Source organism: Mus musculus, chromosome 7 (assembly GCF_000001635.26).
Source record: "Mus musculus strain C57BL/6J chromosome 7, GRCm38.p6 C57BL/6J".
Lineage (NCBI taxonomy): Eukaryota > Metazoa > Chordata > Mammalia > Rodentia > Muridae > Mus > Mus musculus.
The window spans coordinates 102427010-102548905 of record NC_000073.6 but is presented as its reverse complement, the minus strand read 5'-3'; the positions used below and the strand labels follow the sequence as shown (position 1 = coordinate 102548905).

Genomic DNA, 121896 nt, shown 5'->3' with positions numbered 1-121896 from the left:
TTTGGCCTTCCATGATGTCTCTTTTAATTATTTTATTTTTGAGATTATAATATAATTACATCATTTCTCCATGCCCTTTTCTCCCTCCAGCCTGTCTCATATCCTCCTCTTTGCTTTCTAGGCTCCTACTCCTGAATATTTACAGAGCTTCTGGTTCATTCTGCTAACAGTATTCTCTGATAAACATATTTACATAGAATTTTAATTTTTAGCTTGTTTGTGACACACAATTCCTTTGGTGTGTGTGTGTGTGTGTGTGTGTGTGTGTGTGTGTGTGTGTGTTCATGTGTGTGATAATGTGTGTGATAATGTTGCATGCATACCATGGAGCACTGTGCAGGTCAAAGAACAACTTTCATAATTTGCTTATCTTCTTCCACTGTGGGATCAAATTCTTTGTACTCATTGACCCGTCACCAGCCCAACATACTAATCCCTACATGTCCTCCGAATTATTTGAGTTAAATATGTAGTGTTCCAAAGAAAACTATAACAGAAATATCTTCACTTCCATGTATTTTATCTTATTACTACTAGAAAATTTCACATTTTAATGCTTTCTAGAAATCTTTTTGCAAGTAAGTAAAAAAAAAAAAAAAATCTCCCATTGGAAATCTACTCCATGCCAGGCACTCACTTCCAAATGCAGGTGTGAAGAAGACAAGTAGCCCAGTGGAACTTATGTCAGAGTGAAATGCAGTCAACCAAGAAAAACCATCTAGTGAAGTCTTCATTTATGGATATTTTGATGCAGTTTATTTAAACTGGTGAGACTTACTGATGCTGTGGGACTTGTTTCCAGATTAGTACTTACTGACTCTCTTACAGCAACTGCTTCCCATCTGGGACTGTCTCTTCTAACTTCTCCTCGATGCTGGCACAGACCTGCTAGATTCTTTCACAAGCACATACAAATGCTGGCACCTTGGAGAAACAGTTCAATGTCCTTGTAGAAAACTAATTCCTCTCTCTCTTCTTTTTCCTGAAAACTTACCGACTTATAATTGACAAATTAAATACACGTGTGTTTGAGGTATACAAATGGATATTTTAATACGTGTGTGCACTGAAATAACCACCATAATAAAGCTAATCGAAACACGCATTACCTCACATAATCCCTCTGGGTTTGGTTTTTGTGGAGACCTCTACATCTTTGCAAATTTCATGTGCCCTAGTGACACATCCCTGAACATTAGTTTTCCAAAGCACACCCATATCTCATAACTAAGATGTTGAGTCCTGTGACTACCTTCCCCCAGCTCCCCTTCCCTCTCCCTGGACAACTGCCATTCTATTCCCTGCTTCTGTGAACCTGGCTGCTTTAGATCCCACGGGCGTTTGTCCAGATGTGTTTCTGGCTTGTTTCACCTACCATGACGCCTTTAGGTCTGCGCATGCTGCTGCAAAGGACAGGAGTTCCTTGTTTCTAAGGCTGAATAATATGCTCTTGTATGTGTGTACACACCTTTCTTTTATCCATTCCCACTGTCCATAATCTCAGATGTTTCCTCCCTGGCTCTGTTTCTCTCCACTCTACTCTAGGTATTCATTTCTATAATCTTATCTCCTGTATATTTCCAGATTCACTAATTTCAAACATCTACTGTCTAGCCACTATTTGGTTGCCCATATATTGGCCAGTTATACATATTACATTAACCTCCCCAAGACTGTATTCCAGTAACATCACTATTATCTTCCTAAGCTACCAGCCCACTCTGTGTGATTTGTATTCTGTTTAGTGATTTATAATTTTTAAGAATATTTCTATTTGCCTTTTGACATTCTCATATATGTGTATGAAGCATCTTTATTATATCCACTTCAATTGTCTCCTCACAGTAGGCCCTAGACCACCCCAAACATATCCTCCTTTTTTTGTACACAACCTTCTAGTTCAATTACTGCCTCATGGATGTGGGGGCTACCCATCTTAGGGCCCATGGACAATATACCTGTGTCCACACAAACCAAAGAAAACTTACTCCCCCTCCTTCAGCAGCCATCAACTGTCTCAAGGTCCTCAGCTAAAGGAGGACCCCTAAGGACTCATCCCTATGCATGCTGGAATGATGCCTGCCTTGATCTTTACCGAGCTTGTGCTGGTAATTGCAGATACTATGTGTTCACCAGTATGTCATCATTTAGATTCTTCAGTTTAGACTTGGAGGGCATTCATCATTATAATTTTCTCTTAAACATGGTCAAGTCCATTAAGCTTTCTCTTCCATTATCTGACCAATCTCACATTAATATGTACCCAGTTAACTTCCAAATTCATGGAGATCATGGAGATCGGAATACTATAAATAAAGTTTTTGTCTATCAGCAAAGTCTAGCAATGGAAACTATGGATTTTATTAGTAGTAATAAGCAGTATTAGTTATCAGTCTGAGTGAATGTATCACACCAATGCAGGATGTTAATAGAAGGCAAGCCAGAGGAAGGGAGAAGAGAGGCACATGCAAATGTCCTACTTTCTGCACTTTTTTCTGTAAAAGTAATTATTTAGTCTTACTAGCCCTTATAAAAGACACACAATCCAGGTATTTTATTTACAAGCTGTGAGCCTAGATTGGACAGCTTTTGGAGATAGTCTAACTTACATCTCAGCCATGTGTCTGTCCCTCGTTACTTGCTGTTTCTCCTGGCCACGTGCTCATGGTCCATCTCCTCTCATGGCGGCTTCCTCCTCTCTCTGTCTCCTTTCTTCATTCCCCTCTTGTCTCTATCTAGGACCCCCAGCCAGGTAACTGAAAACCCACCTACTTCTACGGACTGCCCAATTTAGCCTTTATTGACCAATTAACCTGGGGATCTAGGTTTCACACACACTTGGTGTACCTGAGGACCTCCTCGTTGGGGACAACCAGATTTTTGGGAACAACATTTAACATTTGAATTCATAGCAGCACCCCTTCAACCCCAATGTTTTTCTGTGAAGATAAATTAAATTTTATCAAATTTTAAGTTCAATCGTTGAATAAAGAATAAGATGTTTTAGTGGACCAGTTTATTAGACAGAGGTAAAGATCATTAGTAAAAATCAACCACAAGTTAGGAAAATATTTCCCCATGTGATTTTTTTTAAAAAATCACAAAAATAATAAAGAGCCTTGGAGGTTAGGGGCAGAAGACAGAGATGTAAAATAAGAAACATCCAAGTTAGTGGAATCAGCCCAGTTGTCCATCAACATATGATGAATAAAGAAAAATGTGGTGTATTTATACACACATCATTTCATTCAACCATAAAAGGATTAAATCACAGAGAAATGAATACAACTGGAGACCATTATATTGGGCAAAGTAAGTCAGATTCAAAAAGACAAACATCTCTTTTTCTCTCTCATCTGTGAATCCTAGATTTTAGATGTATAAAATCACATGTATGTGACATATATAACTATGCATGTATATGACATGAAAGTCAGTAAGAACAGGTAAATGTATGACTGGTGGGAAGGGCAAAAAGAAGGAATCTGAGGGGATGGGGTAAACAGAGTGAAAGTACCTGACATACATGAAGGAAGATGTCTGTGGAACCTACCACTGTGTTCAATGAATACACGACAACAGATCCATGTATAACAAACTCAAAAGAAGCTATTTTGATGAAGTTAATACAGACAACTCAACTGTGAGAAATCTTACCCTTCTCTCATCCATGACCAAAAATAAAAAAGTGTATTTTTATAGGTTTAGTCTGCCTGTTCCTGAACTCACCCTATGAGATATGAAGAAATGGCACTGTTCTTCATATATAACAAGTATCATACTACATGATATTACAGGGAGGAAGCTTGCATCCCATGCCCAGAAAGATGCAACTGTATAAGGGACTAAATAAGCAGAGAGACACACTCAGCTTACCGATTATGCATCGGTTTTCTTTGTTTACCTAAGGTTTATTTGCTAATGTCTATTTTTGAAAAACTAGATCTAAAAAGCAAATGATCAAAATCAAGAAGAATATCTGAGTGAATAATAACAAAATTTTAGATTGAAGAAAATATCCTAAAGTTACATGGGAATTTAAAAGTCAGCCTGAAGGGATATGATGATTGCTAGAGGTTGTGAAGGAATGAGGAAGAAGGAGCTGGCCAGTGCATTCAGTATCCATGTACTGAAACATCGCATCGAACACCATGAAAATGTGTGGTGAGTGAGTGTTAATAAAACCAAAAGATGATAATATGAATAATTTATGCTCATGAATCTAACAGTTTAAATGTCAGGACCAGTTCTTTGAAAATCACAAACTCAAACCTGAACTAAGAAAAAATTAATTATTTTAATTACTTTTAAATATGAAAAAATTAATTTGTACTTTACAAATGCCAGGAAAGTAAATTTTCAGGTCAGAGAGTTTTAACTGGAAATTTTTAAGAAACAATTAATCAAGAATTAATAGCAAATATATAGAGTTTCAGCTAGTATACACTAAAAATACCCATAGAGGTTGGTATTTTATGCATGAGGGTGAGTCCACATACCTGTATTGAGAAGTGTTGGTAGAATATAATCTAACTTACTCATATGGATAGTAGAAATATATTTAGAAAACACTATTAGTGAATATGTCTATAAGAAAGAGTAGATGATTTTTACAATGATTTTTTTCTATTATGTCATCTGACATAGGATGGGTGACAATTTTGCAGAAAGAGAGAAGGTTTGTCATTGCTGTCACCACTTCATGTGACTGACGATTTGTTGGCTCATCTGTGTAGATGTTGTCTCTGAGGATCTGAAAGAACGGGGCAGACTGTAGTCTAATGTTGTAGACAACATTTCTTCAGGTTCAGTGTACTTTTATACATGAGTGTAACAACGAGAGTGGTGATCCAAGGGAAGATTGAGTTCAGAAAAAAAGAAAAAACATGTAAATAAATGCCAGTAAGCACATACCTAATATTAACAGAGTAGTCCTTTCCCAGAACTTTCTTGGGACAGACCATTTTAAATATAATTGTCTGGAACATACTATAGATTATATTTAGAAAAGCACAAAAGGTCATATCCAGATTCAAGGTATACTGCCCAGATTGGATTTTATAACTATGATTTGACATCCAACAAAAATAAATATGTCATATAAATTGAATGTAAACGTTTGTCACAGAGACACAAAAGCACATCGAAGACCAATTCAGGGAACAAGATGCACCTGAGGGGAAAGGCACTCTGCCTTTTTTCCTCAAGCCTCTCTCAGTTGACCAAGGCACTGTTCATCATGAGTCATTCTTTTGACTGTGTTCCTACAATTGGCTATTGACTACATTACCCCAGTGGCATATATTGTCATTGATATAGGAGGAAAATGTGACAGCAGTGTGTCACGAAGAATAGAGAAGACAGCCAACAAATAATGAAGACACAACTTTTTCCAGACTTTTTGTTGTGGTGAGGCAATAACGAGATGGGAAGCAGGGTACAGAGGAAAGACAGAGAAAGTGAGTGGATTGAGAATGATGCAGAGACAAGAGACAGATAGAGAGACACAGAGACAGAAAGACTGACACTGCTATCATATTGGGGTCCCAGAGATTTTTTATCTTCTCTTGAATGCTTCTTTGAATAGCAATATATATGGAGATGAAATGAGCCTAAAAGAAATAAAAATTTATATTAGAGGAGAACAGTAGGGAAACACAGAGGAATGGTCAACAGAGAAAGAATAGGAATTAGTTTGATATACAAGAAATCCAGCAGTCATCTACAGTTCTCTGCTGAAATACATATCTACAGGTTACAAACTAGAATTTGAATTTTAAAAAATGAATATATTTCTCAGGCTTTGAATGTGAAAAGTCACTGACACCCAAGTATGCCAATCTCATTACTGATCTGAGACCTTGAATAGCATATCAAAACTCCCCTAGCAGAATTTATTCAGAAAGAGGGCTATTCAAATAAATTGTGTGGTTCAATGTCTCTCACCTACCAGGACTGTTAGTGTTTCCCTCATATGTGACTAGAGTAAGGAGAATACAGTAATTTCTTTTCTGTTCTGAAAGTCATATTACTTTCAGAAACAAAACATGAGTCACTTGGTCTCGGATTTGTTTGGTCTTGACCCCATAGATGATGGGATTCAACATTGGTGGAGCCAGGATGCAGACATTGGCAAGCAGGACATGAACACCAGTTGAGATCTTGTATCCAAACTGATGGTTGAGTGTTGAGAAAATCCCAGGCCCGTAGAAGAGGATGATGACGCAGACATGGGAGCCGCACGTGTTGAGAGCTTTGTGGCGAGCATCCTGGGAAGGCATGTGGAAGACGGCACGGAGGATCAGCACATAGGAAACAAATATTAACACAACATCTAAATTTACTGTTGACATTAAAACAAAAAACCCATACCAGATATGCACTTGGAGGTCATTACATGCATATTTGGACAAGCCAGCATGCTCACAAGCTGTATGTGGAAGAATGTTAGTTCTGCAAAAAGTTAGTCTTTTCAGAAGAAATATTATAGGGAAAATTGTACCATAACTTCTCAGAAAGATGCCCACTCCGATTTTCCCAATCAGGGATTTTGTGAGAACGGTGATGTACCTCAGCGGGTAGCAAATAGCAATGTAGCGGTCAAACGCCATCACCAGCAAGATCCCAGACTCAGAGATGAAAGTGGAGTGGATGAAGAAGAGCTGAGTGATGCAGCGATCCAGGGAGATCTCCCCAGCGTGGAACCAGAAGATGGACAAGGCCTGGGGAACTGTGGATGTGGAGAGCACAATGTCTGCCCCTGCCAGCATGCAGAGAAAGAGGTACATGGGTTCATGGAGACTGGGCCTTGTGAGGATGATGAAGATGAGCAGGCTGTTCCCAAGCAGGGCAGTGATATAGGAAATGAAGAAGGGGATGGAAATCCACATGTGCTGGTCCTCTAGGCCGGGGATGCCCAGCAAATGGAAGACTGTGTGACTAATATCCGTATGGTTTACAGTACCCATATTGATACAGATGACCTTTCACAGAAAAATGAAAGCTCATACTGTGTTCAAAGGTATTTTTTGATGATACCAGAGTCACATAGTACTTCCTAATTGTTTTTCACTGCTGGTGTTCCTGGAACTACATTAGATGAACAACTGAATAAGCTATGTTCTGTATCTTGGAGGAAATAGAAATATTATATTCAGATAGAGTTTTACATCACTAACTGAAATAATATGCTAACTAAACACATTAGTGTACAATAAGAAATGTATGAGACCACAAGGGGAAAAGTAATTTGGTCTGCTAAAGTGAAGGATCTAATTTGGTTCAATTCCTATGTGGACATCAACTACCAGAAGTCACTCAACAGCACACAGAGACTAAAAATATATCCACAGAAGTCTAGATGCGGTAACAAAAATTCAAAGAGGTATATAAACGCTAGAGGGGGCCCAACCCAGCTACGTGCATCACCCTCCTGAACAAAGCAGGAAGAGAATGATATGCAAATGAAGTCCATATCTGTATGTAAGTAGGAAGAGCTAGAAACTCCTGGAAGGGGCAGGGCAGCCCCTGAATTTGGATGACAAAACAGCAAAGTCTTACTTTACTTGCTTTTCACTTAGTTTGATCTTAATTGATCCAGAGACTCACACTGTTTTTCATTGTGTCCTTCCAGAATCTAGCAGTGCTTGGGGCCTAAACAAATCTTAGGAAGGAGTCAGCGTCCTAGACACATAAGATCCAGATAGTCTTCCACAGCCTTCCCTTCTCCCCTCCCAGTCCTCACTCTGTCCTCTACACTGAGTCACTTAGAGTTGTGGTTCTACACTTTTCTCTGCCTATTGAAGTCCAAACACCCTTGTATTCTTGGACACTTACCTCAAACCCAGAACCCTCTAGTCTTGTTGGGCTACATGTCTGTTTCACCAAGAAAATCTCTTGCCTCTACTGCAATCATTATAGCATAAAATAGTATACGGTCACTTAAGACTCAATGTTAGAAGGAGCAGAGGCTTTTTGTAAATTTGGCTGAAGGCCCCAAGGGAAGCTACCACACCAGGGAGATCAAATTTAGAGCTGTATTTCCAAGCTCCCCCATCATATATGGAGTCTCATTATTACAGCACACCACCACCTTCTCCTCCATCTCTGGAGAAGATGGAGACATGTGTTCTTTCTAGTAAGCAAACATTTCAATTGCTGTCTCCAAAGAATTTAAAAATGAACCCAAAGGAAGGCAGGAGGCCTGTATGAAAAACTGGAAGTGAAACAACAAGCCTGGCAGGCTGTAATCTTGGCAGCTCCGGGAGGAGAGAGAAGGTTAAGAGGAAAGACATAGCCTGGCCTTTTGCATTAGGGGCCAAGACACCAGGCAGGTTCAGCAGTGAAGCTCAACAAGTAGGTACATCGCAGCTATAGGATGTGTTGGAGACTTCAAAGAAAGAATGGGAATGCCCATCCAAGACAACAGAAGGAAAGGAAAAGTTAAACTTTCTGAGTTAGGACTCCAAAATGCAGACAGTAAGTGAAAACCTGCAAGCAGCTGGATCGCCGCAGGGGCTTCTGGAAAGTATAAGTACGTTATTTCCCTGAAGGTGTAACTATTCTGCCCATGTCTTTAGCATGTCTTTCTGAGGAGTGACTGACAGGCTCAGTTGGAGTACTTCTTTTTTTTTTTTTTTTCCATTTTTTATTAGGTATTTAACTCATTTACATTTCCAATGCTATACCAAAAGTCCCCCATATCCACCCACCCCCACTCCCCTGCCCACCCACTCCCCCTTTTTGGCCCTGGTATTCCCCTGTACTGGGGCATATAAAGTTTGCAAGAGTTGGAGTACTTCTTAAGGGAAGGGATGATGTTCTAATCCTTGGGGCAGATCAGAAGGCCATATCTCAAGTAGATCCCAGAGTGGAAATACCTTTAGCAAAAGGAAGTAACTTTCCCTTAATGGGCCCCAGCAAAGCCCTGAAACCTTCACTGTTTCATAGAGTACTTTAAAATCTTAAGGAAGGGCGATTGCAATGTTTCTCTCTTTACCTTCACCATGGTTATGGGCGACGGGGTCCAAAGTGAGTTATGAAGAAGAAAGTCTATTGTTAATGGCCTCTCAGGCTGTTAATCCCTGTCTAGTTATAAAACAATGGTCAAAGATTTTGACATATCCTGTAGTGAAAATGAGGTATGCATCAATTTTTCTTCAAATTTCATTTTCCTTTACAATTGAGTAAAATTCTGTTGTATGACCCCACCACATTTTCACTATCTGTTGATGAACATCTAGGCTGTATCCTTGATTTTCTTGAGTTGTATATATTTTATTTATGTTATTTATATTATTTTACTTTATATTTAATTATTTTATTTATTTAGCACACAAAGTACTAGATTTTATTATGGCATTCTCTTCTCATTAATTTTTTCCTTTCCTTGTTTGTTTGTTTGTTTGTTTGTTTGTTTGTTTGTTTGTTTGTGACAGGGTTTCTCTGTATAGCCCTGGCTGTCCTGGAACTCACTCTGTAGACCAGGCTGGCCTCGAACTAAGAAATCTGCCTGCCTCTGCCTCCCAAGTACTGGGATTAAAGGCATGCGCCACTTCACATGTATATCACAATTATGGTTTCCCTCCCTCTACTCCTCCCAGTTCCTCTCCACCTCCCCTCCCATCCAGATCCACTCCCTTTCTGTTTCTCATTAGAATACAAATAGTCTACTAAGAGATAATAATAAAATAAATTAAGATAAACCAAAAACTAACATATTATAATGGGACAAAACAAACAGAAGGAGGAAAGCCAATTTAGAGACTCACACGCACATACACTCAGAAATCCCATTAAAAATGAAAAATTAAAATCAAAATTAAAAAAACTAAACGGAAAGCCATCACATGTTTTAAAACAACCTTTGTGCCTGTGGTTTCCTTCCCTCACACCCCATACCATTCTTCCCATATTCATGTCCCATGTGACCCTTGTCTGCTCTTCCTTCAACACCCATCCATGACCGTCTGTCTAGTTCCATAACCTACACACATTCTCATACCCTCTTACTCACATACGTCTAACATTAATCACTAAAAATCAGGATCTGCGTAAGCACAGAGTCTGAAGCTTTGGCTTTTCTGAGCCTGTCTCGTCACCCTTAATGCTAACACTTTGCAAAGCCATCCATTTTCCCAAATATTTGTTGTTGCTGTATTCACATCAAGGAGGTAGGGACACCCTAGGTGTTAACCAACAGATGATTAGAACATGAAGATATGCCATGGATACACAGTGGAATTTTACTCCTCTGTAAGGAAAATAAAATTTTAAGGAAAACAAATTGGACTACTGATTTTTCACTAGGTGACAGGTCGAAGTTTTTCGCCATGACATTGGATTTGACTGCTCTTCATTTCAGTATTCTCAATGGACTTTAAGGCTGTGCCCTTTAGTGAAGAGATCAAATACTGATGATTCTCTGGAGAATACAGATCATAATGATTATGAGCCTAGTCATAGCCTTTCTTCTGAAGTTGCTGTGATTTTTCCTGGGAAAATGAGAACAGACATTGACTCAGTACCGACAGGTCCCTGACGGCAGGCAAAAGTGATTCCACCAAAGTCCAACACTGAAAATGAACAGGGTTAATGAGGTTACTAATAGGATGGGGGAGAATGGCGCCACAAAAACCCAACCCAGTAGGAGTGATATTCACAAATCTGCATCCTTGAAGCTCACTGCCTGACTGGCAGGCAGGTTGACAGAAGAGTCTCTCTTCCCCAGGAGTTGTTGACCATTTACATAACCTTGGCAGGGACCTTGTGAATCCTGTTAATTTGGGGTTCCTCCTGAAACTTGTGACTTTCCAACAACTTGTGACTTTCCTGAGATTATAAATTTTGTTTACTCCCTGAGACTTAAAAGCCTTCTCCTAGGAAGAAACATTACAGTTCAGGGACAATTACTATGTAACAAAAGTCCACTTTTATTTTTATGAATATGGCAACATTGGCATTCAACTGGGTAGTGTTTCCACAGTATAGGTTTTCTCATTTTTGTACAGATAATTTTTCTGACTCAGCGGTTATGACATTCTTCCTACTGGTAGGATGTATAAGGCAATGCTAGCTGACTGCTTGCCTCAGATTCTTAAGTCATCCTTTAGGATATTTACACATAATTATATAATGCATTTGTTGTACTTGTGGTTTTACTATTATGCTATTAATTTTCTTTTTACTCTCATGATTTCTACTTTAATTTTCTGTTATGGCTTATAAGTTAATAACTATTGTCTTCAATTTTTATTAATTTTTCAGTTATGTGTATGTAAATAAGGGCACTTTGCACAGGTGTGTGCAGATGCCTATGAAGGCCAGAAGTAACAGATCCCTTGGAGCCAGAATTATATGTGGGCTGTATGAAATGAGTGCTGAGAACTGAACTCAGGACCTCTGCAAGAGAAGCACATCTCCCCAGCCCCATTAAAAACTATTTATTTTGCATATTAAAATTTCTCTTTTTTTGATGGTACTCATTTCCTTTTTATTAGATATTTTCTTGATTTACATTTCAAATGTTATCCCCTTTCCTCATTTCCCCTCTGGAAAAAAAAAAAAAAAACCCATCCCCTCCCCCTCCCCCTGAGCTATTTTACTCTGTTAGTATTCTGCTTGAATATTTGAAATTCAGAAGGGTGGAGTTTGGGGTTGAAAGAGAAAGGGCATTTGCTCCATATGACTTTACAAGTGCCTCTGCGGTGGAAGGCTTCAGCTACTTTTCAGCAGGTGTCTATCTGTTCATGCTGTCTAACTTGAGTCAGTCTGAGCTACTTGAGTGGAATCTGCTCCTCTTGCTCTTTGTTAGCGCCTGAACTCAGCTCTTTGCATGGTTCTTTGAAACAGAGTCTTTCCTCAACTCCTCAGACTTCATTGTCTCTGGCTGCATAACTCTTCTGTGGGGAAGGAGCATAGAAAGGGGAAAACACCAAAACCACTGGAATTTCAACTACAACTTATTTCTTCAAGCACATGTAGCATTAAATATGTTCTCTGTGAAGAAAAGAGTGCATGGCAGTCATTCTATAATGTTTATATATTTTAAATTTTGTTAGACACTGTCAATATATAAAAATTTGCTTATATACATAGTCAGCCCTCCTTATTTATAGATTCTATGTCAAAGGATTCAACCAATAACAAAAAATATTTGGGGCAGAAATGTTTTTATACTAGACATATGCAGATCTTATAATTTTATCACTATCCCCTAAATAATGCCATGTAGAGATTGTTTTCATAGTATTTAGATTAATAATACTGTGTTAAGTGTTATGTGTTCTCAATATTCCAGAGAAAATTTAAAATATATGAGATAGCATGCACAGGTAATATGCAAATGCTATGCTGTCTTTATAAGACTTGAGCCTCCCGATATTTTGGTAGACATAAGGAAAACTGAAATCAGTCTTCCATAGAACCAAATACGGCTGTTAATTTTTGTCAACTTATAAGCATAGGGGCTGGTGACATGACTTAGGATATAAAGTGCTCGTGACAAAAAGCATGCATGCCTGAGTTTGGGTCCTCTGCATCCACATAAAAGCAGATTTGGTACCTGAAGGATTTCAGTGTCTCCTAAGATGAGTGAAATGCACAGCCTGACGTCCTTAATGTTCTTCCAGCCCTTCAGGAACCACAGAGCTCTTCTCTCAAAACAAGTCATCAGATTCAGGTTGCTCAAGGTTGTTCTTCAAAACATGGACCACATAGCTTACATCCCCCCAGCTACGCACATGCACTCAGTCTAAGTAAATTTTAATATAAAAAGAAATGACCACAGAGCCCAGGAGTCACTGATCCCAGATGTCACTTCACTACAATGAAGGTCATGAAAGAATGAAGTGTGGTTGTCTGGAGAAATCATAAATGTCTCAGAACTGGAGAAACTCCATGGAGCAAATTCCAAAGCAACAGAGTGGTCTCATTTACACGTTCTACTTCCAAACCTCATGCTAGCGTCAGGGACCATGGTGACTGGACACAGTCCTAGCGCCCCCAGGGTCTGCAACAGAAGGTACCTGTCAGTCCACTATGTGAGAACATGGCAGTATTCTCACGGGTTGAACCAAAGAGTACATTCTTCAGCCTTCCTTGTAAAGTTGTTCTGATGTAGAACCCACTGAGCTATGTGTCAGCGGACCTGTCCCATCTACCAAGAGATCACTCAACAGAAAACTGTAGGTGCCAAAAACTGAACTTTTGAGTCAAATTCACTTATGTAAACAAGACATGAACCATCTGCTCCTGGATTTGCTTGGTCTTGATTCCGTAAATGATGGGGTTCAGCATAGGTGGAGCCAGAATGCAGACATTAGCCAGCAGGATGTGGATATGAGGTGGGATGTGGCGCCCGAACCTCTGTGTAAGCGTCGTGAAGATCCCAGGCCCATAGAAGAGGATAATGATGCAGACATGGGAGCCGCACGTGTTGAGAGCTTTGTGGCGAGCATCCTGGGAAGGCATGCGAAAGACGGCACGGAGGATCAGCACATAGGAAACAAATATTAACACAACATCTAAGACCACTGTTAATATTAGGACAGAAAATCCATACCAAATGTTTACTCGGATGCTATTGCAAGCATATTTAGCCAAGCCTATGTGTTCACAATAGGTATGTGGAATAATATTATTTTTGCAGAAAGTTAGTCTTTTCAGAAGAAATATTATAGGGAAAATTGTACCATAACTTCTCAGAAAGATGCCCACTCTGATTTTCCCAATCAAGGAGTTTGTGAGAACGGTGGTGTACCTCAGCGGGTAGCAAATAGCAATGTAGCGGTCAAACGCCATCACCAGCAAGATCCCAGACTCAGAGATGAAAGTGGAGTGGATGAAGAAGAGCTGAGTGATACAGCGATCCAGGGAGATCTCCCCAGCGTGGAACCAGAAGATGGACAAGGCCTGGGGAACTGTGGATGTGGAGAGCACAATGTCTGCCCCCACCAGCATGCAGAGAAAGAGGTACATGGGTCCATGGAGACTGGGCCTTGTGAGGATGATGAAGATGAGCAGGCTGTTCCCAAGCAGGGCAGTGATATAGGAAATGAAGAAGGGGATGGAAATCCACATGTGCTGGTCCTCTAGGCCAGGGATGCCCAACAAATGGAAGACTGTGTGACTTACAACAGTGTAGTTTAAGGTAGTCATACCCAGAAAACCCTGTCAATATCAAACCTCCAATTACAGAGCTGGAAGAAAATGTGTATTTTTGGTGCTATCACTGGGAGCTTTGGTTGTGTTCCACACCTTCCATCTTCTTTGAATATGTAAACAAGAAACACACAAAGGTGAGAGATGATCTATGCTCCAATGAGTGACATCCACATAGAACTATCTCCAATTAATCAAAAATGAGAGACATCATTCTACACACCTCAGTTAATGCACACAGTGATGAGTCATTTATGCCTGGGAGCTAGACCTTGAATCTTAGCAGCGAATCATAAGGTGAGGAATAAAAGAGAAGAGAAGCAGTATAAGCCAGCACAGAGCAATGAACAATGGCTCTGAAACGTTCTCAGTCCAAAGTAGCCAGTGTGGAGAGGAGATGGCTGTGTGGCAGATGTTAAAGATGTTTGAGCACTCCTTCAACCTCAACTCTTAACCTTTGCAAACATCTCAAACCACAGTTATAGTGACTGATCACTCACAGCACACACACACACACACACACACACACACATACACACACACAGAGAGAGACACAAAATGTGGATGTGTTTGTAGAATATTAACTAGCTGTAGATACCAGACCCTAAAAGGCCAGTGATATTCCAGAAATACGATGTATCTGAGCATTAACACAGCACAGAGGAAGCAATCTCATTTGTCAAGCATCCCTTGACCCCAAGGCTGCAAACTTTTGTAATCTTCATGCAGGGAGCGGACATCCAAGGGGTTCTCCCTGCTTTGTACATAAAGAGAAACGGTGGAATCACTTACCACACAGCACAATTGAGCAACTGACACAAGTGAGATTTGAAAGTCCTCTGACCTCACCACTTTGGTCATTTATGAAGACAGACAGGAGACCTTTGTTTAGAGTCCCTTCTTTTTTTTATTTTTGAGATAATATAATTACAGCATTTCTTCCCTCCAGACTCTCTTAAATACCCCTCCTCTCCTTCAAATTCGTGGAATTTTTTTTATTAATTGCCATTACATGCATAAATATTTCTAAAGATAGCCTACTCAGTATGTATAATGTAACATGTATGTATGTTTTCAGGGCTTTTTTTTTTTTTTGGATAAGTAGTTGGTGTGTTCTTCCCTGGGCAAGATTATTTCTCCCACTCTGTATTCTTTAGTTGACTGTAGTTTTTGTGGACAAGAGACTCTTAAGAAGAAGTGGTAGTCTGGCCCATGTGCCTGAGATCAGGTTTGTCTGTGCCCATCCTAGAGAATCAAGCCTCTAACGACCCAAATGAAAAGGACAGTCATCATTATCTCAGGCATAGAGAGGACTGAAGTTTTTTGCTGTTTGGAAGCTAACAGGCAATTTCACCATTCCCCAGCATATTGTTCTCTGTCATTAGCTTAACCTTTCAGCAAGTGTATTTTGGGCAATGACTGCTTGTTGTTTTGTTTTCTGTTCTGTTTTGTGGGGCAGCATGCTTCAGACTCAGACATAGGCTTATGTATGGTCAGAAAGAAGGATGGACAGGCAAACCTATAATCTTTGTGAAGGTTCTGAATGGGCTGCACTCACAGAGCATCTTCTGAGAAGAAAGCCAAATTCATTATCCTACAGTCATAAAAATGAAGAAATTGAACAGAGTGTCTGAGGCTACCAGAGCATATGTTTACATTGCTAGCTCAGTAACTGCTATATGTCTTATGCTCAATAAAACTGGTGGGTTGGTTGGTTGGTTGGTTGGTTGGTTGGTTGGTTGGTTGGTTGGTTGGTTGGTTTCATTCGTCTTCCTACTCATCAGCCCATGGTTTTCTTCTTGAGAGTTTTCCTCTCCACCTGCCAAGTTGTCCTGGCTGCCAGTATGGAACCCAGGACAAGTATCTAGGTCCTGTGACCACTCAGAGGTGTTGTCACATCCAGAGGGAATCTGCAGTCGGTGTCAGAATGTTTCACATTTTCTCAACCCTGTTCTCATTATTAGAACCTCTTCCATCTCCCCAGTCATCTCCCTTCCCCTTTTACAAAGTTCCTTCCTGCCCATGTGCTCTCAGCCGCCCTGCCAAAGCATCGCTTTCTGTGCCTGCTATCAAGGAACCAACACAGCTTTCAGCTTTAAATTTATTGATATTGATATTGATAATGATATTGATATTGATATATTCTGTTGCCTCTTACAGTCCTGTCACCTCTACCCACGTTACCCAACAGCAGCCTCATTCTTACCTTAATTCTAAAGTCAGTCCACCTACAAATATCTATGTAATCACTGAACCAGTCATGGACACTTCAGGAACACACAGCACACAGGAGGTCTGAAGCAATTCAGCTTGCTGGGTGTCTGCTGTTTATCCTCTTTCATGAGAGTCCTTGAGGGAAAGGCCTTACACCAAGCTCTCCAGGGACTAAGCTGTGCTGCTCAACTAGTCCTCTTCCCAAATTGCTGAGTCTCTGAAGCCAGCACCTACCTCTCCCTTCTCTTCTTTCCTCTCTGGCTTCTATCAAGCTGGTGTCCTACAAAAGCCTTCCATGGCTGCCTTCACAACTAGTTCAACTACATGAATGTTAAACCCAACTTTCAACATAAATAAAAAGCTGATATTTATCAATGATCTGTGGATTTTATTCTGTCTCTCTTTCTTTCTGTCTCTGTCTCTCTGTGTGTCTCTGTGTGTCTCTCTGTCTCTCTGTGTGTCTCTCTCTCTGTCTCTCTCTGTCTCTCTCTGTCTCCCTCTCTCTCTCTCTCTCTGGGTGTGTGTGGTGTGTTTCTCTGTGTGTGTGTCTCTCTTCACCCTTTGTGTGTGTTTGAGTGCGTAGTGTATGCACACATGTACATGCATGCTGATATGTGAACAAAGGTCAGAAGAGGCTGCCAAGTGCTCTGCTCTATCGCTTTCTGCCATGTTCCTTTGAAAAGGAGTCTCTCACTGGTGCTGCACTTAAACTGGTAGCCAACAAGCCTGGATCATTCTCCTATCTCTTTCCCCAACTGCGTTGCTTTTACAGACTCTCATGGCCACACTCAGGTTCTTAAAAAGATGATAGGAACCAATCCTAGGTCCTCATGTTGGAATACCAAGTGTTCTGATCCACTGAGCTATCTCTGCAGCCTCAGATGTTCTATTCTTCATGACAAGGATTGTGTTAAAGGAATATTCACCCTCAGAGTGAATGGTAATGCAAGTTCTGCAGTCTGAGGAATAAAGTATGCATTCTTCATTAAGAGAACATGAAAGCTGTGACTGTTCACAGCACAGTTGTATTTGCTTTTGGTTTTAATTATTTATTTTGTTTTACTTATTTTTCTCTTATGTGTATGGGTGTTTTGCATTCATGTATGTCATACATCACTGATGTCCATGAAGCCCAGAAAAGAGTATTGGATACCCTGGAACTGGAATTAACAGATGCTTGTGAGCTGCCATTTGGGTGCTGGGAACCAAACCATGATCTTCTGTGAGAGCAACCGGTGACATTGAGCATTGAGACATCTCTCTGGCCCCTGACACATTTATTTTCACTGCTGTCTCCTTTAAGTCTTTGATTTTTTTCATTTCATCTGATGGTGCAGCTAAGTAAGCATAGCTTTCTCTGCTTTTCTCCTCCACTTACAAAGTTTATGATAGACAAATGAGCAAGAGACAGTTGGAGACAGTTGGAGCAAAAGGACCCTAAGACCAATCATGGCACAGCAGCTGACAACTATCGCAACAAGGGTTTTCCCCATTTCTTTTTTGTCCTCACCCACAGGACAGGGACTTGAAGGGTACCTGGAAGACAATGGGGAACAAGAAACACAAAGAATGAACAGCAAGACAAGAGGTCCTGTTTAAGCTGACAAATTTTTATTTTTTTCTCACACAGGTTATATATTCATAGGAGCAGGAAGGGGGAAGAGGGGGATCGCTTTGTCTCTGAGTAATTCACCTGTTTCCAGGAAAGGATATTGACTGGGTAAACAGTTGAGCAGGAAGATCAGAACAGAATGAGTTATTAGGCACCTGTCCACAAGATTTATAGATATTTGTTCTCCACTGACTTCAGGGTCTATGTCTATTTGTACTCAGCTGGGCTAGTATTTTCCCACAGAGGCCAAGACTTTATGCCAGAAAGCACTTAAGGCAGTAAATGTTCAAACTAGGTCGCTCCCAACACTTTTTTGTTCCTTTTTAAAATTGGCGATCAAAATTGCAGTTAAAGAATAGGTTCCATTCTATCCTCACACATGTAAGTCATGGATCTTGCTACTGTGTGCTTCCTGCCCTCTCTTCACCTCTCACCTTTCCAACTTGCTGTTCTCCCTCCAAATAGTCCTTCTGTTTTAACATTCTTGCCATAAAATTAGTTATGGGAAACATACATGTTATGTTGTGTATATTTAAATCTAGATTATGTATATGAGAGACACATAATATGTTGTCTTCCCCTCAAGAAAACAAAATCTGTTACCTTCCTCATTTAGGCCCCATCACAGTACCACTTCTACCTTAATGTCACTTATGAATTTATTGATTTATTCAAATCTATATTCTGCATGTGAGACAAGTGTCTTTTTGTTGCTTCTTTACATCCTAAACTTGGCATGTTTATCATTCTGTATTTACATGAACTATTTATTGACTAGAAATATGATTAATTAAATGGGTAAACTTAAAACATAACTGCTACAGCTCAGACTACTATATCCAGCTAAACTTTCAATCACCATAGATAAAGAAAACAAGATATTGCATGACAAAGTCAAATTTAAACAACATCTATCCACAAATCCAGCCCTACAAAAGATACTAGAAGGAAAACTCCATCCCAAGGAGACTAACTACACCCATGAAAACATAAAAGAAATAATTTCACACCAGCAAAACCAAAAGAAGGGAAACATGCATGTGCACACACTACCAAAAAGAACAAAAACAAAATAACAGGAATTAACAACCATTGGTCATCTCTCAATATCAATGGACTCAATTCCTTTACAAAATGACACAGGCTAACAGAATGGATGTGAAACCAGGATCCATCCTTCTGCTGCATACAAGAAACACACAAAACTGCCAAAGATAGGTATTACCTCAGAGAAAAGGGTTGGAAATAGATTTTTCAAAAACAATTGACCCAAGAAACAAGCTGGTGTAACAAAATAGACCTCCAAACAAAACTAATCAAAAGAGACAGGGAAGGACACTTATACTCATCAAAAAAAAAAAATCCACCAAGATTATCTTTCAGTTCTTAACACCTATGCCTCAGATTCAATGGTACCCACATTTGTAAAAGAAGCTTTACTAAAGCTTAATCACACATTGATCCCCATACACTAATAGTGGAAGATTTAATAACCCACTCTCACCAACAAACAGGTCATCCAATCAGAAACTGACAAAAGAAATATTTGAGCTAACAGACAACATAGACTTAACAGGTATCTACATAGCATTTCACCCAAATGCAAATGAATATACCTTCTTCTCAGCACCTAACGGAACTTTTTCTAAAATTGACCACATCCTCTGTCACAAAGCAAGTCTCAACAGAAACAAGAAAACTGAAACAACCCCCTGCATCCTATCAAACCATCATGAATTAAAGCTGGATTTCAGTACATCAGAAACAACAAAAGCCCTACAAACTCACAGAAAGGGAACAACTTTCTACTGAAGGACTACTAGGTGAAGGTAGAAATAAATTAAAGACTTCCTAGAATTCAATAAAAATTAGCATACAATATATCTAAACATATGGGACACAATGAAAGCAGTGCTAAAAGGAAAGTTCATAGAACTAAGTGTCTTCAAAAAGTTCTCATACGGGCTGGTGAGATGGCTCAGTGGGTAAGAGCACTGACTGCTCTTCCTGAAGTCCTTAAAGTCCTGTGTTCAAACTCCAGCAACCACATGGTGGCTCACAACCACCCATAGTGAGATCTGATGCCTTCTTCTGGTGCATCTGAAGACAACTACAGTGTATTTATTTAAATAATAAATAAATCTTTGGGAAAAAGTTTTAAAAAAAAAGTTCTCATACTAGTAACTTAATGGTGGAGTGGAAGGAAGGGGTATGAGGGTGGAACCAGGAGGAGAAGAGGGGGGGGGGAGTTTCAGGCAGGCTGTAAAGTGAATAAATAAGCACATTAATGGAGAAAAATTTAAACCCTACATAGTGAGTTTCAGGACAGCCACAGCTACCTGAAACCAAACCAATTAAAAAAACATTTTATCTCAGGGGGGGAGGGGGAGCACTTGAAAGCTCTAGGAAAAAAAAGCAAACCCAAGAGGAGTAGACACCAGGAAAGAATCTGAGTGCTGAAATCAATAAAATAAAAACCAAGAGAACAATACAAAGAATCAATGAAACACAGAGTTGTTGTTGGGTTTGTTTTTTGTTTTTTGGTTTTTTTTTTTTTGAGAAAATCAACAAAATAGACAAATGCTTAGCCAAACTAACTAAAAGGCAGAGAGTGAATATCCAAATTAACAAAATCAGAAACAAAAAGGAAGATATAACAACAGACACTAAGGAAATCCAGAGAATCATTAGGTCATGCTTCAAAAACCTGTACTCCACAAAAACTTGAAAATCTAAAAGAAATGAACAATTTTTTGACAGATGCCACATAACAAAATTAAATCAATATCAGGTACACAACTTAAACAGCCCTATAACTCCTAAGGAAATAGAAGCAATCACTAAAAGTCTCCCAACCACAAAAAGCCCAGAGGAAGATCATTTTAGCACAGAATTCTACAAGCCTTTCAAAGAACACCACAGGCACTAAGATCAACAATTAATAAATGAGACCTCATGAAGCTGAAAGGCTTCTGTAAGGCAAAGGACGCTGTCAGTAAGACAAAACAGTGGCCTTCAGAATGGGAAAAGGGTTTTGCCAACTCCACAGCTGACAGAGGGATAATTTCCAAAATATATAAAGAACTCTATAAACTAGATGTCAACAAACCAAACAATCCAATTTAAAACATAGGGTACATATCTAAACAGATATTTCTCAACAGAAGGATTCAAATTTTAAGAAACACTTAAAGAAATGTTCAATATCCTTATGCATCAGGGAAATGCAAATCAATATGTCCCAGAGATTCCATCTTACCCCTGTCGCACTGACTACAATCAATTTCACAAGTGGCAGCTCATGCTGGCGAGGATGTGGAGCAAGGGGACCTCCTCCATTGCTGGTGGGAGTGCAAACTTGTATGGCCACTTTGGAAGTCAATATGGCAATTTCTCAGAAAATTGGGAATAGGTCCACATCAAGACCCAGCTATACCATTCCTGCGCATATACCCAAAATATGCCACACTATACCACAAAGACACTTACTCAAGTATGTTCATAGCAGCTTTATTTGTAATAGCCAGAAACTGGAAACAACCTAGATATCCCACAATTGAAGAATGGATAAAGAAAATATGCACATTTACACAATGGGGTATTACTTGGTTGTTAAAAAAATAACAGTGTCAAGAAATCTGCAGGCAAATGGATAGAACTAGAAAAAATAATCCTGAGTAATGTAACACATATGTTATAGTTGTGTCTTTTTGTGGAACTCCTAACAGTAATCCAGACCCAGAAAGACACAGTATGTACTCAATTATAAGTGGATATTAGCTGTAAACTAAACGATAATCATGCTACAATCCAAAGATGCAGAAAGACTAAGTAAAGGGAGGGTTCAGGGCAGTCCCCAGGAATCTCCTTTTGAAGGGGAAATAGAGCAGATATCAATGGTGAATTGGGGACAGATGAGATCAAAACAGGAGGGATTCGGTGGGAGTTAGGGAAGGATGGAGGGAGAGAGTTCTGCAAGAGACAACTGAAATTGGAGCAGAGGCATTTCAGGGACAAGGTAGAAATCTAATGCCATGGAAATTCCCAGGAATTCTACAAAAGTGACCCTAGCTAAGACTCCCAGTAATAAGGATACAGAACCTGAACAGGCCATCTCCTGAAACCAAGCAAGACTTCCAGTGGAGGGACTGGGACACCAACCCAACTACAAAACCTTCGGCCTACAATATGCCCTGCCTGCAAGATTTTCCAGGATAAAAGTGGTACAGAAATTGTGGGAGTGGCCAACCACTGACTGGTCCAGCTTGAGACCCACACCACTAGAGGGAACCCACCCCTGACACTGCCTGGAGAGCAATGGCACAGAGATCTAGGACAGAACCCAGCAAGACTGGCCACAAAACATCATCAACAACAACAACAACAACAACAACAAAAGCCCTCAATGAAGTGATTCCTAATGCTACTCTGTTATACTCATAGAATAGTGCCTGGCCCAGTCATCATCAGAGAGGCTTCCTCCAACAACTCATGGAAACATATGCAGACACCCACAGCCAAACTTTAGATGGAACTCAGGGAATCCTGTGGAAAGGGGACAGGAAGGATTGTATGAGCTGGAGAGATCAAGGGCACCACAAGAAAACCTAGAAAATCAACTAACCTGGGCTCACAGGGGCTTACCAAGACTGAACCGCCAGACAGTGAGCTTGCATGGGACTGACCTACTCCCTCTGCACATACATTACAGTTTTGTCTTTTGGTGGAACTCCTAACAGTACAAGTGGGGGCTGTCTCTGACTCTTTTGGGACCCTTTTCTTCCAACTGGGTTGCCTTGTCAAGCCTTAATCTGAGGGGAGATGCCTAATCTTATTGCAACTTGATGTGTCATGTTTGGTTATTATCCCTGGGAGGTCTGCCCTTTTCTGAAGGGAAATGGAGGAGGAGTGGATGGGAAGAGGAGTAGGAAGTGAAATTAGGGTTTTATGAGAGAATAAATGAACAAACAAACAAACAAATAAATAAATATTTTTAAATGAACACTAGAATAATGTCTGTCACTGGTTGTAACTTTGAAGGCTTGGATGATGTGACATCTAGTTGGTCCCTAGTCAGGGAGCAGGGCTTTAGAATATGTGAATGGTGTTAGATAAGGCTAAGAAATGGGATTTGGAAACCCCTGACTATTCAACTTCAGGAAAATTTTTCTCAAGAATTTCTTCCTTGGCTTGGTAACTGAGGCACTAGAAATAATCATATATAATAATCATCTACAACATGGTGTCTTCAAGTATGCATACACCCTGGAATGGTTAACTCTAGCTCTTTAACACATTTGTTGCTCCCAACTGATCATGTGCTGGTAATGAGAACTCTTGAAGGCTTGCTGTTTCCAGCAACACTTCCCATTGTATTGTTCCTCAAACAGACCACCAGTCTCCTGCCACACTGGGCAGTGCTCTTTGCTACTTCTGTGTCTTTATCCTTGCTGATCGGTCTCAGGAATATCTGCTTTGATGGATGAGTGAAACTTGGGCTGAGGCCTGATGTGCCACCTGAATCTTCCTCTTTCACAGAGTGATGCAATTGCTCTCCACACTGCATAAATTCAATGATCCTTCGGTTATTTGTTCCTAATATAAAAGAAGTTATACAGTTAATAATTTATGTATTCATGATGTGCAACATGATGTCTTGAAATCACATACACTCTGGAATGGTTGAAACAGGATATCTTGATCTTTCTGATTCTTTTATTCATGTGGTTGTTTTGTCTCCGCTAATGTTGTACCACATATGTGCCTAATCCAAACAGAGGCTGGGAGAGGACATCAGATCCCCTGGAACTGGTGTTACAGATAGTTGTCAGTTGCCATGTGGTCACTAAGAACCAAATGCAGGTCCTCTGGAATAATAGCCAGTGCTCTTAACCACCAAACTTTCTCTCCAACCCCCAAATCAAGATATTTAGTGAATGCATTGCTTCAGCTAGTCATTTTCTGGTGATGAGAACTCTTAAAATATACTTTCCAATTTTCAAATATATAGCACACTATTGTCAACTGTACTCACAATGTTTTTTGTTTTTATTCTTCTGTATATACAATGTGTATGGTGTACATGCACACATACATGCTTATGAGTGTAGGAACACTTCTACTGTACTGTACTTAGAAAGGTCAGAGGACAATCCTGGGCATCTATACTCATCTTCCACTTTGTGGCACATCCCTCTTGGACAGTTTGCTGCAGCATACACCAGGCCAGCTGGCCTGTGAGCTTCTGGATATTCTCCTGTCTCTAACTCACATCTCACCCCAGAAGCCCTGAGACTGGAGGTGTACACTACTATGTCTGGCTTTTACATGGTTCTAGGGATTCAAACTCATATCCTCACATCTTCATAGCAAGTGCTTTATGCACCAAACAATCTTCTCTGCCCACAATGTGCTGTAATAATGATATATCTAGGGAAATGCCATCTCAGACACACCAGAGGGCACTGCAAAGTTCTCTAGGCATTTTTTTTACTGATTATTTCATTCATTTATATCTCAAATGATATCCCACTTCCAGATTACCCCTTCACCAACCCCCCCCCCATCCAACATCCACCATTCCCTTTGCCTGTATGATAGCGCTCCCTCACTCACCCACACTCTCCGGCCCCACTGCTCTAACATCCCCCTACACTGGGGCAACAAACTTCCTCAGGATCAATAGCCTCCCCTCCCATTGCTGTCATGCAATGCCATCCTCTGCTGCATATGTATCTGGAGCCATGGATCCCTCCAGTTACACTCCTTTGTTGATGGTCTAGACTTTGGGAGAACTGGGTAGTCAGATCAGCCTATGTTGTTCTTCCAATGGGGTTACAATCCCCCTCCACTCCTCCAGTCCTTCTGTCAGCTCCCCCACCAGGTTCCCTAAGCTCAGTCTGATGGCTGGCTCCAAGCATCCACATCTGCATTGCTCAGTTGCTGGCTGGACTTTTCATGGAAACACCACACCAAGTTCCTGTCAGCAAGCACCTCTTGACCACGGCAACAGTGTTGAGTTTGGTGTGTGCAGAAATGATGGATCCCAAGGTGGGTCAGTCCACAATTGCTCCTTTCTTCAGTCTCTGTTTCATTTTTTTGTCCCTGTTCTTCCCTTGTACAGAAACATTTCTGGGTTATAAACTTTGATATGGGTGGGTAGCCCCATCCCTCGACCAGGTGGCCACGCCTATCTACTGGAGGTGGCCTTTACAGGTTCTATCTCCCCATTTCTCTGTGCATTTCAGCTAAAGTCATCCCCATTGTATCCTGAAAGCTTCACGTTTCCGTATTACCTGGGACCCTCCAGTGGCTATCCCCAGTTCCTCATCCCCTTTGCTACGTATTTTTGTTCAATTTCCTGACCCTCTGTACCTCTCTTACATCCCTTCCAGAACCTGATACTGCCCCCTTATTTCCTCCTCCTCCTCCGCTCTCCTTCCTAGGTACCCCTCTCCCTCTACCTGCAATCATCCTGTTCCACCCTCAATACAGGACTGAAGCATCCACACCCTGGTCTTCCTTTCTTCTAAGCTCCATATAGCTCCATAATTCATAAGCTCCATAATTCATAGGCCTGTGAATTGTATCTTAGGTATTCTGAGCTTTTGGACTAATATCCACTTACCAGTGAGTACCTACCATGTGTGTTCTTTGTGTCTGGGTTACCTCACTCAGGGTTAATGATATAAATTTGATGATCAGAATTAGGCATCTTTCTTAGTCAGGGTTTCTATTCCTGCACAAGCATCATGACCAAGAAGCAAGTTGGAGAGGAAAGGGTTTATTCAGTTACACTTTCCACATTGCTGTTGATCACCAAAGGATGCAGGTCTGGAACTCAAGCAGGTCAGGAAGCAGGAGCTGATGCAGAGGCCATGGAGGGATATTACTTACTGGCTTGCTTCCTGGCTTGCTCAGCTTGCTTTCTTATAGAACCCAAGATTACCAGCCCAGAGATGGTACCACCCAAAAGGGGCCCTTCCCCTCTTGATCACTAATTAAGAAAATGCCTTACAGCTGGATCTCGTGGAGGCACGTCCCCAACTGAAGCTCCTTTCTCTGTGATAACTCCAGCTTGTGTCAAGTTGACACAAAACTAGCCAGTACACCATCAGAGTGAAGTAATGCATTTTTAATTATCTCATTTTAGCTAGTCTAGATATCTTAAATGCTATGTTTTATACAATAAATATAATACAATTATTTGTCAACTACAATATTTTACTGAACATCTTTCTTATTGTGCTTTCATGTCATGACATCTTTAAGTCATGCTCAGAAGCAAGTATGAGAAAATGGCATGAGTCCAGCTGCGTCCTGTTGTGATCTGTAGCTGAGTAGCAGGGTGCCCTGGTTTGCCCTGGGCAGTTCTGGCTTACCTCTATGGTTCTGATGGAAATTGCAGAGTATTGTGATCCATGTCTATACTCCTAGTACTTGGGAGGCAGAGATTGGAGGATCAGAAGTTCAAGGCCAACCTTGGCTACACTGGGAGTGAAAGTCTAGCCTAATCTACATGAGAGAGAACATTTCCGAAAGGAAAAAAAAAACAGCTCTATGATCCTCTCCTATATGATATTATATTCAAATTGAAACAAACACACAGTTAACTTTCGAAAAGAGAAAAAAAAATCACTGTGACCCTGCCAAATGCACACCCAATGAAATGTGTGTCAAAAGCTAAAACAGGTCAGGAAAAAAGTAAAATTGAGGTTGGAAGGAGAACAAACCATGAAAGGTCATTCCCAGGTAACAGAAAAGTTGTAATGTGCTCATGGCGGTAAGCAGACACAGTTACAAGTGTTCTTTTTCATTTGTTTTCCTTTTTATTGGAAAAAGAAGAACACACAGAGAATGGTGGTGATCCTGGAGACACAAAGGACACAGTGAAAGGCATCTGTGATTCCTCAGATTGAAGTTATTCAGAGCACAGAACACACTACAAGGACCAGGGAGGCTTCTGCCATGGCTACACCTCACCCGATTCTCTATTCAAGGTTACGGGGGCGGGGGCGTAAGAGAGACTTAGCAAGACAGTCTGGTGTGCTTCTCCCCCTACAAGCAAAACAAGTGAACTGAGAAAGCCCCCAAAGACATTGCTGTTTTGTGACCAAGGACAGGCTTTGGAAGGAGCAAGTGCCCATTCTCCATGGATGAAATTCATCTAGAAATATCAACACCTGAGCTCATTTGCTTCCTGATGCTCACACTGGAATTCCCCTTGTATCAGAAAAAAAAGAAAAATTCTGCTTCAACATTAGTCACTTTTGCCTTGAAAGCAATACATGAACCACCTGATCCCAGATCTGTTTCATCTTGACCCCATAAATGATAGGCTTCAGCATCGGTGGAGTCAGAATACAGACATTGCCCAGAAGGACATGGCCATGATGGACAATGTGGTGTCCAAATCCCTGAGTAAGTGTGGTAAAGATTCCAAGAACTAGAAAAGAATGATGATGTAGACATGGAAGCCACAAGTGTTGAGAGCCTTGCGGCGAGCATCTTGGGAAATCATGCAGAAGATGGCACAGAGGATTAGCACATAGGAAATGAAAACTAGAATAATATCTAAGACCACTGTGGACATTAGGAAGGACAAAGAAACCATACTAGATGTTCTTCCAGATGCCATCACATCTGGATAGCCATGCTGTTGCAATTGAGACCCTCGGAGTCATTCTCAGACATAAGTTTTGGCAATGACAGCTCCACACAGCTTCCTTAGAGCCTTGAATATGTAAACTAAGTAAAACTGTATTTCTGAGGCTGCGTCTGGCTCCCACTCTCATAGTCATTGCATGCAGTACATTGAGCTCCATAGAGACAGCAATGGGGCAAGCAAGAGCCAGATGGGCATTGGGCGACTATGTGCCTCGAGGAGGAAAGTCAACTAAACATGGGACATCCTAAGAAGCCGAGAGGCAAAATGTCCTCATATGCATTCTTTGTGCAAACCTGCCGGGAGGAGCACAAGAAGAAGCACCCGGATGCTTCTGTCAACTTCTCAGAGTTCTCCAAGAAGTGCTCAGAGAGGTGGAAGACCATGTCTGCTAAAGAAAAGGGGAAATTTGAAGATATGGCAAAGGCTGACAAGGCTCATTATGAAAGAAAAATGAAAACCTACATCCCCCCCCCCAAAGGAGAGATCAAAAAGAAGTTCAAGGACCCCAATGCACCCAAGAGGCCTCCTTTGGCCTTCTTCTTGTTCTATTCTGAGTACTATCCCAAAATCAAAGGCGAGCATCCTGGCTTATCCATTGGTGATGTTGCAAAGAAACTAGGAGAGATGTGGAACAACACTGCAGCAGATGACAAGCAGCCCTATGAGAAGAAGGCTGCCAAGCTGAAGGAGAAGTATGAGAAGGATATTGCTGCCTACAGAGCTAAAGGAAAACCTGATGCAGCAAAAAAGGGGGTGGTCAAGGCTGAAAGGAGCAAGAAAAAGAAAAAAAGTGGAAGAGGAGGGAGAGGAGGAGGAGGAGGAAGAAGAAGGAGGAGGAGGAGGAGGAGGAGGAGGAGGAGAAGGAGAAGGAGAAGGAGATGATGATGATAATGATAATGATGAATAAGTTGGTTCTAGCGCAGTTATTTTTCTTGTCTATAAAGTATTTAACCCCCCTGTACACAACTCACTCCTTTTAAAGAAAAAAATTGAAATGTAAGGCTGTGTAAGATTTGTTTTTAAATTGTACAGTGTCTCTTTTTTTGTAGAGTTAACACACTACCAAATGTGTTTTTAGATAGCTCTGTCCTGGTGGTATTTTCAATAGCCACTAACCTTGCCTGGTATAGTCTGGGGGTTGTAAATTGGCATGGAAATTTAAAGCAGGTTCTTGTTGGTGCACAACACAAATTAGTTATATATGGGGACAGTAGTTTGGTTTGGGGGATTTGTTTTGTTTTGTTTTTTGGGGGTTTTTTCTTTTGGTTTTATTTTTGGGTTTTATTTTTTTTCATCTTCTGTTGTCTCTGATGCAACTTATATGAAGATAATTCTTCTGTTAACTGAATACCACTCTAATTGCAAAAAATGCAGCTGTTTTGTTGACTTTCTTAATGCTTCTAAGTAAGTACAATTTTTTATTAGTATTGTTGTCCTTTTCATAGGTCTGAAGTTTTCTTCTCGAAGGGAAGCTAGTCTTTTGCTTTTGCCCATTTTGGGTCTCATGGATTATTACAGTGTGTGTCTTTTCATATAGTTAGCTGGAAGAAAGTTCTTGTCCACACACCCTGCCATTGTGGTAGGGGTAACATTTTCATCCATAGTTGAAGAATCTCCTAAATTGTGATCAGTTGGATAAGAGATATTATATAACCTACTTGGCAAAGCAAGGAGTGATCAATCTATCACACTGTGGGATTATTAGAATCAAACGATCTGAAAATCTGTCCTTGAAGATAGATAGAAAAGTATGTTCTAATCCTGACACGAGGACTCTCCTTTAACTGCCATTACTGTGTAATGGCCGTTATATTTTGCAGTTTCCTCTACTAAAGAAGACCTGAGAATGTATCCCCAAAAGTGTGAGCTTAAAATACAAGACTGTCGTACTATTTGTTGACCTTGGTCCCAGTGAAGGCTATCACAAGAACACTGGCTGTAATGCCTTCACCCTTCTATCTAAATACGGATTGCTCAGGAAACTTAGCTGTTTAAAGGTATTTTTAATTAGTTGAGCCAACTTTTTTTGTTTTGTTTTGTTTTATTAGGTATTTATTTCATTTACATTTCCAATGCTATCCCAAAAGTCCCCCACCCGCTCCCCCACCCACTCCCCCACCCACCCACTCCCACTTCTTGGCCCTGACATTCCCCTGTACTGAGGCATATAAAGTTTGCACGACCAATGAGCCTCTCTTTCCACTGATGGCCGACTAGGCCATCTTCTGATACATATGCAGCTAGAGACACAAGCTCTGGGGGGTACTGGGTAGTTCATATTGTTGTTCCACCTATAGGATTGCAGATCCCTTTAGCTCCTTGGTTACTTTCTCTAGCTCCTCCGTTGGGGGCCTTGAGCCAACTTTTAAAATTATGCCACATTTAATATGAAGGGTATATTTTCCTATATTGTGGTTTGTCCCTTTATAAATCAGATACAAGGAAAGAGGATAAGCTTTGCATGTTAGTACCAGTTGTCCAATCCATTTGCTTTTTCTTTATAAAACCCAAACTCATTCATTAATCATGTTTAATCTGCTTAGTTTAGGGAACAACTTGGAAATTTTGTGGATTGGTTTTTTTTTTTTGAGATTATCGTTCTCTTAAAGTGCCAGTGTTTTAAAATAGCGCTCTTGTAATTTCACGCGCTTTTGTGATAGAGTGCTGGTATATAATTTTGACTTGGGTTCTTTACATTTGCGTTGTTAATGTAATTTGAGGAGGAATACTGAACATGAGTCCTGGATGATACTAATAAACTAAGAATTACAGAGGTTTTAAAAAAAACTATGTTTCTGCCTGGGACTCTTTCCATTGTCACCTCCTCTGCTCAAAAGAACTCATGCACAGACATGATGGCGCGGGCCTGCAATTTCAGCATAAAAACACTAAAAATCCATAAATCTAGTTTTACTTTTACCGAATGATACGATTAATGATATCATTAAGAGAACAATACAAATTGGGGGTTGAAATTATTGTAATAAGGATATTAAACAATGAAAACCCCTGTGGCAGTTTATAATGATGCAGGGGCAAAGTCTACAAAGCCATTGGCTGTGTTATACTGGATGTCTCCTGATTAAGGAACTCCTTGCATTGCAAATATTTCCAAATTATTAACCACTTTAAACCTCTTCAGTGTACTGTCCTAGACATGAAGCACTCGATGAGAACTTTAGAAAATACCAACAAATCGGAGTCCTAAACCACTGAATCAGAAACTCTACTGAGTTCTGGAGGTGCTCCGGTGACTCTCACGCACCTCCCTCTGCTTTCTCTGCCTTTTCAATCAGACCACACTTCCCTACTGTGAAAAAGAAAGAATAATCTCCAGTATGCACAAAGGAACACAAACAGGGGGAGCTTGGCAAGACCGTTCTCTTTGTATAAAGAGTGAACCACGACCCAGAGTGGGCTAGCAAGCATCTTTGGCCAAGACAGCTTCTTTGTTTTATCCCTGACGTTAATGGTGACTGTCTCTTACGACATTTGTGGATGTTGAACTTCACAATGAATCCTTGTCTGAATAACTACCTTTGGAAGAACAAAGGTGAGACATGCATATATGGCTTTGCCAAGGAAGACCCACCTAGGGAGGGGAAACCTGGACTCTCCACACTGCCTGCCTTAGTTCAGGCTCTCCCTATTCCAGTATCCGCAGGGCACTTCCACAAGCTGTAGAGACTCAGTATCAGGCCATTCAAGCTTCTACTCTCTACTATTCTCATGTTCTTCCAGGGTTGGCAGAAGGGATATTCCCTGCTAGAGTTACCACAGGAGTCTCAAATAGCATTTGGGGAGACCTTAGCAATGGGGATTCTGAGAAAGCAGGCTATAATATTGAGGGAAAGTAGGAAAAAGACTCCTGGCATCAAAGGGTTGGCAAGACCCATATGTGAAGTTATAACTGTAGACTCCCTACCAGAAGCAGGTCATGGTGTGCACAGGACCGGCTGTGGTGCTTCATTAACAGAGCCTGCAGGCTCCTGGGAGAATTCTGCCCAGTACAGAACCACCTAGGAAAGACTCTAGGGAAATGCCAGGGATGGAAGCCAGCCTTCCCAAAACAGTCTTTTCATGTGTTGCCTGCTCTGCCAGAGAAGGCACAGAGCCAGAACAAGCCGCAGAGATATTAGCTGTGGCAGGAACTGATCAATGGAAGCAGGGACCTCAGCCTGCCAGCTGCCAGAGTGTAGAGGCAGCCACGGTCCCAACAGGACTCAGCTCCCAGGAGCGGTGTGGAGAGCTTGTGCCAGGCAGAGAGGTGGAAATGCAAGAAGGGAGCAGTTTGCTGCTCTCCTCATGGGCCACCTGTGAGAGAAGTGCGTGGAAGCCTTGGGAGCCCCCTGGGAGCTAGGTTTGGCACTCACAACCCTCTCTGCAGGAAATGAGAAAGGTAATAGGCCTGCCAATTTGGCCACTTGAAAGACCAAGTGGCAAGAATGGAATTCCCCCTGCTTCCGGCTCGTCCCTCTGTCCAGGGGTGATCATCAGCACACAGCCATGTGCTATATAGCAACATTTCATTCAACACCAGACCACACACACAACAGTGGTCCCATAAGATTATAGGAACCAACAGTCCTGCTGCCGAGTGCATCCTATGATAAGGAGTACAGCCCACTACTCATACGAGATCCTGAGCTAATGAAACTGAGCTGTCAGTTGGATAAAGGCCTAACACATGCAGTCACATGCAGGAAGGACTGCATACTCATAATACCCAGGTAGTGCGCCACCAGGAAGGGTCCTGGAGGAGTGCCAGGAATAGAGGCACACGGTCTCTCCTCACACAAGCCTGCTCTGCCAGGGAAGGCTCTGTGCCAAGACAGGCCACAGGGAAATTAGCTGTGGCAGGAACTGGCCAAGGGAAACAGGGACCTCAGCGTGCCAGCTTCCAGAGTGCAGAGGCACCCACAGCCCAGCAGGACTCAGGTCATGGAAGTGGTATAGAGAGTTGTGCCAGGTATAGCAAAGGAGGCTTATGTATTAAATACAATATACTTTTAAACATGTGTATGTAGTCACGCGTGGCTACAGTATGGGTGGAGGTCAAGGTGTGGCCACAGCCTTGTGTGAAGGTCAAGGACAACCTTGGCTATCAATGGACTAGCCAGCACAGAAGCCTTCAGAAACTGTCCTGCCTCCGCCTCCTATCCAAGATTCCATAGAAGCCCTGGAGTTCAGACGTGCTCTGACCCCAGTAATCTTACATTAATTTCAGGGAACTCCTGATAGAAGAAACTAATTTAAGCAGTACTCAGCATCACACCTACAGTTATGCTTTAGCATAACTCTGGGTTGCATCTGGGATTCTCCAGTGCTTGACTTCATACCACACTCTGCTCAGCATGGCCTTGGAGCAGTAAGAGATACAGCTGGGGTATACCCGACTATACCAACCACCTAAGCTTCCGTAAGTACACTGCAATATTCACACAGCAGTGAAACCGCCTTAAAGAGAAATGTCTTGACATACAGCCCCATTGTCAAGCAAGTTGTGCTTGTACCACACAGATGACACACACAGTGCACAGTGGAGGAGAGAGTTGCCACAGGCACAGGTAAGAGTGATCTGAGGATGACAGAGATACATTAAAAATACAGAGTCAAGTTCCTCTGTAAATCAGCATCCCACACCCTGAGGCTGGCCAGCACATTCAAAAGGAAATTGGAAACAGCTCAGAAAAATAACAGTATTTTGAAGAAACAAAGGTAATGAATGGAAAGAGGGCTTTGCATAGCAGCAAAGGTTCCCTACCCTGCTCCCATAGGTAGGAACACCAAAGGGCAAAGAACTCAGGACCCTTAACTTTCACTGGATTAAACTCTTGGTTTTTTAAATAAAAGACAAGGTTACAGGGCCAGATTGCCAAGCCCTATGTCCAGATCGAGCTAAAACTAATCAGGCTCAAAATGGCTACACAAAGGACAAAAGAAAAGTGTGAACGGGAGAAAACCGCATCCGGTGAAATGTCCTTTGTAAATCATCCAAATCAACTCTGATGTCAGACACTCTGTCAGAGCAAAATCACATCTGCTCTTAATTAACCCTGATTCCGGAAAGCGACAGCTGAACTATAGATAAGACCTCAGTGAGGGGTCTGTAACAGTTTCCCGGTTTCTCTGACCCTTCACTGCAGCCGGTAGGCATCTGATGGATAACTGAGGCAGATAAAAGCTGGCCACTTCTGTCTTTATACTGTGTCTGTCCCTGTACTCTCTTAACACTTGTGAGTCAGACCCTGCTCAACTCTGCATGTAGACATGTCGATCACTTAAAATGTTTATTTTCCCAGATGAGAATGCTAGCACACACATTTAATTCCAGCACTCAGGAAGGAGTCAGAGGCAGGTGAATCTCTGTGTTCAAGACCAGCCTGGTCTACAAATTGAATTCCAGGACAGCCAGGGCTACACAGAGAAACCCTGTCTTGAAAAACCGAAAGAAAACTTTTTTCCAAAATTGTAATTTAGAGTTATCTTAATCTGTTTGCTGTTTCGAGCTTCGTATGTGTTTATTGGCAACTGAAGGACATACAGTTTGATCATATGGCCCATACCAAACCTGAGGCTACTATCCCTGTACATGGCAATGAACTGCTCAGCAGTTCTGGTTTCAGTTGGAACTGTAAGCCTGCAAACCCTCAGGCCAGATTGTACCCAGGAAGGAAAGCACCTCCACTGTGCCCATGAGCAATGGGAAATTAGCAAGCATTATTCTACCCCACCTCCAGATCAATAAAGGCTTACTGCCCTTGATCTGTGAGCAGCCTGATACCTGCCTCCAGTAAACTGAAGTCAGGCAACTGGAGCTGGTGGCTCAGGAAAGGAGCCTTGCCCAGCTCCACAATAAATGCCTGAGTCTCACTTCTACTGTTCCCACAGACCAGTAACTTCCTCTTTTTCTGCAAACTCAGAATAGGGCGCTCACCAGGCATTTAATCTGCCAGCACCCGAGTCTTGAAATACTCAGCCTCCAAAACTGTGAGAGATGAATGATAGTGAGCCACTGGGTTTGTCGTGGCCAGCAGAGCAGACGAGGTGCTATCCTCAGACAGACATTATCCCTCCCCAACCCAGTCTGACAGAAGCACAGACATTGAAATCCCTGCGTGGTGGACTTCAGGTCTGAGATTAGCTTGTAGCACTATTGCTTTCTAGTCCGAAGGGACAAAGACACCGAACTGGGGGGAGAGGGACAGCTCTGCGGTAGATCCACACCCTGCACTGTAGAGAACAGAAAGACACAGGAAGCACTACCCTATGAGTGTTGATCCTAGCAAGTGAGTTCCAGAGAATTTAGCCCCTTTTCAGAGTCATGGCCATCCCAAGTAGGCCTGGGTTCTCTGATGGGGCTAACAATGCCAAATACAGGTTTAAAGACTGGAGGAGGGAAGGGGGGAGAAGGGGTGTAGAGGTTGGGCTTTTGTTTCTTGTTGATTTGGTTGTTGTTTTGTCAGCGGTGGGGGTCGTTTAGTTGGTTGGTTTTGGTTTGGTTTTGCTTGTTTATTGATGCCAGATCTCCTGTATCCCAGGCTAGTATCAAACTTGCTGTGTAGTCAGGGTTGACTTTGAACTTCTGATCTACCTCCACCTCTGCATTGCAAGCACGTGCCTCCACACCCTAATATGTGATCTTTTGACATCCTAATTTTAATTTTCCCTTGGTAAGGAGAAGAGAAAGATTAACTGGATTTAAGCTAGAACACAGCTGAGCATTGAGAAACACAGCCTGCTGCCAAGTAATAAATAAAGCTGAAAAAGTGAGGTGCCCGGGCATGTTCACCCAACATCAGCTTTCCCTACTGCTCCATCAGCCCCCGCCTGGTTCCAAGTTTATCGAGTTTATTTTAAAAGCTTAGAGAGAAGAATCGGGAACGATGTTTGGTCGTGGAGGAAACTGAGCGCACGGGTGTCTTCCAGTTTCGCGCTCACCCTACAGGCTCGTTCCGTGGACTCGGGCGCCCCCACGCGGCGGCACGCACAAGCCTCGGGCGCCCGGGTCCTGGTGACAGAGCCACCAGGCACCGCGCTCCCAGCTCACAGCCTTCGGCCGCCCTCAACCCCGCCGCTTCCCACGGGCCTCGTCAGAGCATGGGGACTTAATGTTTACGAGATCGCCAGGCTCCCGCGGGCCGCTGTGGCGACAGCCAGCCCGCGGCGCTAACGAGCCCCAGCGGAGCGCCGCGGAGGCCCGGCTTTGGCAACCTGGCGCAAGCCTGCCGTGGCCGCCTGCAAGCAAGCTCCCAGTGCCACCCACGGAAGCCGAGGTCGCCACAGCCACACCAACGAGTGGCCAGGGAGACCGAATCTAGGGTTTCCGGTGTTTTGCTGGCCCGATCTCCAGATCCACCCCTCCCGGTCCATTCAAAAGCCTTGACCACTGAACCCTAGACCCTGGCCCAGTAATCTCTCCCCAGTGACCAGTGGTCAGGCGGAAAAAGGAGAGAGAGTAATCATTATATCTCATCCTGGGGTGTGTTCAACTTATTCTCCAAACTGACAGCGCTGGGGGTCACCTACTAACTTCTGGGCAAGAGCCACACATCAGAATGAGGATCAATCATGACTTGTCCCCAGAAGAGAGTGAAAGGCTCACATTTACAGTCTGTGTGCCAGGAACTGTGAAACTACTTACATTAATTTCCTCAGTCCTAACAACACTGCGATAGGCCCTGTTGTACATACACAGTTGTTCGCATTTCAGAGAAGGAAACTGAGACCTAAGCCCACATGGTGACCCTGAGACCCAGAGACCGATTGAGGCAAAACAAAAGCTCTCCGAGCTTGGCTCGGTTAAAGACCATCCTCCACTACGTAATCAGTTACAGTAGAGGCTAGCCTGGGCTATGTGAGACCCTGCCTCAATTTTTTTTAAGGTGAAGAGAGCCTTGCATTTTTCCTAAGTATCTTCCAGGACACACACACACACACACACACACACACACACATATACGCACGCACGCACGCACGCACGCACTACACAGGAAAAAGCTCCATGGCCCTGCAAGTTGAGAACCACTTACTTAAGCTACCCTCCTCAGCTTTGGGGAGTAGTAGCTGACAATTTCTTTTAATCAGTTGGAGTCTTTCCGAGGGGGACAGATGTTTCTCTTGGTTTAAGTCTGGGTTTTGATGCTTACCATAGCAGAACTTCCTCTTTCAACATACACTAGCATCCTGTGGCACTGTCTGACGGAGTATACTTTGGGATACGTCTCAAATGTTCATAATGACAACATTTTCTGGCCATTTTCCTGTGCACTAAGCACCATCGCATGTGCCAATCTACCCCTTAAAACTCCCTGGATAACTTGGGGGGAGAGAGAAAAATTCAGAGCTGAGAATGCTATGGGTGGTAACGAAAAGCTTCCGGGCTGAGGGCTGGGGGCATTGCCACACTTGCCTGCTACTGTCATTCTCCCATTTTGCAGAATGAAACTGATGTGCAGAGCCATGACATCACTTTCTCTAGGTCATAGTCACGCTAGTGAGTGGACCGGGACTCAGGCATGGTGTGGCCAGGCCTGTGCTGGTACTTAGGACAGCCTCCATGCTGCCCCTCCACCGTACTTGCAGGGTTAGGGTCCTCATCTCAGGGCTGAGTCCTCATGAAAGCTAGTTTTCTGTGAGAGGGTCTCTTCTCCTTCAAGGGCCTCCCCCTTCTACCTGTCCGTCAAAACCACCATCACAGACACCCCCGTAGGTGAAGAAATGGGCACAAGATTTGAGTTTAAACAACTCCTTGTTGGATTCTGGCACCACTGTTTACAGTCTGGTTGACTTTAGGCAGCTAATTTGGCCATCAGTTGCACTGAGGAGAATCTAAGCAACCTCTGCTACCTTATGGGACCTGAGGTGGACTGAGGTCATCATTGTGAGAACTCAGTAAACCCTGTTTCACACCTTTCATACTTCACTCTGGGAACTCTTCCCTGACTGTCTCCACCCCATCTCTCTACAGGGGGCTTGAGGCTCCTCTGCTAAGGGAGTACCCCACCTCAGCTTGCCACACCCTTGATCCTGAAATAATGGCCCTGTGTATCTGAATCCTCCAGTAAAAAATACCTCCAAGGGCCAGCCTGTTCACTGCTGTATCTGCAGGGCCTAGTACCACCAACATTGGCACACAGTAGGATTTCACTTGATGCCTGGTGGATCAGTGGCTGGATCCTAGCAACTGGAAATATGGTTATTGAAAACCCACCATGCCAAGGCCCAGTTCCAGCATTCCACATGGACCCTAACTCATTTAATAAAACTAGCATCTGAGAGGAATGCTAATATTTTCTTATTTGGAGAAAGAGAGGCACGGGAATGTACCCAATAAATAATGGAGAAAGGACGTATGCCCGGTTTCGCTTTGGAGGCTGCAAATGGGTACACAGATGAATGCCTGCCTAGCTTCACTGAGATGGGCAGCCATGCAAGTCTTGCCTCTCCTGTATCTCCTCCCATCTGTGCAGTGAGGGATGGACCTGGTTACAGACGGGGCCCTTGGTTTTCTGGAGGCTTAGGGAACATTGGGAGAATAAAAAGAGACACTTGGGCTAAAGGAGACCTTAAAACAGCACAGTCACTAGGTCAACCCAGCTTGAAGCAGAGAGTGCAATGGCCAGCAGGGCAGGAAGCCCACACCCGTGATTATGAGCACCCAGGTCAGAGCTGGCTCTAGTTCAGTTTATCTGCAGCAAAGAAAGGTCAGAGTCAAGGTCACAGCAGGGCTAAGGACAATAACAACCACTGCTAAATAACCAGCTCTTCAGTGTGTGTGATGTCATCTGGTCCTCACGTCAACTCTGTGACTGTTATTGCTAAGAATGATGGTCTGAGAGGCCTGAGCCTGCACCAGAGTCACATGTGGTCACTGTTGATTGATAGATCCACTAAGATCTTTCACACACTAAAAATCACTCTATCTCTTTAAGCCGAGAGGAGGCAGGGCCCAAGGGTCATGCCTGCGCAACTGGCAGGCAAGTAAGAGAAGTAGCCACTTTGCTCATTAAAAGTTTGGCCAGGCAAGCAAAGTGGGCACCTGGGGCAGATGGGACTCCCTGAGATGCAGGCCTCAGCTGGACCAGGCATTAGGCCCAGGCTGCTGTAATTGGGCCCCAGGTGCCCTGCTGAGTCTGTGTCCTCATGGGGAGACTAAAGGAGACACCAAGGTCCAGTTCATTATGGCTTAATTAGTGGTAAATCACTTGGCAGCCTCGGGGACACTGCAACGAGCTCAGAGCGAGAAAAGTTTGAGCCCTCGAAACTTCTTCCCATGCGGCCCACAACTTTCTTTGCTGCAGATAAAACTTTTCCCAAGCCCGAGGGACACTAAGTCCCCATTGATGCCCAGGTTTCTCTAGGTTGCTCAAGCCCAGTGTGCCATCAGAGGTTGGCCTAAGACCCAGCTACTGCCTGGCCATCTGGGGCACTGCTGGCTCCTCAGGCCTCGGGCTGGCCTCAACTTGGTGAGAGATGCCCTGGCTTTGTCCCCCATCCTGTCTTGGGACACATACAAGGTCAAGCACCACAACACTGGAACATGGTCTCATTGCCACCCGGATGATGGTCCCTCCACTCCCAGGGCAGGTCACAAGTGCTCCCCCACCACCTGAGCCTCATTTCCTTCTCACAGCAGCCACAGGAGGGAAGGAGGGAGGGAGGCTGATGTAGAGATGATGCCAGTGACAAATGGCCACTGTTTCAGAAGCAAACATCTTACATACTTGCAACTCATCCACGAGGCAGACACTCTCACCTCTACGTCCAGATAAATAAGCCAAGCCCCAGACACTCCCCGATTGCCCACCTCCTGCAACTGCCCCCTCGTAGAGAATGGTAGCTTTGGACTGAGACAAGTTGGGGCTCAATCTTAACTCTGCTGCTACCTGTGTAAATGCACATAAGATACGTGTTTAGCTTCTCTGAACCTCCGTTTATAAATGGGAAGGGGGCTTTTAAGCACATGTACTACAAAAAAATTATGCGAGTAAAGGCAGTGTCTATAAAACACCTGTCATAGGCCGAGCCCAAGGTAAACTTTTATTGACTGTGGTTAGCACTGTGTTGTATTTTAATAAAATGGGGTGCGGGGAGTGGTGGACCACAACATTTGATGCCAGTAATTCTGAAAATATCTTTTCTCCCTTGAACTGTGTCAGGTTAGGTAGCAGGTCCTGGGTTTTGGTTCTGCAGGTTCTGGGTTAGAGGCTCGCCTTGCTCTGTTCAGGCAGGCGCGGAGTCTCATGAAGTCTTAGACTGGGCAATAGGCCCAGCACCCCAGCTCTTGCTGGGGTAGGGATGGCATCAATGTGAAATGTCACAGTCTCCCTGGAGCACAGTGCCTGCTCCAAAAGGCTGATGTGAGAACAGAGTTGTGAGATCTGCATCGAGATGAGCAGGCTCTGCACATGCTAGGGCTGAGTAGAATTATCCGGTACTGTCCCAAACACGAGACAACTGTGGTTCCAAAGGCCAGGGCACCCATCTGGCAGTCACCAAGCCCAGAGTAAAACCCAGGGCTTCCCTGCCCAGAGAATATTGGAGGAGGTTAGCAGGAAGTTTCCTTAGCAGCTACACATCACTTCACCCTGAAGGGGCTCTGACACCCACTGAATGGCGCCAAGAGTAAGGTAGCACACACAGGGCAGAGAAAGGAAGGTCTGGGGACAGACAGAGGGAGTAGGGGTGGCAGGATCTGTCTTCTGTATCCTCGTGTTTCACTTTGCTCTCTCTTGCCTCCACACAAGCATTTAACTCCAGATAAGCCCCAAACTGAAAAGAAGCAAAGCGCTCACTATGCAATACAACTTAAAATGCACCCCATGGCCCTTCTTCAGGCAAGGGCTCACCCTCTCTGTGAGGGAGAAAACTCTCACATGCCTCCACAGACCTTTGGGGAAGGGATGAGCTCAGTCACCCCGATCTACACGATGGACATCCAAGCTAGGACCAGAACTGAGGACCGAGGACTTAGGTCTCTGCTGACTGACAGACCTGTGCTCAGGGGCGGCAGAGAGAAGCTGGACCTGGAACCTTCTCGGGACCCCTGAATCATCAGTGGGCTCGCGCTTCCCACTTGCTTTGTTGACCTTCTTGTGAGCCTCTACCAGGACCAACCTTGCAGAATGAGTGGGGATTCTCAGGGAGTAGGGAGTTTAGGATCCAGATGGGAGAGCGTGTTAATTGCCTTGCTTGATGCTGTGAAGAAATCCCTGGCAGAAGCAACTTAAGGGGGTAAGGATACTTGGTTTCAGAAGGCAAAGTTCACCAAGGTAGGAAAGGCTTGCCAGTGACGCATATGTGGGCAGCAGGAGCTTACAGTACCACTCCTCACAACAGCCCAGAAGTAGGCGTGAAGCCAATAGCACAGAATTAGGCTTAACTTTCAAAGTCCTACCCTTAGCAGCCTGTGTCCACCATCTAGGCCCCAGGTCCTTTCCTAAACAGCCACCAGCTGATGACCAAATGTCCAAACACAGGATCCTGTGAGGCCCTTCACATTCAGATCATAGGAGAACAATCGACCAAAGTTGGTCCAAAATCCCTCCAGAGAAGACTGTCTGGAGCTCAGAGAAGCCAGAGTACCCAACACTATTAAACATGGAAACTGATATTGATAGGGTTTAGAGCCAAATGGTCCAGGTTCAAACCCCAACTCTGCTGCCTCCTGGTTGTGTGTCCACAGAAAAGGCCTCACCTGTCTCCTCTTCTGTGAGTTAGCAATGGGGTCAAGACAGGGTTGTTGTAAGATCAGTGACAGTGTCTCAGCCATTGTTTATAGATTTCACACTGTAACACACACACACACACACACACACACACACACATGCAAGCTATGACCTCATTTGACCCTGCACATACACCTAAACTACACCTAATCTACAGGGGGCTCAGTAAGTCTGGTGGAGGGAACAAAGGGGACAGAAGAGGGGTGAAGTTGATGCTATCATTGTGCTTGTTCATCAGAAGAGCATTCTGAGTCTCAAAGTGGGAAAAATAACTTCCCAGCTTCTCAGAACCAGAACAGAACCGGGTGCCCTGCTCTGTGACCTGAGACTGGAATGGCCTGAGAGTCCTTTAGAGGGTGTGTAAAAGGGTAGAAGGGAAGTCTAGCAATGAGAGGACTCTACACCAGCCCTGCCAGGCTCAGACAGCCCAGGCACAGTCCTTTCCAGCACAGACAGTGGGGAGCAGTTACCTTGTGGAGTGTGGTGCTTGGGTGCCACCTTGTGACATTTCTGAGAAGTGCAGTCTGTAACTGATCAGACACGGAGACCTCTGGCTGCAAAGGTCCCACAAGAGGCTACTGGTCTTCTGGTCCACAGATCCTGGGGAAGGCTCCGGGGCCAGACTGGATTGGAAAGAACAGGCCACTCCAGAAGCTTTGCCTGGAAATCAAAGATCCCCACAACCAAATCATCTTTCAGACTGGGAGGAACTGGGATGCGACAACTGGGGTTCCTTTCCATCAGGACCCAAAACCTCAGGCCAGCCTCACCTGGCCTACCGTAACACACAGCCATATCACACTATTTTTTGATATGGCTTACAGTCCCTCCGCTTACAGTCTGAGGTCTTCAACACAATGTCTGATCTGGGGGGGAGGGTACTCAGCCCAAAGCACCATGCAAGGATTAGTTTGCATCCTTTCTTTCTGTACGAGACCCACAGGAGGGTAGGCCCTGCTCCACATTATCCTGCAAGGTCTTGGCAGGTGGGCCCAGCAACCAGACCTGCAGACTTAACTTCAGGCTTAAAAATTCTCAGTAAATTCTCTCTCCCACACAACGTTCAACCACCCATTGAAAGACAAAACAGCAGAGACTACTGTGATTGGCATGCGTTTATTCAGCCCAATTCCTGTTCTCATGGGTTCCACAGTGCTCTCATTCGTTCCCATAGAGCGACCTCCATCCACCCTGGGCCCGCCCAGGCCAGGGGTCTTAGAATGGGATCAGCCACATCAGAAGCAGACTTGATTCTGAGTCCCAGTTAATACTTACTAGAACAGAGTCCTGGCCAAGGGCAAGCTCTGTCGTACATTGCATCTGGAAGAGGTTTGATAATCATTACTTTACAGAGATTTGTGAGGCTCCAATGACCTACAACATCCAGGGTTTAAACAGTGAGGTCGGAACACTGGAGAGGATCCGTGCAACTGAGCTGGCTCCTTCTTGGCAAGGTGCTGCTAACCTTTCCCTTAGTAAATTTCACAGCTTTTTTTTTTTAAGATTTATTTATTTATTTTATTATGTGAGTACATTGTTTCAGACAAAGCAGAAGAGGGCATCGGATCCTATTACAGATGGTTGTGAGCCACCATGTGGGTGCTGGGAATTGAACTCTGGGCCTCTGGAAGAGCAGTCAGTGCTCTTAACCACTGAGCCATCTCTCCAGTCATCACAGCTTTATTTTTAAGACAGGATCTCACTATGCAGTTCTGACTCACCTTGAACTCAATATGTAGACCAGGCTGGCCTTGAACTCATGGAGATCCACTCACCTCTGTCAGTCGAGTGCTGTAATTAAAGGCATGTCCTGAATAAAGTGAAGGAATGTTAGACCAATGTTTGTTTGTTTTTTTTTTTATTTTAGCACTCTTTAGCAAATTCTTAGTCATGTCCCATGATTCCACAGTTATACTACATTATTTAATAGCTGTGAAATGCCATATAGAAATAATTTGTTTAAATACTTTTCATTTATAATACTTTTATTACTTCTTGCAGAATTTCATTCCATGTATTTTGGTTTGGTTTGGTTTGGTTTGGTTTGGTTTGGTTTGGTTTGGTTTGGTTTGGTTTGGTTTGGTTTGGTTTTCTGGTGTTTCTTTGTATAGCTCTGGCTATCCTGGAACTCAACCTGTAAAATAGGCTGTCCTAGAACTCATAGATCCGCCTACTTCCACCTCTGAGTGCTAGGATTAAGGCATGTACCCCATGCAGGGCTTCAAACAACATATTTTGATCATATTCACCCCTAACTCCTCCACCTAACTCCTCCCCCAACTCCTCTCAGATCCACCATGATTTCCTTACGACACCTTCATCTTCATACCCTTTCTTTTCTTTTAATTAATCTATTGACTCCAACTTGTATTGTCCACATATTCCTGGGTGTGTGGACCATCCACTGGATACCATTGGCCCATCAGAGCTCACAACCTTAAAGAAAACTGACATCCTCTTCCCCAGAAGCCCTTGCCCCGCCATGCTGGAATATTGGCCTGCTTGGCCTTGTGTGATCCTGTGCAGCATCGTTTCACTCCACAGACCAAGGTTTTAAAGTCCAGATAATAGAAATGTCCTCCCCCTGGGGCTGGGTCACACACACACGCGCACGCACACACACACACAGAGAGAGAGAGAGAGAGAGAGAGAGAGAGAGAGATGAGCAGTGGTGGCACACGCCTTTAATCCCAGCACTTGGGAGGCAGAGGCAGGCGGATTTCTGAGTTCGAGGCCAGCATGGTCTACAGAGTGAGTTCCAGGACAGCCAGAGCTACACAGAAAAACCCTGTCTTGAAAAAAAAAAAGAAGAAAAAGAAGAAAAGAGACAGACAGAGACAGACAGAGACAGAGAGACAGAGACATAGAGAGACAGACAGACAGAGAGTGCTTTGGGGAGTGGGATCAAAGAGAATTCTGGAGGGGCACCCCCTATGCACAGTGTGTGACATCCATAGCCCAGATCTATGCTCCACCTCCCTCTGTCCAGGCCCCTCTATCCAAAGCAATGTTGAGCCCTCAAGCTTGTCTGCCCTCTCTGACTGGGACAAGATTTGAAGGAAGACCGTCTCTTGGGCAATTTGCCTACAGCCTAGGAGGCTTCCTCTGTCCCTTTCCTGAAGGCTGGAGGGAACAGTGGATCTGCCAGAGGGACCAACAGTTATTTTAAGACTGTGCCCAGCACCGGTGGAGACGTTAGACTAAGAGAATATGGTGAGCAAGAGGAGGGAACCTTGTGTGTAGGAGAAGCTACCTAGCATCTAGGGGACAGAAGGTATGTCCTGTGCCCTGGCACCTAGGGTGGGCACCAGAGACTGCTGGGCCAGGAGATGAAGTCTGGCCTACCTTTGTCACTAAGGACGCAGTCCCCCTGCTCAGAGCCTCAGCTCTCAGGTGCACTGGGGTGCAGTGGGTGACATAATCCTCTCCACAGTGTACTGTAGAACTTGTTAGCTGAGGAACGTGATGAGACTTTTCATTACAGTCTGGTCAGGCACTGAAAACATTACAAGTGTGGTCTAATCTAATCCAGCAGAGTCAAACATCTCAGTGGATAAAGTGCTGAGAAAGGCTGAGTTCAGATATCCAGAAGCAATGGTTTTGTTTTTTAAGGCATGGTTGTACACACCTGTAACTCCAGGACTCTGGGTAGAGATAGGTGAACCCCAGTCTAGCCACAGCAGTGAGCTCCAGCTTTCAGGGACCGTCTCAAAATCACCTTGAAGAGCAATATAGGAAGATGCTTGATATTAGCTCCTGGCCTCTACATGCTCATACATACATCCATACATAACACACTCCAAAAATAAAATAAAATAAAACCTAGATTAATTTGTTTTAACATGTGATCCAGGAAGAGAAAGGCCATGAAGTCACCCAACCTAACACCCTCCTTTTAAGAAAGGGGAGAGAAAGGCCTGGGGGTGACTAGCCCAAGGACTCACAGCCAGAGTGTGGCACACCTCAAGAGTCTAGATTCTTTTCTCCCTGTGGCCTCCTTTCAGTACCTCCTAGGGTCACGTGTTCCATTTCTCTGGGCTGAGGTTCAGGTTTGAAGGGTGCAGATGTGAGATACAAGCCCCTGATGAGCCCCACAAATGGTGGGTGAATCTCTTGAGACAGATGTCAAGAACGTCTGTGAAATCTTGTCTCTAAAAAGGCCTCCTGTCCACTCTACCCAAGACAGTCATCCATCCCTTCCATCCCTCTACACCAATCAGAGCCACCGTCAAGTCTTTGCACATGTGAAGACTTTGGAATGCCATGAATGCTTGGCTTTCTATGGCTGTAGTAAAACACTGACTAAAACCTACCTTGGAAAGGAACAGATTTCTTTTGATTTATACTTTATAATCCATCACTGAGGGAAGCCATAGCAGGAATTCAAGAGAAGAACTTGGAAGCAGGACCTGAAGCAGAGACCATGGAGGAACACTGCTTACTGGTTCACTCCCAGGCTCACATTCAGTTGCCTTCCCTGCACCTCACAGGACCATCTGCCAACGGCTGGCATTGCCCAGACTTAGTTAGACCCTTCCACGTCAATCAACAAACAAACAAAAACAAAAAACATCACATACACATGCCTACAGGCCAATCTGATGAAGTTTTTTTTCCTCTCTCTCTGAGGGTCCCTCTCTCTAGTTTGTATCTGATTACTAAAGATTAAATGATACACCCCACCAGAAGAGACAGACAGAGGATTTGACACACCTGACCATCTCCACTGAGAGAGATCAGGGGAGGAAAGCTTAGGACAGGACACTTTGGAGACCTAGAAGGAGGAAAGAGAAGAGGGATGGTGGACACAGGGCTGCCCAAAGTCCTGGGGTAGAGTAAGGACTACTGAGGGATTGACAAGCCAGGTGGGCTGCCCAGTGCCCCTCTGCAATGATGGTGCACAGTGGTGGCGCCAGCCACTAAACCCCTTCTGCTGAAAGATTCAGGGGACTGTGACAAAGGTCGGCAAGGAGGCTTCCAGAGATGGTGGTACCTGCTGCTCAGCACCAGCCGGGTGAGGCTTGGGAAGAAAGGGCCCGTCAGGCAGAGGAGTAGGCATAGCATGAGCAGGGAGCAGGGAGGTTTGCTCTCCGGAAGAGTGGCAGGGGGTAAGCCTTGAATGCAAGTCAAGTGTCTAGACTTGCTGGGGTTGATATCGAGAGCCTCTCTCGGCAGGACTTTATTAGGTGCTAAGGGGCTGGAAAATATGAAGTGGCCGGAAGGGCAGACCTGCAGGAGACCTGGAGATGACCTGCAGGCTGCAAAGGAAGCTGGAAGTAAGACTGGCAGCATTTGGTACATGGAAAGAGCCAAGGAACCCAGCACAGCCACGGCAGACTTCCAAGAAAGACAATGGAAAAGAAAAGCTGGCAGGCATAAGGGTAGGTAAAAGGAGCAGGCCCGGTGTGACTGCACTGCCCTGGAGATGCCTGTACCCACTTTCTGTTCTCTTCCCAGCTGACCTGACATGGAGACCTCAGGACCCTCCCCCTGCACTCTGCAGCCTCAGCATCTCACCATCTCATTGGACATTGCCAATCTGCAGGAAGATCTCCATCTGAGAGAGGATGCTCACCCTGCCTGGGGAAGCTCTAAACCAAAGGAGAGGCATAGCTGAGGGTTCCAGTGTTCAGAAGACCCCTGGGTGAATAGCATCTTTCTATCTGAATGTCACTCAGCAGCTATGGGCTGCTGTTTCCTAAGAGAAGGCTTGAAGCTCACCTCCTCCAGAAAGCCTGCCTGGGGATAGCCATAGCCTTATACAGGCAGGTCTCATCCTTCTATGCTGAACTCTGCAGTCCAGGGCTTTAAACCTCTACAAGATGGGACAAAGCCTTTGTTTCTGTTGGGGTTTTTTTTTAACTTTTTTATTAGATATTTTCTTCATTTACATTTCAAATGTTATCCCAAAAGTCCCCTATACCCTCCCCCCACCCTGCTTCCCTACCCACTCACTCCCACCCAGCCACGGTCATCACATGTACACCTACCTACATAAGACCTCCAGACCAAGGCCACCTCCCTAACCATCTCCCTTCTTTCACATTCTATACATAAGGACTTTGGGGAGCTGTATGATGACCCCACAAAAAAATCCCAGGTCCACTCCCAGAGCCTACGAATGTGATCTTATTTAGGAAAGGGGGCTTTGCAGATGAAATTGATTGAATAAAGGATCTTTGGATGAGATCCTTTTGCTATTCAGAGGGAGGCTGTATCCAATAACAAATGTCTTTATAAGACAGGGGCGAGTTGGGGGGAGGGAGGGGGCTTGTGAATATGGGCACAGTTACACCACACAGGCCAAGGCAAGCCTGACGCTGCATCCAGCTGGAAGAGGCAGGGCGTGTGCTCTCTCATAAAGGCACTGAGGAAACATGGCTAGCAGCTGCCTTGGTCTGAGGATGAGAGCCACCAGAACTGTAAGAGGAAACCTTGTGTGGTTCTGGAACTCACTCTTGTAGACTGGGCTGGCCTCAAACTCACAGAGATCCGCCTGCCTCTGAGACTAAAGCTGTGTGCCACCAGAAAGGAAACCTCTTTATCGATTTAAGCACCTAGTTTGTGGCCTTTTCTTATAGAGCATTTAGAAATGAAAACAGAGACTGCAGAACCTCAAACCATTCTGAGGTTGGAGTTGGCCAAGATGTAAACTGACCAAGTGGTATGTCCAGTGGTAACTGCCACAGTCGTGGGGACCAGGGATGAAGAGGCGAGAAAGACAGCTTTGTGAGCCATTGAATGACAGACCCAGAGGCCACCTCAGTGAAGAGCGAGCCATTTACAATACAACAGTGGGGGCCTAAGGAGCTCAGTGAGACTAGCACTGAGAAACCAAGTCCTGGCCTGCATGCCACAGGGAAGAGTCATATGAGATGTGTCCTGCCCAGTGAGCAGAGGGCCCTTCTCTCAGTAAACCTCACATCTGAGCCTGGGTTGTGGATCCCTGACAGACATCTGCAAGGTCCTCCAGTCCTGTGGCTCCCCACTGGATACCACCATGCTGCTTCCTCAGTCCATCCCTGCTGAAGCAAACTCAAGTCCTGGGCTCCAAGTCACCCAGTCTTTTTTGGCTTCTGCTTTCCATTCTCTTTACCCTCATCCCTGGCTTTTGGGATAGATAGACCTCAAACCCCCACGCCCGCGCACATAGGTGTCCCTTGTCCTCGTGTGAAGCTGTAACTCAGCCACAGAACCTGTCCTCTCAGCCTGGGCAACTGCTTCCCCAACATCTCAGGCCTCGCTCAGATGTCCCCTCCTGCGTGGACTTTTCCAGAATCTCATTTGTTTCTTCTCTGGTTCCAAAGCAGGAGGGAGACAAAACAGTGAGTGGAGGGAAATAGGTTTGGTCAGGCAGTTGTCAAGGCATTGCCACAGGTCTGCAGAGTCCCCTCTGCAAGTAATCTGAAAGGACCTAGCTCTAGAAACCCCACCACTAATATGGGGTGATATGACCCCACCTCATCAGAGGCTCCCTCTCCTCAGTCTCCTCTCATAAATTCCATAGGAGCCCCCACTGATCCTTCCACACCTTCCCACCACCATATATACACACACAAAAATCATGCCCAGTAGAGGTTGCCTTTCCTTGCATTACTAGTGTCTCAGTTAGGACCAACCTGCTGGACTAACGGACACCCTACAGTCCCCCCTCTGACCCTTCCCTGCCAGAGCTACCCAGGCAGTTAGCTGCAGGCTGAGTTTGGGGCATAAGGTCGAGTTATCCCATCTCTGTTTGGTCTCTAGTTCCAGAGAGGGGACACTGAATAGCACAGACCATAGGAAGATCCTGGTGACCGGGTTGGTCCCTCAGTGCTCCTAGAAGACCATGAGTCAGGCAGGCAGCTCTTGTCTCCAAGCCATAGGCTGAGCTGAAAGCTGAGCTCCCAGGGGAGGGAGGAGGGGTGCATTTAACAGTACTTGGGGATCCCCTCCAGCTCTCTCTCTCTCTCTCTGCTCCTGCCTGACTGTGCTGGGATGAATTCAGCTCCAAGGGTAAGCATGGAGAGTATCGGGGGCAGGATGTAGGTGCTAGCTGGGGCATAAGGAGGTGGGGGAGATATGCATAGTGGTGGCTTAGGCTCACCCTGGACATGCCAGTGTCTCCATCACACACTGTTCCAGTCCACCCTGCTGCCTCCTCAGCCTCACCCTAGGCCCAGGTCTTCTCAGAAGGAAATGATTTTCTATGGAGACTATTTTGCCCTTCACCTTCCCGCCATCCTCTTCCTTTGTCCTATAATTTTCTCCATAGGAGGAGATCCAGGAATCCCCTCTGTGATTCATGACAGGGATGGGAATTCTGGCTTTAGAGTTCCATTCTTCTCTGACCTGATTCCCAATTCTCAGCTTTATACCAATGGGCTCTTTGTACCATCCCTGCCTGTATTTAGGCTGACTCTGACTTTTTTTATTAGAAACCCAGACCTCTGAGCCTGATCTCACAGCTCCATGCCCACCAGCTCAGCATCCCTGGTCCTTGTGTTGTGCCTCAGCCTCAGATTTTGTCCTAGAAGTTAATTAGAGACCTCTAAACAGTGTCCTGGGTTCCCATTGCACTTTTGGTCCTTCCCACCAGACTGTAAGTAATGTGGGCGCTGGAGGCACATCCAGGGCACATGTGAAGTCTGTGTGACCAGTAGAGTAATTGGGATATAACAAATGTCAAAAATCTATTAACAATAACTGGATCCATGAATAGATGAAGGGCCATTTCCTGTCTCTGTCAGTCCTAAAGCCACCAACAAGCCACATTGTACTTACTAGAAAACAGGTTGTACACTGAGAAGGTGTAGTAGAATATAAAACACCTTTCCTTTTTAGCTTTTAACATGATTCTGGAAATTCTGGTTTATAAAAAAAAAAAAGACATAAAACAGAAGTAGAATAATTCTCCTGAATGCCCAAAAGAATCTCCTGAAAACATTTCAATTAATGAAAAAAATTAATGACAAGATATAAAATAAACGTACAAAGTAATATCATTACTATGTAAAAGTGAAGGGTTTCAAAACTGTTATAGGCTTATAATAGCCTCAGTGGAGCACACAGCAAGACACACAGGAACACACCAACAGTGCAGGAGATGGCTCACTGTTCAGCAGTTATGTTCCAAGTGTGTCCCAGGTGTCTGTGTTTGGCTCCAGAAATGCAAATGCAGACAGAGTGCCTGCTCCCATGAACCTATACACATCGAACTATAAAGCCACTGAGAGATGCTAAAGTAAGACGTGAAAACTCAGAGCATTGTCGTTCAGGGCTTATGAGATGACTCAGAGGGTCAAATTGCTTATCTCACAAGCCTGACAGCTGAGTTCCACCCTTGGATTCCACAATGGAAGGAGAGGACCATCTCCTGACAGATATCCTCTGACATCTATACACACAAACACACACACACACACACACACACACACACACACACACACATACACACACCATACACTTACACCCTTTAAAAAATATATTTGTAAAAGAACACCACACTTTGTTACCGGGCAGAAAGAGTGTGGCCAAGATTTTGATTCTCCACAAATTACTTTATAGGTTTAATGAAGTCCCAATTTTTCAGATTGCAACAAAGTAATGTTTGAAAATTACCAAAGTGATACTAATAGTGGGGAAATTAAATAAGAATAATGAAAAACTTAAAAGTACTTGTGAAAGTGTTTCATTGGGAGTCTAAATAATGATCCTACAGTAATCAAAATGGTGCTGCGTTCTAACAACTCAGTGACCGGAAAGAGACCAGATTAAAATGGTCAAAGGTACGCGACAAACAGACATTTCTCCTGAGAAAATGAGTAAGTGTCCAGCAGACAAATGAAAAGATGCTCAGGAAAACACAAGCCAGACACAGTGATGCACACCTGTAATCCCAGCACTCTGGAGGCAGAGACAGGAGAGTCATGAGTTCAAAGTCAGCCAGTCTGCATAGTGAGTTCCAAGCCAACCAGGATCACATAGTGAGATCCTATCTGAGTAGTAATAATAATAACAATAATAATATGGAGAGAGGGAAAGGGGGTAAAAAGAGAGAAGAAAGATTAAGCATTGAATTATCTATGACTCAGCAATTTAATCCTCAGAACATAACCAAGAAAAATACATTAAAACAAAATACTCATAGTAACATTACTATAATAACCAGAAAATAAAAATAATCTAAATGTCCCCTGACTGTGAGTGGGTAGATGGGATGAGCTGTCTACATGGATGTACTATTCTTCCACTCAAAGCTAATAAAATAAGCAGGGAGTGCTGGCATGCCTTTAATCCCTGCACTCAGGAGGCAGAGACAGGAGGATTTCTTTGAGTTTGAAGCCAGCTTGGGCTACATAGTGAGCTTCAGGACAGCCAGAGATATGTAGAAAGAACCTGTCTTTAAGAAAAAAAAAAAAACTGAATAAGATACTGATGTGGACTACAGTATGGATAACAGTCAGAAAAACACAAACCAGGTATGGTGGGACACAGCTGTAATGCTAGCACTCCAGAGTTCAAATACACAGCTGGAAAAAAATTAATTTTTCTTATTTAACTAATGGGAAATGTCCAGAGTAGACAAATCCATTGACTCAGAAGGAAACTTAGCAACTCACTGGCAAGTGTTTGTAGATGGACACAGAGCTTCTATCTGGGGCGTTGCAAGTGTTGATCGTGGTGGTTATGAAGTTACTGGAAGACATTGAACTTTACACTTTAAAGGGGAAGTCATGTGGTGAGTTACAATAAATATTTTGAAAATAGCACGATACTGACATAAGTAGAAATGGAACATCACTATCTAAATAATAATTAACAATAACAAAAACAACAACCCCAGGGCCGGTGAGATGGGTCAGTGTTTATGAGCACTTTGCGGCTCTTCCAGAGAATCACAGTTCAGTTTCTAGCACCCAGGTTGCATGGCTCACAAGCCATGTTGGGTAGCTGCTGCTCCAGGACATCCAGCAATCCAGCGTCCTCTTCTAGTCTCCTCAAGCACCTGCACACATGTGTACATACCACACACACACACACACACACACACACACACACACCACATACATACATGCACACACGCACGAATGTATGTCTTAAAAATAAAAATAAAAACCTCTGCCACATAAAATAACTCAATCTAGAATTAAGACAGCAACATGAAGTGACAGAGAGGTGGAACAGTGCTGTTATCTGGATAAAACCAAGTTAAATTATTATGTCGTGAATCAAATGAATTTCACGTCAGAACTCATAAAACCTTGAATATGGGAAGATGGCTCAGTGTGTGTCTCGGTTTGAATGAGCAATGTCTTCCACTTGAACTCGTTGGTGCCACTGTTTGAGGAGATTATAAAACCTTTAAGAGGTGCGGCTTTGCTAGAGGAAGTTCTGTCACTGGGGCACGCTTCGTGGGTCTATACCGTAGACCTTCAAAAACTCTATAACAGCGTTCAACCTTCCTACTGCTGCAACACTTTAATACAGTTCCTCATGCTGTGGTGGCCCCCACCACAACCATAAAATTATTTTCATTGCTACTTCATAACTGTAATTTTGCTACTGTTATGAGTTGTAATGTAAATATCTGATGTGCAGGATCTCTGATATGCAACCCCCATGGAGGTCACGACCCACAGGTTGAGAACCACTGCTCTGCAGCCCGTGTAGTCTCACTTTGCTTCTGGTTCCTCTGTGTGTGCGCGCGCGCGCGTGTGTGTGTGTGTGTGTGTGTGTGTGTGTGTGTGTGTGTGTGTGTGTGTGTGTGCTGGTGCAGATGTGGACCCTTGGCTGGGTGCTCTGTGGACTCTCTCTTGGGAACTATAAGCCAGAATAAACTCTTCCACAAGTCTCTCTCTTGTTTTTCATGATGTTTTAACAAAGCAACAAGATTTAACTAGAACAAGGTAAAGTTTTTGCTGAACAAACATGAGAACCAAGACAGGTGGATCTCAGGGCCTCCATGGCCAGACAGGATAGCCAACACAGTGAACAACCTGTCTCAAAAATAAGGTGGAGATTTATACAGAAAGACACTCAGTGTTGACCTCTGGTCTCCATACCTTCAGGCAAGCACACTCATACAAACATGCAGGTGCAAAAAATAAAACTCACATCCCAAAGAATAACAAAATACATTTACTATCTATTTGGCCTTTGAATAAGACAGGATTGTCTATGCTAAAAGCTAAGGAAATAATTTATTTTTAAAAATACCAACTAAATTAATTTTATAAATACAAACTTTTGGCCTTAATAGTACCATAAGCAAAGTGAAAATGCTAACAAGATTTATAAACCATGTTTCAAAAATACATAATGACTAACAATTAAACGACGAGGTAAATACTAAGTTCCCAATAGACAACGAAGTCAACCATAAAATGTCACTTTACAACCACCATTGTTTAAAATCGTGGTGGCTCGGTACAAGCACCACAAAGTCAGTGACAAGATTTATTCAACATCTCTGGAAATCCAATTGTCATCCAAAAAAGAAGTGTGACTATCACTTGACCCAGGAATTTTGCATGCAATATCTCCTCCTGTGATTTATTTGAAATGCAAGCAATGATTTGTGGAAGGATCTTATTAAATAAGGCTAAACATCTTCTTTTTCCTCTAGAAATATTGGAGACTCATGAAAACCTAAGCACCCAGTCCAGCCTGGTGAGGCTGGGGCAGGTCCTAACAGGGTCTTTCAGGGACTGAACCCCGGCATCCTGCCCCTCCCCTCTCCCTGGAGCCTCCCTGAGCCCTCAGGCGTCATGTTGGGTTGGAGCAATGGCACCTACAATGAGTCCTACACCAGCTTCCTCCTCATGGGCTTCCCAGGGATGCAGGAAGCCAGAGCCCTCCTGGTGCTGCCCTTCCTCAGCCTCTACCTGGTGATCCTCTTCACCAATGCCCTGGTCATCCACACGGTGGCATCCCAGCGCAGCCTGCACCAGCCCATGTACCTGCTCATTGCCCTGCTCCTGGCTGTCAATATCTGTGCTGCCACCACGGTGCTGCCCCCCATGCTCTTCAGCTTCTCCACACGCTTCAACCGCATCTCCCTCCCTCGATGCTTGGGACAGATGTTCTGCATCTACTTTCTGGTTTCTATGGACTGCAACATCCTCCTGGTCATGGCTCTAGATCGCTATGTGGCTATCTGCTACCCTCTCCGCTACCCAGAAATAGTGACAGGACAGTTACTGGCTGGTCTGGTGGTGTTGGCAGTCACCAGGAGCACAAGCATTGTTGCTCCAGTGGTGGTGCTGGCCTCGCGGGTTCGCTTCTGCCGCTCAGATGTGATCCGCCACTTTGCCTGTGAGCACATGGCCCTGATGAAGCTTTCCTGTGGAGACATCTCGCTGAATAAAACGGCGGGACTCATTATTCGAACCTTTAATAGAGTCCTGGATATGCTCCTTCTAGGCACCTCCTACTCCCGCATCATCCATGCTGCCTTCAGGATCTCATCAGGTGGAGCACGGTCCAAAGCCCTGAACACCTGTGGTTCCCACCTGCTGGTCATCTTCACCGTCTACTCCTCCACCATGTCCTCATCCATTGTCTACCGTGTGGCTCGCACTGCCTCCCAAGATGTGCACAACCTGCTCAGTGCTTTCTATCTGTTGCTCCCGTGTCTGGTCAACCCCATCATCTACGGGGCCAGAACCAAGGAAATCAGGCAGCACCTGGTAAGGTCATTCCTGAGTGCAGGCCCCTGACTCTCCTATGATCAGTCCGTGTTGGCCCCTCAGTATTCCTGGTGAAACTGAGGAAGGCAAGAAATGGGTACAGAGGGACCAAACTGCTACCACCATGCTCATGCTTACTAGGTTTATTGTTTTTTGTTGTTTTGTTTTGTTTTTAACTAATTTAGCATACAAAACAATAGGTTTCACCACGGCATTTTCATTACACTTGTGTCCATGGCATCGTGTTCTAATTTGTCCCCTTCACCCACTGTCTACCTTGTGCCCCATATGTCCCACCATCATTGCGGCTTTCCTTTCTCATTTGGCCCGCCCACCTTCAGATCACAGGCATTCCATTATCCCTCTCGTTGCTCCTTCCCACAAACTTCCAGTCACCTAGAATAGAGGTGAGGGAGAGGGGGCGTGTACCTACAGCAGAGGTGAGGGAGAGGGGGCGTGTACCTACAGCCCCTTCAGCACTGTTCTCCCCATCATAGGAATACCGGATACCGTCTGTGCTCAGGAAGAGCATCAGTGTGTCCACAGTTACACAGCAAATCGTGGTAAAGCTACTGAGATGTAGTGAAGACATCCGTGTCTATTCCTTCTGAGAGCTCTCACCCAAAAAGACCTTCATGCAATGCAGGTTTACAGATGGTGTTTTAAACGTGGAGTCTTAGAAAAACAAAATGAACCTTTAAAAAAAAAATTAAGAATGCATCTTGACATCTGGGTGCCAGCTTTTCAAAAGAGTCTATTACTGAGTAAGTAAACTAACAAAAAGTGTTCTCCATGCTCAAAAAAGAATCAAATGTCAGGCTATTCACAGACTATTCCAAGGTAATTTACTGTTGTCCCAGGCCATGGCTCACTCTGATTCTCAATAGGACTAAGTCTAAAACCGCCTGTTTAACTATCCAGTCGATTTCAATTAGTGTCATATAGAAAATCCCTGACTTAGAAAATCCATAGGGCAATTTTGTTGTGAAATTATTCTTGAGAAAAATTAATATTATTGAGGTTGGAAATGGTGACACAGAACTATCATCCCAGCACTTGAGAGGTAAAGACAGGAGGACAGGCATGAATTTGTGCCAGCCTGGTCTGTCTGGCAGGTCCTAGGTCAGCCAAATCTACATATTAAGGCCCTGTATCAAACCAAGCAATAATAAATTATTGTTATTAAAAGTGTCTGGGTCTATAGTGGCAGAACACCCCTCGGGGCCCTGGATTTGATCCTTAGCACTGAAAAGATCAATATTGTTGCTAGTAAGTAGGTGGAGGGGATAGAAGAGGCCTCTACTTGCTACTGCATGGTCTCTGAAGGTGCCATGGCTCAAAAATACACAGCTTATTAAATAATACAGATACATTATTAAGAATTTTAACTGGAGGCTGGAGAAATAGCTCAGCAGTTAGGATCACTTGCCCCTCCTCCAGGGGTCTTGTTTTCTGTTCCCAGCACCCATGTCAACTCTCTCGCAGCTGCCATAACTCCAGCTGACCACCTAGGGCACCTGTGTACATGGCACACACATGAATAAACAAATATGCACATAAATAAAAATAAATGTTAAAATAAAATGGAGGCTGGAGAGACGGCTCAGCGGTTAAATAAGCATTCTGCCCTTGCAGAAAGCCCATTCTCAGCACCATGTGAGACAATCTGTATCTCCAGCTCCAGGATAGCCAGCGCCCTCTCCTGGCCTCCGCAGGCACCTTTTCCTAATGTGCATACACACACACACACACACACACACACACACTCATTTAATTTAAAATACAATACATTTTAATTGAAAATCTCTCTCTCTGTATGTCTCTCTCTCTTTCTGTGTGTGTGTGTGTGTGTGTGTGTGTGTGTGTTTGTGTGTGTGTGTGTGTGTGTGTGTGTGTGTGTGTGTGTGTGTGTGTGTTTTAAGATAGGGTTTCTCTGCATAGATCAGCTATCCTAGAACTCACTCTACAAACATGGCTGAAAAAAATTAAAATAAAAAAATAAAATAAACTAGGCTGGCCTAAAAATCTGCCTGTCTCTGCCTTCAGTACTGGAATTAAAGGTGAGTGTCACCCCCATCAACTGGCAAAAAAAAAAAAAAAAAAAAAAAAAAAAGTTTCTCTTAGCCTGAAACAAAATTATAATCATATGAAGTAAGATTAAAAATGAATTGCCTTAAATCATAAAGTATAATATTCTAGTTTAGGGTTTGTATCTCTAAATTGTATTTTACTTTAACAGATTCTTTGACAACCAGAAATTGTAATCATTTAGTATTAATAAATATTTACATGAATAAATAGCTGAGCCTCCTCTCAGTCACTCCTAGTTGATTCCTTGCAAACTGTTGGACCAATTATAACAATTATATAGATTCCCACTAGCATCCTCTTGTGGCACTTTCAAGAACTGTAGGAGATGGCTCAGCTCCATAAAGGCTACCTTGGAAAGGCAAACTTGAAAAACTACTGAGGGATCTTTCCTGGGATAAAAAAAAGAAGAAGAAAGAAAACGAAGAAGAAGAAAGATAAAGAAGAAAAAGAAGAAGAAGGAGGAGGAGGAGGAGGAGATGAAGAAGGAGGAGAAGAAGAAGGAGGAGGAAGAGGAGGAGGAGGAGGAGGAGGAGGAGGAGGAGGAGGAGAAGAAGAAGAAGAAGAAGAAGAAGAAGAAGAAGAAGAAGAAGAAGAAGAAGAAGAAGAAGAAGAAGAAGAAGAAGAAGAAGAAGAAGAAGAAGAAGAAGTATTATAGATGACATTTTAGATAGGCAGTGATGACCTTTGCCCTTCCTGGTGGAAGGTTTTGTGGATTGGTTGCTGTCCCTTTCCCTCCACTGGGAGTCCTTCATGTCTACAAGAGGCAGCCATTTTAGGCTTCATATCCCCCACTGCTAGGAGTCTCAGCTAGAGTGACCTCCACAGACTCCCTGGAGCCTCCCCTGCCCCCTGTCCTAGGTCTCTAGCACATCCTAGAGGTACCCCACTGCCCAATGCTGATTCTCATTCTCTCTCCCCTGCTCTCCTTACCCCTGCTCGGTTCTCCTCCCACCTCCTCTTCCACCCAGTTTCCTCCCTCCCTCCACCTCCAAAGTCTATTTCATTTCCCCTTCTGAGTGAGACTCAAGCCCTACAAATAGTCCAGGATGGGGAACAATGGAGCTCAAACAGGAATTTCCAGATTCTTCTATATGGATTTGACTCCGTTTCCTCAGATGCCACAAACAAAGAAACAAGCAAACAAATGAAAGATCCAGAGCCTCTTCTCTTAGGTTATGAGAACTAAATAAGAGTTTACAGGCCAGACATGGTGGTGTACTCCCTCAATCCCAGGAGGCAGAAGCAGGCAGATCTCTGTGAGTTTTTTGAGGCCAGCCTGGTCTACACAGGGAGTTCCTGGCCAGTCAGGCTACATATTTATATCTAGAGAGAGAACATTATTAGATCATTGTATCTGGCCACAGCTTGATGCAGTTTGTGTTCTCAGGAGATGACACACAGTAGGTCTTAGTACTAAGGCAGGAACAGTGGGAAGCAAGCTGGAAATCCAGCATCAAGCAATCAGATGTTTGTTTGTTTGTTTCAAGACAGGGTTTCTCTGTTTAGCCCTGGCTGTCCTGGAACTCACTCTGTAGACCAGATGATCAGATTTATATCATGGAAGACTTTCACAAAGACAGAGTTAAAATTGTGGTTGGGATGTGGTGTATGAGAAAAGAATATATTTCCAATTTAGAAAAAAAAAAAAAAAAACAGAAGTTAAGCTAGCAAAACATTGAGACTCTTTTACTAAATTGCAATGAATATTCTGTTCATGCATACATGCTATTCTCTCTCTCTTTCTCTCTCTCTCTCTCTCTCTCTCTCTCTCTCTCTCTCTCTGTCATGCACACACACACACACACACACACACACACACACACAGCCAATGTACAAACATCAGAAAATTATAAGTGGTGTGCCTGTAATTCTAGCACTTGGGAGGCTGAGGCAGGAAGACAGTGAGTTCTAGGCCAGGCTGAGCTACACTGTGAGACCCAGTCTCAAAGATCAGGGTGAGGAGGAAGAGAGAAAGAGAAGGGATATGTAACAAGCCAAGAGCATTTCATTTTTATCAAGTGAGAACAGACTAAGACAAAGTAAGCTAACGCACTCTCACCTACTGAGTGTCAGACAGAATAGTCACAAGCCACAAGCTACTGTCACAATAATCACACTGGAAATAGTATTAACAAGAACACAGTGGTCAGTGGTAGAAGGAGTCAAGGGTGCAGGTATGAAATAGGCGTACCCATTGATGGCTTTCCTGGCTCTGACTGCTAGCTCTGCCCTATCCTGGAAAACATGGGTGGTAGGAGTATTTCTTCTTCTTTTTTAAATTGGATATTTTGTTTGCATTTAAATGTTATCCCCTCTCCCACCTACCCCCAAAACCCTCTATCCTATCCCCCTCCTCCTGCTTCTATAAGGGTGTGCCCCCAACCACCCACCCACACCCACCCTCGCATTCCCCTACACTGGGGCATGGAGCCTTCACAGGACCAAGGGCCTTTCCTCCCACTGATTCCATCCTCTGCTGTATATGAGGCTGGAGCCATGGGTCGCTCCATGTGTACTCCTTGGTTGGTGTTTTAAACCCTGGGAGCTCTGGGGGTCTGGTTGGTTGATACTGTTGTTCTTCCTATGGGGTTGCACACCCCTTCAGCTCCTCAGTCCTTTCTCTAATGGTAGGATCATTTCTTTTTTTTTAATTAGATATTTTCTTCATTTACATTTCAAATGCTATCCCTAAAGCCCCCTATACCCTCCCCCCTCACGTTGCTCCCCAACCCACTCACTCCTGCTTCCTGGCCCTGGCATTCCCCTGTACTGGGGCATATGATCTTCGCAAGACCAAGGGCCTCCGTAGGAGCATTTCTAACAGAGGAAACACCAAAGGATGTCAGGGTTTGGAAATGAGAGCATGACTCCAGTGCACAGTGTGATCTACGGAAACTTCCAACAAGCAGTTAAACAGGGCCGGGCACAAGGCGTCAACCTGGCTGTGGGGAGTCAGTGGGGTTGATGGGCTGCTGACCCATCATAGTGACAAAAAGGTGGAGAAAGAGTGGGTGAGGGGCTGGTGAGATGGCTCAGTGGGTAAGAGCACCCGACTGCTCTTCCGAAGGTCAGGAGTTCAAATCCCAGCAACCACATGGTGGCTCACAACCATCCGTAATGAGATCTGACTCCCTCTTCTGGAGTGTCTGAAGACAGCTACAGTGTACTTACATATAATAAATAATAAATAAATCTTTAAAAAAAAAAAAAGAGTGGGTGAGAGAGTCAGAGTTGAGTCTTGGCAAACTACTCCCTGCATACAAGTACCTCCCTGTTGCCTAACTAGTCTCTGTCAGGAGATGTTCTCACTCACACTAATCCCCACCTACAGGATCCTGGTGACCACTGGGGCCCTGGTAATTGGCTAAGTCAGACCTGAGAGGGAGCCTCAGAAGCCCTTGTTCCCCTCAGGGAGGCATAGAAAGACTTTAACTCACCCTGGCAACTGGGGACTGACTTGACCAGTCTTTACTTCCCCTGCCTGTGTGAGTCCTGGTAAGTAGGAGCCTATGTGCTTAGCCAAGCAGGGGTGTGGGGGAGGCTGTCAGAGAGGAGAGGAACGAGGGCAGCAGCCAACTCCTTCTGGCCCAGTTCATCTGGCCCAGTGCTTCACCACTTCCAACCCAGGGGGATTCACTGCATTCACATTCGCAGTCTCTAACACTGGTTTTCAGAGCCTTTGAGGTTGGCTACGTCTTCTAAGTCATCTTCTGAGAGGAACCCAAAGCCATATTGTAGCAGGCTGAATCTGACTTATTCCTCTCTTCTTGCACAGAGGTAGACAAATTCTAGGCCTTTCTAGCAGGTGTGCCTCTCAGATGTCTCACTCATCAAACCCCCTCTCTATCACAACCACCCTCCCTTCCACATGTAGACACAACTACATTCACCCTGCAGTTCAGTCAGTGTGCCTGAAGACAGCAGGGCAGGGTTTCTGTCCTCACAGACAACATAGCCAGTGCCAGGAAGAACCCCATTTTGTATAAGAAAGGGATCTAAGACTGGACATCCCTTTTCTTGACATATGGGGACTGAGACTGCATGATCGGTCTACAACTCTGGAGTAGAGTATGTGTCTATGCACACCAACCAAGGCAGTGGCCCTTCCTCTGTCCCCAAACTCTCTCTTCGTGTCCAGGACTTGCGGGTAGGCTTTGAGCTCACTTCTTTCACTTACTAGAAGGGAGCACGGAGAAAGAAGCACCAAGCCTGGTGTGGCGGTTCATGCCTGTGTTATCACAGCACTTGGAAGGTAGAAGAGGGAGGACGGGTTCAAGGTCATCCTCCGCTACACTGTGAGTTTCAGGCCAGCCTGGAAGACATGAGATCCTGTCTTTAAAAGAGAGAGAGAAACAGGGAGAGAGAGGAGGAGGAGGAGGAAAAGAAGGGAGAAGAGGAGGAGGGAGAAGAGAAAGAGGAAAAAAGTTGCTCACATCAGCCTCATATATTTCACCATCCTAAAAAGCCAACATTGTAACTCCCCCCTCACAGCTAGGATTGCTGAAATCCCTTGACCACCAGAGTCACACAAGTGGGTGACAGGACCAAGGTTCCCCATGACATATCCCCACCGTGCTGTCCCCATAAGCTCAGCACACTCCAGCTTTGGGTCATCCTCTTCCCAGCCTGGCCTTCCTCCAGTCTGATGCTCTTTCTTCTTTGCAGTGTCAGCTATGCTTTTTGCTGCCTCCTGCGAGGTGAGGGAACCCACACCCAGTACCCTGTCCTGTCAGGACCACATTTAGACCAACACAAACTCCTATCCCTAAAGCCTCCTCTAAAAGGTTGTGCCTGGTGTGGTGGCATACACCTTTAATCACTTAGGAGGCAGAGGCAGATGTATCTCTGAGTTTGAGGCCAGCATGGTCTACAGAGCAAGTTCCACGACAGCCCGGGCTACATGGAGACACCCTGCCTCAAAACAAACAAACAAACAAACAAACAAACAAACAAAAACACTAGGTTTTATAGATTAAATGGGCTCTGTGTGGTTCCTGGGAGCACACCCAGGAACAAGGGAGGAATATTCAGAGAGATGATGGTAGCTCCATAGAAAGTCCTTCCTAAGGATGGGCTCTGCCCCAAACTTGGACAGACTTGTGGTAAGACGGGTTGTTTTACAAGCAGATAGACACCCCAAAATAAAATGGGCTTCAAAACAAAATAAAGCCTTACCTACATAAGCCATTGTTCTTTCCAACATCAGTGAGCTGTGCTCTGACCAAGGCACCCGGCAGAGAATCACATCCCTGCTGGAGGGCCTGACTCTTCCTCCTAAGTGTCTGCCCTCTGCTGCTGCCCACAGATCCCTGAGCTCCACAGGTCTCTGATACCAAAAGGTCCTGTGATTCCAGGGGAGCCCAGAGAAAAACAAGAATGACTGCACAGCCCCCACCCCTGTCCCTTTCTCACTACCACTAAATGACTTGAAATATGAAGTGTCCTGATAAGCTGTCCTTATCACTCCATGCACTTTTCTGAGAACCTAAGCCCCGAGTCATAGCCTCAGCCTGAGCCTCAGGCCCAGGGTCCCCACTCCACACCCTCCTCTGCTCAGACTCTGGGGTCAACCTAGGATAGATCTGCAACCTAGGAGGTCTGCATTTCTAAGGAGATGGCTGTACACTCAGGGTTGAAGATAATGGAGCACCATATGATGGTAGGGGTGGGAGGAAGAAAGAGGCAGGGGAAGGAAGAACCAAGGGAAAAGAGTTGAATGGCTCCATCAGATGGGGCCATCATGAAAGAGAGAAACTGCCTCTCACCCCATTTCTAGACTTTTTTTTTTTTAATGTAAGAAGTACCCTGTAGCTTCCTGCTGTGGTAAATTATCTCCCGTTGGGATGTGGGAGACATGTCAACTCTTACCAAAAGCACTCGCTCTCTCTCTCTCTCCCTCTCTCTCCCTCTCTCTCCCTCCCTCTCTCTCTGATTCCCAACCTAATGCCTTTCCATGTCTTCAGTGGGCACAGCACCAGGAGCCACACAAATGTCCAGCCACCTCCTCTATAACTCCTGCATAGCAAGACTACTCAAGCGTGGGTTCTCCCCCACCTTGGGTTTTGTCACATCAGCGGAAGTCAGAATGGAATGGGATTCATGTCAGCACCCATGTGTTCATTGCATTCTCTCCCTTGCCACTTTGATCTCATTCAATACAGTCTGAATTCCTTCAAGACAAGAGATAATGTATTACTCACCAGGTGTTCCAAATCCCTGGTATAGAAACTAGCACAAAGTAGGTCTTCAATAAGAATTCATTAATGAAGCCGAGTGGTGGTACACGCCTTTGATCCCAGCACTCGGGAGGCAGACACAGGCAGATTTCTGAGTTTGAGGCCAGCCAGGTCTACAAAGTGAGTTCGAGGCCAGCCAGGGCTACACAGACAAACCCTGTCTCGAAAAACCAAAAAAAAAAAAAAGAATTCATTAATGAAAAAGAAGGGGGAAAATGGAGGGCCATGGAAAGTAGCTACTTCTAACATACAACTCTTCATTTCCTCCATAGAAATGCTGTAGTTAATGTCTACACCCAGTCCAGCCTGGTGAGGCTGGGGCAGGTCCTAGCAGGGCCTTTCAGGGACTGAACCCCGGCATCCTGCCCCTCCCCTCTCCCTGGAGCCTCCCCAAGCCCTCAGGCGTCATGTCAGGGTGGAGCAATGGCACCTACAATGAGTCCTACACCAGCTTCCTCCTCATGGGCTTCCCAGGGATGCAGGAAGCCAGAGCCCTCCTGGTGCTGCCCTTCCTCAGCCTCTACCTGGTGATCCTCTTCACCAATGCCCTGGTCATCCACACGGTGGCATCCCAGCGCAGCCTGCACCAGCCCATGTACCTGCTCATTGCCCTGCTCCTGGCTGTCAATATCTGCGCTGCCACCACCGTGGTGCCCCCCATGCTCTTCAGCTTCTCCACACGCTTCAACCGCATCTCCCTCCCTCGATGCTTGGGACAGATGTTCTGCATCTACTTCCTTATTGTCTTTGACTGCAACATCCTCCTGGTCATGGCTCTAGATCGCTATGTGGCTATCTGCTACCCTCTCCGCTACCCAGAAATAGTGACAGGACAGTTACTGGCTGGTCTGGTGGTGCTGGCAGTCACCAGGAGCACATGCATTGTTGCTCCAGTGGTGGTGCTGGCCTCGCGGGTTCGCTTCTGTCGCTCAGATGTGATCCGCCACTTTGCCTGTGAGCACATGGCCCTGATGAAGCTTTCCTGTGGGGACATCTCGCTGAATAAGACGGTGGGACTCACTGTTCGCATCTTCAACCGAGTCCTGGATATGCTCCTGTTAGGTGCCTCCTACTCCCGCATCATCCATGCTGCCTTCAGGATCTCATCAGGTGGAGCACGGTCCAAAGCCCTGAACACCTGTGGCTCCCACCTGCTGGTCATCTTCACTGTCTACTCCTCCACCATGTCCTCATCCATTGTCTACCGTGTGGCGCGCACTGCCTCCCAAGATGTGCACAACTTGCTCAGTGCTTTCTATCTGTTGCTCCCGTGTCTGGTCAACCCCATCATCTACGGGGCCAGAACCAAGGAAATCAGGCAGCACCTGGTAGCTCTGTTCCAAAGGACTCAGCAACAGGTCTTCACTGAGAAGCCCCAGTCCCTGCCCTCGAATAGAGAGCTTCCTGGATGATTGTCCAGAATTTGTGGGTCTCAAAATCACTTTCACTATTCAGTGAAGGAGGGGCATTCAAGTGGGCATTCGTCTCTGGTATATTTTGTCTCGGCTATTTTAGTTCAGCATCCTATTTATGAGAAGGGTCTATTCTATATCTCCAGCTGTCTAGAACTCCTTAAGTGGCCCAGGATGACCTGGAACCCAAACAATTCTCCTTTCTTAGTTTGCCAAATGCTAGCATTAGAGGCATGAGTCACAGTGCCTGGCTTATCTGCACTCATACTGGAGAGCCTCATGTCTGCTTTCCAAAAAGCACTTACTCACTCTGAACTAGCAACTGAAAGCAAGGTCTGACCCTGGCTTGAAGTTCTCCCCAATTCCTCTGCATATGTTTTAGTCATGTGTTTATTTATTCAGCCATAAAATGTTTATTCTGCATACAACATTGGAACTCAATGATTGCAAAGAAAGAAAAAAGTATATATCTCTAGAAGGAGGTCCCAAATCTACCACTTTGTGACAATGTGATATTCAATAGTAGTTTATGTGCAAAACTCTGTGGCAAGGAGGAGGAGGAGACACTCACTAAAGGTAGGAATGTCTCACAGAGAAGGTGGTTTACCCCAGATAAGGAAAGAAAGAGAAGATGTGGATAAAGTTTGCAGCGTAGAAAGAACACGGGGCTCAGGAAAGGAGATCGTGGTTCAGTCACTCACAGATGGTAAGAGCACAGAGCAACCCTAGAATTCCCCACCCCGACCCAGAGTCTTTGCCTTCTATTCTGCAAAATGGAGGCAACATTTCCTGCCTGATAGAGACTGAGCTGGTTGAAGGAGAGCCATGGCCTGATGCATTCAATGAGGTGCTACATGGACCTAAAAAAGTAGAGCAGAAAAGCCAAATCTTGAAAGAAAGAAGGACCCTTCCATTGTTGAAAGGGGGGCTGAGGGCTGCAGACTGCACAGCTATGCTACATTCCCAGAGACCCTTGGTCCACACACAGCTTGCACTCAACTCTAGCAGGCAGCACAGGGGAGCCAGAGCCCTGGAGAGGGAGTCTGGCTTCTGGTTACAAGGATAGATGAGACTGTAGTGTTCGGGAGGAGTGAGGAAAGCTTCAAGTCCTAGAGATCCGTTTGATGTTCAAAAGAAGGGATGGGAGTGATGACCCAAGGCAGGACCTTGTTTGTGACCTGTATGGGGGTAAATGACCATTAAACAAGGATGCTAAATAGATCATTGAAAGGGTGAGCAGCTCTCTAGTCCCTCCTATCCATGCTGGATTGGCTTCAGGATCCCTCCCAACACCAAAACTTGCAGACAATCAAATCCTTTGTGTAAAATGGTAAGTAGGCATATATAACCTCCACCCGTTCTCCCATATGCTTTAATATATGTATGAGACTTAATACAATGTAAACACTATATAAATAATTGTTGTACTATGCATTTAAGAAATCATAAACAGAAAAAGCCTATTCATGTTCAATACAGATGCAATTCCTTTAAATATTTTGATCTATAGTTGGTTGAATCATGGATGCAGCATCTGTAGATTGGGGATGCTGACTGCTGTAATTCAGGAGAATGGCCAAGCTGGTACGTCCTTTCTTTATGAAAACAGAAAGGGCTTTGAGCTACCGGATGACAATGATGAAGAAAGAAGAAACCACAAGTTTTGGAAAGCAGTCATTTTATAAACATTAGAAAGCCACTGTGGAACAGCAGAGCTAGCTCGGCAGTAAAGAACAAGCACAAGCACTGCCTGATCTTGTAGAGGACTCAATTCCCAGCTCACAATCATCGGTAACTCCAATTCCAAAGGACCTAATGCCTCTGTGGGCCCTGTACACACGTGGTGCACAGACATACATACAGGCAAACACTCCAACATGCAAAATTTTTAAAATTATTTTTAAAAAAGAAAGCCATTAATTAGGAACAGTATTTGGGAGCATCAAGATTTAGTCTGGAGGACTGGAGTTGCAGATGGTTGTAAGCCGCCTGATATGGGTGCTGAGAACTGAACCCCAGTCCTCTTCAAGAGCAACCAGTGCTCTCAACCACAGAGCCACCTTTCCAGCCCCAAGCTATTCCTTCTTATAACACACATTTAACTGAAGCTTCCTTTTTCTAAAAACAAAAAAACAAAACAAAAAAAAAAAACACCTTAAATACGTCAAGTCCAAAATGAAGATGGTTCATAACAGTACAAAGTAGTTGGTGTGTGTTTTTAAAATAAGCCTATAAAACATCAATAAATCAACAAATCCCACAGTAACCATTTAATAATAACAGGAGGAAGAGGAACAAATTCTTCTAGGGTTCTCTTTGTTCCCTCCTTCAAGTCCCTGGAAATGACTCTCCTCTGGGACTCTCCTCTGGTCCTCACATGAGCCCCAAGTATAATTAACTCTCCCTCCTCAGACTCACAGATCAGTGCCTTGGAACTGGGCACTGATCACAGACCTAACCTCTTCAGAGGTGAAATCAAGGCCCAGCGGGTTGACTGCTTAGAGACTACTGCAGGCTGCCTCGGCGAGGACAAAGAGTTCTGGGGAATTTGGAGGCAGGTAAACCTGAGGTTGGAATCTACTTTACCTTTTACTTCTGGCAAACTTAGGTTTGCCTTTCAGCCCCATAATATAATGCCTACAGTGCGTTAAGGGTGCTAGTTCCATTCTCTCCTCTTAAGTATCTTCACCTACAGGCTAATATAAGTGAGTGCTAGTCTCTTGAAGCACACACTACATGATAAACACCTGGCACAGCGTTGCCAGGTAATAGACCCTTCTTCCCTTACTGCTGAGAATAAAACAGCTCAAAGGTTTCCAGCGCTGCCTCACGTAGGGCACAAAGGATGCCGAGGTAAGACTTAGAGTTTGAAGCTTGGTCCTCTGGCTAGATGAGAGGAAGAAAGTCATTTGAAATCTTTGAGCCTAAGAGGGTTCAATTTTCATTCACTGGCTCAGCCTCAAAGAGCTGCTTCAAGGTTTAATATGATCTCTTATCGTACACTTATCAAGTCTGCCAACACACTTCATAAACACCCTGTTCTGCAGTAGGCTCTGTGCAGGACAGTGGGAGAGAAATGAATAAGCCGTGGCCTTCAGTCTGGTGAGGAGATAGATAAACACACTGTGTGTGAGAAATGCCTGACTGAGCATGCCAAGGGCTCAGCTAGGGAAGGAAGAAGGAAGATTGGGATCTAGGAGGCTATATGAAATTAAGGAAAAGCTTGTTTTCTCCAGTGACGGTCAGTTGAGTTTCATAAGCTGGGGGACGGGGACAGAGGGAGAAGAGGAAGACGCCCGGAAGACAAGGGGGAGACAACCACCTCTCCCCTGGAACGTGGCCACAGCAACCACATCCCTTGTGAGGATAGGAAGGAGGGTTTTGCTATGGAGGTTATGCCTTTCTTTGGGAATCATGTGAAGTCAGCAGGTCTCATTTCAGCCCTCCTGTCTGTTCACGTGGTGCCTACTCTGCACATTGATCTTAAAGGACAATTTAGCATCATTGATCTTACCCGATTAGTCTGTAAGTTCATACTCCCTGAAGCCTCCCCAGCAACCAAGTCTCCTCCAGTCTCTGCCTGTTTGCTCCTGGCTCAAGTTCTCTGTGCTCACCCCCTTATGTCTTTCACTGACTCCTGCTACTTCTATCTGTGCCTTGGAGTGCTACCTCATGCCCCACACTTCCATCCTTGGCCTCAACCCCTCATCTGAACGCTCCACTTGTATGTATAGTCATTGACTAAAAAAACTCTCCACTTGTGAGTTGCTTCAAGAACCCCAGTGCTGTTCATTAGCTGCACCCTTTAGAGTCTCCACCTAATTCCTCCCTTTTCAGAGTTTGGCAACTCCAATATAATCATTACAGCTTTAAAACCTTGAAATTACTGATCATCTCTTTCTTTCTCCCTAATGGACTGCTCTGTGGTTGTTTTGACTCTAGGAAGTTCTTCCTTGTTTTTTTTTTCTAAGTTCTTTCCTTGCCAGTTAAAGGGCAGCATCCCACCCCCATCCTGTCCTTTCTCCACAGAATCATTAATTATTCTGCATAGTCTTTACTGACAGCCTCAGGATCCCATGTCAAGGAAGTTCCTTATGGAATCTACCCAAGGACTGAATGCCAAGATACAAGACAGAAAACTTGTAGATCATATGATAAGGACAGGACAACCTTGTCCAAGTCACAGGATCTATGGGCAGCCTGCCAAGACTTTCTCCCTTATACTCTCTGGCATATCTGGGAAGGAACACTGATTGCCCAGTGTCTTCCTGGCTACTGCTCCCCAGGGTTCCTTTTCCGTCTTTCCTGTACCACTTCTTGCCATGTCCCTGTCTCATTGCCACCACCCTCCACCGCCTTTCACGGGCTCAACTATGATGAACATTTTTATCACTTCGCAAAGGCTGTCTGGTCCTCACCCAACTCAAACAATGACAGATCTTCCAAAAGCTGCTGTCCAGAGCAATGCTCTGGAATATTCAGAAAGCCATCCCAGGGTGAGGGAAATTCCAAACCCACCCCCTCCTGAATTCTCTCTGCTGTGAGGGTTTGTTAAAAGGCATGCCTCTTCTGGTATCCAGAGGGAGTGTGGTCATGCCCAGGCAAGCCCTGGCTGAGAGGGAGGAGAGCATCCCTGAATTGCTCCACAGTTCCCGAGGCTTCTCTGATCTTCAGGGTTGATAGCATTTCTGCAGTGAGGTGGCTAGTTGCTGAGGATGCCTGGCCATAGCTCAGATTCTAAAACCCAGCAAGACCCAGGCAAACCACAACAAGGTGCAAACCCTAAACTCGTGAGAAAAGAGCACTCTGTAGTGACTACCCAGATGCGAGCCCAGCTCAGTTATTTATGAGCTGTGTGACTTTGAACTAGACTTTAGCCCCTCCATGTCTTGGTTTCCTTCTTAGTAAAATTACTTTTTTTTTATTTCATTTTATTTTTAGACAGGGCCTCATTATGTAGCCTTGGCTGACCTGTAACTCACTATCTACAGGCTAGTCTAAACACACAGAGATCTGGATCTAAAGGCATATAACACAACATTAATAAAAATGAAGATGGGGGGGGGGGGAGGCTGGGCAGTGGTGGCGCATGCCTTTAATCCCAGCACTTGGAAGACAGAGTTCAAGGCAGATTTCTAAGTTCAAGGCCAGCCTGGTCTACAGAGTGAGTTCCAGGACAGCCAGAGCTATTCAGTGAAACCCTGCCTCGAAGAAAAAAAAAAAAGACTTTTTTTTTTTTAATTCTAGATTTAGTTATGTGTATGAGTGTCTTGCTCGCATGCATGCCTGTGTATTTTGTGTGTACTTGGGGCCTGCAGAGCTCAGAAGAGAGCCCTGTACCCCTCGGAGTTGGCGTTACAAGCAGTTGTGAGCCATCATGTGGGTACTGGGAATTGAACCTGGATCCTCTGCAAGAACACTAAGTGCTCTTAGCCACTGAGCCACGCCTCCAGTCCAGTCTCAGCTAACTTTTGAACACATCTGGAACATTTCCTGATATACAATCACTATCAAATAAGCCCAACCTACATGTACAGCCTCCTCCTGCTTCTCATCCATCTACCCCCAAGCAAAGCAGAGCCTCAGGGAAGCTTGTGTATCTATCTGTCTGTGTGGCTCTGTGCTTGGAGCTCTGGTGAACTCCCGACTCTCCCTGGACTCACACTGGTAAAGGAAAGTAAGCCTCAAGGACAAGGCCAGGCAGGTGCTGCAGCCAGACTACAGGGGCTAAGAAAGGGACCAGACTCTGCAGCCTAGTGCTTTTGAACCAAGAAACCCAGTTTTCTCAGCTGCTTTCCTCTGTCCTAGCCAGTGTACATTGAGCACAGAGGTGAGACCACACCGATCTTGGCTGGCTTCTTTCTCCCCACTTTGACTTGGGTCCTTCCCAGTCTCCTTGGGACAAAGATTCTTTATATACTTTCTAACCAAAGTTGTTTTTTTCTTTCCTTGTTTTATCTCCGAACATCATTTTCCCCCTCTCATATACTACATTTAATTTTGTGTTTTATTAATAAGAAAACACCTCTTGTTTAACTCAACAAGAATGCACATATAACATACCAAAATAAATATCTTGTACAGGAGCTCCCTGAGAACAAGAAATGTCTTATTCATCTGTGAGCTCCCCAAACACACACACCCCAGGTAGATTCCCATCATGTGAGCCTCAGGCTCCTAAAATAACCATTTTGTTCTAACAGCCCCTGATCTTCTCTCCTGGTGCCAGCCCAGGACCAAAGTCAATGGGTGAGGATGGAAATACCAGTATCTTCAACCTTTCCTACAGCAGCTTCCTCTTGGTGGGCTTCCCTGGATTGCAGGAAGGGCGACCCCTTCTGGTCCTGCCTCTTACCTTTCTCTATGTGTCCATCGTTTCTGCCAATGCCTTAGTCATTCATACAGTGGTGGCCCAGAGGAGTCTGCACCAGCCCATGTACGTGCTCATTGCTCTGCTCTTGGCTGTCAACATCTGTGCCTCCACAGCCGTGAGGCCTAAAATGCTTGAAGGCTTTGTGCATTATGCAAATCCCATCTCACTCCGCGGCTGCCTCACACAAATGTTCTTTATCTACTTTACGCTCCTTCTGGACTACAATCTCCTGCTGGCCATGGCTCTAGATCGCTATGTGGCCATTTGCCACCCACTCCGCTATACTGACCTGATGACCTCACACTTACTGGGCCTGATGGCCACTTTTGCGATAACGCGGAGCCTAGGAGTGGCAGTGCCCCTAGTGGTACTAACTGCAAAAGCTCAATTCTGCAAGACATCCGTCATAAGACACTTCACCTGCGAGTACATCGCACTGTTGAGCATCGCTTGTGGAGACCTGACCTTCAACAACCGCTTGGGATTGGCTATGCGTTTGGTCACTGTGACTTTTGATCTGGCCTTATTGGGAACCTCCTATACCCGTATCATCTATGCAGCCTTCCGGATCTCTTCTGGAGGAGCCCGAGCCAAGGCCTTGCACACTTGTGGCTCCCACTTACTGGTCATCCTCACCATCTACCTTTCTGGTCTTTCCACTTCCATTGTCTTTCGAGTGGCCAAGACTGTGTCTCAAGATGTCCAGAACCTACTCAGTGCCATATACCTGCTGCTCCCAGGAGCCTTGAATCCTCTCATTTATGGGGTGAGAACTAAGGAGATCCGGCAACACATAGAGAAAATGCTCTGTGGAATGCAGTCACCCCAAGACAGCAGAGAGAAGTCACAGAATGTGAGAGGGGAGAGGGACTTGCCAGGGTAAGAGGGGGTTTTTAACTTGAGAAGCTGGGGCTGCGCCCTCTGAGAACAAGAAGTGGACGGTCTGTACTAACAGGCTGGGTGGGTCCTGAGCACGGTACGGTTCAATGGCATCCTCTTGTTGCTGCTATGACTTGTTGAATTCTTAGAACATTCTGCTACTTACACCACCACCACTCCCAACAATAGAACTGCTTTTATTTATCCTTCTAAGTCATTTTGTCTTCTTTCCAACTCTTAAAAAAAAAAAAAAAGCTCATTCTATTTGAAGATAGCTACAGCTTCACTAGGAGATACAGAGCAAGTCAAACAGTTCATTATGTGCCCTGAACCCCTGTTCCCCTGTTTGAAGCAAATGAAGTCCAGGTCCTCCCTTAGAGCTCTCTCTCTCTCTCTCTCTTTCTCTCTCTCTCTCTCTCTCTCTCTCATATATAGCCTAAGACTTGACATGAATTTTCATGTGACCCTGGGGCTAATCCTAGAGTCCTATTAGTCCTGAACATGAGGGAAAGTCCTTGCCTGAGATTCCTAATTTAACACAAGCATACAGACCCCGACAACCCCGGATGTCATTTACACCACACAAATAGGTCAAGTCATACCCAGGAGCCTCAGTGTAAAGGATGGTCAGGCCAGATCTTCTCTGGGTTCTGATCTGACAGTCGTCATTTAATTTCTATTGCTGTGATAAACATCACAATCAAATGCAACCTGAGCAGGAAAAGGTTCATTGGGCTTCAGGTTACAGCCCATCACAGAGGGAAGTCAGGGTAGGAACAAAAGCAGAAACCTAGGGACCATGGAGGAACATACGGGCTTGCTTTCCCTGGCTTGCTCAGTTTGCAGTTGGGCTGTGCCCCTCCCCTATCAATCATTAATTAAGAAAATGCCCAAAGACTTGCTTGCCTACAGGCCAATCTGATGGAAGTATTCTCTCAATTGAGCTTACCTCTTTCCAGATGACCCTGGCTTGTGTCAAGTTGACCAAAAACTAACCAACACAGATCTGAAGACCAGAGTATAGCCAACCCTATGGAGCCTCAATTACCTCATACCCAGGCCAGAACCCTGAGGTCTCCTTAGACACATAGACAAGGTGTTGCTACAGAGTCCAAATCAAAGAACTGATTAGTCCCTGACCTGGGCACCTGGGTGTGACCCAAACCCACATCAGGTCATTCTTTCAATGGCAGTATGATCTATGGAAACATTATTTCCTTGCCAGGTGTAGTGGTAATGTCTCAGGACCACCTGATCCAAAGAGCTGAAGGCCAGCCTAAGCAACACAATAAGCCTCTCTATATAAAATAATAAAGAAACTCTGTTGCTTCCACAGCCTCCTGTCATCTATAAATACCCTTTAGGTATGTCCAAGAAATAGGCTATTGTGCCTGAATACTAACCACCTGCAAACCGAACTGGCCTTTTTTTCTCTTCCTCTGTTAGTAGATCATAGGAAACTCCTTAGGAAGCTCTAGATATAGATTGGGAAGAAGTCAGTGTGGCAGGGGCAGGGACCGTGACCAGAGAGCCATTTCATACAGCTTGTGCCTTCAGTGCTTGCTCAAGTCCAATTTTATACATGCTCCTTCCATTTGATGACAAAATGCTGTGCATGCTCAGGATTATGGCTTGTTGAGTCAGACAATAGCCCACTCGTGATATGCAATCCATGCTAAATGGTAACTTCGTGACCCACAGTTAAATGTCCAGCCTCTACTTAGGCTCACCACCACGGCAAAGGTTGTTTCTCAAAAGAATATTCACCCAAAGGATGACAGGATTTTACCCCCAATCCAGGTCCTCTGCTGTGGGTCACCTCCAGCCTCCTGCCAAAGGCTGCAGTTATCTTCTGTCTGTCTGTGACTTCAGGATCATCTTTGAATTTGCTGGATCACAGGGACCAAGGAGTACAGCAATTTGTACCGCATCCTGGATCTGTGGAGAGCCTTCCCTTGTTCCTGGACACATATAAAACAAACAGCTTTTTCAGTTACTCTGTAATCAGGTTAGACTAGCACACCCAAATGAGTACTTTGCCTCCCAAATCCAGAAGCCTATTTAGATAGAACCCTTTTCTTGATTATGAAAGAGGTCTGGTACACTTTTTCCTTTACCTCATATCACAGGATCCTGGGAAATTTCACTGATGTTGAAGGCCTCTGAATTTTTACCCGATTCATTTCCTGCCCATAGATTCCAAAGACCAGCTTTAGCACCAGAGGATAAACTGAGGCAGCCAGTGATTAAAGAAGTTAGCTTCTTTTTCTCAAGAAAGAGAGAAGGAAAGAGAAAACACATACACACACACGCTAAGTGGAAAAAACAAAAGACAGAGTCTAATAACTTCATACACAAAAACATACTTGTGTATGTACATACATACACATACATTCATGCATATGGACTTACAGACATATACACATTTACACATAGAATGGTTACAGCAAAGCTCCAGCAAGCAGGTTCCAAACATTTCACCCACACACATATACATACATACATACACACACACACATACATACATACATACACACACACACACACATACATACATACATACATACATACAGAGAGACTGACACACAATTGGTGGATGGAACAAACTCTAACACACACCCTGATAAGCTTTACATTTATACATACATATACATGGTTGATGAATGGAAGGAAGAAATACTCCAACCTACCACACACACAAACCTTACACACACACATAGTTGATGCATGATCCAACCCTCATTCGCACAAACTTCAAACATATACATACATACATATGTGCATACATACACACTGTTGATGAATGGAAGGAACAATGCTCCAGCCCTCATTCACACAAACTTCACACATACACATAGAGTTGATGGATGGGAGAAACAGTGTTCCAGCCACCATACTTTTTCTTTCTTCCATAGCTTGTATATCCCAGCAAAATTTTTCAAGCAGTATAAAATTACAATGTGGTTACATTTAAGCTTTCTTCTAGTAAATGACTGTAGAAAATCAGTGTGTTTCCCAATGCCTTTACAAGAAATAACATTACGTAGTACAGGTAAAGAAAATAAATTATTCCCTAAAACCCATGTACAATCGTAACTAAACAACTTGTTATAGAAGAACAAAGTGTAAGCAAGCAAGGGAGTTTTCTCAGCCAGTTTCTCTTACTGGCAGGCAGCAAATTGTGGTTACAAAGAAAGGAGTAATTTTTTATTATTTATCTTTAAAAGTAATCTTGTAAAATCTTAAGAGAATCACAAATCTAAACTTTTACATAAAAATCAGTCATATCTATTCTAAATCCTCAAAATGTATATCTACTCATCAGCAATTCTTAACAAATCATATCAGGAAGCTGAGAGCAAAACGGGTATAAGAAAGCTGTCCCAGAACTTGCTATGATCAGGCTGGCTTAAACTTCAGAGATCCTCCAGCCTTCGCTTCTCACCATGCCCAATCTTAAGATTTAAGAAAAATGATGTGTAGGCATGTGTGTTGGTGTCAGAGTGTGTGCGCATTGTTCGGCTTCCCACATCACCTGCCCAGTCTCAGTGAGACTCACGTCAGCCAGTGCTGCCACTGTTCTTGTTCCCTGACCATAAAAGGTCCCTTGCTTAACTAATAAGAGTGTGGCTTTCTGAACTTCATATTGTTCCCTAATATTTTTTTAACATTAGAGCCAGTAGGAAAAACATCACAACCTAGCCTCACTAACAACTTTACTTTTCCAAATGCTTTCCAAGGGTGGTAGTCACCGTTGACGATCTGCTTCTCCAGGTTCCTCTGTAGGGTGGTGATAGAATTATTAACCTGCTCCAGCAGCAACGCCTGGAAGGGATCAAGCATTATTATGAGTGCCAGTGACGCTGCCCAGTGAGGGACTGAAAACCCCCTTAGAGTTTTCACACAATTCTTAGGTTAAGAGGGATGTGAGGGCAGCAAGCAGAGCAGAACTCCAGAACAGCATAAAGTCCTCAGGACATAGAGTCCTCAGGGACATGCCACACCGAGGCTCACTCATGTGACTGTGGTAACCCGTGGGCTGCATTCCCTGAGTTCTAAAGCCGTTTGTCCTCCCTCCTGCATGGCCCTCAGCACATAGACATGCCAATAAGTCTGAAATTGTCTACTTCTTGCTAAATTACAAACACCACTCTGATCTGCAATATCATCAATGTATCAGCTCTGTCTATAGAAGGAAAAGCTGACTGAAGTCTTGTGGGAACTAAATTATGACACAGAGCTGATGAATAAGATGAAGGGCTAGTGTTGAGGTTTTCTTTTACTGTTTATTGTAACGCTAAGTGCTGGCCTCCAAGATTTGGAATCTGCACATAGCCTGAGGAACCCTGCCCCTAGTTAATTCTGGTTGGCAAGTAAAGATGCCAGGAGTCAATAGCTGCGAAGCACAAACATAGGTGCGGTTTAGGTTTCCCTGACCTAAGGGAAGAGACCACAAGGCAGGAGAGAGAAGAAGCTGCCATGGGAGAGTAAGAACATGCAGGAGGGAGGAGAGCCACCATGGGCTAGGGGCTCAGAGAACGTGGCCCAGAGGGTTGCCTAATTGGAGCTAAGAGCAGCCCAGATGAAACATAGTAATAACTTGAAAGGAGGTAGATTCTAACAACATGGAGGGTAGGCATCTGCCCAGGTATTATACTGCTTAAGGCATATTAAAATTATAAGGCTGTGTGTGTGTGTGTGTGTGTGTGTGTGTGTGTCTTTCATCCGGGAACATAAATGGTAAAAGGCGGGAAGAAACCCTGTGTGGGAATTTTTAAAATATTTATTACTACAGGCTGGAGAGATGGCTCAGTGGTTAAGAACCCTTGTAGAAGACCCAAGTTTACTTCTCAGCACTCATCAGGTGGCTAACAACCATTATCCCAGCTCGAGATCAGCTTGAGACCTGATGGCTTCATCTGGCCTCTGTGGGAAGCCGAACAATGCGCACACACTCTGACACCAACACACATGCCTACACATCATTTTTCTTAAATCTTAAGGCTGGGCATGGTGAGAGGCAAAAGCAGGAGGTTCTCTGAAGTTTAAGCCAGCCTGATCATAGCAAGTTCTGGGACAGCCAGGACAACATAGAGACCCTGGCTAAAATAATATATAATAACCAGTAAAATATTCTAAAAGAGTGAGAATGTGTTGCTGCTCTTGTCACTGTAAGCAAACATGCTTCTGGTGGCCTTTACTAAGACTAAGGAGGAGAGACTTTTGTCTTCACACCAGTAACCGTTTACCAGGGAATAATTCCTTCAAGCAAGCAAAAAATAAAAAATAAACATCTGATTGGAGTCACCACCCAGTTATAAGACTGTTGTCATTCTCTTAGTTTTTACACAGCCATGTAGGTTGAGTTGAATAAAGATGTAGACATCACCAAACTGATGGTGATCTCTGATATGTTTCCTTTCCCAGTATATGTCACTCAGCTTGGTCTAGTTCCGGAGAAAACGGGTGTTTGAGAGCAAAACAGGCAACTTGAAGTCAAATCGTGGGTCCAAGTTGGTGGCTTCTGTTCTGCTGAGATGGCTTTCCAGGCTGCTCTCTGCATGTGTCTGAGATTACCATTTCCACTACTCTGTCCCAGGCTGGCCCTGAGCTCAGGAATCTGCCTACATTTGTAAGCATAAACAAACAAAACCTTAGCTGGGTGGGATCTTGCCTTGTGATCACTCCCTAAATCTCTTATCTCCTTCCTTAGTTTCTTTCTGATAGCTGGCTCCTAGTGCGGCTACCTCTGCTCCTTTAGATATGTGAAGTCCCTTATACAATTCATATTGCATCCTTGTATTTTTTTGCATATTGAGAAACATATTTTCAAATTCATGTTTTTAGAGTTCTTTTCCAAAGCCTTAATGGCTCGCTGAGACATTAGCCACACCTTTTCCTCCCGACTCATGCTGTCTGTGATTATCATGGAGTCAGTAACATTAACAGGGAGGACATTCCTTGGAGGAAAATGAAAATTTTGTGCATTACTAATCAAATAAGCCCCATGCTCACAACAGCCATCAACACTCAGGGAGGCCCATGCCTGCTGGCCCTACAGAGGCCATGCAGGACACAACACATCACCCTGTAAAAGGCAAGGAATAAAGATTTAACTCAAGGGAATGTGGCCTCCCCTTCGTTCACAGACTCTGGACCTATAAACCTGACTAACCCTGGAAACTGGGTGGAGTAATATAACCTTGTATAGAATTTGAATTAGACTGTTTCCTTGGCCCCAAGCTCTTCTGCTCATTCAGGTCAAATTAAACAGTCCTCCCATCTCTTTAGTTTCTTGGAACTCCCTAAATAACTGGCCCAACCACAGATTCTCTATAGACAAATAAGACAGTGGCCTTGGCTCTGCAGGCCTTTATTGTAACCAAGCCGGGGGTGGGGGTGGGGGTGGGGTGGGGGGGGGGTGACTGGGACAGCTCTAGAACTTCAAGGAAACATTTACCCATGCATAATCCAAATATGTGCTGAGGAAACTGAGGCTTCAGGACCACACAGTTAAGGCCTGAGAATCTCATCTGCAGAACGGACTCTTTACAAATCAGTCTCAATTCTCAGTACCAAACCCACAGGGCATGCCAGTGACAGAAAACAAGCAGAAACTTCCTCAAACAACCAAGTCTCAGCCCTACTGGCCCAACACATTAACACTGCCTCAGGCTAGAGAAATAGCTCAGTAGGTAGAGTGCAGGAATCCTCAGGAGCCATTGGCAGGAAGGTCAGAGGCTCAAGGTTACCCTCAGCTACTTAGGAAGTTTGAGGCCAGCAAAGTTTCATGAGACTACAGTCACAGAGCAAAACAAGCCAGCTGTCTTAAACTAAAAGCTAATACAAAATATGGGCGAATTAAGTAAATGAAATCAATTACAAACATCATACTACCAACATAGATAAAAATGATTTTTTAAAACATCAAATTTAGGAGCTAAAAACTGAACTGAAATATTCACTAGAGGTACTAAACAGCAGGCCTGTGCAAGAATCAACAAACTCAAGGGTTGAAAAATCAATTACCGAGTCTAGGGAGCAGAAGATGGAAGGGGACAAGCCAAAAGGCCGTTCATAGCCACCATTACGTAAAGCAGATTTATTATGAGTTTCATAAGGGAAAAAAAGGATGTGATGACTAAAGGGAGAAAATGCCCCAAAACTCGGGTTTAACGAAACAAGTCAATCTACAAGACCAGGAAATTCCCCACTCATAGAAGGGCTTTATCAAAAATATGAAAATCGAGTGTTATAAGGTATGAAGACAGAATAAGGCCTTTTAGTACTTTTATAGAAATATAATGGTGCTGCAAATATAGCTCCTCAAAGTCAAACAGAATTATATAGTCCAGCAATTCTTTGCTGTATAGAACCACCAAACCTAAAAGCAGGAATCCAATAGATATTTGTAGACCAATGTTCATGGCAGCCATTATTCTCCCTATCTAAAGGGAGGAAACAACCAAGTTTCATGAACAGATGACAGGATGGATACAAGATGGTGTGCACATATGGAGGGACAGCGTATCACACTGTGATGTATCTAGATATCATGCAAGCCATACAAGTGCAAATACTGCATTATGTGTATGAGGAATACATATTCAAAAAGGTGTAAGAAGTGTGGTTATGAGTAGAGTCTCTATTTGGAATGATGGAATGTTTTGGAAATGGTGTGGATGACAGTTTATACAACAGTGTGAATGAACTAAATGCCACAGAATCAAATTATAAATGAAAGAAACTGTCAATTTTATGTTAACAAGATTTCATCCTGGGGCAGGAAAGGGCATATGTTAACACTAGATATCTATACAATCTAAATGTCTTTAAAGTTTGTCTCTCTGAACTCAACAGAAAATGTTGGGTTTTTGGGTTTTTTCCCCTAAACTGTCTTGTATGATAATAGATGACAAGTTTAGTACCACACAATCACTTAGAAATGTTTATTTCAAAATGACCTATAGAAGTTTGTCTAGACAAAGGTCTTTAGCTGATGAGTAATTGCTTGATTTTACTTCTAGGCAATCAGTCAAATCAAACTAAATCTCTTTGCCCAAACTGAGAATGGCCAGGCAGGGAAAGCTGGAGAGACGAGACTTCCTAAGTCTCCTCACTAATTTGCAGGAAGGCTCTTTAGTATTCCCAAAGCCTCTACTTTGATTCCTAATATCAAAGCTGGCTTTGGTTTTCTGTTTGTTAAAAATGATATTTACACTGTGTAGAAACAGTACTGTAAGTCGTGGCTCCCTGTCCTGGCAGGCACGTCCAAGCAGAGCTGCTGATAACCAAGCAAACCCACTATCCTATCTATGCTCAAATCGTCTGCCTCGGCGGGCAGGAGAGCCCGCTGCGTCTCCCAGGCCCTGATTTTCTCAGGATCCACACATCAGGCACTCCTCTCTGTTCTCCAAAGAGCACACCATGGCTGCTGTGTTCCTCTCCTTCTCCTCCTCCTCCTTCAGTGCCTTTTCCTTATCTTTCAGTTTTTCCTTGTTCAGAGTGAACTGGATTGGATTAGCGGCAGGCCTCGTCCTTAAGTAATACATTCCAGTCTTTAAACCCTGCAAGGGAAGAAAACGTAGCTATTAGGAAGAACTCCAGAACACTAGACAGTCTTTGTTTAAAATTCCCAAGTGATCAGTTACAAAACTAGTTATTAAAATCTTTAAATGTATTCCTATGAACCAATCTTTTTAAAAAAACTTGTAATTTTATCTCCTCTACAAAGCACCCTGAAAAATGCTTGAGTTTTTCATCCCTGAAATAGGAATGTTGCCTCTTTGGAATAGCAAATCTTTTTGTTTCTTTGTATTTACTTTTACGTGTACTGCTTGCAGGTCTGTACAGAGCACACGCCTGCCTTAGCCTGTAACCATTTAGGGGATGAGGCTGCTTCTGCAGCGCACTAAATCCTTCACGAGGGTAATCTTCTTGGCCACGATTCCCAGGACAGACAGACAAAAGCATGCAAGTAAGAAAGTCACTCTGTAATTCCACAGAAGGCCTCACACTCGTCAGGACATAAGAATGTAAGGGAAAACAGAATCACAGCACTTTGCAGTTGGCAACAGTGTAACGTGGCTCATACACTGGGATAAAGTTGGGAACAATGGACGTTTTGAATAGTGGACTGACAGTGTGAAGCTACTTTGGAAATGGCAAAGGGGTTTGGACCCGAGAGGTCAGTTGAAGAGGAAGAAAGACTTATGAAACAGTACATAGGGGCAGGAAGACTGTGAGAGCCAGAGACCCTGACATTTAGAGTGAAGGTGTCTCTGGCTGCAAGCGAGTCACTGTTCTAGCATGGAGTTCATGAGCCACACCCTGAGGGGGTAAGAAGGGTTTCTTAGGAAGAGAAAGTTCCTTCCAGGGGATGGTCCCATAACCAGAAGTATATGGACAGTAAAAACTGACAGACAGACAGACAGATGTAGGAGTTGAGAGGTAAGGGGTCTGGGAGTCATTAAGGGTGATTGTGATCAAAACACACTGTATGAAATCTGAGAGAGTAAAAATTCTAAACCAAGACTGGATGATGGCTCAGTAATTAAGAACCGTCCTAGCCTTCTAGAGGACCTGAGTGCTCAATCCCCAGCACCCACACCAGGCAGTGTACAACTGCTGAACTGAAACAAGAAAACCCAGACAAAGTCTGAGCTGGCATAAAAACCACTCATGAGTTTTAACACTTGAAGTGAAAAAACTTTATAGCAGGCAGCTAGCAGCAACTATTCCACTCTGAAATATTTCGAGCTGGCAATTAAGTCCTCCTCAGAGTGCTCAACCAACCTGCTTCCAACCGTAGAAGTGCATACTAGTGAGTTTGCCGTAGTTGGGCTCAGCAATATGGATGTTTAAAGACTGGCTCTGATCGATGAAAGCACCTCTCTCGGCTGCCATCTTGAGAACAGTCTTCTGAGAGATTTCCCACACGGTCTTATAGAGTTGCTTCAGGTCATCAGGAATTTCTGGTATGCTCTGAAAAAGGAAAACTATGTGCTGTTGTTGTTGCTTTAATTCCAGTTAAAGAAAGCAATATAACTAGCAGACTAATTATCCTTGCAAGGATGCTGGGTTGGATCTTCCTGCAGACCTGATACCGCTATGAGTTAGTATCTGAATGCTTATAGCAAGTTAGCCCAAACTACTTATCTCTTGCTTAGAACATCAATAAAATCTCATTTTACCAACCAAATATAAATGTGATGCAGTGACTTAGACATCCATCTTGAACTGGCTTATGGACAAAACAGTTACTGTTCTAGAGGTAGTTAGGAAAGGAAAGGAAAATAAGAGCGAAGCTAAATGAAAGAAAAACAAATAATCAGGACTTTACAGGGACCTGATCAAACGAAGTACTGAGATAAACTCCTTTAAATTGTTCTATGGCCAACTGTATTGAAACACACAACCTGACTGATGCTACACTTTCTGCCATGAGAATCTGAAAGAGGCTAAGTTGCCAAGCTGGCCAAAGCATCTTTTTTTTTTCTTTTTCCAAGACAGGGTTTCTCTGTGTAGCCCTGGCTGTCCTGGAACTCACTTTGTAGACCAGAACTCAGAAATCCGCCTGCCTCTGCCTCCCAAGTGCTGGGATTAAAGGTGTGCACCACCACTGCCCGGCTAAGGTGTCTATCTTGAGACCCAAATGCCTGTGGGTCAAATGCAGTCACTTTATTGTTAAGTGCTACCTAACTACCTTCTACACTGTGGGTCTCAGTCCCCACACTTTTTTAGTTGAACTCCAATTTCAAGCTTTAAGAATTCCTGACTTACTTAGCAATAAATTCAACCCAAGCTTCAAGGTTTTAAAAGTTCCCAGGTTGTACAGAAAAACTGGGAACTGTGCTCTATCGGAGAAACAATACAGACCATATAAAGATGTGTGCAATTCTAGCACAACAATGCAGAGAGACATTAATAGAACCTGCACGGCCACAGTGAAAGGCCATTTTCCTACGCACTGCCTGGCTGGGAGAAGGGACATGGCACCACAATGCTCAGCTCAGCTCCTAGAAGCACATGTTATTTCCAGTCTGTACCTGAATGGAGCCATTGCATGCAATAATCTGATTTTTCATCTCTTCATTCCACAAGCCCCGCTCAGTAAGATCTTTCAGTAAGTGAGGATTCACAATCTGATGAAAAAAGCAGAAAACATGTCAAGAAATAAAATAACATCAGTACAACCTACAAAAGGGTCCCAGGCCTGAAGCCTAAAATAAGTAAGACAGATGAATAACTTATTAGATCCCCTAATAAACCCCACTATTTTTACACAACTGAGGAGGACATTTCACCACACAAAGCTACAAGACCCTTAAGGTCTTGACATCTATTATGAAAGAAACAGTGTATAGTGATAATCACTCTACAATGTACATATCTATGCATCACATACATATCCATCAGATTATCTATCTTTTAAGGTTTTGACTGTATGTATGTGCATATCCAGACAAATCAACTCCCCTGAGCCTTCAGTGTGGGAGATGAGAACCAAACTTGGGTCTTCTGCAGGAATAGCACCTGTTCTTACTGCAAGGCACCTGCACACACACATGCACACTCCCGCTGACACACACAATAAAATAAACCTTTAGTTCAGCCATTCAAGGTTATGTGTTTCCTCCCTGGAACTCACATGGTAGAAGGACAGAACTCCCAGGAGTTGTCCTCTGTCCATGGCATGAACATGCTGTCCTCACCCCACACCCAAAAAAAGTTTTAAAAAGCTAAAGAAAGAATATGACATTTGCAAAGAAAAGAAACGGCAGTGTCTAAGCTGAGTAAGTTTATAGAGACTGATTCTTCTTTGGTTTTCTAAAGTGACTGAACAATAGTACTTGAGTAAAATCACTAGAAATGCAACTTCCCTATACCTCACAAAACTTATTTCAGGACACCTGGAAATCCACATGTTTGTTTGTTTGTTTGTTTGTTTTAATTAGTAATTTCTGACTTGCAGCACATAAATTCTCATTGGTAACCATTTTATAGCTCAAGCTACTGTAAACTGCCCAGAGCCAAGGCTGAGCTCCACCTTCTGATCCTCTCGCCTCCACTTCCCAAGTTCAAGAATTATGGGCATAGCCACCACTCTTCACCTGAGAACTACTCCTTAATGTTGTGTTTTGTTTTGTTTTTTTAAAAAGAAATAGGGGGGGCTGGTGAGATGGCTCAGTGGGTAAGAGCACCCGACTGCTCTTCCGAAGGTCCGGAGTTCAAATCCCAGCAACCACATGGTGGCTCACAACCATCTGTAACAAGATCTGACGCCCTCTTCTGGAGTGTCTGAAGACAGCTACAGTGTACTTACATATAATAAATAAAATAAATCTTTAAAAAAAAAAAAAAAAAAAGAAATAGGGGGAGAAGGGATGCTATGTAGCCTAGGCTAGCCTAAAACTAGAACGCCTCCTGCTTCAGTTTTCCAAGTGCTGGAACTATAAATACAGACCACCATGCCTGTGTGACACTTCTATGGACACCTTTACAATCCCAACTGAAGCATGTGAGGTAGCAAATACAAAACGTCATGCAGCCAGTGGTGAAACATACCAAGTACAGAGAAGGCAGAGGCAGGAGGATCACTTAGTAGGCAAATTGGAGGCCAGCCTGATCTTCATAGTGAGGCTTTTCTAAAAAAGCCAAAAAGCTGGGTGGTTAGCAGCACATACCATCAGTCTCAGCATTCAGGAGGCAAAAGCAGGTGGATTTCTGTGAGTGCAAGGCCAGCCTGGTCTACAAAGTGAGTTCCAGGACAGCCAGGGCTGCTACACAAAGAAGCCCTATCTTAACCACCCTGCCCCAATTTTAGCCACATGTTGACTCTGACTAGGCCAGGCATGGTGGTGCACACCTGTAATCCCAGCACCTGAGCACTGGAGAAAGAATGATCTGTGCAAGGCTATCCTCAGCTACAGGGTAAGCTGAAGGTCAGACAGGTCTACCTGAGACTGTTTTAAACAAACAAAAGGGTGACTTTCCTAATGTTAGTTGTTTAAGCAAAGTATGAGTAAGTTTTTACTATTAGTTTTCAGAAGAGCTTCTATAAATCTGTAAAATTCTCACCTGAAATTCCCCTGACAAGACTCTTCGAGTGTAGATGTTACTGGTATAAGGCTCAATGGACTCATTATTCCCCAGAATCTGGGCAGTTGAAGCAGTAGGCATTGGGGCAATAAGTAAACTGTTCCTTATACCATACCTTTAAAAAAAGAGAGAGAGAGAGATTAGAGATTCGTGCTACTCTACCCAGAGGGCAACTACTCTGCATCACTTAGTGTAGACAGATGCTAGGAGAACATCCCAGAGGCATTTAACTCACATACTGACTTCGTTAAACTCCAGCAGGATACAGTCCACGGCACGGATGCCACAGCACCAACAGAACCAGCACAACTGTAACTGTGAGCAAGTCTTAAAGTCCCCACTGTTGCCACTTGCTCTGTGGCACTTAGGAGTCACATAGAACACTCAATGCACTGTTTTGCCCAGGAAAAACTGAACTCAGTCCTCAGCAGCTCATCTGAATCAAGGCACATCCATTCAACCCCACTCATCTTCTCTGTGTGCCTCTATGACTGCCAGCCCCTTCGTAAAACAATGCTGTGAAAATGGTCAGGATTAGTCATGTATGACTACAATCCTCATTATCCTGTGTAAAGGGCACATTACACTCAGAGAAAATCCAGACTTACTAGTTTTTAAAAAGTTAATTTTTAGCCGGGCGTGGTAGCGCACACCTTTAATCCCAGCACTCAGGAGGAAGAGGCAGGCGGATTTCTGAGTTCAAGGCCAGCCTGGTCTACAAAGTGAGTTCCAGGACAGCCAGGACTTCACAGAGAAACCCTGTCTCGAAAAACCAAAAAAAAAAAAAAAAAATTAATTTTTTTCACTTTTAAGTGCCAAGAGTGTTTAAACAAGAATATTGAACACTCTTAGAACTCTCCACAGCTTAGTCTAAGAGCTACCAACTCCACGGTCTACAAGATGGCTCAGTGGGTAAAGGTATCTGTCACCAAGCCTGATAACCTGGGGTCAATATATAAGGTATATATTGTTCAGCATGGTAGGAGACAACCAACTCCTTCAAGCTGTTCTCTGACCTCCACATGTGCACCAGTATATACGCACACATACATACAATATATAAATAGTAGAAATGTGTGTAGAGACCAACACTATAGCACTTTCCTGAGCAGGTGGGAATGAACACAAATGTGAAAACAAACACTGTTCATCAAGCCTCTCCAGTGACTACCACAGACTGCCCTGCTTGTATTAGTTAAGTTCCTCTAACAGACAGCATATCTTTCCAACATCCCACGCTTACGGACCATAAGTTGAGCCTCGGGTCCTGAGCGGGTTTGTACAACTAGGTTCAAAGCTCAGTCACTCTCTAGATGTAAGATATCAGTTATCTCACGTCTCTACTTCCTCAACTGTAAATCTCAATCATGGTTATAGATAGGAAAACACTTTCATGTCATACTTGCTCAATCCCAATTACGGAATCATCAGTAATTGTAATTACACTACACTGAAAGATCTCTAAACCAAACACCAAAAAGTCTCAGAATATGTCATATTCAATCACATTTACATGAAAAACTACATGTGTGCGTGTATGTATGTGTGTGTATATATACATACATACATACATACACACACACAAAATAAAATTAAATCAATTAATTAAAGAATAAAAACATTTTTAAAACGAAGACCTATTTGGGTCAGGTAGTGATGGCACATGCCTTTAGTCCCAGTGCTCAAGAAGCTGAAGCAGGAGGATCTCCAAGTTTGAGGCCAGCCTGATCTACATGAGTTCCAGGGCATTCGGAGCTACATAGTAAGACACTTATCTAAAAAAAAACCCAAAACCAAAATAAAACAAAAAATTGACTAGCATGGTTGTTCAGCTCCTCAAATAACATCAACTCCCACTGAAATGCCTACTGTGTGTTGAAAGGCTTTCACTATGCCAAACAACTTTCATGTAACTATTTTCTTATACTTTCCAAAGCCATTTCTGTGGTAGGTCACTTTAGCCCCATTTCAGAAGATAATTTATAAGTTTCAGAGGTCACACTAGCATATCCAACTCCTGAAGAGCCAGAAGAGCCCGGCCTCCGGCCTCCAGGGTCCTTTACACCTCACTCCTTACTTTGCAATCTTCTCCTTGAGAGGCTTCCAGTCCCACAGGTCTGTAGGAGCAACATTCCACATGTCATACTGAAGAATCTAAGAGATAAATACCCCACAGTTATGATGTTACTTTGGGGCAATTTAAAACAATGACCAAAAAAATTTTTTTAAAATAACTAACTGCCATATCCCCACATTCCAGCCACTGCATCTTGTAGTCAACACATTAAGGGACGTTAGCTGCACTGAGTCTTAGACATGGCTCCATTAAGCATATTGCTCAGAAGCAGCCTGGGACCTCACCACACTCCTGAGGATCGACAAACTAGGAAATCTTAACAGTCATTAAACATTTTAAGAGATACATTCCTTTTATAATAAAGCACACTCTGCTCTTTGCTTCCTTCATCTGTTTATTTGGCCTAGAATACCAAATTTCAAATAATCACATATTAGAATTCCTAAGTATCAGAACAAACTTCAAAACTAAATCTTTATAAAGAAGAGACAAAGGCAGCAAGGAAATCAACTCTAAGAGGCCTCCCCAGATTCCAGTCCCTGGTGTCCCAGACCATGGATAATTAATCTATCTCCTAGTCTACTAGTGTGAACGAACAGGTTTTGGGAATATCATAACTCCCGGTCTCTTGCAGAACAGGGATTGCTGGATTTAGGGCGCACTTGAATAAATCTAGGCCTTAATAATCCAAAACAATGCCATCTCAAGGTCCTTAACTAAATCTGTACAGACCCTCTCACAACCCAGCACACCCTCCCAGGTCCCATGGAGGAGGGGCCATTCAGCTCATTCCCCATACTCACAGGCAACAGAAAATCAGCCATCTACTTACACCCTTGCTGACTGGAGATCCCTCATACGTTTCATAGGGGCCATACTCCTTGGCTAGTTCACAGCTGGCTTCCAGGGCTCCATAGTAAATGGTTTCAAAGATCTGCTTATTTAATAACTGGGCTTCTGGGCTCTCAAAGGGGTATCTCATCAGGATGAAAGCATCTGCTAAACCTTGTACCCCAATTCCAATGGGCCGATGGCGTTTATTTGATAAGTGTGCCTTTGTGCCAAAAGGTTTAGGAAAAAAAGAAAAGAAAACATCACTGAACTCAGAAGGCCACATTCTACACTTACACACAACCTTTTCATTTTCCTTCTCTCACACCAACTCTGGGGACAGCCAGACTAAGACAAATGTCCTCCATCTGGATTCAATAATGATCAATAAAGCAGAGAAATCTATCCATACCTCTGGAATAGGGTAGTAGTTTATATCAATTATTTTATTCAGATTTCGGACAATGACTTTAGTGACTTCTGCCAGTTTCTCAAAGTCATACGTATGTTCCGGTGTGACATACATATTCAGAGCCAGAGAAGCCAAGTTACAAACTGCAACCTGCAATCCAGAGAAAGGTGTCAGAATCACACACACTCCTGACTTCTTCTTCCTGTATCAGTGAGATCACTAGAGCCTTTGGAACAATCAGATGTGAAAACTTACAATCACCCCAACACTGGTGCAGAGGACCAAACTCAAGGAATGTATTAGTCTTTACTGGGAACCTCTTTATAACTCAGCAAAATCCCCACCCCCTAAAATCATGGTTTCCCATCATTTATCAGCAAATTTCTATACCCCATGGATTCTACTCCTCTTGCTATCAGTCACATGAGTTGCACTATTCAGAATACTGAAATAGGTTTTTGGTTTTGGTTTTGGTCTTTTGGTTTTTCGAGACAGGGTTTCTCAGTGCAGCCCTGGCTGTCCTGGAACTCACTTTATAGACCAGGCTGGCCTCAAACTCAGAGATCTATCTGCCTAACTCTGTTCTGGGATTAGAGGTGTGTGCCACCACTGCCCAGCTCTTAACTGTACTCCCTGGTGCATTCCGTTCTCCTTGCTCCCGGGTACTTAAATTATTGTTTTTAAAATGCAGCTTAGTTAACATAACTCCACCACAAAATTTCTTTTCAGTCCTGGGGAACAAAATCTCCTTCAACCACTTCAAATAACCACTGGGTTCAGTGAGGGAGCGACAAGCAGCAACCACCTCTCCAGTCCCTCGGTGTGCTAGGCAGTCAGTCTCTCCGCCTACCTCATCTTTACTGGTGTACTCTACTATTTCTGTACACAGGTTGCTGCATTTGATGGTTCCCAGGTTCTGCTGGTTGCTCTTCCGGTTACAGGAATCTTTGTAGAGCATGTATGGGGTACCGGTCTCCGTCTGGGACTCAATGATGGCATACCAAAGCTGCTGAGCTTTTACAACTTTTCGGACACGACCCTGCTTCTCGTAACTGAAAGACAAAGCTAGTATTATCTCAACATTCACACCCTAGGAAGAATACAGAAAAATATAAAATTAGGCAAATTCTCAAAGCTTTGCTAATGAGGGAAAAAAATGAATGACTTTTTTTTTTTTTAAAAAAAGGTTGGTTCTATTTATTTGTGTGTCTGTTTAAGTATATGTGCATGAGTGTTGTGAGGGCACATGCCTGGGCACATGCCTGGGCACACGGAAGCCAGAGCTGAGTTACTGGTATTTCCAGGACACCTGGCTTGTCATCTAGTTATCTGACATCTAAATCAGGGCCTCAAGACTGTGCAAAAACTCTTAACTACTGAACCATTTCTCCAACCCTGAAATCTATTTTCTATCCGCTAAGACCACAGAAAACCAGGCAGCTTTAGAGTCCTTCAGATGACCCTTAACCCCACCCAGTCAATACTACTTTTCACAACCAAAAGGAACAAAAACCACCATCAAGACTGGCAGCTGCTTACAGAGCCTCTGCCACGCAGCCTGCATCTACTTTTGCTTTTTGTTCTGTTTTGCTTTCCCTGTTGCTCTGGCTTTCTTTCTCTGAAGTCGCTTCTCCTCCTACATGCAGCTGCACACTGAACACCACTGCTAAAGCTGCCTACTTTCTCAGACCCTAACCTAAAGGGGCATGGCTTTCTCTCTTCCTCTTTTAGATCCCTCCTTGCAGTTGATAATATTTATAGCTTGCCTGCCCTCTTGTTTTTCTCAAACGCTAATGAAACTATCATTAACCTTCAAAAAAATAAAAACAAAACAAAACATAATTCAGTGCTGTGCTAATTTTAACTTGTGTGTCCTAGTTACTGTGATTCCTATCACCAAAGTCCTACTCGGGAGCCAGGGGGACAGCTGCCACACCTGATAACCTGAGTTTGATCTCTGGGACCCATACGGTGGAAGGAAAGAACCAACTCCTGCAAGTTGTCCCCTGACCTCCATATATGCACTGTGGCACTCATGTCCCCAAGCCCAAAATAATTAAATGTAATTTAAAAAATAATAATAAAAAGTACTATATTATAAAATAACTTAGCTACTCTTTAATCACAGTTTTAATAAGGATCAATTAAAAATGCAAAGTACATAAATTTTAAGAAGATAAATACTAATTTTGGTACCAAAAAAAAAAAAAAAATCAAGAAACATCTAACAAAAATCAAACTAACAATTACACTCGGGCTGGAGAGATGGCTCAACGGTTAAGAGCACTGATTGCTCTCCCGAAGGTCCTGAGTTCAAATCCCAGCAACCACATGGTGGCTCACAACCATCCATAATGAGATCTGATGCCTTCTCCTGATGTGTCTGAAGACAGCTACAGTCTATTTACACACACTTGGGCCAGAGAGAGCGGGGTTGACTGGAGTGAGTAGGACCAGCCGGAGAGAGAGCTGGGATTCAATTCCCAGCAACCACCAACCACATGATGGCTCACAGCCATCTGTACAGCTAGTGTGCTCATATACATAAAATAAATAAATCTTTAAAAAAAATTACACTCTTCTTCTAGATACTTTCAAAGATTTCTAGAAATGAGCTAGTGATTAAATATTTTTCTGTTTTTCCACTGGTAGGGATCAAACTCACTGGTGCCTAGCAACATGAAAAGCGAGCAGCGTTCTCAAGCGCCTCGCCCTTAGCGTACACACTTCTGGTATTTGGATGCCCAGCGAGAGAAGTGTTAGGTCTGATGATGCTTGCAACATTAGCAGTTACCTCATACCTTTCATATAACTTCTCAAACTCCTCTCCCCAGACCTCGTCCAGACCAGGACACTCATTGGGACACATCAATGACCAGTCCTGCCAAGAAGGAGTGCCAGCATGAGAGATGTCACGTAGCAGCCACAGCCCTTCCCACACACTGCAACAAGGGACTGCCATGGAAATCTGCTGTCCAAGTCAGAGTGGGGGTCTAAAACTGTAGTTCTGCCTGCTTGCACAGGTCAAGTGTCATCGACTCTCGAGAACTTGCCGTCTGTGGCATCACAGAGGTGAAGGACTGAAGAACAAAGCTTGTAAGAACCAAGCTGAGAGGAGCCCTCTCACCTGGTTAGTCTCCACTCGCTTCATGAAGAGATCTGGGATCCAAAGTGCAAAGAAGAGATCGCGTGCTCGCTGTTCTTCCTTGCCTGTGTTCTTCTTCAAGTCAAGGAACTCAAAGATGTCTAAGTGCCAAGGCTCCAGGTAAATAGCAAACGCGCCTGGGCGCTAAAGGTAAATAAGTCAGCATTCTCATCCAAGTCAAAACAAAACAAAGAAGCTTCATAGTTTGCAAAACACTTGCATAATGTCTCCTTTCATCTTTACTATGATCAGTGAGTAAATTAAGTGAAATAAGTAACAGTATCAAAAAAGTAAACTACTAATATTTTTCATAAATGACAGAGAAAATTTGGGGCTGGAGGGATGGCTCAGCAGTTAAGACCACTTGCTGCTTTAACAAAGAAAGGATCACAGTTCTGCTCCCAGCACCACATTCACACTCACAACACAGCCCATAACTCCACTTCCAGATCTGGCATCCTCTTCTGGCCTCCAGAACTCTAGAACTTAGTTCCTAGCTACGTTTCTAGTACCAACGGTGGGTGTCTCACAATCACTTATAACTCCAGCTCCAGAGGCCTTCTTCTGGCCTCCATGAACACCCACATGCACATGCTCACACATAGATATACACATACTAATCATATTAATAAATTAATTAATTAATCTTTAAAAACAAAGTAAAACAATATATAACTGAACCAAGTAGTATAGCTAAAGACTTAATTCTGATTTCCAGCCCTTGTCCATAACAAAGTATACCTTGTTTCCACCTTGATCCACATAGCGAGCTGTGTTGTTATATACTCTCAGCATTGGCACAAGGCCATTAGAATTGCCATTAGTCTGAAAGAAAGGACAAAAATAAAGGCACCTGATTAAGATATAGGTCTCAAGTAATAAAAAAAAGCCAGGAATAGCATAAAAATAAAAACTGTTTCCAATCTTCTGTTCAAAACACTGACTAATTTCCTAGGAACCCATCTATGAAGTTTGAGCTACTCCCCACCTCAGCAATGAAAATATAATACCCAACATAAGAAACAACAAAATATTGTTATGTAAGTTATATGTTGAGCTACCTCAACAACCCTACTTTATCTACTTTATGAGATATAATACATCCAAAAAAAAATCCGGCCAGGCGTGGTGGTGCACACCTTTAATCGCAGCACTCAGGAGGCAGAGGCAGGCAGATTTCTGAGTTCCAGGCCAGCCTGGCCTACAGAGTGAGTTCCAGAACAGCCAGGGCTACACAGAAAAATGTCTCAAAAAAAAAAAAATCAAACAAACCAAGATATACTTTGGGTACCATAAAAGAAAACAAAACATACTATGATAGCACCTCCCCCCAAAGAATTCAAGGCAACATAATGAAAATGATATGCTATGCTGTCAACATACCAAGATAACAAAATGGAGACTCAGCAATGAATGGATTATAGAATAAGGCTAAGCAAATAGTGTTATGACTAAAAAATACCTTTCAATTCTTTAAAGAATTTTCTAAACCCCAAGGTAAATCTTTGAAAGAGTTTGAAAAGATAAGTGGGCTGTGGCTCACTCTACAAATTCAGATGATTGATAGACAGACAGACAGACAGACAGATAGTAAACAGAAATACTGTCTTGAAAAACAAACAAAATGGACAGATAGATATAAATACACAAAATATTACAGATATTACAAACAAAAAAGACACATTGCACACCTACACGCCCCAATATATCATAGGACAATTTCCTTGAGAACCTGATTCTATTAGGGTTTATGTTTTTTCACATTACACACAAAAATGCTGACGTAACTCCCTCCAGGCCACACTGCCAGTAGGGAAAAATACAGTATGGAAATCCAAGCCCTGCACTTTTCATCACCTTGCTTTCCAGTGTCTAGAGCTGGAATCCCAGCTCTACCATACAGCAAGTGACAGACACAGAAAAAAACTAACTCTGAAGCCTCACTTTCTTCATGTGAAAAATGAAAACACTGGTGCCTGGATTATTGTAAGGAACAAAGTTGCTAGCAAGCGACTGGATTGATGGCTGTATCCTAGGCTACAGTAAGTAAAATGAGTAATTCCTATAAAATATGGAACAGACTTGGCACATAGTGAGCAATCAATAAGTGATAGCTGGCTGGGCACAGTGGTAACATGTCTTTAATCCCAGCACATGAGAGACACAGGCTCAGATCCCCCTGAGTTCCAGGCCAGCCCAGTCTACAAAATGAAGCCCTGCCTCAACACAACAACAAAAAGATAGCTATTATTATTGCTTTTTAAAAAATCATAATTCTGCTGGGCAGTGGTGGTTCACGCCTTTAATCCTAGCACTTGGGAGGAAGAGGCAAGCAGATTTCTGAGTTCAAGGCCAGCCTGGTCTACAGATTGAGTTCTAGGACAGCCAGGGCTACACAGAGAAACCCTGTCTTGAAAAACCAAAAAAAATAAAATCATAATTTTAAAATCTGAGCAAAAAAATACTACATAGATCATCTCACACAGCCTCACCCTCCAATACAACACAGGAAGCAAGAAGCAAAATACCTCCCTCCTACTCACACCAACAGGTGTTAATTAGCAGAAGCCCAAGCCTCCCAAGCACCAGCATTACGACAGTATGGCCTCTGGAGCACACATAGGAGTGATATCAAAAGTCTTACAACTTAACACTTACCCCAGCGATGTAGCTACCAGTGGCCCGAATACAACTCACAGCAACACCAATTCCCCCAGCGGACTTAGAAATCAAGGCACACTGCTTCAGAGTATCATAAATTCCTTCAATGCTGTCATCTTTCATACTCAAGAGGAAACAGCTACAGTGAGAAAAAAAAAAGACAACCAAAGCAAGGAAGTCAGTGAGTGACATAGAGTGATTAGATTATCTAGACGTCTACATCAGGCAACAAGAGATTTAAAGTCTACAAAGCTCCTAAGTGTTTGCAGAAGATGGGAAAACACCTTTTTTTTTAAAACAGATTTATTTATTATATATATATGAGCACAATGTAGCTATCTTCAGACACACCAGAAGAGGGCATCAGATCCATTACAGATGGTTGTAAGCCACCATGTGGTTGCTGGGAACTGAACTCAGGACCTCTGGAAGAGCAGTCAATGCTCTCAACCTCTGAGCCATCTCTCTAGCCCCTCCCCCCCCTTTTAAAGATTTATTTATTTTATATATATGAGGAGAAACACCTTTTACTGAATATAAAACATCAATATATTATTTTAAATTAAATTAACTGTTAACTACCTTAGACATTAAACCCAGAAGGAAGTCTGATAGGTAAGCCTAAACTATCAAGCCTGGTTTTTACCAGACCACTTATGTGCCAGGATTCATTTAGAAAAATGAAGTTCCTTGGTTTTTTGTTTTTGTTTTTGAGACAAGGTCCTGAACATAGCACCATCCTGAAACTCACTACGTACCAGGGTGGTCTCAAACTCAGAGATCACACCTATCTCCAGAACCAGGCCCAGCCTTAAAAAAATGAAGTTTTTTTGAAAACAAATACCATATAGTCAGCAAATTCTTTGACATGTACATTAAAAATACCATTCCCTTGGTCTTTTTTGTTGTTATTATTGTTTATTTGTTTGGGTTTCGAGGGTACTGGGGCTTGAGACAGGGTTTCTCTGTGTAGCCCTGGCTGTCTTGGAACTCAATCTGTAGACTAGGCTAGCCTTGAACACAGAGATCTCCCTGCCTTCCAGTACTGGGATTAAAGGCCCGTGCCACCACAGTCCAACCTGCAGTCTTTTTAAAAAGGATGTCCCACCTACTTAAACTTTGGATCTATCTCTTCACACTCACATTCCCTAGCATTAGTCTACCAGGGTCTCTTTGTCATCTTGAATGTTAAAGGACTCAAATAGATTCTATTCACTGACTTTCTATAAAATACTCAGGCATTAAGATTATATACACATGTCTATATAACACCAATCTCAAGAAATAAGATGCCACAAAGACCCTAATTGTAATTTCTTAATTAGTTACCCTTCTGAAGCCTGTCTTTAATTCAAAAATATTATAGCAATCCATACCTAATAATATGTAGTCTTAACTTATTTTCATGGTTGTAAAGCATTCCATTGCATAATTATCCCATATGTCCGTGCGCTTGTTCATGGTCATTAAATTATTTTCAACTTACTTGCTTTTTTAAAAACTGCTAAAATTCTTCCTCCCCTCTATTTATTTGTTTATGAGGGCATATTAGCCCAAGCCGGCATTGAATTCTCCATCCTTCTACCTCAGCACTACCATTTCCAATGTTCGCAAGATTCTTGAGTAGTTGGGTGCTAGGAATCAAACTCAAGGCCCCTTGAGTCTACCACAAAGCTAGAGGCCCAAATCTTGCTGTTTAGAATCAGGGTCTTCCTATACAGCTCAGGCTGGCTGTCAATATGCTACAGAGAGCAGACTGGTCCCAAAATGGTAATTCTTCTGTCCTTACCCCCTGAGAGATCACAAGCATAACCATCATGGCTGGCTCTGAACAGCAGAAAATTAAATTTTCTAAATGCTACAATACAGGAACACATAAATTTATTTCTATTGAACTTATATCCAAGTACTTAGCTAAAATCTCCTTAATTCTAATTTGTCCATAGATAATTCTGAATTCTTTATGTAAAAATATTATCTGTGATCTTTATTCTTCCATTTTTCAAACACTTCAATCATTTCAACATCTTATCTTACAACACCCGCTCAGACCTCCACTGCCACACTAAAAGCAGTAACAGATCTAATGATTGAGGGTTTTTTTTTTTGATTTTTTTGGTTTTTTAGTTTTATTTTATTTTATGAGTGTTTTGCTTGTATGTATCTATGTGTACCACATGCATGCCTGGTCAGAGGCGTCAGATCCCTTGGAACTGAGTTATGGATGGTTGTGAGCCACCATATTGGTGCTGGAGACCAAAAGTAGGTGCTCTACAAAAGCCACGAGCACTCTTAACCTGAGTCATCTCTTTAAGCCCAGACTAAGTTTTTAGTGGTTATCTTTTACCAAATTAAGGAGGTTATTTCATATACCAGTTTTGCTAGTGAATTTTATTATAAAACAGCAATGAGTTATATAAGTGTTAGTACAATGAGATATGTATACAGACACTGGCATATCCCTGACTTCCTGGAACACACAGACTTGCTAAGGGCGTTCTTTTCCCTTACTCCAGATGTAAAACGGGGATCCCTTTCTCAGCTAAGCACAGCTAAGCCGTCCTGTTACTCTGCCCATAATCTCAGGAACCAAACTTAATGCAGATTTAGAACATCACAAACTCTATCAGTTTGATTCCCATGTGTCTTAGGAATCTGCCTCTCTACTTTCACCTTAATCCTTTTATGATTTTTAAAATAAATTAATAAATTACTGCAGGCATTTTGTAACTAGCTCCAAGTACTAATCACTTTCACAGTGCTGAAAAGTCTTGACCCAAAGGCCTTGTGCATGCTAAGCACATAATCTACCTCTGAGCTATAGCCTTCTTTTTTTTTTTAAACAATCTTCTTGGAATATAACCAATATGCAATTCCCTATCAAAAACATTCTGTTCAGCAGCATCTAAAGCAGTCAGCTGTACAAATACCACGACCAACTGTATAACGTTCTCATTTAACTGCATTTACTTCCAACTTATTTCCCATAAGTCAGAGATTGTCCCAAAATACAAATTATTTAATCAGAGCAGGCAATAATTGAAGTTTTTGTTTGTTTTTAATGTGATGAACCACCTGGCTTTTTCTTATTTCCCTAGTCAAACCTTTTATAAAAGCAGCTTTAGGGGCTGTAGAGTTGACTCGGTGGTTAAAAGCACTAGCTAGTCTTTCAGAAGACATGGGTTCAATTCCTAGCACCCACATAGTTAGGTCAGAACTATCTAACTCCAGTTCCAGGGATCCAATGCCCTTTTCTGACCATGGGCAATAGGCATGCACATATATACATGCAGACAAAACACTAATATACATAAATAATTTTTTAAAAAAGAAAGCAGCCGGGCATGGTGACGCACGCCTTTGATCCCAGCACTCAGGAGGCAGGCAGAGGCAGGCGGATTTCTGAGTTCAAGGCCAGCCTGGTCTACAAAGTGAGTTCCAGGACAGCCAGGGCTACACAGAGAAACCCTGTCTTGAAAAACCAAAAATAAATAAATAAACAAACAAACAAACAAATAAATAATAAAAAAGAAAGCAACAGCAACAAAAAGCAGCTATAACTGATACGTGCCTAGACAGCTGTGGGCGGTTGGTCCCAGCATTGAAGAGAGTAGGAGAGGCATGAGTGAACCACTTCTCAGAAAGTAGGTTGTAGGTTTCAATTGCAGCATCAATATCTTCTTTGTGAATCCCCACAGAAACCCTCATCAACATATGCTGTGGTCTTTCAGCCACTGAAAACAAAGAAGGAATTTCCAGATAATAGGACACATCAGAATAATTAGTCTGAAACACATCTGAACCAAAGAATTAACAGCAAGAGAAACTTGTAAAAACTTTACAAACAAGCATAACAGTTATTTCAATTGTAATTTAGAGATATTTGCACTCTTCTTACCATGTTTGTTTATAACCAAATAACAAAAGGTTATTTGGATGATTGCAAAATGGCTCAGTGGGCACAAGCACTTGTTGCTAAGGCTAGCAACCTGAGCTCAATCCCTGGTTTCCAACTTCCACATGTACATTATGGCACACTCCCTCCCTCCCTCCCTCCCTCCTCATACCCATGCACACAAATAAATAAATGTAATAACGTTCTATAATGTGTATGGTGTTTTGCTTAGATATGCATGTCTGATGCCCACAGACACAAGAAGAGGGCATTGGGCCAGGTGTGGTGGTGCACGCCTTTAATCCCAGCACTTGGGAGGCAGAGGCAGGTGAATTTCCGAGTTTGAGGCCAGCCTGGTCTACAGAGTGAGTTCCAGGACAGCCAGAGCTACACAGAAAAACCCTCTCAAAAAAACAAACAAAAAACCAACAACAAAAAGAGGGCATTGGATCCCCTAGAACTGCTGTTAAAGACAGTCACAGGGTGCCACATGGATGCTGAGAATTGAACCTGGGTCCTCTGCAAGAGCCACCTGGGCCATCTCTCCAGCCACAAGTGCAATAAATGTTTTAAAATGTTATTCAGAGTCTAAATAGGAATGTTAAGGCTAATAGTGCCAAGCTCTACATTTAATATAATGAATAAAAACATTTTCATTTCTTACCTTTACCATTGATCTTCAACAAATATGACCGTTCCAGTGTCTAGAGGAGCAAAGCAGCCAATGAATTCTCAAGTTTTTAAATACACAGTGGATATGTAATTTATAGTTGAAATCTCTCAATGTTATCATTTTAAATGAAAAGAATAACATTTACTGTTTCTATCTTCAGTCTAGAACATTATCATGTGGCTGTTCTACTTCAGCAAAGATTACATGCCAATTTCTGGAAAAGGCCTGCCCTGCTTGCATGCAACAATGTACAACACTATGGGCTGTGGTATGCGGCAGCAGCGGCAGCAGCAGCAGCAGCAGCAGCAAGATGTCCCCACATCTCTGAGTGCTTGTAAGAGACTAGACACTAACTGAGACATAATTAATTTCCAGAAGAGTATGTTGAACGTTATTCCCATCCTAAGACTAAAACTTTAATATTACATAGCTTATGAATAAGAAATGGGAGAGCGGACATAGTCAGTCTCCTATAAACATCCCTGTCCTTAGTCACTGCATTATGTAAGCAACACACTATATTTAGATAAACACTTAGCAGAGTAGGGAATCAACGGTTATTGAGAAAACAGTAGAATTCGGAGTGACAGTGACACATTACCCATGTAATTTTAATAATAATCCACAAGTAATATTTGAAAAGTTCAAAAGCGATTAATGAATACGTTAATTTTGCTTAAAGTATCACCACTACCATAACCCTACCATAGCCAGGTGCATTCAAACTAAATCATCAGCATAAACAAACCACTGTACTTCCTGATTTAAAAAGAAATGCCCATATATTTGAAACCCATTCTTTATTTATTTACCTTAAAGCCAAAGTAGTTATAAGAGAAATCTCGGTCATAGATAATGGCAGAATTCAGGCGCTGAAGAAAAAGAATTCATAATTAAAATAATAAAACTTACTTTCTCAACTTCTAATGTTTTCAGCTGACTCCGTCCAGAACTAAAACTAATATAGGATACCCAACATGCTTTCATACTAGTTAATATTAAAATATTGGTACCACACACTAATTTATGGTACATATGTACAGTTATTTATTTTTGAGACAGAAATTTGCTATGTATCCCTGACTAGCCTGGACTAAGGAGACCAGTAGGCTGGTCTTGAACTTGCACAGACAGTCCTGACTGCTAGGATCATAAGCATGTATCAACATTTTCAACTGCAAATTTCTGACAATAAGCCTACTTTAAACAGAACAAAATCATATGTATTATAAACAAAGAGAAAGTAGCTTATAGGCTTTGGAAATTCATGGTCCTTAGCTAACATGAATTACTATTGTGGCAGAAAATACTATAGAATTGGTCATTATTAAAGAGCCTTGGTAAGTTATAAAGCCATTTAGAAGAAAACAAAAATAATTAGTTGAGATCGTATCAGCCGTAATATTATCTAAAAGCTTCTGTCTGTCAAACTTTGAAGGGCATTTATGCAGTCAAGTCCAGGTACAGGCTAAGGATGAGCAAAAAACTGAAGTACTAGACTATGAGTATTTGCTCATTTTCCAGTGTTTACTTTTTAGGCTCAGGTTTTGCAACTGTTACCTGTTTTTAACATGTCTTCAAGATTATGACCAGGGTGAGGTGTGGTGCCCACACCTGCAATCCCAGCACTCACAAGGCAGAAGCACAGAGGACTGCCAGAGGTCCCAGGTCCACAAGGACTAAAAATTTAGGTCTTGTAAAGAGGACTGGTGGGATGGTTCAGTGGTTAAGAGCACGCCTGCTCAGCCGGACGGAGGTGGCGCACGCCTTTAATCCCAGCACTTGGGAGGCAGAGGCAGGCGGATTTCTGAGTTCGAGGCCAGCCTGGTCTACAAAGTGAATTCCAGGACAGCCAGGGCTATACAGAGAAACCCTGTTTTGGGGGGTGGGGGGGGTGGGTGGGAAGAGCATGGCTGCTCTTTCAGAGGACCAGGGTTCAATTCCCTGTACCCACATGGTAGCTCAGAACCACACACAACTTTAATAGTCCCGGGAAATCTGAACCCAATACTGTCTTCTGGCCTCTGTGGGCACCACCCACCTGCCTCTGCCTCCTGAGTGCTGGAATTAAAGGCATTCGCCACCATTGCCCAGCCTTAAATGTATTATTTTTAAAAAATTTTAAAATTGAAAATTTTCCACCAGCAAAGAAATGCTGTACATACATCCTTATTGGCCATAACAATGTCGAGTGTTGAGCTGGCCACCATGGGAGAGTGTCTGCCGTTGTGCGGATTTATGTAGTTGTAGAGATCCTCCATCACATCTGAGGGAAGAGAAGAGTAATAAAGTCAAAACCACGGAACGGCTGTTTTAAAACAATGGGCTCTCAATCCTTGCTTAGTACCAACCCACTTCAGCACCTAGCAGAGCAAATACTCAACAAACATACCTCTGTTGATTAACAATAGAAAAATACATTATATATAAAGGAAATATTCTTTCAAAGAAAATGAATGTTAGGTCTTATAGCTTATCAGCAATTCCCAAGTGACTATTAGTGACTTCTCACCACTTAGTTTTTTTTGTCTTTCTTTTTTTTCCTTTTTAGTTCTTTAAACAAACAAAAACAAACAAACAAAACAAAAAACAAAAATAGACCTTAGATCAGCAACATGGCTTAACAGAAAAAGTATTTGCCGCCAAACCCGATGACCTGAGTTCAATCCCAGGGACCGCCTCCCACAAGTTGTCCTTTGACCTTCACACACATGCTGTGGTACACATTTGTCCATACACATACAAACACACAAAACAAACACACATAACTTAAAATTAATAAAAAAGTTTAAAAAGAACAGAAACTCAAAAGACAATACGATGACATCTGCCAGCAATCTAAGAACTTGGATAGAGTCAAGAGAATTAAGAGTTCAAGGCCAGGGCTGGAGAGGCTCAGCAGTTAAGAGCACTGACTGTTCTTCCAAAGGTCCTGAGTTCAAATTCCAGCAACCACATGGTGGCTTACAACCACCCCTAATGAGATCTGATGCCTTCTTCTGGGGTGTCTGAAGACAGCTACAGTGTAGTTATATACGATAAATAAATAAATCTTTAAAAAAAAAAAGGGTTCAAGGCCAGCTTTGGATACAAACTGAGTCTGCAGCCAGCCCAGGTTACATAAGACCCTGCCTCAACACAACACACACTCACATACACGCATATGCTCTTTCACTCAGTAGCTCAGCTACATGGAGAAACAGCAAGTTCTAGTTCCCATGCTGCCACTAAATTGTATATTGCTTTTAAAAATAAGACATAATCTTTAAAATTCACTTGTTATTCCTATAATTTTATGACACTATTAAACGCTTTCTCATGTTTTTATACCAGACGTACCACTGAACACTTTCTTTGTTTCTTTGTGCAAGTTAGAGACGGCTATCCTTGCTGCCAGGATGGCATAGTCAGGGTGCTTCGTGGTCAAGGTCGCGGCTGTCTCAGCAGCCAGGGTGTCCAGTTCCACTGTGGTGACCCCACTATATAGGCCTTGGATTACTTTCATGGTGATCTGAGCCTACAAAAATAAAACCAAGAGTTATTTGAGCTTTCCCGAGAAACAACAGGCTCCTTAGAAGCGTAGCTAAAGCAAACAAAGATTATAACGTTATCCCAAGAGTTACTGTCACTTTTTAAAAATCTAAATTTAGCTTTTTAAAAGAGTATATGTCTCATGCCAGAGAATAGCAGAAATATCAGATTCCCTGAAACTGGAGTTACAGACAGGTGTGAGATGCCGTGTGGGTACTGGGCACTAAACGCAAGTCCACTGGAAGAGCAGCCAGTGCTCTTAACTGCTGAGCCATCTCTCCAACCCCCATCCTACTTTAGTTTTTGAGGCAGGGTCTCTCACTGATCCTGGAGTATACTGTTTGAGCAAGATAACCAGTCAGTGAACTTCGGGGAGCCCCTGTATCTGCCTTCCCACCAGCACCCACTCTCACACCTGACTTTTCCCACGAGTCCTGGGGATATAAACTAATGCCCTCATGCTTCCGAGACAAGCACTCCCAACGGAGGCATCTCCCACTACCATACACTGTGTGGGTACACATTGGTGTAGGCACACTCAACCTCGCAGGAGCGTGTGGAGGCCAGAGTTGATTTCAGGATTCAACTGCTCTCCTTATTTTTATTTCAGTAAAAAGACACTGAAGATGTAAAGAGCATTAGCACCCAAAGCATAAAACACAGCTTTGGTATTTGTTGATTTTTGGTTTTGTTTCCAGACACTCTCTCACTATGTACCCTTGGCTGGCCTAAAACTAGAATCGTTTTTTGTAAGTTATGTCTTAATTGAAGCTGATTACAATTATTTTCTTTCACAGGAGTAAGGATAAATGTTCAAAGAATAAAGAAAAAACATAAAGTAAACACAACAATGACAAAAAGCAACCCACATTCACTCACTGGTAAGTGGATATTAGCCCAGAAACATAGAACACCCAAGATACAATTTGCAAAACACAAGAAAATCAAGAAGGAAGACCAACGTGTGGATACTTCATTCCTCCTTAGAATAGGGAACAAAATACCCATGGAAGGAGTTACAGAGACAAAGTTTGGAGCTAAGAAGAAAGGATGGACTATCCAGAGACTACCCCACCTGGGGATCCATCCCATAATCAGCCACCAAACCCAGACACTATTGCATATGCCAGAAAGACTTTGCTGAAGGGACCCTGTTATAGCTGTCTCGTTCTTGACTCAGTGCCTGGCAAATACAGAAGTGGATGCTCACAGTCATCTATAAGATGGAACACAGGGCCCCCAATGGAGAAGCTAGAGAAAGCACCCAAGGAGCTGAAGGAGTCTGCAACCCTATAGGTGGAACAACAATATGAACTAACCAGTACCCCGGAGCTCGTGTCTCTAGCTGCATATGTAGCAGAAGATGGCCTAGCCGGCCATCATTGGGAAAAGAGGCCCCTTGGTATTGCAAACTTTATATGCCCCAGTACAGGGGAATGCCAGGGCCAAGAAGCAGGAGTGGGTGGGTAGGGGAGCAGGGTGGAGGGAGGGTATAGGGAACTTTCGGGATAGCATTTGAAATGTTTATAAAGGAAATATCTTTAAAAAAAAAAAAAAAAGCAACCCACAAGCACATAACACACGTGGTCCAGGAATCAGCACAGAAAGAGGTGCTTCCCCTGAGCTCGTGGCAGCTGCCTTGTCCTTTGAGACAGTGTCTTCCTGAGCTTAGAACTTGCCATCTTGCTGTACACCTAGGACCTGGCCCTTTCTTCAGCTGCCCAGAGCTGCCATTACACACTGCTGCACACCGGGCTTTTCCACATGGGTGTTGGGATCCAAACTCAGAGTCTCACACTCACAAAGCAAGCACTTTCCCCACTGAGCCATCTCCTCAGCCCACCATACATTCTAAAGAAAAACAAACTCTAAGTTCTATCTACATATTTACTAAATTTTTCTTAAAAACAGCTTAACAGGGAAAGTTGGCCAAAGCCTATCTCCGTCAAAAGTAGTCTGAGTGTGGGTGGGGCCTCTGGTATTATAACATAGCTAAGCCAGTTTGCTTCTGATATCATGTTCTTGACTCAGCAGATAAGTATGAAAGCAGTCAAGCCCACATAGTTTCTGATGTTATGTAGTACTTGGAACAGTATAGCATCCATGTGCTACATCTACTAGCACCCAGACGTCCTCAACAGGATCCACCCTGGAAAGCTGAAGCCCACTAATGCATCCCTGCATGTGGACATGTGCTGTTAGATGAGGCAATAGAATGTCTAAAAACCAAGGTACTCCATTTGTTTCCCATTGCACTAACGTTAATTTAAGCAGTGTCCTCTCTCTCTTTAGACCTATCTTATCTACAGAATAAAGACGAAATAGGATGAGGTCTTAAGATCCATCCCAATATCAACATTCAACTATTTTAATTACTATCTCAAAATCCAAAATGTGTAGAATTATAATAAATATATTTTAAGGTATAAAATTATTTTTTCACTCTGGTAAACTAAGCATGTATTAAGTACCTAGTTAGAAAAATGACACACTGAGGCTAGCCCAAGAATAAGAGGTATTCATGAGGGTTAGAGAGATAGCTCAGCAGTTAAAAGTGTGTACTGCTCTTCCAAAGGACCTGACTTGGTTTCCAACATGCATCACGGGAGATTCCCAGCTGCTTTGAACTAGCTCCACAAGATGGGTAGAATACCCTCTTCTGGCCCTTTCAGGTACCTGCACACATGTGGTAGACACTCACAGAGACATAAACTAAGTCCAAAGGGGGGGAAAAAAAAAACCCTCATGAAAATAGTTGCAGTGGCTGTCTGCACGACAAGACTGGGCCCATCAGCATTCAGGGTTCATGGGGCCCTACCCTTCCCTGAGGAGATCTCTGCAGACCAATAATGGTTGCTGGAGGAGTCTTAACCCTCAGTGGCACAATCACTGGTAAGCTGCCCTTGCTCAATCAAGTAAATTAATTCCAGACCAATGTTCACACAACAACTCTAAGTAAATGAAGTGGGACAGATAGGGACCCAGACACACACTCACAAACACACACATAAACACACATGCACACACTCACACAAAGCACTAAGAGACTTATGGAGAAGATGGCTGTAGGAAGGAGATAAGAGGTCACTGAAGAAAGTATGACAAAAGTGTATTTTACATATGTATGTATAAAACTGTTAGAGACTCTTAAAAGTTAAATGAGTAAGATACACAGCACTCCTAATTCCAGATGACGGTAAATAGAACTAATTTCTACACTGTGTGGCTAAATACGGATAAACAAGATGCCTGACCAGTAGTCACATCAACTGTCCCCTCTTAGTTCATGTTCTGAGTTCTCCAGGAAATGAGAACTTGAAGGACACATCAAAATTAAGGAAAGTGTCAGGCAATAAATTCACATTTAACACTGAAGTATAGTTAAGTGAAGGGCTAGAGGTAAGTGACATAAAATCACATAGCATGCAAAGAACCCCTGATACACACTGTATTTACTTACAGGATCAACAAAGTCCATGTTGAGTCCATAACAGAGTTTCTGGATTCGTGATGTAATTTTGTCAAACATAACTCGCTCTTGGCGGCCATCTAAATAATCAAATCACAGTTAGCATTAGCAGTTATTAAGCGGGCAATACCAAAGAATCAAGTATATTCAGCTTTTAAAACTGTTTAAAACAATTAAGAGATTGTCTTTGGGGTCTGCAGAGACTGCTCAGTGGTTAATCATGTCTACTCGGATTAAGTCTTTGTCTATTTGGGTTAAAAGTCTTTGTCTATCGACCTATGATAGAGGAGGCAGCCCTCTGTGAGTTTGAGGCTAGACTGATCTACACAGAGTAAGTTCCAGGCCAGTCAGAGAAACCCTGTCCCAAGAACAAACAATGTAAAAAAAAAAAAAAAAAAAAAAACCTCCCCACAAAAATGCAGAGGCAGGAGAGATGATACTACACTCCCACCTCAGAAGAGACCAGAAAAATGACAGATGTTCAAAAAATGTGGTGTCCTGCCTTTTCTTTTTTTCCTTATTTCCTCCTACACCAGATCATCGACTCCGCGGTTCTTTTGTCTGTTATTTTGTTTAAGAAATGAGGAAAGACAGGCACAGGGCTATTATGAGCTATGGGTTTCAATTCTAACCTCACCAACTACTAGCTGGGGTGGAATGGGGGTGTTGGGGTGCTTTTTCGTGTCTTTGCAACCTCTTCTAAAAAAATGGAGCCAAAAGCAGCTACCTCTGAGGATGGCGGCAAGGAATAACAGTGCTCGGGAACAATCTCAGACAGGGTTGGAGGGAGTCTGGAAGGGAGCACAAAGTCAAAGTCAAAGGGAACACACAAAGGTCAAGAGAATGGGGACAGACTGAGCAGACACAGGCCCAGCTGACAGACAGGGCGGGAAGCGCGGCGGGAAGCGCGGGAAGCGGCGAGGCGCCGCGGGTCGGGCGGGTCGGGCGGGCCGGCGATAGTGACCGCTGGGCTCTCCGCAGCCGGGTCCCCTCTCCTCCTCCCCATCCCCACGGACCCCTCACCTCGCTTGATCACATGCATCGCCGCTAGAAGCTGAAGTGCTGAGAGGTTCGAGACCAGTTAGCAGCTCCGAGGCGAAGAAGGGACAGAGACGACTGTCAGATGTGAAGGGTTGGACTCCGAGAGGCTGCTCGGACGGAGGGATGGAAGCTGCGCGATAGACAGCACTTTCCTCACCAGAGCAGACTAACCGAATTACGAACTCCTTCCCGCTCCCGCCACCCGTGACGTGCAGAGCAACGCGACGGACGGAATTCGAATGACGTTCTTGACGTTTCAACGCCGGGAGTTGAATGGGCGGAAACTGAGCAGTAGACAGACAGCACACGAGTCCCTTGGCCGCCATATTGAGTGTGGGCAAAGCCCGGGAGACTGCGCTCCTTTCCACCACATTGGGTGAAAGCGGACCTGGCGGGAACGAGTTCTCCTGCCGCCATATTGGGTGTGGGCAAGCAAATCTCCCGAGTATTTTTATTTCATAACAAAAAAGTAACCAACCAGATATCCAGAACACCTTTTTCCTTTTTCCTTCTTCCTCCTCCCTTCCCCCTTCCCTACCCCTCTGACTTTTTTTTTTTTTTTTTTGCTATTTTACATTATGGACATTATGGAAACACCAAGATTTTGTTCTGGTTTGCACTAAAGCCTACAACCCGCAAATAAGAAGCAGATAGGAAGCCCGGGGCTCGTAGGTCTACACTCCTCAGTTAAAGAGTGGGGCTAGACCAAAGGTGTTTGAATTTCAGCCTTACAGAAATAGGGGTACTGTGAAACTCTTATGAAGGCCCACAGTCCATTTGCTTTTACAGTTTTGTGGATGGTAGTAGAGATAGGATCAGCAATAAGATAGTCGTCGCCACATTAATACGTGAAAACAGCCAGACATTATGCAGAGACCAAGACATCTGCGAATACTCAGTCCTAAGGGACTTCTCCATCAAATCCCTCCCCAAATGACTCAGGGGGCCCCATAGAAAAGGAGGAAGAAAGAGTGTAAGAACCTAGGGGGATGGAGGACACCGAAGAATCAAGGCCCTCTATGCTCTTATAAACTCTTGAGACTAAGGCAGCATGCCCAGGGCCTGCCTGCCTTCCAGTTTACTAGTGTTTTTTATGGGATTTTATAGTGTTCGCCTGAGTGTGCGAACAAGTGTATCTCTGATTCTTGTTCCTTCTCATGCATTCTGTCCTTCTGTTGGTTCTGTTCAACACTGATGTGCTAGTTTTCTTTCTTTTTTTTTTTTTCTTTTTTCTTTTCTTCCCTTGGAAGCCTGTTTGTTTTCTAACGAGAGACAAAACGGGGCAGGACCCAGATGGGGAGGAACTGGAAGGAGAGAAGGGAAAACATAATCAGGATATGTTATGTGAGGCGAAAAAAAAAATCCATTTTCAATAAAATGGGGGGAAAGGCTAGGTGAAAAAAAGAAAGAATAGTTAAAGTCGTACTTTAAACCTATTCAAGACAAGTATAAAAACTAATTTCGGTCATAAAACTGATCTTCATAAAATAATGTATGTGGCATTCTTTCGCTAAAACCTATCATTTGCTTCTTACACCCTCCAGAAGGGGTCCATCTCCACCCACAACTGACACATCATAGGAAATCCTACATGAAGCTAGAGGACCAGGGCTATCCAGGGGGAAAATATGATATGGAAACACAATTGATATTCAGATGTTAGGGGAATATAATATCATTTGCTAGAAATGGAGCTGGAGATCATCATAATAAGCCAAGCTTATAGAGACAAATATTGCATCTTTTTTTATAATGTGGAACCGAGGTCTAAAAAATAAAAGCAAACCAAAAATCCAAACTTGGGCCAGCTGCCAAAACTCTAGGTCAGTGCCTAGCCCAGTCCTCATCAAGAGGGGATTCCTTCTGCAGCTGGGAGCAGATATAAAAACCCATAGCCAAACATTAGACAGAGAAAGAGAGCCCAAACTGGAGATTTTCACAGGTCTCTCCCTTCAGAGCTTAGAGAAAGAACTGTAGGAGCCACAGGGGTGGAAGACACCAGGAGAACACGGCTCACTGAGTCAACTAAGCAGGCGTCATAGGGACTCACAGAGACTGACGCAGCAATCATGGAGCCTACAAGGGTCTGTGCTAGGTCCTATGCATGTATGTTACATTTGTTAGGTTGGTGTTTTTATGAGACTCCTAGCAGTGGGAGTGAGGGAATCTGACTCTCTTCTGACCCTTTTCCCGCTACTGGGCTGCCTTGCACAACCTTGATATGGGGGTTTGTGCCTAGACTTACGAATCTTGTTATCTTGCTATACTTGATATCCCTGGGAGATGGACTTTTTTTTTTTTTTTTTTTAATGGAGGAGTGAATGGGGGAAGAGGGGAGTTAGGGGGAGAATGGAAGGAGTTTCAGAAAGACAGGAAACTGTGGTCCAGATATATTGTATGAAAAAGTAAATAATAAAACTAAAAATAAAATAAAATAAACAAAAAACAAGGGGAGACACTATTTGGAAAGAGGAAGAGTATAATAGGGTAAAAGTTTCTCCATTTTGTCTCAGCTGAAGCCATCTTTGGTTCTACCCTCTCACTGAAAAGTCCCATTGGAAAGCATCCAACCCTGTTCTAGAAATTCAGGGTCAAAATGCTCCAGCTAACTTCATATTCTTGACTCTTGTAAAACTGCTTGCTTGCCCCTGCAATTGCCAACCAGTATATAGTGGGGATTTTGTGTGTGTGTGTTCTTTGTCTTTAAAAACTCCCTGTAATATGCATTCAAGGCTGCTCTGTGAGAAGTGTTTCTCTCCAGGCAGTCCCTGCCTGCTTAATACAGACTCTGTATTTGAATTTTGGTCAGGCTGAGGACCACAATGTAGCAGTGACCCTGTACTTGAGAATGGGCTAGGACCCTGGCAAAATTCAGAAATATTCTAAATTCTAAAGAGAGGTCCTTGTGTCTCTATGCTAACAGAGAACTGCTGAGAACTGATCCAATACAGGCTATCTAAAGATAGTGATCTCCTCCAACACCCAGAGAAGGCATGCATACCTTCTTGCCTTTGCTTCATAGTTTTCTAAAACTGTAAAGGCTACAAGTATGCTAGGAAAAAGGACTGAGTTATTTATCTCTCTAGTGACAAAACTATGAATAAATCCATTTCCCTTTACCAATGTGTTTCCTCATTTCTTTTGAAATGCAGAGAAACCGAGATGATTGGTTTGTGGACCTAAGAATGAACGTGGCTGAGAGGAGAGGGTGAATAATATCAAAGAGCATGCTATTCATGCATGAAGATACCAATATAAACCTCCGTATTTTATTCAAGGACTACATGCTTTAAAAAAAAAAAAAAAAAAAAAAAAAGGCAGGGCCGTTGAGATGGTAGTAAAGCATTTACCACTAAGCCCAACAATCAGAGTCCAACCCCCGCCCCGCCCCCCCACCCCCCACCCTCCGCCCCAGGATCCACACAGGAGAGAACCCGATCCTACAAGTTGTCCCCTTTGACTTCCACATAAAGGTTATGGTACACATTTGAACCATTTAAGATGTCAAGTGGGAAGCCCAGCAGTGGTAGTCTATCCCTTTTATGTTTTTGTTGTTGTTATCATTGTTTTCTGTTGGTTTGGTTTTGTTTTCCAAGACAGGATTTCTCTGTGTAGCCCCGACTGTCCTGGAACTCACTCTGTAGACCAGGCTGGTCTCAAACACAGATATCCGTCTACCTCAGTCTCCCCAGTGTTCGGGTTACAGGTGTGTGCCACTACGGCCTGCCCCTTTTATGTTTTTCAAAACACTAATTTATTTAAGCTGTGTATTTAATGCTAAATACTGGCCCCCAAGATCTGATCCCTCAGCAATGAGGAAACCCTGTCAATAACCCCTTGTTCTAACTTGCCATCTTCTTCTTCAGCTGCTCTTCCTCTGACCATCCAAACCCTCGTGACCAGTTCTCCCAGTCCCCTATCCCATGCTGTCTTCTCTCTTCACCTCTCTGTTCTTTCCTCCTCGGGAATCTCTGCCTCAGATCCTCATATACTCCAAGTAATGCTATGTAACCCTGCTCCTTCATTTAAAACTATTAATTACGTAAAGATGCCTATAGCCTATGGCAGAAGAGAGGCAGGTGGAGCTTTGGTTTTCTGGGCTCTGAGGCAGAGACCATGAGGAAGAAAGAGCTGAGAGGTGAAGAGAGAAGACACCATGGGATAAAGGACTGTGAAAACTGGTAATGTGGGCTGGCCAATTGGAGTAAGTGCAGACAAAGCAGAAAATGGCAAGTTATAACTAGGGGTTATCGATAGGGAAGTAGACAAAATAGCTTAGAGGCTTGATATCTGCCCAGCTCCAGTGCTTTTAAGGCTATTATAAATCTATAGGTTTTGTGTCTTTTATCTGGGAACTAAATGATCTCAGGCGGGGTAGAAACCCCCAATTCTATTTACCACAACAGCCCAGTGTACAGAGCAAGTTCTAGGACAGGCAAGACTACACAGAAAAAACTTGTCTGGGGGGAGGCAGGGGGAGAAAATGTATTTTCTGTACCCCTCCTTATGCATGCGCAGCACAGCACATGTATAGAAATTAAATTAGAGGACAACTTTCAGAGTTGGTTCTCTCCTTCTACCATGTGGGTCTCAGGAATGAAACTCAAGTCTGTAAGGTTTGAAGTCAAGTGCCCTAACCCACTGGTTCACCAACCTCTTAATTCCATTTGTTAAGCCACAGGGACACAATAAGAGTCACAGCCAGCAGAGGTTAAAATCTCCTACATGCTTTATTGGACTTCAAAGAATCTTATGAAAATAACACAGAAAAACCCATGTGAGGGTGTCCAGGGGGCATCAAGGCAGTCTACAGCCTAGCACCCGCCTAAGACCAGCCCCAGCTGCACCCAACCCAGGCCCAAATTAGGAACTCAGGGTACAGGCATGACAGAATGGGGCAGAGGGAAAAATACCTTTACAGCCATAGCAAAAACAGGTAAAGGAGAGAGTTGTCTGGAAGATGGGAGGTGTGGGGGGAGAAGTGGTCACACAGCAGCCTTCACATACATATACCATCTTCCTTCTCCACCCCTGCCCCAAACCAATTGTGTCTGTTTTAAGCCTGTGGCCCAGGCTATGCAGTAACACAAAAATGGAATCTGACAAAGGGAGGATGCTGTGCAGGCACTTGGGAAATTCAGGAGATTTATTTATTTTATTTTTTATTTTTTTATTTTAAAACTGTTTGTCTTTTGGTTCAAATATAACATCCTTGCCCAGGGCTCCACAAGAGCCCTGTGTCATGACTGTGGCTCCCATAGCCAGGGGAGCCAGTTGCCCTGAGCCCCAGTAGTGCTGATGCTGATGGGGAGCTTCAGGGCAGCACCTCTTAAGAGATACACTCCTGCAATATAGGGGAGCAGAGGTAAGAGGAAGGCAGGTGTGGGCAGGGCAAGAGAGAAATGGCAACTGCCTTACAGCCCACAGCTTTGGCATCTACTCATCCTCCAACTGGGAGAAGTCTCTCCCATCAATCACAAGCCTGGTCTCTCTTTAAAACTCTGGTGACTTGTTCCCTGGGAGTTGGTTCCACTCCCTGAATGGAGCCCTGGAGATCCAAAGGAGCTCCAGGATGAGGTTCCCTCCAGTCTACCACACTTCCATAGAACAAACCCCAGAGATCAGGACCGTGGCCCAGTCTGGGGTAGGCAGAATGGCTGTGAGTAGGATGAACAGATCTGAGGTACAGGTGTCAGAAGTTACTCCTCCTATCTTCCCCACAACTGCTAGGATCGTTGGGGAGTAATGGGAGAGAGGAGCCTGAAAGCAGGAGACAGAAACAAAAACCAAACCTCAAAACTGGGACAGCAGAGACAGAAGCTGGACCCCAAAAGTGGAGTGGGAACTGAGGGAAGAGCAACTAAGACATGCACTGAAGTGGAGAAGATGTGACAGCAGCAGCCCATGGGTGGAAGGGTTTCCCGACAGGCAGGCCATGGTGGTCAGTTAATAAATAATGATGAAGGACCAAGGATGAGCAGGGCAGATATGTACAGTGCCCAGGCCCTTGGGCCAGCCCCTCTGTGCCCCACTCTAGGAGCCAGATATTGCAAAGAAAGGAAGGGAGGTGAAGGCAGAAGACCCAGGGAAGGACAGGCTGTCTCAACACTACCACCCTAGTCTGCCTACTTCTTAAGAGGCTTCTTAAAAATTTTGAGAGGAAACTTCTTCCTGCCTGGACTGGAGTCTGTCTCCTCACCAATGGAACCATTATCCTCCTCAGCCATTGCCTTCTTGCCAGCCAAGTGGGGAATTCGTGTGTTTCGGCTACCCTGCAGAGCTCGGTTGTCCCCAACTGGAGATGGCGTGTCTGGGTCTGGGGAACTGGGGCTAAGAGAATGGGAAGAATCCAAAAGTGGGGAGCCACCAGGTGGGACTGAGGGGTTCAGCTCCATCAGGCTGTGGGCCTTGTCTAGGCCATGGTTCAACGCCATAAATGTCTTCTTGGCCAGAGCAGGGCTGTCAGGCAGTTTCTCCACCAGAGATCCTGGATGGACCCCCTCAATCAGCCGATGGCTGCCATTGGAAGGCATGGCATTGAGAGCTTCATCTGCAGCACGGCCCATCTGAGGAGGCTTGGGGGCCACACGCTGGCGGTCACTCATGTGGAGGGAGGACTCCGAATCGGAATGGGTCAAATCCCTGGAGATATAGGACAAAGAAGAAAAAGAAACAGAATACAGGGAAATGGAAAAAGGTGCAGAAGAAAAAGGGGAAATGTTGAGAAGGCAAAGATAGGTAGAAAAATGAAGAGAAAGAAACAGGTAGCAGGGAAAACAGGATAAAAGGAAGGAGGAATGAGTAATGAAAGTTGAGTAAGTCATCAGGACAGTGTAAGAGAGGGGACAGGATCAGGAAACAGGGACAGGTTGGAGAAGAAAAGCAAGAAAGTAGGTTTATGGAGAAAGAAAAGGGAGTCAGGAATAGGAGAAAGGGAACAATAATGAGAAGAGACAAACAAAAAGAAACAAAAACAAACGTCATTATATAGCGTATGTCATCATCAGGCAAATAGCTTTGCAATAGCTGGGCCTGATCCCTGCTGAATTCCAAGGAGCTACACTGATATAAACATAGGCTCAAATTCCATAGGCATCCTCTTCAATAATCTGCCTTCCACGGCTGCCAACGTTTCTTGGGACTCAACCCTAAGCTACCATAGAAGCTGCATGTTGCTCCAGATCATGTTTTCCATGCCTTCCCCCACCCCCAACTTACTCTATCACACCTGGGACACATGCAGTCTGGGCCAGAATCCAAAGAACAGAACATGCAGTCAGCAGGCCTGACCAAGGCTGGGGAGGAGACGTTAGAACAGCCTTACAAACAATCCCCTCATTCATCCCAAAGGCCAAGATGTTGCCTCTTCCTACCCTCTCACAGAATTTATAGGTGGGCATGGACAAGTTCTGCAAAATTAAAATCAAAAAAGGGAAGTGTGGGGTTTTAGAGCTCTGCTGAGGGGAAATGTAGAGAGGCATAGGAAGATAGAACATTGGCCTTTAAGGTACAGTGGTTGAGAAGAACTCGGAACCTTTCTGTGTAATCTTAGATAAGTCAGATAACTTTGCTGAGCCACAATTTTTGCCCAACAAAGATGGTATTAAACTAGTTATTTACAAGTCAGTTTGAAAGAACAAAGTCTTAACAAAGCACTTGCAAAACTGCAAAGTATTGTAGAGTAAAGGCAACTGACCCAGTCAACCTGGAAGGTCAATATGAAGTCCAGTCACAAGAGGCTTTCTTCTCAGGTCTGGATTATAGGACCATGCCATCATACACTGGACACACACAGAGTCTAGTTCAGGGACTAAAAACCTTTTAAGGACTTGGCTGAGCCTAGGAAGTCCATAAACCAACACCAGTTGCTACTGCTCCTTCCTTTACAATGAAGAGGTGACTGTTAGGGTCCCCCTATCAATCTTAAACTCTCCTTCACTTTCCCAGAGGCCTGAGAGCCCACAACAGAGGCAGAGGAGAAGGCCAAAGGAAAGGCATAAACATCTAAGTTAGAAGGGAAGGAAACACAGGCCTAGATAAGGAAGCCAAAGGTCAGGACTAGGAAGGGTACCAGCCTCCTGAAGCATTCAAACATATGGGGCTGGCTCATAGCTATTATAGGTTTCTCTCTCAGGGAACAACTAACTAGCAGCAACTCCACAGCCAGCTGACCATCCAGGGCTTGGTAGTTGAAGGAAGACAATGCTAGATCCACACCTATACTCCCAGCAACTGGGAAGCAGAAACAGGGGGAACATAAAGTCAAGATTACCCTTAGCTACAGAGCAAGCTCGAGGCCAGCCAGGCCTACATCTTACACAATTAACAAGTGTCCTTGTTTCTCTAAGCACATAATAATCCTCCACATAAACACAAACCACTAAGAAAGTTCTAAGACATTCCAAGAATCCACACTAATAATGGCATCCTTTTTAAACGGAGGCGGTAAGATACTGGGAATATCTACCTTTATACACCAAGGAAAAGGTAAAAAAAAAAAAAAAAAAAAAAAAAAAAAAAAAAGCTTGGACTTCCCCAGCCTCACTTTTTCTGACCCACAGTCCTGAACTTGTTCTTGCTTTTTATCCTTCCATGCCTCTCTCATCAATTAAAAGCTAAGAATCCCATAGAAAGATGAGGATCTAGGAGAAAGCCTTAGTAGATATAAGAAGGGAAACACCCATTAAGGTATGCTCGCTCACTTTCCCTCCCTGAACTTCTGAGACCTTTTAGGCCAGAGCTATCCCTCCCCAAGGCTAAGCTGCCTTGAACTCCCATCCCAAACTACTAACCTTACTAGAGAGCCTGTTTGCCTTTAGAGATGATCCTCTGGTGCATGGTGCAAAAGAAAATTAAGCAGTGAACAGGCCAGGTGAATGCAGGTACTCCCACCCTTCCTCCCCACTACCCTGGGCTTAGGCCTCTGAGCATGGAATCCCAGCACCCCCTAGCTTTCCCAAACCATCCCAGTCCTCTCCATAAGTACTGGGAGGAGCAGTCTCTCTTCCCACACTTGCAGATGAAAATGAGGATGAGAGTGAACATGGGCAACTCTGCTCAGTAACAGTCCTAGTAAGAACAGTCCCTTTGAGGAAGCAAAGGGAACAGCTCTCAAGGATAACTAACTATCCAGGTTCATGAAGCAGAGGCAGAGAATGAGGCTGAGTCAAAAGAAATCAACAGAGTAAGCAGGCAACCAGGATGGAGCCATAGTCACAATTTCAGGGATGAGAGCGACTTCCAAAGGTGAGTCCCTTCTTAGGCCTAAGCTTATCCCATACAAGATCAACCTCTGATCTTCACCCAACACTTTGATATAGCAGGGAAAGTCAATGGGCTGCCAGAGCAGGCTGAGGAGAAACTTCCAGCTCTTTTCTATGTCACTTACTGAGACCTTTCAGAAGAACAAACATCTTGAATGAAAGAAAAGTCAAGAGTCTGTGCTCTGTCCTAAGTATCTCTGCAGCCTGAGAAAAATGACCCTTTTAGGGCCTTAACTGCCTACTTTAACAAATAAGAAGTTTCATTCCTGCTTAGCTTTTCTTGTCCCAATTTCCCAAGTCTGTATTCCTTCTCCTGTACTGTAATTCCATGAAGGCTGCACTCATTTACTCAGTCAAGCCAGACACCTAGGTATCAAACTAGATTCTCCTTTCTGTACCTGTGGCCAGTTATAAGTGAATTATCTTCCCAAGTCAAGGCCTCAGTACCTCCCCAAGTGCTATATTGCAATGCCTCAAATTCCTTAGTCTTCCTTTCTTCCTGCCTTCAGGCCACTAAAATGCTATTTATAAAATGGAAAGATTTTAATTATTATTTTATTATACTTATTTATTTTGTGTGTTTACACACTTGCACATGGCACAGATGCAGAGGTCAGAGGGCAACTTCCAGGAGTTGGCTCTTTCCTTCTACAATGTGAGCACTTGGATTCAAACTCAGGTCATCAAGCTTAGCAGCAAGCACTTGTAATTACCCCCAAGTCCTCTAAAGTGAAAGTATAGCCAGTTCATTTTCATTCAGAAACCCTTTTATGGTGCTCCATTTCTAAAATGATAAAGGCCCATAGCCCTTCTGACCTCTGCATCCTTCTGATCTCATCGGCCACTCCTTCTCCAACACATGCGTAGTGTTTCCACTTCAAATATATAATATATTCTTACACCTCCATTCCTCTGTACAAAACGTTTCCTCAAGCTAGAATACCCCTTTTCTCTCTCCTATGCACAGGGCCTCATCACAAATGTCATCTCTTTCGTAAAGCATTCCACCTAGATACACACTGTTAGTCATTCCTCCTTCCTCAGTACCCCAGAGCACTTAGGAAATTGTTGCAGTTTATTTGTGTGCCTTTTCCAAGCAAGACTATAGGTCAGGGTGACTGGGACTGCATCTTATCATCTATGAACCCTCAGATTCAGAAGTGCCCTGCACAGAGTATATTTGTTTAAGGAGTAAAGGAAATGAGATGACTGATCTAAAAGTGCATAATTTAAACAAGTGATATAGGATCGTGAGGGAAGAGGATTGTTACTCATTTTCAGAGAAAATCCCAAACAGCAAAGGGAAGACGGGTGTAGGAAATTAAGCTGACCTTAATAAGGAATCTTCTGAACTGAGGAAGGAAAGGACAGGGAATGACTCCCCACCACACCTCCCAGAGGTCAGCAAGCAGCAGCAGGCAGCAGGCAGAGGCCACGGTAAAAGCAGTAGGAAGGGAAGGAAGAAAGAGAAGAGAGATAGCTGATACCCCAAGCTCTCTGAATGCCCAGACATCACAGCGATGTTGTCAGAAGGGGTTGGGTCAGGGTAGGGATCCATCTGAAGGAAATAGGAAGTGCTGTGGTGGTAATAAACAGGGTGAACATGGACGGTGTTGATGGTGGTGGTGGAAGTGGAGGTTGTGGTGGTAGCGATGGTGGTAGTGGAAGAGGAGCAGGAAGAAGAAGCAGAGGCAGATGGAGGGCTGGTCCCGTGGCCTTCAGAACTGAAAGACTGTCCAGATGAAAGGCTACGCATTCGCCGCAGAGATACCCGGCTTGTCAAGAAGTGGCCAGCCTCGCCCTCTACCAACCTCTGAGATCCCAGGCCAAGCTGTGGCTCCGTCAGGCGCTGCCGGACACTGCTCTGCAGGCTGGGGGCTGCAAGGAGAGTAAAGAGAATATAAGGACTGGGTACCCAAGTGGTGTGCAGGCAAGCATGTACCCATAAAGATGCCTGCTAGACACCTCTCTGGACCTTTGATACCCAATCCAGTGAAAAGGACATCACCTCCCAGAAACCTCCCCCTAAGGGACCGACCTGAAAGGATGGGAAATTGTAGATAAGGTGCCCGGGGCAATTTTAGTAGCAACTTCAGTAGGAGACCTAAGGCCAATGTCACTATAAAGGGAAGTTGCAAGGCAGTTAGTGGGAGGACACAGGCAGGACAGTAGAGGATAGGGACTAGGAGCAAGGTCCGGGAGAGCACCAAGAACCAGCCTTTTCTTTTTAGCCAACCTCAGAAAATAATTCACAACACAGACAAAGACTTGTACAAAAACATGTTCACTGGATCATTATTAACTGTTGCATGGAAGCACACATAAAGGCAGAATGATGAAAAATAAGAAGACATCTATTTTCTGGCAGATGACAAAGATATTAAAAGTGATACTTATAAAAAGATTTTAATAACATGAAAGACACTTATTAAAATGTTCTGGAGCTGGGTGTGATAGAACATAACTGTTAACTCAGCACTTGGTAGACTGAGGAAGGGGGATTATGTGTTAGAAGCCAGCAGACTATAAAGTGAGCTGCAAGCTAGGCTAAGCTATATAGTAAGACTCTGTTTTAGAAAAATAACAAAAAGTTCCAAGAGATGAAGAAAGATGAAAATCTTTATGAACTAGCCTTGAACTTTGGAACACACAACCCTAGAGTTCAAACCCAAGTCTTTCTACTTCCAGCTGGGACCCTTAGCTACTTCCATTCTCATTTTAATCTACCTTTGTAAAATCCTGAGGGGTTGTTCTGAGACTTCTAAGTAGTGTCTCCAAAATACCCACACAGGTCATTGTACTTAATAAATATCTTAACCACATTTTTAAAAATTTCACAAGAAGAGGCTAGAGAGATGGTCCCATCTGTTAATGGCATGTTCTGTTCTTGCAGATGATGCAAGGTCAGTTCCCAGCACCCCTTTGAGCAACTCACAACTGCCTCTAACTCCAGCTCCAAGAACCAAATACCCTCTTCTGGTCACTGTGGGTCCTGCATTCATGTGCACAAACCCAAAGTCAACATATACACATATACACATAATTTCAAATAAAAATAAAAATTTTTAAGTTGGTAAAAAAATGCAAGAAAAAGTATCCAGCTATGGTGAGGCAATGAGTGCCTTTTTATTGCCACTATTCATGCTTCCCCTTTCCAGATTCCCTCTAATCTGTACATAAATGACAGTCACCTCGATCACTGCTGCTAGATCAGTGCTGCAACCCAGGCTCTTTTAGGATAATTACCACTCCAACCTGGGCACCAGGTAACCTAGGGATGTGCCAAAGAATGTTTTAGGCTCAATCCCAGCTCCAACTTAAAAAACAAAAAGACAGTTATTCCTTAAAAGTTAGAGAAAGTCAGAGGTTACTAGGGTGGCAGAGCTTTATAAGGCCAAGCCATGGAGAGAACACAATCCCATAGTGATGGAGTTAGGCAGCAGGGCTTATACAGCTGGTAGCTTTCAAAGCATGAAATGCTTGAAGACAAAGAAGCCCATAATGGGAAGGGAAGGGGAGAACAAGAAAGAAGAAATGGGGAGAAAAGGGAAGAAACATGAAAAAGAAAAAAAGAGGAATGCTCTTTTCCTTGCTTTCCCTCCCAGCCCAGAAGGAAGAAGGAAGAAGGTCCGCTACCACCAGGACACTCATGTGGCTCGGCTGAAGGGACGGGCCTAAGCCACCCATCACCACGGATGTCTTCTCTCCAGCTCTCAGTGAACAGGCTGATTCTTCTCACCCCCGAACCCCTCCCTTCAGTTAGTAAGGACAGTGCTGAGGGGACAAAGGGAGCAGGAGGGGGTGTGAGGCAGGCAACAGAAGGGGCCCATTGGATAGGAGTGTTGGTTTAGTTCCAAAAGTCGGAAAAACAAAAGCCCCAAAGGGGGTCCTCAAACCCGGGTATTTCCAGAGGGACTGATCATCCGAGCCGGCGGATGCAGAGCAGAGAGAGCGGTCACTGAACCTACGCCCCATCAGCCAGGCAGCATCTAGGGTCACCAGCCAGGCCAAAAGGAGAAGAGAATCTGATTTATGAAGGGTTTTGGCCTGTCCTCAATGGGCTACAGCAAGGTTGAGGGTCAGGGGATGAGTAGCTCGGGGCTAAAGAAGCTTTTCCCTAACCCGGAGAGCATGGGAGCATTGGATCAAGAAGTTAGGGCCCGGATTTGCCTACTAGTGATCCAAACCTTGGTAGGCCTTTGACTAAAGACCTAGCAAGCTATCAGATCAAGCAAGGCATGGTGGCACACACCTTTAATTTCAGCATTTGGGAGGCAGGGGCAGGTAGATCTCTATGAGTTTGAGGCCAGCATGGTTTACATAGAGTTCTGGCCAGCCAGGGCTAAAGAGAGAGTTAGGCCAGCCAGTAACAGTGAAATCCTGTCTCAAAAAAACAAAAACAAAACAAAAAAGATATCAGATCAAGACAAAGAGGCTCAGCCAGGGGCAAAGTACTACTGAAAAAATGTACGTTGTCCTGCATGTCTATAATTCTACTACTTGGTAGGGTGGGAAGTAGGAGAATTGTCACAAGTTCAAGGTTAGCCTGGCTTTACAGCAAGTTCCAGACTCAGCTCATTAAAAAGGACATTTACAAATAAACTTTTGTCTGAATTATGAATTCAGCCGGATTAAAGAACCTGGCCTTCAGGGCAGGCAGGGGAATGAGACCCTAAACCAGACCTGCAAGCCCCTGCACTGGTAAGGTATGGGCTCAGGGTAACACCTTTGCCACAGGTATGCCTAATTTATTTAGCTGCGTGGACCAGAAGGGAATCGCTAAAGCATTCCCACAGACTGCTGTCCCTTTAGCTCTGTTTTATAATGTTCTCATCACCTTTGGGGAAAATAAAAAAGAACCAGGTCAATGGATGGGAGTAGGGGAGCCCAAGTCCAGTGGACAGACAGACATACTTGTAAGGAGTTCTCTCCTGAGCAAGGATGCCTCCCAGCTCAGAGGCTTTAGGGATGGAACACTTTAAAGGGCTGCTACTATATGGGCTTCTCACGCAGAAAGGCAAGGGAAAGAGACATCATTCTATTCACCTGCTTTAGTAATTAGGAACAAGAAACATAAAGTGAAAATAAATAAACACAAATAGTTCAAATGAATATTCTGTTATACTATAAATAAAAAGTTTCTAAAGATTATTTTTTAATAAAGGTAGATAGCATGGGTAGAAAAAAGGAGGACTAAACAGAAAAACAGAGTAAAGAAAGAGACACACAGATACAGGACAGAGAAGGCATAGAGCAAGGAGAAACCACCAAAAGGACAGCTGTAAAGAAATATCTTAATGAGAATTGTTTTATTAACCAATGAAGGAGCTACATCTTTCCTAGTTATCTTCCCCAACTGCTGTTTAAGCACAGCAGAGGCGATAGGCATCTCATCTTGCCCACCAAAGGCTGCCCCTTGCTCACCCCTACAAAGAGGTCACCTACACTGCATGGACAAGGGCGACACAATCTCCTCATCCATGTCATCCACATCGTCAGTCATGATGAAGTGGGCGGGGTTAGGGCGGGTGCTGCCCATCCAGCTGGGGTCGATGTTGAGAGCAGCCACCAAGGAGTGGATGCCGGGGTTATTGACAATCTGGAAACCGCAGAGGATCTCGATCTGCTGCCACCGGTGCAGGCGCTCCCTCAGTGCCGCTGTCACCTCACTCAGAGCTTGCCTAAAGTCAGAAGAAAGAACTGCAGGTGTGGACCGTGTGGAAACCCCAATAAGAACAAGATCTCTTTTGAGA

General features: G+C 43.8%; 6 protein-coding genes, 1 long non-coding RNA gene and 3 pseudogenes across 13 annotated transcripts in view; 4 read left to right on the top strand and 6 right to left on the bottom strand.

The window, feature by feature from the left end:
* Positions 6027 to 6968, bottom strand: Olfr548-ps1 (olfactory receptor 548, pseudogene 1; annotated as a pseudogene).
* Positions 13218 to 14157, bottom strand: Olfr547 (olfactory receptor 547). Its single transcript, NM_147079.2, has one exon. It carries the CDS (start codon positions 14155 to 14157, stop codon positions 13222 to 13224), a length of 936 nt encoding a protein of 311 aa, NP_667290.2. The 3' UTR covers positions 13218 to 13221.
* Olfr546-ps1 (olfactory receptor 546, pseudogene 1) lies at positions 27250 to 28216 on the bottom strand (annotated as a pseudogene).
* Gm8556 lies at positions 27888 to 35826 on the top strand (annotated as a pseudogene).
* A 6654-nt stretch (positions 35827 to 42480) lies between these two features.
* On the bottom strand, positions 42481 to 43425 carry Gm38627. The gene is made up of 2 exons (XR_869852.1): positions 43105 to 43425; positions 42481 to 42703 (listed from the first exon to the last, which is right to left on the bottom strand). It is a non-coding gene; the product is annotated as a predicted gene, 38627 (long non-coding RNA).
* Positions 43426 to 54132: 10707 nt separating this feature from the next.
* On the top strand, positions 54133 to 55083 carry Olfr545 (olfactory receptor 545). Its single transcript, NM_146840.2, has one exon. It carries the CDS (start codon positions 54133 to 54135, stop codon positions 55081 to 55083), a length of 951 nt encoding a protein of 316 aa, NP_667051.1.
* Positions 55084 to 60598: 5515 nt separating this feature from the next.
* Positions 60599 to 64792, top strand: Olfr544 (olfactory receptor 544). Its single transcript, NM_020289.2, has 2 exons — positions 60599 to 60639; positions 63653 to 64792. The coding sequence occupies exon 2, from the start codon at positions 63788 to 63790 to the stop codon at positions 64790 to 64792; it is 1005 nt and encodes a 334-aa protein (NP_064685.2). The 5' UTR covers positions 60599 to 60639; positions 63653 to 63787.
* Positions 64793 to 71003: 6211 nt separating this feature from the next.
* On the top strand, positions 71004 to 72133 carry Olfr543 (olfactory receptor 543). The gene has a single exon (NM_001011782.2). It carries the CDS (start codon positions 71038 to 71040, stop codon positions 72046 to 72048), a length of 1011 nt encoding a protein of 336 aa, NP_001011782.2. The 5' UTR covers positions 71004 to 71037; the 3' UTR covers positions 72049 to 72133.
* Positions 72134 to 79134: 7001 nt separating this feature from the next.
* Rrm1 (ribonucleotide reductase M1) lies at positions 79135 to 107211 on the bottom strand. Its single transcript, NM_009103.3, has 19 exons — positions 106863 to 107211; positions 105831 to 105919; positions 102179 to 102356; positions 101005 to 101105; positions 99652 to 99711; positions 98831 to 98870; positions 97843 to 98005; positions 94269 to 94410; positions 92352 to 92435; positions 91593 to 91754; positions 91267 to 91346; positions 89316 to 89517; positions 88466 to 88615; positions 88055 to 88276; positions 87223 to 87299; positions 85125 to 85260; positions 83093 to 83188; positions 81840 to 82028; positions 79135 to 80611 (listed from the first exon to the last, which is right to left on the bottom strand). The coding sequence occupies exons 1-19, from the start codon at positions 106879 to 106881 to the stop codon at positions 80423 to 80425; spliced, it is 2379 nt and encodes a 792-aa protein (NP_033129.2). The 5' UTR covers positions 106882 to 107211; the 3' UTR covers positions 79135 to 80422.
* A 4375-nt stretch (positions 107212 to 111586) lies between these two features.
* Positions 111587 to 121896, bottom strand: part of Stim1 (stromal interaction molecule 1) — a 175806-nt gene continuing 165496 nt past the window's right edge. For 2 of the 7 annotated variants that reach the window (XM_017322078.1, XM_006507535.4), the window contains exons 10-13: positions 121589 to 121824; positions 120040 to 120132; positions 117955 to 118021; positions 111587 to 113522 (exon numbers count right to left, since the gene is read on the bottom strand). In XM_017322078.1, the coding sequence (XP_017177567.1) occupies positions 113006 to 113522; positions 117955 to 118021; positions 120040 to 120132; positions 121589 to 121824 (913 nt within the window). In that variant the 3' untranslated portion in view covers positions 111587 to 113005. Of the gene's footprint in view, positions 113523 to 115672; positions 115710 to 117630; positions 118022 to 120039; positions 120133 to 121588; positions 121825 to 121896 lie in introns of all 7 variants that reach the window. The other 5 variants (XM_006507536.3, NM_001374058.1, NM_001374060.1 and 2 more) reach the window with 5 other exon arrangements.

Coding starts and splice junctions, on each gene's coding strand:
- Olfr547 (NM_147079.2), bottom strand. CDS start 14,157: ATGACTACCTTAAACTACACTGTTGTAAGTCACACAGTCTTCCATTTG.
- Olfr545 (NM_146840.2), top strand. CDS start 54,133: ATGTTGGGTTGGAGCAATGGCACCTACAATGAGTCCTACACCAGCTTC.
- Olfr544 (NM_020289.2), top strand. CDS start 63,788: ATGTCAGGGTGGAGCAATGGCACCTACAATGAGTCCTACACCAGCTTC.
- Olfr543 (NM_001011782.2), top strand. CDS start 71,038: ATGGGTGAGGATGGAAATACCAGTATCTTCAACCTTTCCTACAGCAGC.
- Rrm1 (NM_009103.3), bottom strand. Junction 94,411..97,842: donor AACCGCCCACAGCTGTCTAG/GCACGTATCAGT, acceptor TTCTCACTGTAG/CTGTTTCCTCTTGAGTATGA. Junction 88,616..89,315: donor AGTACACCAGTAAAGATGAG/GTAGGCGGAGAG, acceptor TCTGGATTGCAG/GTTGCAGTTTGTAACTTGGC.